The sequence below is a fragment of the Lacerta agilis genome, chromosome 17 (genome assembly GCF_009819535.1).
Source record: "Lacerta agilis isolate rLacAgi1 chromosome 17, rLacAgi1.pri, whole genome shotgun sequence".
Lineage (NCBI taxonomy): Eukaryota > Metazoa > Chordata > Lepidosauria > Squamata > Lacertidae > Lacerta > Lacerta agilis.
Genome location: NC_046328.1, coordinates 4,019,783 through 4,162,192, shown reverse-complemented (window position 1 = coordinate 4,162,192; position 142,410 = coordinate 4,019,783). Strand labels below are relative to the sequence as shown.

General features: G+C 46.3%; 4 protein-coding genes and 1 long non-coding RNA gene across 12 annotated transcripts; 4 read left to right on the top strand and 1 right to left on the bottom strand.

The window, feature by feature from the left end:
- Positions 1–6,162: 6,162 nt before the first annotated feature.
- On the top strand, positions 6,163–7,019 carry CYSRT1 (cysteine rich tail 1). The gene has a single exon (XM_033174933.1). The coding sequence runs from the start codon at positions 6,269–6,271 to the stop codon at positions 6,665–6,667; it is 399 nt and encodes a 132-aa protein (XP_033030824.1). The 5' UTR covers positions 6,163–6,268; the 3' UTR covers positions 6,668–7,019.
- An 18,460-nt stretch (positions 7,020–25,479) lies between these two features.
- On the top strand, positions 25,480–48,888 carry ANAPC5 (anaphase promoting complex subunit 5). The gene is made up of 17 exons (XM_033174462.1): positions 25,480–25,713; positions 26,481–26,560; positions 29,605–29,714; positions 31,650–31,845; positions 33,830–33,896; positions 34,459–34,560; positions 35,127–35,317; positions 36,911–36,992; positions 37,853–37,942; positions 38,389–38,570; positions 39,935–40,070; positions 41,669–41,743; positions 42,811–42,932; positions 44,556–44,663; positions 47,160–47,307; positions 47,897–48,059; positions 48,496–48,888. The coding sequence occupies exons 1-17, from the start codon at positions 25,510–25,512 to the stop codon at positions 48,708–48,710; spliced, it is 2,271 nt and encodes a 756-aa protein (XP_033030353.1). The 5' UTR covers positions 25,480–25,509; the 3' UTR covers positions 48,711–48,888.
- Positions 48,889–51,473: 2,585 nt separating this feature from the next.
- On the top strand, positions 51,474–113,858 carry CAMKK2 (calcium/calmodulin dependent protein kinase kinase 2). Of its 8 annotated transcripts, none has more exons than XM_033174269.1 (18): positions 51,475–51,628; positions 71,254–71,836; positions 77,476–77,523; positions 77,958–78,011; positions 78,487–78,538; positions 78,984–79,117; positions 79,428–79,464; positions 81,822–81,843; positions 95,679–95,767; positions 96,453–96,652; positions 97,332–97,385; positions 99,469–99,542; positions 100,728–100,815; positions 104,891–105,004; positions 105,378–105,506; positions 107,227–107,327; positions 110,639–110,680; positions 112,700–113,858. In XM_033174269.1, the coding sequence occupies exons 2-18, from the start codon at positions 71,303–71,305 to the stop codon at positions 112,773–112,775; spliced, it is 1,848 nt and encodes a 615-aa protein (XP_033030160.1). In that variant the 5' UTR covers positions 51,475–51,628; positions 71,254–71,302; the 3' UTR covers positions 112,776–113,858. The 8 variants fall into 8 exon arrangements, with proteins under 8 accessions (XP_033030163.1, XP_033030160.1, XP_033030158.1 ...); XM_033174267.1 differs by having other exon boundaries at positions 112,697–113,858; XM_033174268.1 differs by lacking the exon at positions 51,475–51,628 and adding an exon at positions 55,202–55,224 and having other exon boundaries at positions 112,697–113,858.
- A 1,747-nt stretch (positions 113,859–115,605) lies between these two features.
- Positions 115,606–117,161, top strand: LOC117061703. Its single transcript, XR_004428127.1, has 2 exons — positions 115,606–116,055; positions 116,092–117,161. It is a non-coding gene; the product is annotated as an uncharacterized LOC117061703 (long non-coding RNA).
- Positions 117,162–117,683: 522 nt separating this feature from the next.
- P2RX4 (purinergic receptor P2X 4) lies at positions 117,684–137,403 on the bottom strand. The gene is made up of 12 exons (XM_033174640.1): positions 137,230–137,403; positions 135,724–135,871; positions 128,758–128,829; positions 127,257–127,329; positions 126,599–126,698; positions 125,933–126,013; positions 124,239–124,380; positions 121,777–121,913; positions 121,208–121,301; positions 120,073–120,138; positions 119,866–119,961; positions 117,684–118,502 (listed from the first exon to the last, which is right to left on the bottom strand). Exons 1-12 carry the CDS (start codon positions 137,370–137,372, stop codon positions 118,443–118,445), a joined length of 1,212 nt encoding a protein of 403 aa, XP_033030531.1. The 5' UTR covers positions 137,373–137,403; the 3' UTR covers positions 117,684–118,442.
- Positions 137,404–142,410: the final 5,007 nt, after the last annotated feature.

The following is a 142,410-nucleotide window of genomic DNA, read 5'->3' as shown; positions in this document are numbered from 1 at the left end:
CATCTTAAAAAGCAAAGACATCACCCTGCCGACAAAGGTCCGTATAGTTAAAGCTATGGTTTTCCCAGTAGTAATGTACGGAAGTGAGAGCTGGACCATCAAGAAGGCTGATCGCCGAAGAATTGATGCTTTTGAATTATGGTGCTGGAGGAGACTCTTGAGAGTCCCATGGACTGCAAGAAGATCAAACCTATCCATTCTCAAAGAAATAAACCCTGAGTGCTCTCTAGAAGGACAGATCCTGAAGCTGAGGCTCCAGTACTTTGGCCACCTCATGAGAAGAGAAGACTCCCTGGAAAAGTCCCTGATGTTGGGAAAGATGGAGGGCACAAGGAGAAGGGGACGACAGAGGATGAGATGGTTGGACAGTGTTCTCGAAGCGACTAGCATGAGTTTGGCCAAACTGCAAGAGGCAGTGAAGGATAGGCGTGCCTGGCCTGCTCTGGTCCATGGGGTCACGAAGAGTCGGACACGACTGAACGACTGAACAACAACAAAGTAAAGGGACTCCTGACCATTAGGTCCAGTCGCGGACGACTCTGGGGTTGAGGCGCTCATCTCGTGTTCCGGCCAAGGGAGCTGGCGTACAGCTTCCGGGTCATGTGGCCAGCATGACTAAGCTGCTTCTAGCGAACCAGAGCAGCGCACAGAAACGCCGTTTACCTTCCCACTGGAGCAGTACCTATTTATCTACTTGCACTTTGATGTGCTTTCAAACTGCTAGGTGGGCAGGAGCTGGGACGGAGCAACGGGAGCTCACCCCGTTGTGGGGATTCGAACCACCGACTTTCTGATCAGCAAGCCCTAGGCTCCGTGGTTTAACCCACAGCGCCACCAATGCAATCAATTGCACATTTATAAAGACTACATATTAGCATGCCTTTTTCTTTCAACAGTAGGACACCAAACTGCTGTTGTAAACTGCTTGAAAAACTGCTTTACAACCCATTTGGGGGACCTGCTAGCTATTGGCAAATCTGGAGGCCTTGTGCGAATGGCCCTGCTCATGAGGTGCTCGTGAGCCTAGCAGTACTGTCAGGATGAGAGCGGGGGCAGGCCCTTCCCATAGGCCACTAGTGGGAAATCTGCAGCCCTGATTTTTAAATTGCAGGGCCTTTAGTAAGATAAGGGTGACCTGGTTCCTTCCCCTGGCAACCCACGGATAGGGAGGGAGATAGAAGCAGGTGTCAGAAAGAGAATTACTCTTATTAATTTCATTTCTATACTGCTTTATATTTTAATAAAATAATCTCAAAGCAGTTTACAGCACATTAAAGCATTAGGCAGTGTTGCGGTCCGCTAACCGGGCCCAAAGCTGCCTTGGTCACTGAAAAGCCAATAAATGCCATAGACAGGAGATTCTCATAATCACACATTCATTCAGCTGAGTAAAACAGAGCAGGTGAGCCACACTCACCAGTGTGATGGTGAAGTCGCCCCAGATAGCCTATGTTCATACTTTTTATACGCATCCCTGCTCCCTTTCCCCCTTTCAAGATTCCTTGCACCGATCGAAACAGGGCACCCTGCCTGGAGACCTTGACGGGGAGAGTTGCCTGGCAGAGGGAGGTTTTCCTGAAATCACCTAGTAACGTTATCTGGTCTTCACAGGGGCAGGAGGGGGTCAACCTTCTCAGACAATTGTCCAGAGAATGAAACTCAGGCAGAGATCCCCTTAGCATAGTGCTTGGAACCACAGTTTAACCAGATTCCATTTGGAAGTCTAGATGCAAATTGCAAAGAAACCTTATTTTGCTGATGATTATTTTATTAGCCTCCCAGAGGGACCTGGAATGCACAAGTCCACTGCTTGCTCCAGATTGTTGATCAGTTCAGGAGCAGCTGAGGCCATAGCTCAGAGCAGAGCACGTCCTTTGCACAAAGGTGCTCTTGGGAGAGCTCTGTGGAAGACCTTGGAGGGACACTATGAAGGAAGGAAGGCAATTCTAGACTTGACAGACCAATTGTTTGATTCAGTGTATGCAAGCCTAATTGTTACTCCTTCCATTGCTGGAAAGACTGTGGAAGTCTCATCCCGCTCCTGCCAATGAGCAAACTGTGGTCAGTTCTAGAGAATGCTGAAGGGTCTGTGGTAAGAGAAACGCTGTGAGGTTTGAGATATTTGAAAAGACAGTATCTTTTGTGTAGGACCCCTGGATTCTGCAGGTGGTTCTGTTAAGCTCCCTCAGCTGCCCAACCACTGGTGTCCTCCCAGGGCTGATGGGCTTAACAGAGCAAGTTCTCCGTAAACTCTCTGGGGAGCTGGGAGTCTTATGTGAGGATACTGGCTACCAAATATTGCAGCCTAACTGGTCATGTGAGTGCTTTTTCTGTTATTTTTCAATGCACATTATAGGGGGGGTGTTCTGAATGCAGGCTATTTATTCCACATTTTTTCACCCCACTGTTTGGCTCATCAGAAGCCCTCAGGGCAGACTGAAGTAAGAAAACACCACCCTAAAATAATGTGGACAATGGGATGGTCTGCAGGGGCTTGCCACGCCAGCCACCTCTTTGCCAACCAGCTCAGGATGCAGAATGGTCTGGCTGCAACTGTTGGCACCTGAGGATGTCACCCACAGAAGCCACTCATTTACCTACAGCTACTACAGCTCATCAGGGAGTGGGAGATACCCAGAGATAAAGCCATTCTCCCATGTTAGCATGTGGATTTGGTTCCCTCTGGTGCCCAAAGATAGGAAATGCTGGTCTTTGCCGGCCTGCTCACTTTCCCTCCCCGTTTTGATCAGTCTGTATTGTGCTCAGAAGAGAACCATGGTGTGTCGTCCCCTTCCCACCCACCCCCGGCCACCCATTGGTCTCCTCAGGCTTGTCTCAGTTTCCCTTTGTGGCTAGTCTGGACTGAGCCAGCATCTGGCTGTGTTATTGTAGCAGTTTTTCACTTTGGTTTTTCTTTAAGGTTTACAGAGAAGGTTTTCTAGCTTCCGCATGGGGCTCCTCTGGACACAGGTGGAAAGGGGGCATGGATTTAACCTTTTCACCTTTGGAAGCGAAAAGGGACAGTTTGTGGTCATGGTTCCTCTTTGTTTCCTGCTTTCAGGACGAAGCCCTGGTTCGGGCAGCAGCCATTCGACACTTGTTGAAGTCAGCTGTGGGATGAAGTCTTATTAAAAAACAAACAAGAGCAGTCTCATATATGTTTGGATTTCCTTTGTATGTGGTGGAAGTCCCAGTACGCACAAATATTGGAATCAAATATTAATATATGTCATACCTTAAACTGTGGACAATCAACTTGATTTAGGCTGTGTAAGGGTATCTTATGTAAATGAACAGGGGGGCTACCTACACCCACCCAACCAGAATTTCTATCCTGCATGCCAGTAAGCCCAATAGGAAAGACGGCTCTGCTCAGGTTGCTTCTGTCGGTCTGTGTACTCAAGGTGTGCTCTGGGAGTGGCCTGTGGGCCAACAGTGACCTCATGGGAGAAGGAGGGGCAGGACAGGAGCAGCTGGCCCAAGGGTGTGGCTGGCAGAAAATCAGCCAGGCAGCCACTTTGAGGTCTCTCAGAGGAGGAACAAGCCCAGCACCAGGTGAGTGTTTGGACACCTGCCCCTAGAACCCACCTGGGCTGCCCTTCTGGGCGCAGGGGTGCTTTTTCCAGGTTGCAACAGCCCTACAAGGTAGGTCTGCCGAGGAAATCTGGCACTGGTTCGGCATCCTGCAGGGACCCCCTGGATTTGAGGCAGTTCCTGGAAGGAGACTTAGCAGGGAAAACCGTCTCCTGAAATCTTCATCTTGTTCCGTGTGCGTAATGGCTGTCAGCATTTCCATGTGATTTTATTTTGGGGAGTGTTTCTTGTTTTGTTGTATGGCTTGTTTATTTGATGGGCATTTTTTCCAGAAAAAGACTGCTCAGAGGCTTTTTTCGCACAATGTGATCAATACGTTTTAAAAATGACAACAATCTTTAAAAAACACAGGTGCAATGGAGCAGAGTGGCTGGGGAAACCCAGCCAGATGGGTGAGGTATAAATATATTATTATTATTATTATTATTATTATTATTATTATTATTATTATAAACTGCAACAAATCGATTTCATGGTTTACATGCAGCAGCATTTGAAATAGACAACAGCAACTTCTACATCAATTGGTAGAACGTGAGACACAACCTCGTTGTTGTTGTTCAGTCGCTCAGTCGTGTCCGACTCTTCGTGACCCCATGGACCAGAGCACGCCAGGCACACCTATCCTTCACTGCCTCTCGCAGTTTGGCCAAACTCATGTTGGTAGCTTCGAGAACACTGTCCAACCATCTCATTCTCTGTCGTCCCCTTCTCCTTGTGCCCTCCATCTTTCCCAACATCAGGGTCTTCTAGGGAGTCTTCTCCCTAGAACTCTAAAAACAACTCTAAAAAAACTCTAAAAACAACAACGCCTGAACCCCAGTTTGGTCAATACTGCAGGCAGGCTGTCACTGAAGCCAAAGTTTCCTCCCAACTGATTCTGGGCTCCTGCTCAGAATAGAGTCCACCATCTGGTATGTATATATTTATAAAAGCATATTGCAAATAAGAAATAGGCACAGAAGGAAAGTTAAAAATGATAGGAGTGATTAACCCTTATTTTTTATATATCCTGATTTCCTCTTCCCCACCTTCTCCTCCCCCCACCAAGTTCAACAGGTGCAGTTTTCAGTCTCTTATCTCCCAGCCTTTCAGCATTGGGGGGATTTTAATTCTCCCTAATTGTGTAGGGCCCCCCACATTTCTGCGGCTTCACCAAGGATCACATCCCACAAATGTCCTGACCCCACAAGCAACTTATTCCTTGACTGATACATGCCAGGGACTCAGCTGTCATGTGAGGATCTGCAGCAGCCACACTGACATTTGACTGTTTAGATTAGCACTTCAGGCACTTGTCCAAACTCGGTTGCCACATTTTTTTCACTGGCCCTGCTCCTGCTCCACCCCTTAACAGGTATGGGAAACCTCTGAATCTCAGGGTTATGGGTTCAAGTTCCATGCTGAACAAGATTCATGCATTGCAGGCTACAATTCTATAATGCCCTGCACAGAGGAAATCTGATGCTGTGAGCCTTCACCTCTGGAGTGTGCAGTTAGGGTTAACACTTTCCCCATTCCCACCCTCCCTTGGACTCGCTGTCCCTAAACAGCATAGCAAGCACTTTAGGCAATCAGCACAATCCCCTTGCCTCGCAACTTGGAGCAGGAAGCCTCCTGTCCCCTGGCAAGGGCATTGCTCGCGTGCAGGGAGGAAACCACCGCCAGTTGAACTTTGCCCTGGCTGTGTTGGTGCGCTTGAGCAAGTCAGGGAAAAACAGGCGGCTGCTCCCTCCCAGCCTTCCTCTCCCTTCTCTTGGACTCTCTGTCACATTCGTTGACACTCTTCTTCCAAGGGGGAGTGGCAGCCAGACAACTGGTTGAAAGCAGGGGGAGAGATGGACAAATATTGGTTTTGGCCACCTGCCCAAGTCCTAAGAAAAGCTCTGCAGAGTTGGCTGAGTTTAGGAGGAAATACTGCCCAGCCTGGTCAGAGAGAGGACCTGTTTTTCCTGCTGCCTTCAGTCCTAGAATCATAGAATTGTAGAGCTGTAAGGAACCTCAGGGGTCATCTAGTCCAATCCTCTGCAAGGCAGGAATCCCCACACCAAGCATTCAGGACAGATGGCCATCCAAGCTCTGCTTCAGAACCTACAAGAAAGCATTTCAATGAAAGGAATGAAAGTGGATTGGTGACCTTTCCCTTTGAAGGCCTTCATATGCCAGCTTCCCCGTCTCCTTCCTTGAGTTCAGGGACTGTATTTTCCATGGAAGCAGGACTTTTTTTTTGCACCACTTTTAATAGTTCTGTGAGACATGGAGAAAAAGGAAAAGCAGTACATTCCAGTATCAAATAAAAAACTGGGGTGGCTTTTGCAATTCTGGAATTGTCCCCAGAAAAGCAGGAAACATTAAAGGTCTGAGAGTTACATTGTCAGGCCATTGACAGAAGAGCTCCTATTGCATTAGCTGCTGTTATGTGTGGGGTTATGGGGTATGTGTGAAAGCACTTATCCCCATGTCCTTATAATGTCTGTAACAGTGATATATAATTTCTTAAATATAAATGAATAATACAACTGATGATTTTTCAACCATTTCTCCCCACGCTCTTTCTTCTATAGAGCTGGGGTGATCTGCTGCTGGCCTGAAAGGCATCTCTCCCATTGATCATCTGGCTGCAGACTTCTCGCCCTGCGGCTCCCAGGAGCTCCCCGCTTTCTGCTGGATTCCCATGGATCGCGGGCTGACCGTCGAAAACCCCTACGCCAGCGTGAGCCTCCCTCGTGCCCAGCTCCCAGGCAGCTTCCTGAAGTATTACCTGGGTGAGGACTTCACCCCAGACACGGTCCTCTTCAACCCCAGCAGCTGCTGCACTTACTCAGTGCAGGAGAAGGAGAGGGAGGCTGCTCCACAGGGGGGGCCATCCAACGCCCACTGGGGCACGCAGAGGATCTCAACGCAGGAGTCGTGGGCCCAGCCGTTCAACCCCTATGCCAGCCTCAAGATGCCCCACCAGGGCTCTCCACAGCCTTTCCACTGGAAGAGCCAGCAGGAGCAGGAGGGCAGCTGCTGCTCCTGTTGCAGAAAATGCTGCCCCTGCTGCAGGAAATGTGCCTGCATCATCTCCTAACTCTGCCAGCGTTCACTGGAGGTTGTTCCCAGTCTGCTCTCTGACTGTTTCTCTGCAGGGCGCAGAGTAGGGCAGGAGCTCTCCCTGGACCCATGCATAGGATGGTGGCCTTATTTGATTGGTTTTGATTGACAAACATGAAACATAACTGGTATGATCTTCCCACCAATTTCACTAAAAAATGTTTCCTCTTTCTAATCCTAAATCCATAAGGTACCCCCCCACACACACATACACTTGGTGGACCTATGTGACATGATTTGACCTTAAATTCCAAGGCACTCCATGTCCTGTTGGCTAGCAGAGTCGCAGAAGAGTATTTGGAGTTGACGTCTGGTAGCAATAAATCACACAGAAGGAAAAGTTCATTAGCAAAAGAAGAAGATGAGTTTAACAAGATGTGTACCTAGATGTGTTCTGAAAAGCATGTAACATTTACTTCTCCTCTTTCTGTGGAATATTAAACTGAAACCAAAGTATGTGAAGCTTTATAATCAGCCCTCTTGCCTTGGAACCACATTGTGTCATGGTTATCTTTATATCTAGACTGCCTTGTCTGATGGGATTTAGTTCATCTGAAATCTCCCAGTTTACAAAACAACTTGTTTACTGGACTGTATTATTGTTGTTGTTGTTGTTGTTCAGTCGCTCAGTCGTGTCCGACTCTTCGTGACCCCATGGACCAGAGCACTCCAGGCACTCCTGTCTTCCACTGCCTCCCACAGTTTAGCCAAACTCATGCTAGTCGCTTCAAGAACACCGTCCAACCATCTCGTCCTCTGTCGTCCCCTTCTCCTTGTGCTCTCCATCTTTCCCAACATCAGGGTCTTTTCTAGGGAGTCTTCTCTTCTCATGAGGTGGCCAAAGTATTATTAGTGTCCCCTTATTAGTCTCCTCATCTGTTTCTCTCTTTTGCATTCTGCCATGTTGGTCTGATAATCCTTCCCCCACACACACACAAAATAAAAAATAAAAAATTGTCCAGTAGCACCTTAGAGACCAACTAAGTTTGTTCTTGGTATTAGCTTTCGTGTGCATGCACACTTCTTCTCTTTTGCATGTTACTTTTGTAATTGTAAGTCTTCAAACAGGGCCTCTAATACTCCCCCCCCCTTTTTTTTATTTGCACAGCACCTCACCGAGGTAGGCATTTAAAATACTGATTTAAACACATAATAGGGTTATATTCAGCAGTATTCTATTTTTAAGGATAATCTAGTAGTCGCCTAGAAAAGAGATTGATAGTAATGAATTTTTTGTTAAATGGCAAGCGGAAAAAGCTGGTGCTCTGTAGACTCCCACAGTTTGTGAGAAACAGACCGTACTTCTTGTCTGATCCAAATAGCTCTTCTTATGTGAGGAGCAAAGATAAAGATTTCACATTAGCCTTTTAATTCTATTTTTTAAGTCCACAGAGAGCAAGAAATGAGAGTGCTGAAGGTTTTGCATAAAACGCTCTATTTGCAAATTGTTTTACAGAGCACAGCATCTATTTTCCATTGTCACCAAGCCATTAAACTCAATCTCTTCATCAGCTACTGGTACATCAACCACGACTCTAAAATCTTGTGTTGTTGTTGTTGTTGTTGTTTTAAGCTATGTTGCTTCCTATTAAACTGGTCCTATCAATTTATGATTCTTTCTGCATATTGTGGGCTCAACTCTGGAGCAGATGAAGGCTGCTTTGAAAAAGAACTACAAACTTTAACCCTCAGTCTGGCTGCACTACACATGCTGGGTTAGGACTTATTATATTATGTATCAGACTTTAACCCAGGGGTCAGCAAACTTTTTCAGAAGAAGGCCAGTCCACTGTCCCTCAAACCTTGTGGGGGGCTGGACTATATTTTTTGGGGGGGGGATGAACAAATTCCTATGCCCCACAAATAACCCAGAGGTGCATTTTAAATAAAACCACACATTCTACTCATGTAAAAACACCAGACAGGCCCTACAAATAACCCAGAGATATACGGTATTTTAAATAAAAGACACATTCTACCCATGTAAAAACACGCTGATTCCCAGACCGTCCACGGGCCAGATTAATAATAATAATAATAATAATGTAATAACTTATTATTTATACCCCGCCCATCTGGCTGGGTTTCCCCAGCCATTCTGGGTGGCTTCCAACAGAATATTAAAATACAATAATCTATTAAACATTAAAAGCTTCCCTAAACAGGGCTGCCTTCAGATGTCTTCTAAACGTCTGGTAGTTGTTTAATAGAAGGCGATTGGGCCGGATCCGGTCCCGGGCCTTAGTTTCCTACCCATTATCTGAACAGTCTGACTGAGAATTGGAGGAACCACTGTTCACAATAGGTCACTATTCTCCAGAAGAGAAGCCCAGTCTGGAAGATCTGCGTCTCATACGAAGATCTGAGAGAGCTACAAAGGGTAAGCCACTATTATAAGAAGTTTAAGATCATATGTAAAAAATTTAAATGTTCATAACTGTATATATAAACCACATGTCTGAAACCCCACAGATTAGGTCCTGAATGAATTGACCTCAATATTTCTCTGAAAGGTCAAAGTGGGAAATCTCCCCATTGTCTCTTTCCTCACAAATCCTGTCTTAAGGGCACATTGAAGATATGAACAGGGTGTGAGCCTGTGACCTGTGACCTAGATTCAAGAATTAAATAGTTATAATAACAAAGGAGTGGCCAAACCCAGATAATGCAAACAGGTGACTTGCCAGACAGGAGATAAAAAAACGTGCTCAGATTTCTGCTGGAGACCACCTTTTCTGTGATGAGGGGTTAGTATCCAGCATCCCCTTCTCTGCTTCTCTCTAGGAGAAACTTGAACTCTTTGGCTTTAACCCCTAAGGCAGGCATGTCCAACAGGTAGATTGTGATCTACAGGTAGATCACTGGTAGATCATTGGCTCCCCCCAAAGAAGCTGAACAACTGTGGCTCCCCTAAAAAAGCTCAACATTTTACCTCCTCCCTGAAAAAACTCAACAACTTTGACACCCCAACCCTCCCAAAATGGGCCTTCCTCCTTCCTAAAAAAGCTCAACAACTTTGATCTGAACCCCAAAAGGGGGGGGGGGTAGATCACTGCCAGTTTGAAACGATAAATAATAATAATATTGGAAACGATAAATAATAATAATAATGTCAGAAAAAAACATAATTGTGGAGCTGACCGCCTATGAGAATGCAGTACTGGAATGTGTGCAGTGTATTCACAACACAAACAAACACAACACAGTGCTAACACAGACAGACAAGGAATACTGAACACAGTTGTAAAAAAAAAAACAACAACTCACAAGCTTTACCTAAACACTAAAAGCCAAAAGAGTTTTCTGTAGCATTTAGGCCATTCATTCATTCATTCATTCAAATATATTTAGAAGCATTTATAAACTTCTTAATTTTTTAAAAAATCTCGAGATCACTAAAGCAAAAATACTACATTATAAACACTTATGTATCCCTGATTTGCAGGTGGGTAAACTAGCAATAAGTGTTTTGTACTAGGAGTGTAAGATTAAGCACACTTAGATGGAATTAAGCCTTATAGAAATAAATTGGACTCATTTTCTAAGTAACTATATTATATAGACAGCTTGCAACTATAACTGACCACATGAAGAACTCAGTATCAGTAAGTATAATCAATTTGCCCCAAAAGTTTCTACCAGATTATTGCATAAATATTGAGATAAACCCTGTCTCTAAATGATATGAAGCCAATCTGTGTTCCAAAGTTCTGATAATTGCGGACATGAGAATAGAATTTATCAGGGCAACATGATGTACAGACAGTTTCATTTTGGCTTTGGTCTGTCACAGAATCATCCTGTATGTTCTGAGGCAGAACCCCTCCAGTCTCCAGAAAAATAATAAAAAATAAAAAAGGGAGGATGGATTATTAAATTGAGTTATTAGAGGGTAGTTATGTATACACAAGATATTACGTCCAATATCCTAGGGTTAAAATCTTTTCATATGCAAGTAAGCCCCAAGACCTTCTTCCGCATATATTGTGTTGAAGACTGGGAAGCTCTGCTTTATAACTGGCATTCGCACAGAGCCAGACTATTGACCCTGCACCACCACGGCTTATCTCTTCCACTGCCACCAACCAGGTTTCCCCAGTAGGCCTAATATATTCAGACTCAGTCAGGTTGTAGCGTATTAACAAAGATTCCAGTTTATTGTGTAGGCAAACAAGTTTTAAATAATGTCTGAACAAAGACATTGGATTCTTATCTCATTATACATGACAAAGCTATCTTTAGCCATCTCACCCCTTGCTTTTTCCTTTAGAACTAATTGCAGTCGTTAACAGTCATCAACAGGTTTACCTCACCTACCAGCCGATCACCCATTCCCACCACCCTTCTGAGTAATACCCCTCCCCACCCTCTCACTATATATAAGGGTCTGGTGACTTCTGTTTCAGTTACAGGTGGGTAGCCGTGTTGGTCTGCCATAGTCAAAACAAAATCGAAAATTCTTTCCAGTAGCACCTTAGAGACCAACTGAGTTTGTTCCTGGTATGAGCTTTCGTGTGCATGCACACTTCTTCAGATACTTCTGTTTCAGTGTATCTGAAAAAGTGTGCATGCACACGAAAGCTCATACCAAGAACAAACTTAGTTGGTCTCTAAGGTGCTACTGGAAGGATTTTTTAATTTGTTTATTTTGTTTTTACTGTACTTTGAAACACTAATCCGATTCATTCTCTGTCTCCCCTCTGTCTCTAACTCACTCCTCCCACCCACAAGAAACTAACCGAACCAACTGTCTCTCTATTTCCAACTGTCTTCCAACCACTTTTCCCCAACTGTCAAAATGTTTGGCCTTTTAAAAAACGTGTAGGCTCTGCCTCTGGGCTTTTCTATTGGTCTACCGATTAACCCTTTCTCTCCCCCAGTACAGACATTTCCAAAAGAACGGGCAAACGCCACAGTAAGAGAACATGTAACCTTAAATACAGGTATGTAACATGGGAGAGTATATAGTGGTGGCCTCCGGCTTCTTCCAAAAAACACCCCCAAATGTGGCAAATGGATTCAAGGCTCCTCACTACCAGAGAGGCTAATATTAAATGCTGACCACCAATCGTGGCTCAGCCAGTAGAGCATGACTCTTAATCTCAGGGTTGTGGGTTCGAGCCCCATTTTGGCTGAAAGATTCCTGCAATGCAGGGGGTTGGACTAGATGACCCCCAGTGTCCATTCCAGCTCTACAATTCTTTGATTCTAATAGAAATGCTGTGAGTGGCATGTACCTGAGGGGCTGTGGTGACCAACTGAGTCGCATCCTGCAAGTATAATGCCTCGCCCTGAAGAGAGACTGCTTCCCATCACGGATTTAGAACTCTTTAAGGGTTTGACAACCAGGAGCAGGAAGAAATGAAGGAAAAACCCTTTCCGGGATCTGTTTCCTTCTTACTGCTCTGCATGGGCACCAGGGCACAGTAGCAATCCTTCACATATATTCTCCAAATACATTCTAGGTGAAGCCAGGTTGTACTTTATACTCTATTTGTGACTCACAATTGCTACCTTCACATCCTAAAAGCATTTCTCTTACCAAAGGGAAAAGGGGGGAAAACCGGGCGGCTATGCCACTTTTACCTGGCCCTTGACCCCGCCCCCGGCCTCTGTCCTTTTGTCCCATCCTGGCCGGAGGCAGGCCAAGGGCAGACCTGAGCCGGGGGGGGGGGGGCACCAGGCCAGGTGATTCCGCCCGGTGCCGCAAACACCGCCCACCTGGGAAGGGAGGGCGGAAATTCTCTTACCAAAGGGGCAATCCACTGGGAATGGATGAGCAGGTTAGGATTCATTCAGGGGCATACCCAGGATCAAAACTTGGGGGGGGGGGCAAGCCATGGTCGTTCAGGTTGTGACATTTCAGCATGGAAAAGCGAATGAAACCAACATTTTAGGAAAATTATATATAATTATAGCAGTGCTTTATTACGGTAGTTATTACAATTATTTACTTCAATTTTTTTTATTATTCTAGTTACATGTCTTATACCAGGGGTGGCCAACTCCCAAGAGACTGTGATCTACCGGTACTTTCAGAATTAAAATCTGGCAATGATCTACACCGTTTTTTGGGGTTCAGCTCAAAGTTGTTGACCATTTTTGGGGATGAGGAATGCCCTGTTTTTTAGGGGTTCGGTTCGTTTTTAGTTGTTGAGCCCTGAAACAGCATGGAACTTACGCAGGATCCTAGGGCTATTCCCATGACCCAGCAACTCAGTGTAACTCAGATAACTCAAGCAGTGGAGGCTATAGATGCACTTTCCCCCAGTTTCTGTGTTTGATTTGTAGCACAAGAAATTATATTTCTATGCTGCTTTTCATTCTCGTGAATCGCAAAGCGGCTTACAAACGATAAATAACAATGACATGATAGAACATCACAAATGCAACATGAAGCAGACAACATAAATCTTATGTACAGGATTAGTCTCCATGTGGATAAGTCTCAGTGCTGGGACAACTGCTGAGTTTTGCTTCACTTTCAAAGCATCTCTACTTATCCCTACTTCCAAGCAGAGATATTTGTTTTAAAAACAAATTCTTAGTTGGTTTTGTAATAAATCGGCTTATAACCGTGACTCATGAAGCTGGTTCCTCCGCTGAGAATATATTTGCTAAGGGGGGAGGGGGGGATAAAAGACAGGGTAGGACCACAATCAGGAACTGGAATACCTGAATATGCTGTTTTCTTCTTTTTTAAAAATGATTTTTATTGAATTTCCAGATAAACATATTATTTACACATAATATTATTACATCTTATTTTCCGTTTTGTCTATGTTACGGAAAACCCCCTCCTGTTTCCCTATCATATATATATATATATATATATATACAGATAGTTTCTAGAAAGAGAAACTAAACTAAAAAGGGAAAAAGGAAAAAGGAAAGAACTTCCACACTTCCTTCTTCTGTTATTTTTGTAATCATTCTTAATTTGCGCGGTTCAATCTTCCTTATTCGATTAATCATCTGCCAGGTATTATTCCAATAGTTCCAGGTTACAAACAGACTTATAAACTTATAAACTAGAGAATTAAAACTCTCCCTCTTCATTAGAAGCACTTGAACTTCCTGTTCCTGGTTCCTAGGAAATAGGGGAAAGTGAGCTACAGGTTTTCTTCCCTGTTCTAAAAAGCAGGTGTCTCTCCCCTCCCCAACGATCCTGGAAATTGTAGTTTGTTAGGGGTTCTGGGATTTGTAGGTTTGTGAGAGGGAAGCTGCAAAGCCCAGGATCATTTGGGGGACGTCATGTGCTTTAAATGCTCACTGGATGCACTTTAAATCATAGGATCCTAGAATGGTAGAGTTGGGAAGGGACCCCAGGGGTCATCTAGTCCAACCCCCTGCAATGCAGGAATTTCAGCTAAAGAATCCATGGCAGATGGCCATCCAACCTCTGCTGAAAAACCTCCAAGGAAGGAAAGTCTACTACCGCCTTCCGAGGGATTTCCTCCCACTGTCAAACTGCTCTTGCTATCAGAAAGTTCTTCCTGGAGTCGGAATCTCCTTTCTCGTAGCTTGAAGCCATGGCCTCTGGAGCAGGAGAAAGCAAGCTTCCTCTGTCTTCCCTGTAGCGGCCCTTGAGATATTGACCGGGCTGCATGGTGTGGCTCTCATATCAATGTCCCAAAACATCTCTCTCTATCTCCCCTTTCTCCACCCCATGCAGAATGGCAAGGGGCTGTGCATCTGGCTGGTAAGAAGATGGTCAGAGTTTGGAGCCCAGCCAGGGCTGGCTGTGGGCAGGATCCTTGCATTGCTGGGGTTTGGACTAGATGACCCTTGGGTTCCCTTCCAACTCTACCATGCTATGATTCTATTGAGCAGCTAAAGGAACGGGTGGGGGAGCAAGATGCAGAACAAGGGGAGGCACAACCACACACCCCAACAGCACCCTCTGGCCTGACCCATGGGGGCCTCATCCCAGCACACTTTGACCCCCCTGTTTTTATTTTTCTTTATTCAGCTGCCTGACAACCCAGCAGCCTGGCTCCTGTTTGCCCGCTGATGTCACAAAGTGCTGCTTTTCAGGCAAGCCTTATAATGCCCTGCAAGGGGGGTGCCTGTCAGATGACAGTGAGACTCTCAAGTGGATAAAATGGATGCTGAAGGTAGGAAGCCTAAAGGAGATGAGTGGCATTATTATTATTATTATTATTATTATTATTATTATTATGCATGTGGCTTGGCTCCCTGGCTTGTTGACAGCTGTAGATAGCTTGCCAGGTCCCTGCCTCTCAGCAATGCAGCTCTTCAGACTCTTTTAATGGGGCTCTTTTCATGCTGCAGGAGTCCCAAATGGATGTACACAGCCTTTGGTTTTAAGGGAAAGGCTTCTAGCAGGCTTCAGTTTGCACGGGTGAGATTGCCTAGTAAGATTTCTTTTGTACTATTTCTTTGCACCATCACTGCGCGTGACCCTTGATCAAAAGGTTCCTGCCCCGAAGGGCTTACAACATTTAAGATGACACAGGGAGGGAACAGAGAAATGTTGAGGTCCAGGGTGGATCCTGAGTCCTCCTGCGAGACATATGCCAGGGTCTCTGAGTTTAGACTTTGGGATTCCCGGACATTTCCCACCTGTAACCTCTTCCCCCGTTTTTATTTTTTATTTTATTTCTGTCTCCTAGGTCCTAAGAGGCTACTATTCAGGAAGAAACATTGGCAGTTGTAGTAGGTTAATTTCATGGGGAATCCATTCCCCACATGTGCAGGTCCTAAGAGGCTACTATTCAGGAAGAAACATTGGCAGTTGTGGTAGGTTAATTTCATGGGGAATGCATTCCCCACATGTGCAGGGAGGTTGTGGTGCTGACCTGAGTGAAACAGGGCTGGGCTGGGGGGTTGCAGGCCCGTCTCGCCCCAGCCCCTCGCCCCCCTCCTTCCAAGCCAGGGGCCAGGCCATCGTGTGCCCAGGCAGGAGCAGTGACCATTGGCAGCCAGTGGTGACGTGGGCATGGGCAGCCTGGCAGGGGTGCTTGTTCTGTCCCCCTCCTTCCCTGGGTCAGCTGGCCGGACACCCTCGCTAGTGCTCAGGCTGTCCCCACAGAAGTTTGGGGGCTGCCCCCCTGGGGGCCCTATGTCTCCATTGCAGAAGGACCCTGCCTCCACAAGTTTGCCTGCCCATGGGCTGATGCTTGTCTGTTCTTTGCCACGCAGGAGAAGGAGGGATGTGGCTGGGGGGAGGCAGCAGAGGGTGGAAGGGAGGGAGCTGGGAAGGCAGACAGGAAGCGGGGGGGGGATATTGAGGGCGATGTGCCCCAGAAGAAAATTATTGGGGACGGCCCATGGGACACCTGTCCCCTAAAGAGTACAATGTCCTTCTTCCTTCACAGGGTTGTGGTTTGGGAAAGGCTTCAGCAGCCCTGCAGCAGCCCAGTGTTGCCACGAAACCAACCAAAATGTGCAGGTATGCTGTGACCTTCAGTGGCAGGGGAAGTGTCTCCCAGTGATCTTGCTAGCTGTGATTTAGATATCCCTATAGTTTTATGGAGAGGGGAAGGCTTCCAAGATGGCGCCGAGGTAAGACGCGTTTATCGGTGCTCCTCGGACTTCTTTTAATCTTCAAAAATGTTATCTTAATTTGACTCTCTGGATGTAAATTCTACTTACCGGAAAAGACTCTAAAGACTTTGAAGTACTTTTATATATTCTTTGAAGCACTTTGAAGCACTTTTAAAAATTCCTCCCTGCTCCTTGGGACAGTAATTGCTGAGAGCGTTGGCTCTCTGTGGTCTACCTGGCCAGGACAAGGATCATGATCCTCTTCCAAGGTTGGGCTGGGGCAGTTTTAGGATGGCACAACCGGGGCACTCACACTGGGCACCACACTGCAGGGTGGGCTAAAACAATGCAGAAGAACAAGAGGGACGGGTGCCAAATTGTAGCGTGGTACAGGCAGGGCCGTAGCTAGGGAGTGCGCTAAACACAGTGAAGGGGGGGGCAACCGTGTATGTTATATGAGATATTAGTATGAAGGAATCCTGTACATCATGAACTGTAAAAAGCCACAATTGCAAAAAGGCGACTCCACAAGCCTCTGGATACAATACACTGACATGCCTCACACATTCAGGGTAAGAAATGACACCAGGCAGAGTGTCTGACAATAGATCATTCCAGCGAAAATCTATAGATTTCCTGGGTCAAGTAGCTGTTACATTCTTTTAGCAACGCTGTTCCTGTTGGGGGGAAAGAGCTGACAAATTACCCAGCGATTATGCATATGCCAACTTCAGAAGACCCCCATGGCTTGGGGCAAAAAGCCCAAGCTCCAGCCAAAGAATGTCATCTAACAGCGCCATCTAGAGTATGCACACTGGTACTGCAGCCATATGAAGTTTCCCCTTCAAATGTCATATCTACAGTTAAAATTGTTACTACAGTATATAGAACCAGGGCCGTCCTGAGCAACGCCCAGGGGTGGGGGTGACAGTTGGGGTGGGGGGCACCACCCCCCGCGATCGGCGGTGGCGCGCGGTGGCTGGCTTGCTTGCTGGCTTAGCCAGCCGCCGGCGCCTGCTTTCCTTTTTAAAAAATTTAAAGGGCTTTTCTCCCCGCTGCCGGGGCGGCCAGCAAGGAGGAGGGGTGTCACCCTTGTGACACCCCCCCCCATCCTCGTTGGCCCTCCTCGCCCCTGCGGGCGGCTCCGCCCAGCCGCGGGGAGAAAAGCCCTTAAAAAAAAATATGCCAAGGCAAGCAAGCTGCTTGCCTTGGCTTTTCTTTTTTAAAAACGGCTTTTCTCCCCGTGGCCGGGATGGCCAGCGAGGAGGAGGGATGTCACAAGAAGGATGCTTGCCTTTGCTTTGCTTTTTTTTTAAAACGGCTTTTCTCCCTGCGGCCGGGGCGGAGCTGCAGTGATGGTGCGTCGTGACGTCACAATGTGCCGTCACGATGCCCCGCCCCCAGGGATGCCTCCGGTCGCCGCCCCGGGTACCAAGGAGGCTTGCTCCGCCCCTGTATAGAACCAGTTACAGGTAGGTAGCTGTGTTGGTCTGCCATAGTCAAAACAAAATGAAATAAAAAATTCCTTCCAGTAGCACCTTAGAGACCAACTAAGTTTGTTCTTGGTATGAGCTTTCATGTGCATGCACACTACAAAAGCTCATACCAAGAACAAACTTAGTTGGTCTCTAAGGTCCTACTGGAAGGATTTATTTTATTTTATTTTGTACTATATAGAAGTAATAGTATCCTGTCTAAGTCACTGTATAAAATGCACTGTGCAGAGTCTCAGGAATCAACTTAAAAGCAACTGCTCTTTTCATCTCCATGAGTCCAGTTTGGCACAGGGAAACGGAGACTAGACAGCCATTTACCAAAAAGCATAGAGTCACCTAGGCAGGAAACATCACCCCAAGAAACATCTCACCCACTCAAGTGCTAGACATGTAGCTATCAAAACTACAAAGGAAGCCAACCCAGGAAGAGGATCATAATCAACCTGACTAGATTGGGTCAGGAAGTGTAAATAGCTTTATTATCATATGTTATAGGGTGTCAGGTGATGGGTAAAGGGTGAGAAGGATGGCTACCTGACACCCAGGTACTGCCCATGTACCTCCCCTCTGATGATGTAGAGATGACATAGTGATGATGGAAGGTGGGAGGGGGAAACTGGAAAGTGGGGAAACTAATAAAAGTTGGGAGCACCTTCTGGGAGGGGTTCCACTCATTTCTTTGTATAGAGGGGTGTGGACCCTGCTATACAAATGGTCTTGCCTGTTTTCTTCAAACCTCCGACCGCAAGGAATCCTTTGCCTAGTGGGCTCACAGAATCCCCTAAGGACTAGAGACCAGCCTGTGAGCAATTTTTAATCTTTTCAGGAGTGGTGAGGTGGGCCTCCGCCAGGGGCGCAAACAAGACCCCCTCTGTAAAATCGGCTAAAAGTTATTTCCATAAATATGTCTATAAATAAAAATACCAATTATTGCCTCATAAATAAAGGGTGAATTGAATGATTGGAGGGTTGGAGAAGAGGCAGAAATAAGAATTAATTTGTCTGTGGCTAGAGGGCGCAATCTGGACGGTTCTGCCAGGGGTGCAAGATCACCTAGCTACGGCTCTGTGTGCAGGGTGCCGTTGACATTTTAGAGCCTAAAGTTGGCCCTTGGTTGGGCACAGTTCCAGATGAAAACCTGTGGAGGCCCCAAGGCAGTCAAAATATCTCTGAGCTCCTCGCAAATAACCTCCTGATATGTTTTTGATTTTACCAACCAACAATATTAATCAACCAATTTTATTACGCATAAGAAACAGTCTTTATTTTGATCCGCTGCTGACTGGCCCATAGGCTGGTGCCTGCTCTGCCCATTGGGCAATCCGGCTCTGGTTGGGAATGCTTCTGTGGAGATGAATCCCATAATTCCCTCCCCCCCCCCCGGTCATTCCTTCCTTCAGACAGAAACAGAAATTGTGTGTGGAACTGGACCAGGGGAAGAAGTGGCTCACCTTGCCTTCTTAGCCCATACCTGTATTTTTCTTTAATTTCTGCATCCCATGAAAATGTCCTTCCTGAGATTCGAGCCAACCTCAACTGGTGGTCTCAGTTACCATAATGAACCTTGGGATAAAAACCATCTATATATTTATCTGGAACTCCTCCAACCAATCAGACTAACCGAGCTTGTTTCTTTCTTAGGTGAAAGGCCGGCCAGAACAAGGGGGGAAAGGCTCCAACTTCAGGTAAGTGGAAATGCCAATTGAGTGCCCTATATTATAGGAACACTTCCTTCCCATGTCCCCCCTCCCTCGTGCGCCAGACTGGTGATAGCATGGCTGGGAGCCAGGCACTTGCTGATTCCTCCATTTTCTTTGCAGAGAGGGAGCCTTCCCCCAAGGTTTACTTCGTTCTGGCAAAATCCCTGGAGGGACATGGCGACTCTCAGGTACTGGGACAGAAGGAAGGAAGGAAGGGGTCCTTGTGAAACTTGTTTTGGGGGTCATAGGAACACTCTCCCCACCTGTGGCTTCCAGGAAGTGCTTTTCAGAAGCATTACTCCCATCCACCGGGTTGCCTGGCAATAACCCTCTCCACCATGCAATTGTCTCACCCTCTTTGAAAGCCACCTCACCGAAGATGCTCTTGTGGGACATCTGATTCCCCTGGGCTTCCTTCTTCCCGCAATCTTGTGAGATTGGCAGTGTGATCTTGTTCACTCACCTTTCAAAGTTCCCCTTGGTCCACAATTGCAGGTGTCCATCATTCCTTTACAATTAGAGAAAGCCTGCAACTTTGGTGCACCTAACTTGCATGCATTTAGCTTTATGTTCTTGGCCCAAAAATCTATCAAGAAGGGGGCAGAAAGCAGGTGGGTGTCCGGGAAAAGAGACCTTGGCAATCCCCATGTGTTTTGACCCTATGAGATTCTGGTTTGAGGTGTGATCCATCCCCAGAACATAAAGCCCACAAAAGTGGCAGGCTTCCTGTTGAGAGCATCCACCACACCGGACATTTGAAGGCATGCTCTTGGCTTCCACCAAGGAATTCTGGGAACTGTCCTTTGTCAAGGACCCACCATTCCCAACAGCTCCCATTCCCAGCACCCTGAACACACTACAGGATTTCCAGGATTCTCCATGATGGTGAAAGTGGAGAGAGAAGCCTTTCAATATTTGGTGTGGCTAAGACAGCTGGATGTGTTTCTGAGTTGAGGTTCTGTCAATAGTTTTTGGCCCATCCCAGCCCCTTCTCATAAGATGTCCCGCTTCCTCCACAGGGCCGTGCCTCCAGGGATGAGGCTCCATCTCTGGCTCCCAGGATGAAGAGCGAGAGACCATCTCAGTGGTTCCCGGCCCCTGACCCTCGCATGGCTTCCCCACTGCCCCTTTTCCATGCGGGCATGGCTCCTCCCTGACCCTGTTCAGCACAGAAACAGCAGCCAAGGTTTCCTCCCATTAAAACCACATCTAGAGTTATTTCAGAGAGGAAGGATACTTCGGCTGCTGCCTCTGTGCCAAGCCAGTTGGGATGCAGCCGAGACGCTCATACAGAAGACAAGCTCATAAGAGGAGGAAATGCCCCCTTCTCTGGTCTCCCACCCTCCTGCCCCAGACTGGGGCTAACATGACTGGAAGCCAGGCACCTGATGATGTCTTCGTTTGTTTTGCCATGAGGGAAAGGTTCAGCCTAGGATCCACCGCATCCCAGAAGGGACTGGAGCCGAGAAGAAGGCCTCTCGCCTCAGAGGTAATGGGACAGGGGGAAGGAGGGGTGTCTTAAGAAACACACAAGGAGGGGCTGAAGGATCAGGCCAATGGCCTGTCTGGTCCAGCCTCCTCTTCTGCAGGGGCCACCCAGATGCCCGTGGGAAAGCCACAAACATGATTCGACTCCAAGAGCCCTCTGCCCACCTGGGACTTCCTGCAACGGCTTTTCTGAAGCACTGTCCCTGGTGTTTGGTCTGTGACAAATATTCCTTATTTCTTGCAGAATCTCGCTTGTGCACCACTGTGGCTGCTGCCAAAACCACCACACAAATAGATAAGAGGAAGGGGGAAGTTGCATGGAGCAGGGAGAACACCCTGTAAGTTGAGAGTTCTGTAAAAAGGCTTACGTTAATGTTAAGAACAATTTCCTGTTAATTCCCCATTTTCCGTAAGGGTTCAGGGACCGTATAACACCCAATGAGGTTCCCCGGTCAGAAATAAAATGACAGAGACCAATCAGATGTATTTCAAAGCAAAGCCCGATCCTTTATTGCAAAATATAGAACGCAGTTGCAACAGGGGTTCCTGCTCCCTAGCGCCCAATGTGGTAGGAAGGAAGGAGAACCCCGAACAAAAGAAGACACAGAATTTTATACTTTCTTACAGCATTGTGGAGCACGTCAGGGAAGGGGCAGTTCTGGCAATTTACAGGTGAGTAGTTATGAGAAGCATTTTGGTAAAGTACAGTTGTTATGACAGTTGTTAACACTTTGATGTTTACATGCAAAGTTCTTACTGTAATTGGTGTTGACAAAAGAGAGGAAGGTTGCGGATGACTATTATTGCTATTTCTCAGCCCATCCCATCCGCCCTACTGATGTCTATCTATTGTGATTTTATGATTACAGGGTGAAGCTGGATGGCCTTGGCTGAAGCGATTGCCTTGCATGGAATAATGGCTGTGGGCTTTGGGCGATTCTGGAGTTTATGTTGATGTTCCCTGACACCTTATGAATGGCATGCTGGATCTCAAGTGGCAAGGAGTACCAAAGGGCAGACTTCTGACCCTGCACCACCAAGGGTTATCTCTTCCACTGCCACCAACCAGGTTTCCCCGGTAATATATTCAGACTCAGTCAGGTTAACGTATTAACAAACCTTCCAGGTTATTGTGAATGCAAACAAGTTTTAAATACTTTGAAATACTGTATTCCGATTCACTCTCTCTCTCTGTCTCCCCTCTGTCTCTGACTCCTATGCTTCCAACCCGCAAGAAACCAACTGAACCAACTGTCTCTCTATTTCCAACTGTCTTCCAACTGCTTTTCGCTTTTCCCCAACTGTCTAAACCAGGGGTCCCCAAACTAAGGCCTGGGTGCCGGATGCGGCCCAATTGCCTTCTAAATGCGACCCATGGACGGTCTGGGAATCAGCATGTTTTTACATGATTAGAATGTGTCCTTTTATTTAAAATGCATCTCTGGGTTATTTGTGTGGCCTGCCCTGCCTGGTGTTTTTACATAAATAGAATGTGTGCTTTTATTTAAAATGCATCTCTGGGTTATTTGTGGGGCATAGGAATTCTTTCATTTCCCCCCCAAAAAATATAGTCCGGCCCCCCACAAGGTCTGAGGGACAGTGGACTGGCCCCCTGCTGAAAAAGTTTGCTGACCCCTGGTCTAAACCTATGGCTAAGCCTTTTAAAAACAAGTAGGCTCCACCTCTGGGTTTTTCTATTGGTCTATTAACCCTTTCTCTCCCCCAGTACAGACATTTCCAAAAGAACGGGCAAACGCCACACAGTGAGAGATGGTGAAAGCCCACCTGTGCGCATACACCAGCAGAGCCAGGCTGGCCAGCACTGCCAGCAGGGAGACATTGGTGGCCTCGTTCTAAGCATCATGCACTGAATTGGAATTGGCACCTTGGAGAAGATATACTGACATTGCACAATACTATAGTTTTGACTTTCCTCTTGCAGCTCTCTGTATAACATGCAGGAAGAGAGCAGTACTCTCATAAGTTTGGATACTTTGGAAACATCTTTCTATTATGAGTTTTGAAATATCCTGAATGTTTAATTCTATTTTGAGTCTCCTTTTGACATATGTTCCCTGACGCCTTATGAACGAAACGCAACATGTTCCTGTGACTGTGTGTGAATGACTTATTGAAATAAACTGTTGAATTGTGAATTGGTTTCATGTCACTGTAGACCCTGTAAGTGGAGCAGTGGCTCTGTATTAGTGCCTGAGCTGTCATTGTGCAGGATCAGGGAGTTATACACAGCTTTTGCAAAAACATGTGGATACATTTTATTAAAGTGTTTGAACGACTTACATTTCTACATTTCAAGAAAGGTGGGTACAAAAGTAGAAAGTAAATAGATGCATACGTGGTACAGTACCTTGGTTCTCAAACTAAATCTGTTCTGGAAGTCCATTCCAAAACCAAAGTGTTTGAAAACCAAGGTGTGTTTTCCCATAGAAAGTAATGCAAAACGAATTAATCCGTTCCAGACTTTTAAAAACAACCCCTAAAGCAGAAATTCAACATGAATTTTACTATCTAATGAGACCATTGATCCATAAAATGAAAGCAATAAACCAGGCTGCAATCTACTGTCCAGTATCAAAAACTGGCAGTGATCTACCCATTGCCCTTGGAGGGATGAGATGGAAAAGGGGAGTTTAAGTGCGGTGTTTGTGTGGACAGTGGCGTCGCTAGCCTCTGCGCTGCTGGGGGCGGCGGCAGCGCAGAGGCACCCCCTGGGGGAGGGGCACGACGCGCGCGCCGTGACGTCATCATGACGTCACGACGCACGTGTATATAGAAAGGGGGGATTTCCCCCTTTCCGAGGCTTTTTTTTCGGCGGGGGGGGGTGGTGGTGACCAGCGAGGAGGGGGTGACGGGTGACCCCCACCTCGCTGGTCGCCCCCCCCGCCGAAAAAAAGCGGCGGAAAGCGGAAAAAGAAGTAGAGCGGCGCTTAAACGCGCCTGCTCTGCTTCCTTTCCAGGCTTTCCCCGCCCCCCCCGCGGTTTTTTCGGCGGGGGGGTGGTGGTGACCAGCGAGGAGGGAGTGACAAGGGTGACCCCCACCTCGCTGGTCGCCCCCCCCCCGCCGAAAAAAAGCGGCGGAAAGCGGAAAAAGAAGCAGAGCGGCGCTTAAACGCGCCTGCTCTGCTTCCTTTCCAGGCTTTCCCCGCCCCCCCCCCCGCGGTTTTTTCGGCGGGGGGGGGTGGTGACCAGCGAGGAGGGAGTGACAAGGGTGACCCCCACCTCGCTGGTCGCCCCCCCCCCCCGCCGAAAAAAAGCGGCGGAAAGCGGAAAAAGAAGCAGAGCGGCGCTTAAACGCGCCTGCTCTGCTTCCTTTCCAGGCTTTCCCCGCCCCCCCCAGCGGTTTTTTCGGCGGGGGGGGGTGACCAGCGAGGAGGGGGTGACAACCCCCCTCGCGGGTCGCCCCCCCCCCCGCCGAAAAAAAGCGGCAGAAGCACCCCATCCATGTGCTGCTGCTCCGGGGGTGACGGAGGGAGCGGCGGCGCGTGGGAGTGGCGGGAGGGGCCGCCGCTTGACACCCCCACCCGCCGCTGCTCACCCTGTCACTGGGGGCGTCCCGCCCCCACCGCCCCTCCCCAGCGACGCCCCTGTGTGTGGAAACACTCAAACTGGAGGGATGAGCTAAAGTATCTGAAGAAGTGTGCATGCACACGAAAGCTCATACCAAGAACAAACTTAGTTGGTCTCTAAGGAGCTACTGGAAGGATTTTTTTAAAAAAAATTTTTGGCAGAGAGAGAGAGAGCTCACAGCAGAGCAGAAGTACAGGACAAGCTGTGTCCTATATTGATTCAATACAGGACCTATATTGATTCAATACAGGACCTAGAATTTTACACTGAAATACCGGGCAATCCTGTATTATATAAAACAGGTGGCAACCTTAGCTGTGGCAGATGAAGGTATCTGGTTGTGCTGGTGCTGATGCAGCATGGCATTTCTTCACTGCGCTCCTCCCAGCGGTCATTGCTCCTTTGGTCACTGCCGTGGATACACGACTTACCGGCTGTTTCCAGTTACAGGCAGGCAGCCGTGTTGGTCTGCCATAGTCAAAACAAAATAAAATAAAAAAAAATCATTCCAGTAGCACTTAGAGACCAACTAAGTTTGTTCTTGGTATGAGCTTTCGTGTGCATGCACACTTCTTCAGATCCAGGCACTGCTGTCGTCTGCAAGAGGCACAGGCGGGGCCGCTGTTGCCAACCTTGTCATGTTTGTAGACATATTTGTAATGCATAGTTGGTTTGCCTAGCGGCTAGCTCTTCCATTCTGTGTAAATGACCAAGCCAGTACAGCCCTGTTATGCTTTTATATTTATTTATTTATATACCCTACCTTTTTCCCTGTCATGGAACCAAACCAACGCGGAACCTTTCACACGGTGCCCCGCGTTTCCGCTTCAACCCAGAAGTACGGCGTACCGGAGCCGCGCTCTGATTGGCTCCGAAGTAGCGCGCGCGAGGGCTCCTGGGCTTTTCGCGACGGGGCGGCTCTGGACGAAGGCACGGTTGCCCGGGTGACGGCGGCGTTTGCGTAGCGCGTGTGCGTCGTTCGTCTCTGTCCGCCGCTGAGCTGGGACCGGGCGGCTGGGCGGGAGCGGAGCGCCGCTATGGCCAGTGTGCACGAGAGCCTGTACTTCAACCCCATGATGACCAACGGGGTGGTGCACGCTAACGTCTTCGGCATCAAGGACTGGGTCACTCCGTACAAGATGTCGCTGCTGGTGCTGATCGGCGAGCTGGGCCGGGCCGGGCCGCACCTCAGCCTGCTCGAGAGGCGGCGGCTCAACCGTCTGCTGCTGCCTCTGCTGCAGGTGGAGCAGGGCGCCGGGAAGCGGGGGGGGGGGGCGGCAGGAGGGGGCGGGGCAGCACTTGGCCGAGTCGCCACGCTGTCAGACGCGGGATTAGCTCTGTACCTTATGCACTTAATTTCTTTCTCTTCTCGCCGTTTATTATCCAACACACACACATAAACGGGGGCATCAGATTCATGCCCATGCGGACTGTCGTCGGCGAAAGCTTATGGTTTGTTATTTGTTAGTTTGCTGGTTCATTGCATTGATACACCACCTTCATCTTCCAAGGAGTTCAAGGTGGTGTGCATGGTTCTCCCCCCCCCTCCCCATTTCAGCCTCACAACAACACTGTGAGGTAGGTTAGGTTTAACTAGTGGTGTCAGGGTTTTCCTTTGTTTAGCTCTGGCAGTGCTCTTCTGTTCTTCTGTTTTCTGGCCTGTCTTCACTGGAGATACAGTGAAATGAGCATTGGGAGTAGGACTGCCTTTGATGGTGGTGCCAGAGTAACCAGGTGAAGAAGACAGGGCTGCTGAACCTTTAATAGTTACAAGGAAGGTGGAGTTTCAGTAGGGTTCTTTGGATGCATAGGGAGCTATTCGTTATTTTTCTTTCTTTCATTAGCCAACTTGGGAATTCTTGTAGTGCAAGTGCAACAAACAAAGTTGGGCACATTCTTTCCTGTAGTAGTAAAGATGGCTATAGATGTTGTGCTGGTACACTTTACTTTTGTATTCATCTAGAAATTGCTGTTAACTAATTTGTGTTTCTCCATATGCTTTATTTAGGGGCCTGATATGACACTGTCTCGCTTGATTAAAGCTATTGAAGAATGCTGCCCTCACTTAGCGAGTTCTGTTCAAATAAGGTAAGTTCATTTGTTCTTTCCATAAGCATAATTGAGATGAGAGTTATTGCCGGGTAATCGTAACCCTGAATACTTTTCAAGCAGAATTAAACAAGTATGTAGTTAAGGACATGACAAATTGACGTAGCAGTAGGTTTAATGACTTTTGATCTAAAGTTTGCATTGTCTAAGTAACCTGAAACAGAGTAATGTGGCTGCTTAAACAAGTGGGCAAACCAAAGGGCAGTGCAGAATGTTCTGGTTTAATATGCAGTAAGCCAACAATGCCATTTTCCAGGAAACTCTATCAATTCTCCAGCCCAGTTTTCCTGCCTCTCCTTCTCTCCCTGCCCATAATAGTCAATATTGCATGGCCACTCAGCATGCTCAAACCTCATTGGACTGCTTTTTAGTTCTCCCCACCTTAGGGTTCCCTCCCCCCTCCCATCCCACATCATGTGCAGGTGTACTTCTGCAAACCATGGGTGTCACGGGTTTTTCCAAGCTGGATGATGCCTCTTCTTCAAGGGGTTTGCTTGAGTGTACAGTGGTATCTTGGGTTACAAACACTTCATGTTACAAACTCTCCTAACCCGGAAGTAATACCTCGGGTTGCAGACTTTGCCCCAGGATGAAAATGGAAATCACGCGATGGCGGCAGTAGGAGGCCCCATTAGCAAAAGTGCACCTCAGGTTAAGAACAGTTTCAGCTTAAGAACAAACCTCCAAAATGAATTAAGTTCATAACTTGAGGTACCACTGTACAGTGGTCCCTCGACTTACGAAAAGAATGGGTTCCGAAAGAGCTTTCGGAAGTCAAAATATTTGTAAGTCGAAGATCGCCATCTAGCATTGGAAAAAAACATTGCAAGTCAAAAAAACCGCATTAAAATATTCGTAAGTAGAGGTATCGTGCTGCCGCTTTCCCTTCGTAACTCGAAAATTTCGGAAGCGGTGGCCATTTTTTTAGCTCCAGGACCCGTTCGCAACTCGAAAATTACGTAAGTCGAGTTGCTTGTAAGTCGAGGTACGACTGTAGTTCTTTCTTCAGTGTCCATGTCTCCCTCTCCCTTTTCTAGTTCATTCCTCTCAGGAGTCAGTCCTAAATCCCAGCAATTCAGATCTTAGAGCTGCCTAAGGGTTCCAGGGGAGACTCTCCTCCAACAGGGGGCAGGGTTATTCTGCAGCAGTACTCTTGGCAGGCTTAAATTGAGGGCTTCTATGCCTCTCCAGGTGTTTGGGGGGGGCTCTGTCTAGGCCCAGGCTGAAGAAAGCTTCCAGTGAGGAAGCAAGAACCATATCCAATCTCTGTAGAACTGCCTTGTTTAGGCATCCAGCCTATTTCCCTCCTCTGGACGTTCATCCCTCTCCCTAAGGTTTTTTTATACCCCCAGCACCACATTCATTCTGCGTAAGGCACAGGAATAGGTTTCCCTCTCTTCCACCAGACAGCTAATGGAAAGTGCTCCTACCTCCTCCCACAACGGGAGTCTCCAGACAATTTCCAGTTATGGTCTCCCCAGGAGTCATTGCCTGTTGGTGTGGAGTGAGGCCTACTTAAAGGGCCAAGTGCCAAAAAAAAAAAAAAAAAGCCTGGCAAGCCCCGACAGCCCTCCACTCTGTCTCAAGCTGTCTCAGTTGAATGAATAGGTCTCTGCCATATGCATTAATTTTGTATTGTATTTAAAGTAATCTGTTGTTTTTAACTGTTTTTAATTAACTGTTTATTTAACTGCATGCACACGAAAGCTCATACCAAGAACAAACTTAGTTGGTCTCTAAGGTGCTAGTGGAAGGAATTTTTTATTTTTTATTTTGTTTTGACTATGGCAGACCAACACGGCTACCTACCTGTTTTTATTATGTTTTCTACATTGAACTGGGACATTTTTAGAAGGCGATTAATACACAACAATAAATACTAATTAACACAAGAATGGTACTGCTTTGGCTACATCAGAATAGGCACTTGGAATTTAGAACTCACTATGAATATGTCTGATGGGTTTAGCTCACTCCAGACATTGCTTATATCCTGTTCTTTAAAAATTTGAAGCAGTTGCATTTGTTTATATAGGACTTTGTATAACCTTTATAGAGAAGCCTTCTGGGAGGGGAGTCACACAACATATGTTCCAGCTGAAATCTCCCTCCCCCAGAAGGATGTCCCCTTGGGCAAATGAAAATAAGGATTGGAACATTGACTTATAAAATTTGTTTTGGCCACTGCTGGGAGAAAATGACATATTGTTGAGGAGTTAAATAGCTACTCTGAGAGTTCTGGTGTGCACATGTTCTGTGGGATGGTCTTGGGAAAACAGACATCACTGCCCTCATGTCATATCACAAATTGCTTTGGAAGTCACTTTCACTGTTTAAAAAGTTCTAATAATAGAGTTAATTATGTAGTTCTTTGGATCCTGGCTACAGACTTGTATAACACCTAGTTTTTGTTTTTTTAAAAAGTCATTTATTTGAAACTTGTTTTTTTAAAAAAACAACTTAAAACTCTCTGTCGCAAATGCTTGCTTATAGAGTTTAAAGGTGTGGAGAACTTGTCTACCTATAAATCCCCAAAAAACTAACAGAGTAGCATGATGTAATGGTGTCATTTCTAGTATTTTAGTGTGCTCGTCCAAGTGCTCTGTATACCCAGAAAATACAGATTGTTGAGCTGGTTGTTTTTAACTGAGTCTGTTTCTGGCCCTGTTCTGTGGCACATAATTCTAATAATAATAATAATAATAATAATAATAATAATAATAATAATAATAATAATAATAATAATAGAAATTCCAGAGTGATCAAATTTTAATGCCACTTTCTAAATGAATGCTGCCCCCTGCCCCTTTCCCCACATTATTCTTTGGGGAGAGGAAAATAGCTTGATGGACTAGCATATGTTTTGCATGCAGAAGGTCCCAGGTTCAGTCCAGGACATCTCCAGCAAGTGATGGGAAGGGCCTGTGCCTGAGACTCCTGGAGGGCTTCAGCCAATATGAGTAGGCAGTACTGGGCTGGATGGACTCATGATCTGACTCTCTGTGTGGTGGTATCACTTGCAGAATAAAGCTAATGGCAGGAGGGGAGTTGAAAGATATGGAACAATTCTTTGATGATCTTTCGGAGGCATTCAGTGGAACAGAACCAGAAGTTCACAAAACCAGTGTTGTAGGTACTGTATCATTTATTATATTAAAAACTTCGGAGAGCCTCTCTTTATCATTAGGGGCTGCCAGAGCCCTGGGTCCACAGTGCTCACCTCTTCTTCCTGGGCAGGGGAAAGAAAGCAGCGCTTCTCTCACTTTCCTCATATTTTCAAGGTAAAGCTGTTTCTAACATTCCAAAGAGTCATACGTGTAGCTTATCACACCTGATGATATTTTGCACTGATAATAGTTTTTTTTAAAACTCCAGCAAGCTGCAGTTTCCCAATACCTGCGTGTTGCACAAAACATGGTTTTGATTAGTGACTTCAGTGTACCAATTTTTGTAAGGTGAGAAGCAGCCTTTCACTTATGTTTTCTTTTTATATATATAAAATTTTTAATCATTTTTATAAATTTAACAACCAATTAAACATTTTCACATTCATAATTCAAAATACATTGTTGTATATACTTCCCCGATTCCCTCCTCATTGTGTCCATTTTAGTACATTTGTAGCAATTTTCATTTTACATCTTATACCCTATCTTTAAATTCATACATTCTTTCTATCTTTACATTTTAACCCCTTAGCCTAAAGTTGATTTCCAAAGATATCCCTTTATTGAACATTACGTTTTTTAACCAAAATCTCATCTGTTTTTACCCCCTCACCCCTCACCCCTGGACCCGGGTTACCCCAAACGATACAACAAGTTCCATAAGACAATCCGATTTCAATTCCCTTTGTTCAACCTAAGTTAGTGTCTCTTGTGATTTCTCACCCCACTCCCACTCTGTTCTGTCTTGACAGCCATCCATCCCCCTCCCCCCCTCCGCTCTTTCCCCCACAATTCTCTTTTTCCTAATCTCTGCCTGTCATCCAAATTGTCATTTTCTAAACATTTGACAATTCTCATTTTCCCTGGATTTGACTCCCAATTCACTTAAGTTTTCACTAGTGGAGACCATGGAGGAAACTGTGTGTGAGGGAGAAAGAGGAAAAAGAAGCCTTTTGGTTTGAGATGAGGAGATCTGAGAATTCTTTACTGTCTTAGAGAAACTCTTCTATAAAAGGAGTGGCTAGCAGAGAGGTCAGAAAGGAATGGGTGGGTTTATACATTTGCTGAAAGTCTGTGGGTATAAAGGAAAACTGGAGACCAAAGAATTCAGTTCTCTATGAGTTGAGTCTACTAGTTTCTGATCCTTATGCCTGTGAAGATATACAGAAAAGTGGATGGGAAGTGTTAGTTAAAATCTCAGAAGCCAATGCTATGGTTGAATATGGTTTCTAGTGATTGGAGTTGCATGTTAAGTGAGCCACCGAGCTCCTAACCACTATTCATGACCAGAACAAGCTATGCAAAACAAGATGGATTTGCTTTGCTTAAGTTGCATCATTCATCCAGAGTGCAAAATTAGAGTTTATTTGAGCATGTAGTTTAATTTTTTTTTTTTTTTTAGTGTGGAGTACACAGCGGGTGGCGCTGTGGATTAAACCACAGAGCCTAGGGCTTGCTGATCAGAAGGTCGGTGGTTTGAATCCCCGCGATGGGGTGAGCTCCCGTTGCTCGGTCCCAGCTCCTGCCCACCTAGCAGTTCGAAAGCACGTCATAGTGCAAGTAGATACATTGGTACCGCTCTGGCGGGAAGGTAAAGGGCATTTCCGTGCGCTGCTCTGGTTCGCCAGAAGTGGCTTAGTCATGCTGGCCACATGACCTGGAAACTGTAGCCAGCTCCCTCGGCCATTAATGCAAGATGAGTGCCGCAACCCCAGAGTCAGACACGACTGGACCTAATGGTCAGAGGTCCCTTTACCTTTACCTTTTACGCTTATCTTGGTTAAAAGGACTGGCTCCCCATAGTGGTGTGAGTGGGTACTGCAAGATATGAGGGAAATAATGACATGTTAATACACTGGTATACATTCCAAGAAACAGATCCCGCTCCCCTCTCTCTGTAGGCTTGTTCCTGCGCCACATGATCCTGGCATACAACAAGCTCTCATTCAGCCAAGTGTACAAGCTTTACACGGCTCTTCAGCAGTACTTCCAAAACGATGAGAAGAAAAGCGGAGGAGACGAGTCTGAGATGGAACTGACCCAGTGTGGGGAGCTAGAAGGGAAGATGGAGAAAGATGAATTTGATGGGCCTCTCAGGTAAGCTTCTAAGATTTGTTTCTAAAACTTGCCTCTGCCCTGCTTTGATTAATATTTATTTATTTATTTATTTATTTATTTATTTATTTATTTATTTATTTATTTATTTATTTATTTATTGTTTATACCCTGCCCACCTGGCTGTGTTTCCCCAGCCACTCTAGGCGGCTTCCAACAGAACATTAAAATGCAATAATCTATTAAACATTAAAAGCCCCCCTAAACAAATAAATCCTTCCAGCAGCTTTTGTCAGCTTGGTGTCCTCCCAAATGTCTTAGGCTACAGTTCTCATCAGCTGCTGCCAGCACAGCCATATGAATCATAGGATTGTAGAGTTGAAAGGGATTCTGAGGGTCATCTAGTCCGATCCCCTGCAGTGCAGGAATTTCAACTAAATCATACATGACAAATGGCCATCCAATCTCTGCTTTCAAATCTCCCAAGGAAGGAGAGTCAACCACCTCTCATGGGAGTCTGTTCCACTGTCAAACAGCTCTTACTGTCAGAAAGTTCTTCCTGGTGTTTATAGTTGGAATCTTCTTTCTTGTAACTTGTTCGGGTCGTACCCTCCAGAGCAGAAGAAAACAAGCTTGCTGCATCCTCCATGTGATAGCCCTTTAGATCAGTGATTTTCAACCTTTTTTGGGTAAAGGCACACTTGTTTCATGAAAATAATCACGAGGCACACCACCATTAGAAAATGTTAAAAAATTTAACTCTGTGCCTATATTGACTATATATAAAGTAATTCTCTTGAATTTTTCAATTTTTCCCACGGCACACCAGGCAACATCTCGCGGCACACTAGTGTGCCGCGGAACAGTGGTTGAAAAACACTGCTTTAGATATTTGAAGATGGCTACCATATCTCATCTCACGCTCAGACTAAACATACCCAATTCCTTCAACTGTTCCTCATTAGGCTTGGTTTCCAGACCCTTGATCACCTTGTTTGCCCTCCTCTGCACATATTTTAGCTTGTCCATATGCTTCTTAAATCATGGCGCCCAGAACTGGACACAGTACTCCAGGTGTGGTCTGACCAAGAGAGAATAGAGCAGGACTATAATTTCCCTTGATTAGAATGTTAGACTTGACTTCAGTTAATGCAGCCTAGAGTAGCATTATCCTTTTTTGCTGCTGCATCACACTGTTGACTCACGTGAAGCTTGTGGTCTACTAAGACCCCTAGATCCTTTTCACAGGTACTACTGGTAAGGCCAGATATTGCCCATCATAAGATATTTGTGCAGCTGTTTCTTCCTGCCCAAGTGTAGAACCTTACATTTGTCCCAGCTGAAATGCATTTTGTTAGTTTGGGCTGAGTTCTCCAATCTGTTAAGGCCACCTTGAATCCCAAATCTGTCTTCTGTGGCATTAGCTACCCCTCCCATCTTTATGTTATCTGCACATTTGATGAGCATCCCTTCAATTCCTTCCTCCAAATCGTTTATAAAGATATTGGACAGCAACAGGCCCAGGACAGAACCCCGTGGCACCTCACTTGTCCCTTTTTTCCAAGATAACAAGGAAGCATTAATTGGCACAGCAAATCAATCCAGAATCTTGAGAAAAGGTCTCTCCCATCATCTGTGACTAGATCCTTCTAACAGAAAATGCCAAGAGTCGAATCTAGGATCTTCCTCATGCAAAACGTGCTGTCTCTCTGAGCTCATTTTCCACCTCCCCCAACTCCTTAAGGCACATTATCTCAATCTTTTTTACAACAACCCTGGGAAGTCATGGAGGTTGTTGATATTACACCCATATTGCAAATGAGGGGCTGAAAATGAGTGAATGAGTGGTTCAGGCCAGAAGTAGTGCTTGACCCCCAGGACTTCTTCATTTATGATTCAATAGGCTGAGCATATTGAAAAGCCATTTCAGCCTCTTTGGTAGCCTTGGGGTAAGGTGGTATTGTAATTATTAGCAGGCCTAGAATTCTGAAGGAATTTCACAGTGGGTCTTTTGCTCTGTCTCAAGGGAGGAAGAAATATCCTGCAATGGCCCACTGTCACAGAAGCAAGCAGAATACTTCCTCTCTCAACAGGTATGTTAATAGTTAATCTTAAACCTGCCAATCGGGTGAACCAGAGGTGCGGCTTCTGGGGAGGGGGGCTTTTCCATGTTGGCACCTGGTTATCCCCAGACACATTTGCTTGCTCCATTCTTAGTGTCTTTAAAATGCCATGTGAGGTCTGTCCTGTTTCCCCACACCTTAATACCTATTCACTCTGTTGGAATATATTGTTGATGTGATTGAAAATTTCAAAGGGCTTTGGATCCCAGCCTTTGAGTTCAGTTGCATTGACATCTGGATGCTAGAATGAAAGGTATGTTTGAGAGCCATTCTTGCTTGAATCCCTTAAGCCCGCTTTTCATCTCTCATAATCAAATTAGCAAGAGCCTCTCTTTTGAGTGTAGCCTAACAAAGCTTTGGCTAAATCTCTCCATGGTCATTTGTAAACATGCTGTCAACCACCCTTTTCTTCCTGATGTGGAAGGGATTCTGTTGCTGTGGTGATAATAAAATTAAATGGTTTTTAATCCCAGCAAATTCATGCTTGTCTTTGTCTGCTTGCTCAAGTGACAGGTTTTAAATTTAATTCCAGGCATCTTTATTGAAAAATGATGAGACCAAAGCTCTCTCTCCAGCATCTTTGCAAAAGGAGTTGAACAGCTTGTTAAAATTTAACCCAGATTTTGCTGAAGCGGTAAGTTTGGTTTGGTTTCCCCCCACCACCACCACCTGTGCAGTCTGGTGTAATCTGTACTGCAGCACACTCAGCAGCTTGGTGTTGGTAGCACTGGTAACAGTTTTAGTGACACCTCTGACCATCATTGGCTGAGCTAGTATGCCCTAGGCAGGTCAGGCAGCAGAGCTGTTGTTGGTTGAGGTGCCTTGTTTCTAAAGGAGGGCATACAGAAAAGCAGAATGTGTCAACAAATTAGCAGCTAGGAAAGGTAGGGCACCTGGGAAAGCAATGGGAATTGGTACAGAATGCTGAAAGAAGGAGGGGGTGGGAAATTGAGAAAGGGGGAATGGGCAGGAAAAAGAGGAGCACATGGTTGGGGACCGCAGTGATAAGGAAAGTGGAAAGTAATGTGGTTTGAAATTAGCCCACCAGATTCTTGGCCTCATGGCCCCTAGATTTATCATTGGGTGACCCCCTCACAACCTTTCACCAAATTACTGTGCACTAAATCTGTGTTCATTGTGGCCATTCCACTTGCCTCTGATCACTCACAAGCTGTTGTTTGCTGCTGTTTTCACTTCCAGCATTATTTAAGCTACTTGAACGGCCTTCGGGTCCAAGATGTCTTCAGCTCAACGCACAGCCTCCTTCACTACTTTGACCGCTTGATTCTCACCGGCGCAGAAAGCAAAAGCAACGGTGACGAAGGCTGCGGGCGGAGCCTGAGATATGCAGCTCTCAACCTGGCTGCGCTGCACTGCCGCTTTGGTCACTAGTGAGTTCCTTCGTGTTCCTCCTGCTGCACAAATTGGCATGAGATCTTCTCCCCCCGTCTGCCACATTGCTGCTTTCCCCCTGAGAGATCTCATGTGAACTCAAGACAGCCCCACAAGATCTTGCGAGGGCATCCCAGAGCCCCCTTGCTGAGCGGCACTTGCCTGGTAAGCAAGGCGGAGCACTTAAAAGCTCTCTGCCTTTTTTGGGGAGGGGAAGAAGGCCCTCTCAGCATGCCACCTTTGCACAAGGGGGTTCCCGGGAGGTCAGGTATGCAATATGGTAATCTCTTTTACAGTTCCCTTCCTTAGCGGTAATGGTAACAAATAAAATAAAATAAAAATTGTAGTGATAAGATGATGGTAAAGAATAAAATAGTAATAGGAAATTGGAAAGAAAATCATCACCAGTATTTTAATGGAGGGAAACATGAGTAACAGGATTTGTTCAGTGAAGTCAGCCTTTGAGTGGGCCCATTGAATGAATAAACTTTGACTTGACTCCTTTGATTTTTGTGGGGCCACAGGGAGCATGGCCTAGCTCAGGGGTGGCCAACTTCCAAGAGACAGCGATCTACTCACAGAGTTAAAAACTGGCAGTGATCTACCGTAGGGGTTCAGGTCGAGGTTATTGAGCTTTTTAAAAAAAATTATTTTATTTTTTAGAAAGGAAAGCCATCCATGTTTTGGGGGGTTCGGATCAAAGTTGAGCTTTTTTTAAAGAAGGAAAGCCCTGTTTTGGGGGCTTCAGGGCAAAGATGTAGAGCTTTTTTTAGGGGAGCCAAAGTTGCTGAGCTTCTTTGGGAGGAGCCAGTGATCTACCAGAGATCTACCACAGATGTCCAGTGATCTACCAGTAGATCACGATCTACCTGTTGGACATGCCTGGCCTAGCTGGATACAACCCAAACTCACTGAGTTTCATTTAATAATATCAAAAAAATTGATATGAAATGTGGTTATACAAATAAACAGCAACTGACGGGATTGCTTTGATTAAGCATGTGTCCTGAACTTTGTCATTCCATTAATGGATGAAACGTTTTTAACACTATTGAAGTGGTTATCTCGCTCACTTGCTCATTTCCTTGCTGTGCTGAAAATGAATCAACTGAGACTGAATGTTTCTCTAAAACACGATGCACAACTCACCCCCAGCAAGACTTGAGAGCCAGCCACTTTTTCAATGAACCAAGGAGGGAGAAGAAGGGACCTTAGCGTGTCAGTGGGGGAAGAGGGATTGTCTTTATGCTGATCTCCACACAGACATATCCAGCTGCTGTTGCTACCACTGCTGCTTCTGCCTTCCGGAGCTGATCCCTAGCACTGTGGTTGCATTTCCCAGAGTGTACTGTGGATTAGAAGTGCTTTCTCCCAGCTCTTAGCATCAAGTTTCTACTTATTGCTAACCCTGAAGTCCACTGGTAGGGGTAGGGAATCAACAATGGGATACAATCTTTTTGGCCCCTGATGGTTCCAGACCCTGGTCCTACCAGATCCCTGGGCTTTTTCACCTCCCTGCCTGTGACATCTCATTGTTGGATGAGTCTGCATGAAGAGATTCTTGGCTACCTCTGTGTTTCCTTTGACTGTAGCCAGCAGGCTGAGCTAGCCCTTCAGGAAGCTATCCGAATCGCTCAGGAGTCCAATGACCATGTCTGCCTGCAGCATTGCCTGGTAAGATGATGGAAGCCTTCAGCTGGTGTGACAGAACTGTTGCTCACTTCCTTTCCATTATTGGTGCTTTCACAGATGCTGTTCCTATTTGCCATAAACTCTGAGGATCAGACAGGCTGCAGGTCTACAAAAATCTTGGCTGGTTTTATTAAACAGCTTAAAATTGTGATCTGTTGTTTCCATCCAGCCTATGTTTCATCTAGTTTAAAAGAGGAAATGAAGAAAACAATTGACTTGTTAGGTTTTAAAGCTCAGTCTTTGCCTCCAGCCGGTTCTGGCCTTAACAAGTATGGCTGTGTGAAAGCGTTCTTTTGCTTAATCTGTATTCCTTAACCATTTGAACACTGCCCTGGGATCTTAAATGCCTGTAGGAGTTTAAACTCTGTTCTCAAATCTTTACTGGCAAATGCCTTGGCTTTTATAGGTTTTCCTTCCCCTTAAATGGCACCAATCTGAGCGAGAAGATGCCTGCCTCAATGGCAGAGTAAAAACTTTAAAGCTGTGAAACAGCCAGAAGCAGCATCAACCACTGTCAAAACCTATGACCATAACTTTGTGGGTCCCATTGATTTGTGGTCCACTGGCATCCATTCTTAATGTGAGGCTCACTTTTGGCATGCTTGACTCCTGAAAGGCAGTTTGCAGGCATCTATAAAAGAAGAGAATCTACTGCTCCTCTGTTGTGCCCGTGGACCAGCCTTCCCCAACCTGGTGTCCTAATGTTTTGGACTACATCTCCCATCGGCTCCAGCCAGCACATGATGTACTCCTAAGCATCTAGAAGGCACCAAGTTAGGAAAGACTGATTTAAACTTATGCAACAGTGTTTATTCACCCCTCCTTAACTCTTCACTTTCCAGAGCTGGCTGTACATCTTGGAGCAGAAAAGGTCGGACAGCTGTGTGCTCTTGGAGCACTCTGTGAAGAAAGCCGTCTATTTCGGATTGCCAGTATGTCTCGCCCACCCTTATTTATTCCTTTGTCATTATAACCGTTTTACACAGCCCTTGGATTAAATGTGTTAAGGGCTGTTAGCAATAAGCAAAACTGCAGTTTTTACAACTGTAAAGGGCATTCACAGCAGATTTCCCCTTTTTAATAATACATTGGATGCTGGGCTGCAATCCTCCCTAGGGAGAAGGTTCTGTAACTGGGGTGACACACCCAAAAGCACCCTGTTCCCAGTTGCGCTCCCCCAAACACACCTTGTCCTTGGAGATGCCAGGGACTAAACCTGGGACTTCCTGCAGGCACTCTGCCGCTGAGCTGCATGCCTTCTCCAAACTCTGGCCCTGCGAACTTGGCTCTTGTCGTTTGCTTGGGGCTCTCGTTTTCTACAGTAATTGCTTCCCTTTTCAAATTCTGTGACTTTGTTTATTTTGTTTCTTTCTCCTAGTATTTAGCTTCCCTGGGGATCCAGTCCTTGGTTCAGCAAAGAGCTTTTGCGGGGAAGACTGCCAACAAACTAATGGGCGCCTTAAAGGACTCCGACCTCTTGCACTGGAAACACAGCTTGTCCGAACTCATTGACATCAGCATTGCCCAGAAGACGGCCATTTGGAGACTGTACGGTCGCAGGTAGAGCAGACCCTTATCCATTCGCTTGTGCCTGCCTGCCGCGTGCCCTGATTCTGCAGGAATGTGGAAAGGCTGCTGAATGTGGTATTGGCCACAGACTTAGGCTTCCTGATAATCTCTTCTGTCAGTTAAAAACAAAAAGTTTCTAAAATGGGTGGGTGCAAAAATAAAAATTCTAAAACCCCGGAAGCTTGTGGGCAACCATTCCTTCTATTTCCAGTGTTTGAGCTGTGAGTGCTGCTGCATATGTAACCATTGTGGCACCATTCATGCACAGGAAAGATTGACCAGCAGGCTTGGCAGAACCCCATCAGCTGCAGAAGTACCAAAAATCTGAATATAGTTGGCTGCCCCAGAGGCTTTGTCTGCTCCCTGTTGCATGGTGTCTCCCTCTTGCCGTAGGTTGCACCAGGGCTGCGGAGCAGGCCCACATGCTCCAGGGGGGGAAACAGCTTCAGGTGGGAGAAGCCAAAAAAACAGCTCAACCCAACTTATTTTATTAAGTATATGTACAACTTGACTTTGCCAGAAGAAGATCCAGTTACCCTACAGGGAAGTCCCAAAGAACTGAGCATGCTCAGTGGCGATGGAATGCTGACTAATTTGGCCTGGGTGGGTGGGATGGAGTATCCAAGAGCACCGAGCAGCAGCACCCCATGCTGCAACATTCTGTTGCAGATCTCACTTGTCCCTACTAAACCTCAGCAGTTTCAGGGAATGCTGGAGAAGATCTCCAGCTGTCAGAAGCAGGGATTCATCGCCCTACGAAGTTTCTCTGTCATCCCCACAACCAGCAGAATTGAAATAAACTCTGCAAAAAAAAAAAAAGGGAATGTGCCAAAAAAATATATTTTTAAAAATTTTTGCTGGCAAAGGATTTTATTTTATTTTATTTTTTAAAATATTTTTTATTAAATTTTTACATACATTCTTTTAAACATCCAATAATTTTCATCTCTTATACATATTTTTGACTTCCATCAACCACTTCTCAGGATTTTCAAATTTCCTAATTTTTTCTTGTATTACCAACTTCACTATTACTTTTTATCACAATAATTATTACCTTCCAAAATTATCTTCGTAATATTTCCTAAAATTAACCTTACAGAACTTCTTGTAAACCTACTAGCGTAATTTGTTGTTTACAGTTGTCTTTCAAATATTTCTCAAATTTAGTCCAATCCTTCAGGAATTCCTGGTCCCGTCGGTTTCAAATTCTTCCTGTCATCTTATCCAATTCTGCATAGTCTGATTTTATTTTATCTTTTACTGCAAAGTACATGAGATGCTTCTGCACATAGCCTGAGGTGCTGGGTCTGTGGCTAGCATCCTTCAGCACTCAAATCTTCCTCTTGCCTTAGCACCATGGCCCTCCAACAGGCCCAGATGTTGCTGAGCATGAACAGCCTGGAGGCCGTGAACGTGGGCGTGCAGCAGAACAACACCGAATCATTTGCTGTGGTGCTGTGCCACCTGGCAGAACTACACGCGGAGCAGGTGTGTGGTGTGTGTGTGTGTGACTGCATGCTCTGGTTCCACGCAGTCATTTGCTCTATAACTGGCAGTTCTTTTTCTTCCTGGAGGCTGGAGGGAGAGGTTTCACTCCCCCTGAAGCAGCACCTTGGTTCTAAAAGGCTCTGGGACAGCCTGGGAAGACCAAGGAGAAATTTGGCTTTTAAACTAGGAGAGCAAGTCTCTGGCTGCCTTTAGCCTTCGAAAGACACCCCTTTGCTGCTAGAGAGAGCTTTTGCTCCAGCCTTTAGCTCCTGGAAGAGAGAGGACAATATGTGCCAGGGCCTCAGAGGCCTAGGAATATCTGTCTCCCCCCTGGGCTTCTCCTCACTGCTCAGCCTTTTTCACCAGCCTTTTGCTGTTCTGTTAATATTGTTATTGCTTTGTTCTGTGGTTTTTAATATTACAATTTTAATAAAAGTATTGTTTCTATATTAGTTGTGATGGATGGCCTTGTAATCCACCCTAGGGCCATTTGGTGAATGGGGGCTGCTTATAAGTATAAGGGTTGCCATATTTCAAAAAGTAAAAACCAGGACACCTTGAAAGTTGTTGAGCCCAAATGTTGTCGGGACGTATGGCAGCCCTAAGATAATGTCTAATAATATATATTCAGGGTGTCGTCTGAATCTGCTGCAAGCATGCTTGCTTGCCTCCCTTGTCTGTCAGACTTCCAAGCCTTTTCAATCACCCCTAGGCCCCACTCCCTTTCCCACTTCATCCAGTAGGGCTGCTTTTTCTCCTTGTGGTACTACTATCCCACCCGCCAATCAATTCATCTGTTGCACAGTCCATGCAGGACACCAATGGATGGTGCCCACTTCCAAGATGTGTCTGGACTCTAGGTTTCCCATTCTGGGAAAGAGCAGCTCCCATCAGACCACCACCTTGGCGTCAGCAAATTGATGACACTTGCCCATTGTGGAGTCCCCTTGTCAAGTGAACCCTGTGGTTGGATACTCATGCAAGTGTCGGATGTTTGATAGCTTTCCATGACTGCTCAAGTATAGCCATGATGTGCTTTGGGGGTTCCACCTGAAAAAGTGAGTCTAATGGAGAATAGTTCCCAGGTCCCAGAAGGTTCTACAGCTCCTGCTTAGGTAGAGCCATTTTAAATATTCCATTTCTGCATCTGACAAAGTAGATATGAAAAGAGGAGAAAACCAAACCTGCTCTTAAAATCAGTTATTTGCTGATAATCTGCAAGAGGTTGCTGTTTTAATGGTGTGTTCATCAGTTATTTATTTTCAGGCTGTTTAATTTGGGGGGCATTTTATATTATTTTTCTTGTAAACTGCTTTGTGTACCATGGCAAAAAGGCAGGTTAGGAAATAAAAAAGAAACCAAATAAATAGTCAAGAACAGAGTCCAGTCAAAGGCAAGTTCTGTTAGGGCTCTTTCAGTGAGAGAGTTCTCACTTCTGTTGAAATCAGTGTGACTTAAAAGCACTTATCCTTAGCAGGATTGTTCCCCAAATCTTATATTTTTCTTGGAGTTCCTGTAGATCTCAAATGTTTTTATTTTGAGAACCAATTTCTTGAACGTTTACTTCAGTCTTGTCTTTCTGTGTATGTTTGTGTCAGGGCTATTTTACAGCAGCCTCTGAAATACTGAAGCACCTGAAAGAGAGATTTCCTCCCAACAGTCAGCATGCACAGGTGAGGCCCAGTGTTTGGACTGTAAGCTCCTTGGGAGCAGAGACTTGTCTTTTTATGACATAGGGATGATGATGAAGAAGAAGAAGAAGAAGAAGAAGAAGAAGAAGAAGAAGAAGAAGAAGAAGAAGAAGAAACAACCCTCAGCTTGCTTTGGGTAGCATTTCTGAACAGTGTTGTGTCTAGGATTTGGGGGGCCTTCTTAACCTCTTAAATTCTCATGCTGCACCTGGAGGAAGCTCTCTGCAGACTTGAGTGAGAATAGTTCTGGTTCCCACATCTCAAAAAGGCTAATGTACAGCTGGGGAAAGACAAGCAAAAAAGGTGAAAAGTAAAACCCTACCCAAAATGCGATCAGGGATCTGGAGCAGCTCACCTGATGAAAAAAAGGGTAACATGGCCCCTCTCCCATCTCCCTCCAGCCCTTGCCAGCATGGCCAGTGCTCAGGGAAGGTGGGAGGTGCAATCCAGCAACATCTGGAGAAGCCACAGGTTCCTCTGCCCTGGTTTAGAGATAAGGCAGCAAGTGATGCCATTATGCATGGTGTGAAGAAAGGAAAGTTTTTCTCCTTCTCCTCTCCTTGGTCCTCCAAGGAAGGTGATTGGCATGAGATTTAGGGTAAGCAAGAGGAAGTCCTTTTCCACACTGCACATGTTTAAGCAAAGGACTTGGGCGAAAGACTCCCTTCTGTAAATGGACAGGGAGGGGACTGCAGGGATGAGTGAACTGGAAAAAGAGATGCCACCTGATCCAGGAATATCGGAAAGGATTTCCGGATGCATGGATGTGACGCGGTTAATGCCAGACGACTGCATCCTGGAGGATAACAATACCTGACTCATTCTGCTAAAGCAAGCACCCCATCCTCTGGGTTCTGTCAAGGCCATCTTGGCTACAGCACCCTTCAATTTGTGTCGGGCCAAAGAAAGCAGGACCTGAAATGTTAGTACCCCTGTGAAATATATGATGTTGGCATCTCATATATTTATGAGGTGTGTGTGTGTGTGTGTGTGTGTGTAAGTAAGACTCCTGTTTCTTTTTAACCTGATCCGGAAATGTTCTTATCCAGCTGTGGATGCTGTTTGACCAGAAGATCCAGTTTGACAGAGCTATGAACGATGGCAAGTACCATGTTGCTGGCTCCCTTGTGGCTGGGATTACAGCCCTGAATAGCACTGAAGGGGTTTACAGGTAAGAGATCACAAACCTGCAGGAACAAGGGCCTCTTCTGATGGGATTAAAATGCCTGTGGGATAAGGCATTGTGTTCCTCTTTCTTCTTTCTTTCTTTCTTCCTACTTGCGCTAGCTTTCCCCACTGTTACACTGTAGAAAATCAAAATAAAAAATATCCTTTAAGACATTTTGTACATACATTAGTAATGCTTTACCGCACGAGTTGGGAAAAGCCTCATTGGCCCTCAGCCATTGAGTGCGTGGACTGCCAGTACTGGATGTTTCACTACCCATTGTGCAGCCCTAAGAGCTTGGAAAAACTTGCTTCTTTAAAGAAGAGAGAGAAACATAACTAGCATGCTTCCTTATTCCCTATAGGCAAGGCCACACATCCGTGGCAGAGCATGCAGAAGGTTCCAGGTTCAATCCCGGGCGTCTCTAGGTGAAGCTGCACAAGACCCCTGTGGGAAACCCTGGAGAGCTGCTGCCAGTCAGTGTATATATGACTGAGCTGGATGGAGCAAGGGTCTGGCTCTGTGTAAGGCAGCTTCCTCTGTTCATACCTTCCAGTTCTACTATTTGTCTACCTAGCCAAGTTTTGTCTTCTCTGGCTGGCAGCAGCTCTTCTGGAGCTCAGGCAGTTTTTCCTCGCTTGCCATCCACTCCTTTGTAAAATGGTGGTGCTACCAGAGATTGAGCCTGGGCCTTCCTGCTGCCCTGCGTGCCCCCCTCCCTCCGCAGCATCTGAGCAGGCTGCATTCTGCATACAATGCTGCTCTGGGCCCGCAGTGTGAATGCTCTGGTTAGGGCAGGATGCCACCCGTGAGCCCATAAATAGAGGGAAATTTCTAACTCCCCCTTTCTGAAAAGTCTGTCGCTCAATGCCAATTGGCTTTTGCCATGGCGAGGTGACTTTTGCCTTGCTGAGTTCTATGAACTTTCAGATGTGTTGGTGGGAAGAGGGGTTGTTTGATTGTTACTATGTTATGAATTTTTCTGTTTTCATACTGTAAACTCATCCTTGGATGAAGAGCAGTATATAAATTTAATAAATAAAATAAATAAAAATAAAAGAAACAATTAAAATGCAGTTTAAAATCACTATGAATATAGAATGTGGACACACCATGTGCCACCTGAATGAAACTTGCAGACCACAGTTTGGGAGCCCCTGCATTAGGGTTAAATCAGAAACTATTGACACTTCATTGCAATCTATTCTTCAAATTAAACTATTAGAAGTCTGTATTTTATTTTGAAAAATTATATCCTGCTTTTCATCATCTAGGTCTCAAAGCTGCTTACTATGATAAAAAAAAGACAATACAGTATACAAAATTTTAAATGTAAATTAAACCACAGAATTTTAAATTACCAGAAATTTTTAAAAGAACATGAGGTTTTTAGTTAGTTAGTTAGTTAGTTAGTTAGTTAGTTAGTTATTGTTTTTAGTGGTTGGTGACTGTAAGGCACTAAAATGTGGGATACAAGTAAATAAAATCTTACGCTTGATCCAGCCAGAAATAAGTACTTTGACATCCCTTTGATTTTGAGTTAAGAGATTTTGAGCGGTTGAAATCACTGCAAATTGGACGTGCTTCTGACTCCATTTTGGGGGCTCCTGGGATTCTATCTTCCAGAAAAGCCATCCTGCTTAAAGCACAGAATCAAATGTCTGAGGCACACAAACTCCTGCAGAAGCTCTTGATTCACTGCCAGAAAATTAAGAACACCGAGATGGTGATCAGGTAAGCATTGAGCTGCCGGTTGCTTGCTCCCCAAGTGAGTTTCCCTGGGAGCCTTCTAAGAGCCCTGCAGCCGTGGGGTGAGGCTGAGAGTCCTGCTGGGCCTCTTGCGTGGGTGGCCCTTCTCTCTTTCGTGAGCCTGGGGGAAGCTCACAGGGCTTTCCTGTAGCAGCTCCCCGCATGCAGAATGCTCTCCCAGGGAGGCCCACCTGTTACCAGGGCAGCCCTCATTTCAGCACTAACAAATAATGTTTTGCTTTCCTGGCATTTGGGCAGCACCAGTGGCTGCATGGTAGTTTTTTGATTACATTATAAACATGCTCGTGTATTTTTTTTATATTTTATTTTTTAACTCTGCTTGTAAATCACTTCAGACTTTATATTTTATTTTATTTATTTAAAAAATAAGAATAAAACCCTTGTGCATTTTTATTTTTTTTATTTTGGTTGTAAATCACTTCAGATATCTTGTAGTGTGCTTCCTTTCACACTACTTCCTCTGTTTTATCCTCTCCGTTTCCTGCAAGAAAGGGTGGGGCTATAATACCAGCTTCAAGTGCTGGGCAGGGGCTCTGGCTCACTGGTAAAGTACCTGCTTTGTAGGCAGAAGGTCTCGGATTCCGTTCCCAGCGTCCCTAGGTAGGAATAGGTATGTCTCCTCTCTGAAAGTATAGTGCAGTGGTGGCGAACCTTTTAGAGACAGAGTGCCCAAACTGCAACCCCAAACCCAATGATTTATCACAAAGTGCCAATCCGCCTCAGGGCAGGGGGAGGCCTGGCGGAGGGCCGGCGGGCGGGCGAGGCTCGGGGCCCCCAAGGGGGGGGCGACACCAGCCCTGCGAGGTAGGCCGCCCCCTTCTGCCCCCTCCCCCATCTCACCAGGCGGCGCGGGCGCTGCTCCTCCACATCCCGGCGTTTCTCGGCCCCGCCGCGGGGCTCCCTCGCGGAGTGCGGCACCCAAAACACGCCGCCGGCGCACGCCCCACAAGGTTCCACCGCCCGGCAAGCGGTGGGGCGGGCGGAGCGCTTTGAGACACTGCGCCGCTCGGGAGACCCCGCCCCCTCGCCCTCGCGCCGCAGGGCCTAGACCAGTGGGGCGATGGCACACGTGCCCACAGAGAGGGCTCTGCGTGCCCACTTGGGCACGCGTGCCATAGGTTCGCCACCACTGGTATAGTGTCTAGACCAGTGCTTCTCAAATGTGGGTGCTATTACAGTACTTCCCTTGATCTAGACCAGTGCTTCACAAACCTGGGTCCTCAGCCATGTTGGACTACAACTCCCATCATCCCTAGCTGGCTGGACCAGTGGTCAAGGATGATGGGAGTTGCAGTCCAACAGGGCTGGGGACCCAGGTTTGTGAAGCACTGGTCTAGATCAAGGGAAGTAATAGCACCCCTCTATCCTGCCTTGGTCAGACCCAACCTGGAGTCCTGTGTCCAGTTCTGGGCAACACAGTTCGCAGCTGAGAAGCTGGAAGGTATGCAAAGGAGGGTGACCAGGATGGTCAAGGGTCTGGAATCCAAGCCTTATGAGGAACAGTTGAGGGAAATGGGCATGTTTAGCCTGGAGAAGAGGAGAGGTGATATCTGGAGGGCTGTCACGTGGAGGATGGAGCAAGCTTGTTTTCTCCTGCTCCAGAGGGAGGGACCTGAACCAATGGCTTCAAGCTACAAAAAAGATTCCAACTAAACCTCAGGAAGAACTTTCTGCTGGTAGGAGCTGTTCGACAGTGGAATGGACTACCTTGGAATTTGTAGACTCTCTTTCATTGGAGTTTTTTAAGCAGAGGCCATCTGTCGGGGATTCTTGGACTGCTGTCAGGAAACCCCCCTCCCCGCTGCTGGTAGGGTCGCGGGAGCGTTTGCAGTATAGAGAAACCCCTAAGCTATTTACCAGCTCGTCCTCCCCCTCCGCCGCCGGAAGCAACCATTCCTCCAGTGGGGAGGGGGAGTCAGAGGCAGGAAGGCAGTGCAGGGGCTCTGAGAGGATCGCAGAGCCTCAGCGCCGAGGGGAAAGCGGGGAACGGGGTCAGGTTCCCACGCTCCGAGGGCACAGGCAGGAAGGACGTGGAAGGGGGAGGCGGGGGTTCAGAATCCCGCGCCTCTTTTGCTGGACAAAGAACCGAAAGGGTTCATTCCTGGACTCTGCGGAGGGATGAGATGGACGTTTGATCTTTTGCTCCACTGTATATAGCTGTGCACAATAAAGAACTTTGTTTTAGAAGTTCAGCGTTTGGCGCTTTACTCATGAGCAACCACTGAACGTCCTTACAACTGCATTTCCTGCATTGTAGCGGGTTGGGCTCCATGGCCCTTTGGGCCCCTTCTGTGGCTCTATGAAACCCTGGAGGGCCACTGCTGCCATACTTGACAGTTGGGACCAGTGCTCTGACTTGATAGGCAGTAGCTTCCTACGTCCCTAAGAGTTGGGTTTCCCCGCTCCTCTACTTACGTACACTGTTGTATTTCTTTCCTTGCTCCCCCCTGCATGACTTAGTGTCCTCCTCTCCATTGCTGAGCTCTACTGGAGGTCTCTGTGCCATACAATAGCTCTGCCCGTCCTGCTCCAGGCACTGGCTCTATCCCAGGAATACCGCCTCCAGTACTTGGCCTCCGAAACCATCCTCAACTTGGCTTTCTCCCAGGTATATTTGGCACAGGTGCAAGCAGTACCTGCTTTGTTCTTCCTGCTCCTTTATGCAGCTCTATCAGTGTGCTATAAGGGGACAGCCCTTTGCCCCAAGAGGCTTGCAGTTTGAAATTTGATGCACAAAAAGAAATGGTAAAACTTACATATGCATATTGTTTTAATAGATTTTATATGTGTGTGATTGCTCTATCTGTGTTTCCAGGGGTTCTTATTTTTATCTGTAAATAAATATAATATATATATATTTATGTATAAATAAATCTAAAATAATTATAATAAAATGGGGGGGGGGGAATAAAAGGCATTTATTTCAGTGTCCTGTACTTGGGCTTAGTGAATGACCCTGGGGTGTGGGATCTAAAGCAGCTGTTCACCAACATGGTGCCCTCCAGATGCAGTTGGGACTCCAAATCCCATCAGCCATTGGGGATGGTGGGAGTTGTAGTCCACTCACATCTGGGAGAGTCGCAAGTTCCCCAAACCCCGTTTTAACTTCTACACAATACCTAATTCAGCAAAGTGAAATCTAAACCAGCAGGTGATGATCTCTGCCTAACATTTGGGGGCTCCCGCTTCCCTTCCAGCTCATCCTTGGCATTCCCGAGCAAGCGCTGAGCATTTTGCACATGGCGATAGAGCCCATCCTGGCTCACGGGGCAGTGCTGGACAAAGGAGCCGCCATCTTCCTGGTGGCCAAGTGCCAGGTCGCCTCTGCTGCCTCCTACCCTCCTCAGAAGAAGGCGGAAGGTAAGAACTCTCCGTGCACCTTCTCATCTCTATTCCATAGGCATGCGAGTGAAACGATATATTGTAGGTGGGAGGACTCAGCCCAAGAGGCACAGGCCTTCATGGGCAGCCCTTTGGGGGACGCTACCAGCGGTGGGTACACACCCCACCCTCCATCCTCCGCCCAGGGACACAGTCCAGCCAGGGAAGTGATAAGGGAAGGGGGCAGAGCAGGGCCAAGGAGAGGCGTGGCTGGTGGAGGCATGGTTCATGCAGAATCCTGAAGGCCCAGATAGGCAGCTGGCTTTATAATCTATTTAATCAACTGTATTTTAATATATTTCACTGTTTAATATTTGAGGGGGAATGTTTTTTTAACAGTTGGGCAAATATATGGATTTTATGAAACAGACAAATGTTTAAGCAGGAGAAGAAAAACTTTGCTCTTTTTCGACAGCTCTGGAGTCAGCTATCCTGAACCTCAACGAAGCCAAAACCTATTTTGCCAAGGTGGACTGTAAGGAGCAGCTCCGAGATGTCCTTTATCTCCAGGCCAGGCTGTTCCACAGCCTTGGCAAGGCCCAGGAGAGGAACCAGTGTGCCATGCTCTTCCGCCAGCTGCACCAGGAGCTCCCTGCGCGGGGGGTCCCCTTGATCAACGCCTTCAAATGAGCCCTTCGAGCAGGGGGCCTCATTCCAGAACAGCAGTGCTCAGCGCCCGTTCCACTTCAGCAGGACTTGTGCAAGAGAACTCTCAAATAGATTGCCTCCTAAGCCGTTCCTCTACAGCAGCCTTTCCAAGACTAGTGCTGTCCTCATGTTTGGGTTGAGATGGTAGTCCAAAGCATCTGGAGTTTCTCCCCCACCTCCTTCCATTTATTATTATGATTATTACTATGTCTCTTGTTCTGTGCAATCCTCAACATTTGGAAATCAGTACCAATAAAGTTTTTGGTTTGGGGTTGTTTTTTTCTTGCTACAAAGAAGGATGTTTCTGTCTATCCTGAACTTTGTTAGCTTTGGCTGCAATTCATGGGGATTTCCTGCCCCCATTCTTCTTGCAGCTGAGACTTGAGCGTTTGGCTTTACAAGTGGCTCCATTGTAGGGAAAGTAGGCTTTAGGAACACAAAAGGTTAGTTGTGTGGGCAGCTAATTGGCGACTTACTTGCGAATTGTGCAATTTCTTCATAAAGTGTGGGACTCCTCCCCCCGCCCCTGTGTTTGCAAACACAGAAGCGGTTGGCTCAGAAAGGACTAAGAGCCTGTATGCCTGGCATTGGTGCAGTACAATCACTTTCTTAAAATACTTATAGGTTACACAAAGCATGCCATCCTCACCAGCTTCTAAGGAAAAGAACAACATTTCTAGCTCTTGTGGATGTCTCAAGAGATCTGAAACCACATGAACAAAGGCAACCCCAGCTTCACCACATTAATTTAAACATTATGTATCCTAAGTATACTGACATTACAGTGTGTTCTATGTGGGGCTACCTCGGCATTGATCTGGGCACTTCTGCTGGTGCAGAACACGGGGACTTGGTTGCTTGTTGGGGAAACGTCCACCAGCATATTTGCCTTGCTTACGGGGTTTGCATCGCTGTCGATTTGCTAAGGAGCCAAGTTCAAGGTCTTGATACTGACTTAAAAGTTCCTGTACAGCTTGGGACCAGGTTACCCGAGAGACTGCCTTATCCCTTATACACCCAGTAGGTGGCTGCGGTCTGCAGAAGAGTTTCTCTTGCAAGCTCCAAAGATCTCAGAAGCCCGCTGTGCAGAAACTCTGAGCAGGGCTTTTAGTGCAGCTGCTGCTGTTGTATGGAATAGCTTTCCCCTCAAGATACAACAAACACTCATTATCTGCACTTCCTGGAAAGAATCAAAGGTATTTTTGTTCCAGCAGCCTTTCCCAGCTGGATAAATGGGTCTTCACCATGGTTTTAATCTTTTAAATGCACTTGTTGCTTTTGTGTTTTTAATTGTGTGTAAATCGCCTTGAGACAGAAGCTCAACCTAAAAATGTTTACAAAAATACATGTATCGGGGGGGGGGAGACATAAAAATGAATATTAGTTAAGATAGCTGGCAAAAAATGTGCTTGTAAGTCAAAGCTGCATCCAAAAAAATGTGTTTATTAGGAGAAATTCACATTAAATTGATGAGAAATTTTCATGATTTTTTAAAATTGCTGTGGAAATGTGGAAAACTGAAGATAGGAGAAATAAAAAACTCAGAGACCTGAAAATGGCAGATTTGTCTATCCCTGGTGACTACAAGATGCTAAACTGTTGAGCGAGGTGGGGTGGGTGGAATGGAATGGAGTATCCTGGCAGATGGGGTAACTGGCTTGCTTGAACCCTGAACAGAAGTGTTCCACGTTACCACATTTTGTTGCAGGTCCTCTGTGTCGGTGGTGCCCTTTTCATTTACATATATGCAGTCTTCACGGTTCCTGCCATGACCACATAACAGTGAGAGGGTGTTTACCCAATGGATCATGTTGTGTTTGTGTGTGTGTTCCTGCGAGACGGGTTCAAATCCTCAATGGGCAGCCTTGGGAAATCTCTGCCTCATCTCTCCCACCAGCAAAATGGGAATAAATTTATTGGGGTGAGAGTTGTAAAATGCCATGTGTGCTTAAATCTAATCAGGGGAGGTGCTGGCTCTCTCCATCCCTCTCGCTGGGAGGGAGAGGAGGGGCCACACACTGGATACACACACCTTGGGTACTCTCATCTTTTGGACTGGCCTGACAAACTGGGATTGGCGAGTTCTGAATCAACTCATGTTGGCCTAAACTACTTTTTCTTATTTTGCAAGTGAATAAAAAGAAAACCACTGAGTCACAGAGCCCTGCCACAATTCTGAGTCAGAAAATTGGTTTTGCATTTCATGTCTATTTGACGGTATATATTTGGGCAGGGTAGCCTTATGGTTGGCTGTACATGTTATATAGGAACTTCTATAGCATACTATACTGTGTAGGTAAAGGCCATACTGAGCAGCAGAGCGGCAGCCCTGCAAGCAGCAGGTTCCAGGTTCAGTCCTCTCTGGCTCCTCCAGGTGGGTTTGGGAGACTTTTGCCTGAAACCACTGCTGGCAGTGAGTGTAGATTATTATTACATTTGAACCAAATGGTCCAAGGGTCTGAAAGCAGCCTCCCATGTTCCTACTTCCTTTTGATTGTCTTAGCCTAATGCATCCTTCAAATCAGCTCACACCAGCCATGTAAGCGCAGCCAGACTGAGTCCCAGCCCCTTTTGGGATGCTTATGGTTTTGGGAGGGTGGTTGTTTTTAGCGCTGCCAATGCAGCTTTATGATTAACATCCTTTTTTGTTGACATAGTGCTGTGGGTGTTGGCAGGTAACCCATTATTTTCAAAGCTAAGAGTGCACCTGCGTTCCAAAGTCCGTTGGAGGCAGACTGGTTTCCAAATTGCAAGCTTTACCAGACAGTTGATATAAAGCAGTCCTGGACGATGTTTTGTTTTTATTCGTGCATTATTGAAAACTCTTGGATGGCAAAGTCCTTCAGATGCGACCTGGGAGCTGGAGAAGAGCCTAGGAGCAGCTTTTAGCACATGCAAAGGTAATGCAAATCTGTCTTGAGCAATTGTTTCAGCGGAAATGTAGCTCGGGGGTGTCTTTTTAAATAGGCCACCCCTCTCTTTATTAGAGCCTGTGTGTCTGGGTGGGAGGGAGGAACTCTTGGCATAGCCTTGGAAGCAAAGCAGCCCAGTGGAAGGAAACCATCAGAAGTTGTGTAGGCTCTCCCAACCTGTAGGTTGCATACACAGCAAATTGCCCGTTCTCAAGGCAGTAGCAGTACTGGACTACAATTGTAAGCCTGCTTATTAGAAAGTGAACCCCGATGAACTCTGCAAGATTTACTTTTAAATAAACATGCATACGGTTGTATGCTAGCAAGGGAAATGTGAAGCAATGCAAGAATCACAACTGAAGCATCCCTGACAGATCAATCAATCAATCTCACCATCTCTATACATTGTGATTTACAAATAACAGGTCTGACAGGTCCCTGCCCCAAGGATCTTAAAAATTACAGAAAACAGACATGGGGCGCAACATATGGGAAGAACCTAGCCTTTGGGTTGGTTTCAGTTTAACCCTGATGTTTCGTTCTTTTGGGGTGATTGGTGGGCTACTTAAAAATGAGGCTGAAGTTTAGATTTAGTTTTAAATTGTATTTTAATCTGTATTTTAATGAACTGTTTTATGTTTTTGTTGTGATTTTATTGGTGTTAGCCGCCCTGAGCCCGGTTTGGCGGGGAAGGGCGGGGTATAAATAAATTATTATTATTATTATTATTATTATTATTATTATTATTATTATTATTATTATTAAATGCAATTATTTCAAATGTACTTTGGCTTCATTACAATGGATATTGAAACCAGCAATTTGTTTTAAAGGCTATTTTTCTCTTAATACTTTTGCTATTTTAACCTTGTTTGTTATCGGTTGATTATGATGGCTTCATTATCTGCAAACAGAAACACTGAATGCTGGATACAAATTTGTAAATAAATAGTGACCCACCAGTGTTGGTTGAGAACTGAAACAGAAAAGGAGAGTCCTCCTTCCAACCATTTCCTTTTTTGTGTGATATCTGATTAGTCCTTTTTACACATTTAATCCCCTCCCCCCCAATACCTTTGAAGGAAATGCAGTTGAAACTCCAAGTGCTAAAGCTTTACCCGCTTGGAAGCTGTTGAACAAAATGAAATGTTCCCTCCCTGTCACACACAAAAACCCAGTCAGCCCAACACAGTTGCTGCTGTCCAGTGCTGCATACCTTTGGATATTTGTGATGGCAGGTGAGGAAAAAAAACAAAGCCTCCCCCTTCCCAAAAAGTGCTTTGGGTATGTTTAGGCAGCAGGCACGTGGCTAATGGAGAAGCTCAAACATTGCTCTGTCTGGCATGTTGCCCTTACTAAGCGTCTGAGCAAGCTGGTGTCCTGTTTTTTTGACTGCCAGTTTGAAAATGGGGTTTAGCTTCAACAGTGAATTTAAAAAAAAAAATAGAGTAATGTATGGAACATGATATGCAACACCCATTTTCTCCCCTGTCCAGCTTGTATCCATGATAGACATGCCTCTTGCCTTCTTGACTTATTGCCAAAAGCAAACCCCACCACTAAATTGTTTAACAGTTCCAGTTACAGGTGGGTAGCCGTGTTGGTCTGCCATAATCGAAACAAAATAGAAAATTCTTTCCAGTAGCACCTTAGAGACCAACTGAGTTTGTTCTTGGTATGAGCTTTCGTGTGCATGCACACGAAAGCTCAGACCAAGAACAAACTCAGTTGGTCTCTAAGGTGCTACTGGAAAGAACTTTCTATTTTGTTTAACAGTGGGTGTGGTGTAGATCTACCTGAGAACTGCAGCAGCAGGGTGTGAAAGAGACTGAGGGGGATAAATTGGAGAGAATTGGTCAGCTTGTCCGTTGCCTGTACTTTCAACGTTGTTGCCTCGGGAAATTTAATGTAGGTTTTATGTATTATGGTCTGCAGGATTTCAGATGGGACATTCCCCGGCCCTGCCGGGTGTTGGCAGGGATTGATCCTGGCCTGGGACCTTCTGCATGCAAACCAGATGCTGTAACGCTGAGCTACGCCCCTCCACCTTTCTGCTAAGGCTTTTTCCAAAAGTATTTACAATAATCCTTGTTTCCAAGCTCATTCTTCTTGGGATTTTCAGAAGGGAAAGCTGTCAGCCCCCGGCAAGCCGGGCGGGCCTTTGCTTTTCAGAGAACATTTGGAGTTGCTCTTGGAAGAAGCATGCAGGCTGTTGTATTTTCATAAAAACAACTGTTTGTAGACCTTTTTTGAGAGGAGGTTCTGTGTTAGTCTTTTGCATCAGGAACAACAGAGAGCTTTGTGGCACTTTAACCAATTTATTATGGTATGAGTTTTTGTGGGCTGCAGATTAAAATGGGCACATTTTACGATTGTCCTCTGCATGTATGTTCCTATTACTTATATCAAAAAATGAGTGATCAGGCAGACAGCAGGGAAGGACCCCTGAACTAATATTCTTATATGCACATTTATTATTAACAATATCATTAATTCTCAACTTAATCTCTCCCTTGCTTTTATAAACTTTAAACAAAAAAAATGGTGTGCAATACTGCCATATTTTCACAATGGTTTGATAATCTCTGGTGTATTCTCTATGCTGGAAATTTTCTGTCCTACCTCAGTGACCTACCTCACAGGTATCTGAAGAAGTGTGCATGCACACGAAAGCTAATTCCAAGAACAAACTTAGTTGGTCTCTAAGGTGCTACTGGAAAGATTTTTTTTCTTTCCCCCCCTTTTGTTTTGACTACCTCACAGGGTTATTTCTAGGGAGCTAATATTGTTAAATGCACATTTATTATATCTAGTTGTTGTTTGCACCCAGAGACAATGCGCCATCGGGGGTGAAATTAAACTGATGCAGAGCTGCAGCGCTTGCTGTGGCTGTAGAGACCCATACGCGAGAGAGACATGTTTTGTTGCAGCCGGGGCAGACAGATGGAGGCGTCGGGTTCAGATGCATTCCCATGGCGTTTCTCCTCTCTGCGCTCCTCCTTGTTGTGATGATTATAATGCAATCCCCATCACAGTCTCTGGCTTGTTTTTTTTGCAGTCGCATGTTGAGGATCTCCAGGCAGCGAGCTCCATGTTATCTGATCCATGTACTGTATCTGCTGCGTGGGGGCTGCTGCCTCTCCAGCTCCCCCCCCCCCCCGCCGCCGCCCTGCGGCTTGACAGCAGAAGGAGAAGCAAAGAGGGGAGGGGGGAAAGGCAGGCATGGAGAGATAGAGAGATAGAGAGCGGGAGAGAGCGCGCTTTGCAGGAGGGAGGCGGCCCCCTCCCGGCCGCCCTCCACATCTGGGCCACTCACGGCCTCCCTCCGCGGCGCGCCTCCTCCAATGGGCGGCGCCGGTGCGAGGCCACTCTCACTTTCTGCACAGGAAAAGCTCCCGGCGCAGCCAATGGGCGCGCAGCTGCTGGCATCTGGGGCGCCGCGCGGGCGGGCGGGCGAGCGAGAGAGCGAGCGAGCAAGCAAGCAAGCAAGCAAGCAAGCAAGCAAGCGGCGCAGCAGTGGAGCTCCCGGGATCGCGGCTGCAGCAGGAGCAGCGGCGGGCGGGAGGAGCCTCCGCCTCCGCCAGGTAAGGGACCGGGGACGGGCGCGCCGCTGCCCTGCCGCCTCTCCAAGGGCGACGCGTTTCCCCGCCGCCACCCCGGCGCGAAAAAGGAGGGTGGATTCAGTGATCCTGGGGATGCTACGAGGGCGGCAGCAAAGGGAGGCAGGATGGGGTCTTCAAAGGGAGCCCGGGGCGGCGGCGGCGGCGGGATTTCAATTTGATGAGGGCCTTTTTAGCCCCAGCCAGCTGCGCATCCCTCCCGCCAGGAGGATGGCAACGCCGCGGAAACTCCCGCCGCGAAAAGGCTCCGGGCGCCTCTGGATGTAGCTGCCTCGGCCGCCTCCAGGCATCTGGTCTCGGAAGCCAAGCTGGCCCTGGAGGGGGATGAGATTCCGCCCCACAAACCCGGGACACCCCCAGGTAACGCGTTCGCCCTCCCCTGAAAAAAGGAGGTGGAACCCCAGGCGTTTTAGGATGCCCATCATGTTTTGGTTTTTTTAATTATTATTTTCTGTGCACCGTAAGTTTTTGTCAGGGGGCTGCCTTCCGCCCACGGTCGCTCCCCAAGACTGGAAGATCCAGGGCTTGAGTGGAAATGTCGAAGTGAGGATTCCGTGTTGGATGAAGCGGATGGAGAGGAGGTCAAGTTGGGTGGAGAAGGAAGGAAGGAGGGGACAGGAGGGACAGAGGCTGGCTTCCCCCGAATTATTATGAGTTTGAGGTTTCCAGGTTGTGCTGGGATTTTGACAGCGGAGGCTCTAATGGGGGGGGGGATTGCAGTCTGGTGTGCTGGATTTCTCACTGACCTGCTTAGCTGTGCAAGAGGATAGAAAACTAGGAGAAGAGACCTGGTAGGACCTCCTTGCACCTGGTCCTTCCTTCTTCCTCTTTTCTGTAGGAACGCAAAGCACAGACCAAGGCGGTGCTTGTGGTTGGAACTGATGTCTCAATGAGCGCTAGTTAAAAAAAAAACCGTTGGGTTTTAGCTCAGGCACAGGCAGCTTTAAAGTTTTATTTCTCACCATTCAATGAAATCCCTCATGGGCTGATTTTCGTAGATCAAGTGTACAGGCCTGACTCTGCCCCCACCCCGCTTCCCAGCGCACACCCATCACTTGGCAACCCAAGTGGAGTTACTCGTGAAGGCAGTGCAGAGGGTGTGTTCACACCTGACCCTGAAGTTCACTGCTTTTATGTGTATGTGCAGTTGCTGTGAATAAAATAGGCTTTTTTTAAAAAAAAAGCTGAATGCCTTTTCTCTTGCTGAAACTGATCTTGAATTCACATGGAAAATGTAACTACCAGTTTTAAATATTGTTCCAATGTGTTTTGGAGGAGGACGATGGCATCCCTTTCCACTTAGCTCAGGGTGACAATGGTTTGGCAAGACTTGACAGAGGAAGATTTCTTAGCCCTGATGTTCGTGACACACTTTCAACGTGGAAATGAGAGAGCCAGTTCCCACTCACCCTCAAGTGAAACTTATTGTGGCTGCTCCTTTGCAGAAATCTTCCCAGTGTGACAATTATGTGGTGAAGGCACATCAGGTTTTGGAGAGCATGTGGCAGAGGCCACAGTCGTTGGTTTACATTCTCCCTGGCTGTTTGCTCCTCCCTGCCACTTTGGGGAGATTTGGATGCAGGCAGAAATGAGTGATCCCGGATTTGAGTTTTGAGACAGTCCTATCTTGTGAGAGGAGGATTGTACCATCTCTTTGAAACAATAAGAGCTGCAAAAGGTATAAGTTAATGTGATGGACCTTCCTTTCTTTTTCTCATCTTTTTGTGGTTTCTCACTGAATAAATAGAATGCGATTGCAACAATGAGGCCTACAAACACGATCCCTTGCAATGTCTGTTGTCTTTTGAGGAATTCTAAGAAAAGCTCACATCCCTCTCAACACCACCTGAAGACTTTCCTGCATGACCTGTTCAGGCTGTACTGGAACAAGAGTAGTGGCACAAGGCCATGGAGTCAACATTGCCTAAGATACTAGTTTACTGCAGCTTTTCCAACAAAGATATGTGAAAGTGGGCAGCTTTGCATTGCTTGGGATACGTCTTGATACTCTGTGCCAGCTTTTGCCAGCCTGGTGCCCGCCAGGCTGATAGGAGCTGCATTGCAAAATATTTGGAGGGCACCAGACTGGCAAAGCCTGTTCTATGCTTTGCCTTGATGCATAAGATCAGAATCATTTAATTAATTAAGTTAATTACGAGTTTTGAGAGTAAGGTCTCCCCTTATTAACAGTCTTACTTCTGCTGCAAGACAGCATGATGAGGACTTTGAATTTTACTATTCTGCGAAAGGGGGGCAATAATGTTTCCTCTCTCCCTCCACACTGTTTTATAAACCTTTACCATTAATAATCTTCTCTCTCTCCCCATTCCCCTACCAATGAGTTTTAGACCTCTTTTATGAGTGAAGGCTCGCTTTTGTTTATCTTATGGTGGCTTTGAAAAGTGTTTTTTTGTATACCAAGCAGCAAGCAGAATGTACTTATTATAATTATGTTTCAATAGATAGATCCAGCTATCTTGATTCTAAAGGATTTAGCTGCTGTGCGTTGAACAAAATGGCTGGTTTTGAATCCTTCAGAACAAAACTGGAATCCAGTGATTATAATGACCTTGTGTGTTTGGAGCATGTGAAGTGTGATAAACCGAAGAGAAAACAAAGGCTCAATTTGTCTCCTTTTAAAATCATAATAATGGTGATAATAAATTCCTCCGAGCAGAACTTTTTGTGCTTTCCGTCTCTCTGGTTCTTTCTGCTGCTCTGCCCTGGTTTCTCTTCTGTTTTATCTCTGTTTTACTTCTTTGCAAGCTACAATGCGTTATCTCTGCAGATTCTCCACATTCCCGTGAGCTGACTTGTATAGTCTGACCGTTCCTGAAAACCCACGTGGCTCGTGGGATATTGTCAAGGCACCGCTGTTGGTATGTGTGGGCTGGTGCTTTCCCCCACCTTTTTCTTTTCTTTTCTTTTTAAATGATCCTTTTGGTTTAATTGTTGCAAGGTCATCTTCACACAAGGGGCTCCCAGAGTTTATACAGTCAGCCAATTCAAGTGGCAAGTCCTGAGATTCAAGTTCCGTATGCGTCCGTGTGGGTAGGAATTGTATGGTTGAATGTTCTCCATGGAAACAAGTGCACACACACACTGTCCTTAATGCACATAGAAAACAAATATGTCAAGCAGAAGGGTTCAGCCCAGCCTGTATGAAGGCGCTAAAGCCCAGTGGTAGCACATCTGCTGTGCATGCACAAGGTCCCACTTTCAATCTCCAGGAAAAGCTGTTCACCGTCAGTGTAGACAATACCAAGCCAGATGGAGAAATGATTTAATGCAGTAGATGCCAGCTCTCTATGTTCTGGTTTAATTCAGCCCTTTTATTCAGAACAATGAAGACTATAATCTTTTTTTTTTTTAAAGGAATGGTCAGCAGTTCAGTGGTAGAGCATATGCTTTGCTTGTAGAAGATCTCTGGTTCAGTCCTCAGCCAATGTTTTTGAGCTTCTTTGGGGGGAGCCGGTGATCAGGGCCGGCGCGTCCATTAAGGCGAACTAGGCAATTGCCTAGGTCGCCAAAATGGAGGGGGCGCTGGCCGGGCTTGGGCAGGGGGGCAGGACGGGCTAGCAGCAGCTTCTCCGCTGTAGTGGAGAGGTGCTGCTTGCCCTCTACACCCCCCCGGCTCCCGCTAAAGCAGGCTTTGGCAGGGGCGGGGGGCAGGATGGGCGGGGGGCAGCTTCTCCGCTACAGCGGAGAAACTGCTGCTTGCCTCTCCACCACCCCCACCTCCTGCTAAAGCAGGCTTTGGTGGGGGGCGGGCGGCGGGGGGCGCCAGAAGGTGGTCTGCCTAGGATGCAAGAAACCCTAGCACCGGTCCTGCCGGTGATCTGCCACAGACATCAAGTGATCTGCCTGTTGGACGTGTCTGAGCTAGATGCACAAGCTGTTTGGCTTGGTATAAAGTGGCTTCCAGTGCCAATCTTATCTGTAGGGGGATTTGGGTAGGTGTGTTTTTAATAGCACATTAAAATGGCACACTCTGCTGTGAATGGAGGTTCTGCTCAGCTATCATACCAAATAGACATTGGTATCCTTCTTCTCCTCAACCCACATATTAGTTTGATCCAGGAGTAGCCAAAGCTGCACTCTTCATATGTTGTTGGGCTGCAGCTCCCATCAGCCCTAGCCAGCCCTGTCAAAGGTCAGGCATCATAGGAACTGGAGTCCAACAACATACGGGGGGACACACCTTCCCCAACCCTCGTCTTAGTATCTTGGGGCAGCACATTGCTTAAACTAATTCTGCATTGTGCAATCGATTCCTGTCCTCTGCCTCGGCGTTCATCTTCATTAGAGAACCCTGATTTTCAGGATTTTGGGACAGGGAGAAAAGCTTCTTCCTATCTGCTCTGAGTACTGGTTCTGGGGGGAAAGGAGGGGCACTAGAGAGGTTGGGGTGACTGCCTCCGTGTCCTGTTTGTGGGCACCCTGGAGGCAGCTAGATGGCCATTTTGGGGGAAGAGGATGCTTGGTAGATCTTTGCTTTTTTAATTGCATGCATGTAAGAACAAGGCAGTTAACAAAGGGTGTATACGGTACTTCCTCCCTTTACACCTACGAAGGAAGAATGGCAAATCAAATTGTGTGAATATTTGGAATTAGCAAAAATGACAGAAGTAATTAGAAATCAACGAAACCAAAGGTTTAAAAAGGAGTGGGATGTTTTAAAGAGTATCTGGAAAAACACTGTTCTCGGACAAAATCTTTGATGTGTTTAGACTAAAGTTTGCAAAGTAAATAACAGATAGATATGTTATGTAAGAGAAGTGAAATAAGGAAAACAACACAGTTAAAAAGATAAGGAAGAAATAAGAAGCCGCAATAAGGTGGAGGGAAGCCACTTGCGAAGAAGTCTTGATTTATTTTGGTTTACATTCATGTATAAGTTAACTTATTTTGAAGAAAGAATGGAAAGCGTATAGAATTAACCAATGCAAAACCCAATAAAGAATATTAAAAAACAAAAACAAAGGGTGTTTAAAAGGTAACTGGTTCATGTTATGGAATCTTGAATGCACCCCCATTGACAGAATCAAATCACAGAATTGTAGAATGGGAAAGAACCCCAAGAATCATCTAGTCCAATCTCCTGAAGAGTCTCAACTTAAGCATCTATGATGGCCCTACAAGCTCTGCTTAAAAACCTCCAAGGAAGGAGAGTCCGTAACCTCCTGAGGGAGACCGTTCCACTGTTGAAGAGCTCTTACTGCCAGAAAGTTCTTCCGTATGTTTAATCGGATGTTTGTTTTATTCTTCTAGAGTCATCTGGAGTCACAAATACAAATATTAGTAGCCAAAGCCATTATAAAAAAAGACACCTAGACGAAAACAAAATATATTACACAGTTAAAATAATTATTAAAACCAGGCATTCTATCGGATAAGAGTTTGCTCCCCTGAAGTACGGTATTTATCTTATACTCCCCACAAACATTTATCCTTAAAATTAGTGCTCTAAAGACAAAACAAGCGACTTTTTCAGAGGTGTAGGGGGACCTGCCCCCTAATAAACACCCAATCAATCTCCCTACTGGGAAATGGAAATCTTTGAACTAGGATGCTCTTAAGTCCTTGTAGATTGGGCAAGCGCAAGTGGTGGAGTAAATCTTCAGACACATGACAGCTATGTGGGCATCCTGTCTCTTCAGAGGGGATCCGGTGACAGCATCCTTCAATTACGGCAGAAAACACGGATTGGAACCTCAGAGCTGTGAAGGCTTGTCTCCATTCCACATTTTTCATGCCGGCTACGTAGTGAGAGCGAGGGGTCTGAAGGGGTAGTTTGGCAGAAATGGTCAGCACAAAAGTTGCATTTTAAAATATGAGATTTCAGGTGGTAAGAGGCTATCTCAAAATTTGAAAAGCTCAGAATGCCGAAAGAGAGGCCAGACATGTCAATAACTTGTATTTCCTGATTCCAAGACGGAATTGCATTTTAGTTCAGGCTCAACATCTCATTGAAGGCAGAAAATACTAAAATGGGCCCTAAAGGTAAAGGGACCCCTGACCATTAGGTCCAGTCGTGTCCGACTCTGGGGTTGCGGCGCTCATCTCGCATTACTGGCCAAGGGAGCCGACGTTTGTCCGCAGACAGCTTCCGGGTCATGTGGCCAGCATGACTAAGCCGCTTCTGGCGAACCAGAGCAGCGCACGGAAACGCCGTTTACCTTCCCGCCGGAGCGGTACCTATTTATCTACTTGCACTTTGATGTGCTTTCGAACTGCTAGGTGGGCGGGAGGTCACTCCGTCACGGGGATTCGAACTGCCAACCTTCTGATCAGCAAGCCCTAGGCTCTGTGGTTTAACCCACAGCGCCACCTGTGTCCCTAAAATGGGCCCTACCCCCCTTTTAAATTTTAGCCAATACCTAGGGGCAAGGATATGCACCCCTGCCTTCGCTGAGGAAAGACCAGCTTCCCAACAGAGAATGGAAGACTCTGTTGCCTTAGGGAACTGGGATATTTGTCTGGATTTGGCACTGTTTTCACATTCCACCTGTGTCTCTGCATAGCTGTCAAGCTCATTCAAACTGGTCTCTTTTGTGCATTTATTTTTTCCTTTAATCTGGGGAATTTATTTTTAACACACACCCCTTGCTACTGTTTGCATTGTTTCCTGAGGCCTGTGCTTTTTCAGTGTTAGCCCGGCAGTTCAGTACTGTGCAGCCTTTAAAAATAAATAAATAAAACTTCCATAGCTTTTGAGCAACTGCCTGAATATAATGGGTTTGTGGAGGTTAATGGGAACAGAAAGAGTTCTAACAGATGCTGCTTTAACCTCATTAAAAACAGATAAAAGTTGCTGGCTCGTGTAGGATGAGGCCGTCCCAGTGAGTCAAGCAAGGTTTCCAAAAAGTGACATTTTCCCCTGGGGTTTCTAGGTTGTGTGTGAGGAGCAGAAAACAGAGTAAAGAAAGGAAACTTAAAGGCAGAAGTTGACTGAGTGTGGTGTCCCCTCCGTGAGGCCATGTTGCTTGCTAGGAATTTCACAGGGCAATTTTGATTAGAAAATGTGAGGCCTTAGAGTGGTCAAGCTTAGCTTTCTTGTTGGTTGATGTAAGGAGAAAAAGATGTAAAAATATTCTACTTCAGATTTGGTTAGGGGACCAGGTGCAGACCTGCACATCAGCATGTGGCGTCCGCCATATTTGTTTCCCACAATGCCCTGGAGTAATGCCTCCACACCTGGAGCCATCCTTGACCAGTTGTTTCCCAACTTTGTAGCACCAGGAAATTTGGTGGCCTGTCTGCCACGGAAGAACTACTGAGTGTTGTAGGAGATTCCAGAATGTATGCCAGGGTGCTCACTGTTTAGGTGTAGGTGTGACCTGCCTGTCCTGATGGACATAAGAAGAGCTCTGCTGTTCTGACCACTCCAACCCCGCATCCTGTTCTCACAGTGGCTAAACAGAATTCTCTGGGAAGCCCATGTGCAAGGGCATAGGCACAACATCACTCTCCCCATGTACGATTCCCAGCAACTGGCATACTGCCTCCGGCAGGGCAGGTAGAACCCAGCTAGCACTTTGTCTAAACCTCTTTTAGAGCCATCCAAGTTGGTGGCCATGGCTCGGTCTTGTGGCAAGGAGTTCCGGAGCTTAACTATGCGCTGAGGGATGTCCTGAATCTTCCCAATGTTCAGTTCCTTAGGATGATTGTGGAGTCCATTAAGAAGAGAAGAAGTAAAGCCTCTCTGTCTACTTTCACCAGGCAACTTTTGTATACATTTCCCGTGTCCCCCTTTGCATGCCTTTCTTCTAAGCTACAAAGCTCAACATGTAAACTTGGAGCACGTTTAATGCTGTGCAATTAGAATCACTTCAAGAAACATACTGTATTCTCCAGTGTTGCTGCACTGTAGTGGGGAGATCAAATAGTGGTGGGCAAATATAGGACCACAGGAATATTCCAAGTTCCACCCTGAGCAGCAAGCTTTCATGGGCAAAAGCAAGTCACTCATCCATTTACTTTCAGAGAGATCCCAGAGCATCATAGAATTGTAGAGTTGGAAGTGACTCTGAGTATCATCTAGACCAACAGCCTGCAATGCAGGAATCTCAACTAGATCATTTGAAGCACTTTGTGATCCCAGTCAGTACTATATAAATGCTAAGTATTTAAACCTTTTAATACTATTTTCAAAGGGCTTTCTGTGTCTGCCCTTGAAGTTGGCTTTTTGGTTTTCCCCAGAGTGGCTGGGGAAACTCAGTCAAATGGGCGGGGTACAAATAAATTATTATTATTATTATTATTATTATTATTATTATTATTATTATTATTATTACTGTACTTCCCTTTCTGGTGGTAATCTGACCTCTGCCCACTTCCTGTGTCCCACCCTGCCCATTGCCTCCACCCTTTTCGGTGCCATTTTTGGTGCAGGCTTCTGTGTAGCTGGGGGTGTACAGCATTTTGGGCACTGTTCCCAGTTAATGGGGTAACTATTTTTATGCACTGGCTGGCAGAGCTCCCAAAACACAGACCCTGAAGTAAATGGGGTGGGGGTGGGGATATGCTATGCCTTTGTTTTTGTGTATGTGCATGTGTGCATTAAATGCAGTTACCAGATTCTGCTCTTAAGTGCAGTTGTGATTGGTGCATAAGAAAGCTTTTGTTCACCATGAAAACAGCTTCAGCAGTAGTGATAGACCAGGAGCAAAATCTATGCTGCAGATTTTTCAGTGCAGTGTATGGTGGCTTGTGTGCTAGCAATGGATGTATCCGCACTAGAAGTTTACTCTAAAATTAGTTCTCTCTCTCTCTCCCTCTCCCCCCCCCCTCTCTCACCACACTTTCTGTCTACTCACTTGGCCTCCGACATGGCCACAAGGAAGAAATGGGAAGTTCCCACTTCTTCGTTAACCATCGTGCAGTGTTGCATCTGAACCCTAAACTCTGGTTGGTCTTAACTCTAGTTAGTGAAAGCAAGCCAGCTTTATAAACTATGGTTTGAAATTGGCTTGTTGCACTACTCATACTTAAGAGTAACCACAGTTTGTCCTAGTTCAGATGTCACCACAGGGCAGGCTGTGGGTTAGCCAAAGTGGAAGCTAGTGCTTTGGAATTCCTCCTCATGTCAGTGCCAGAGGGGAGGAGGAGGAACTCAACCATAGTTTACAATTATGTGCAAACAAGGTGTCTGTCCAACCTGCAGAGCCAGGTTGTCAAGTGCTTTGAACACTCACAAAAAGTGGTATATGGTAAGTACTGAGTATTATTACATTGGCATGCATGAGAATTAAAATACAGAATACAATTACAAATAAATCAACCAGATAACAGAAACAAAATCAAGGATCAAAATTAAATAGTCATCTCAAAAATTATCAAAATTAAATGCTTCTCCAACTAACCAATCAAAACGAACCAGTTAGCCAAAATGAACCAACCCCCAATTTTACACCTATTGTTGTTCTCAAATAAATTTTTCCTGCCCCAAATGCCCAACAGAACCCTTTTTAATATTTTAAGATGCCCAAACTGGAGTTTCTTCCTGGTTTCTAATCCAAGCATAAAACACTGTTTTCTTTCCTGGTGACCATGAGCCTGTGGCTCAGGCATCTAACTTCAAACCATTTGGCACAATATGCATTTCAATAAATCTTCTCTCTATTAAATGGGCACCGATGGAAAGCATGACTTGTTTGCCTTTAAATCTTGGGCTTTGTTTGTTTCATAAGTGCATTGTTGGCCCTGCTGGCTGCCTCCACTTTATACCTCTGTGTGCCAGCGATTCCAAGAACCTTTTGCAGCAAAATGTTTCCTTTTGTCTTTCTTCACGATGCCTGTTTAATCAGATGGTCTCCCTTTGGCTCTCAGAGGCCCTGGTTGCTGAAACACATTTGCCAAATGAGCTGAAGATTTGATACAAGGATTGCTGTAAATCAGAATCCCAGTACTGAGCGTCTCTAGATGAAGCGGGCGAGGACATAATTTAATACTCGTAGCGTGTTACAGGTGTCATTTCCTTGACCTGCAAAACACAGGTGACAGAATCTTGTCTAGCCAAGTGGGGAAACGTATATTTTGTACTGTTATCCTTGTGTCTTGCTAACTGATTTACTGATTCGCTCTCTTAGGGGTATAAAAATTACATTGGTACAGCATCACATGTGCTAGATAACTAGATTTTGATACAGGTGTAAGTGCAAGATTCCCTCCTTACCAAAAACGAGTTCCTGGGGAAAATGTGCATCACTAGTCCAGGCATGTTCAAAGTCCGTTTCGGGGGCCTAATCCGGCCTGCCAGTCGGTTTAATCCGGCCCCTGTGGCAGTTTATTTCCTGGGGTAAAAAACCCTCAACAACTTCAATCCTAAAAAAAAGCCAACAACTTTGGTTGGCCCTCTGGTCGGCCCCCACGGCCCTTCACTTCATCAAATCTGGTCCTCTAGGCTTCCTTTTTATGGGCAGGTTCAAGGTGGGCAGGTTCAGGCTGCCCAGAGCTGCGTCCCTTTCAGCTGCCCTCTCCACACCCAGTGCCTGGTACAGCAGGTTTGCTGAGTTTTCCAGGGGTCTTTAGAGGAAGCCACAGAATAGCCCACCCCTAGAGTAGGCTGGCTGCTCGTTGTCTCTCAAGATAAATCTGTACTCCAGAAAAGTCCAGGGACTCAGGCTGAAACATGGGGGCTGTCTGTCCTGCCTATTATAATTCAGAAACAGTGTGCCTCAGAGATCACACTTGTTGTAATGTGGGGATTGTGATTCAGCAAGTGATTTCAGCTCTGACATAGCAGGCAGAAGACAGCTTCTTCATGTAACACTCTTTATTCAGACAAACAAGACTGGGGAACTGAGGAGAGGGATGCTACATTTATAGGGACAGAAGACTGGCTAGAAAGGATACATTTTGGAGGGAACAATCTCAAGCAATCACAAAGCTGCCTTTTGGTGGGAACCAATAAGACTGAGGATCCAAATACAGCAACTTGAATGAACCAATAGTAGCTGTTCCTTCTGGAACAGGAAGGCAATTACTATCCCCTAATGTGAATACAGACAATAATAATACAGATATTATAACCTTTGAATCAATACACATTAGTGCAGACAGCACTAAGACTCCATCCCATACTCACTGAGCTGAGATGCCCAGCCTCCAGGGCTGACTTGAAGTCTACAGCCTTTCCTGACCCCCTCCAAGTAGCTGGGGGACGGCTTGAATCTCCAGGTGGGCAAAAGTGCATTTTTTAAAAATTAAGAAGGCTATGTGTTCAGCTTACAAGCTTCAGCCTGGCAGGATTCAACTGCAATTGCATATAGACTCTTTTTCCCCCAAGGGGGGAATTTATCTGTCCTCTGTTTCCTCCTCCCCTCTCCCAATTAACCTCTGTCTCCAGGGCTCAGTGGTGGGGGAAAGCGCAGAGGAAGTATCACCGCCCTTAGGTCTCAGGTTTGGGCTCTGAAATTTCAGAGTCTGGGATGCTCCTGACCTGGTGACCCTATTGATCATGCTTTTTAATTTCTGTGTGTGCTGGAGGGTGCAGTCCTGCAAACCTTGAGTCCCTTTAGGCTGCTGTTATCTCTCTCTGGTGCTTGGTGTATTTTTGGTCCCTTAAGAAGCGGCAGTCAGAGAACTGAGTTTGCTGTTGGTGTGTGTGAATTTATTCCTGCTATGAATTACATTTCCTTTTCCCGCTTGAATTTTAACATGCCAAATGAAACAAGGGGGTGGGCAGTATGGAGGGTGATGGCAACCAGCCATTTTTACTTTAGGGGTAAATGGTTGCATCTCATGCATATTATTTGGTGCTTGGAAAAAGCAATTGTGCAATTACAAAGAGTTTTGCCTCTACCACCCACCCGCTTTTAATATACACTGTATATCCATATAACTGACATGGAGCTTCTGTTATACTGATTTAGAGTTGCTGGGCCAGAGGGCACCGCTTTAACAGGAATTTAATTTTAGATAAGTGTCTCTCTAATTATAATGACTGCCTTTCCAAAGTGTTAAGTATGACAGGAAAGGAGGGGGAAGTGTGGGCAGGGGAGGAAACAATTGCATGTGATCTGTCCTTCCCTATTTCTGCTGATGATCTTTTGACAACCTGGGAATTCAGAAAATAATAGTTATTTTAGCATGTAAAGGGACCCTCAAGGTGAACTTTAGGGGGAAATGGTTTTATGATGTGCATGGTGACTAAGACTGCATATATACACATATATGGGGCATAAAGGTAAAGATAAAGGTACCCCTGACCATTAGGTCCAGTCGCAGACGACTCTGGGGTTGTGGTGCTCATCTCGCTCTATAGGCCGAGGGAGGCGGCGTTTGTCCGCAGACAGCTTCTGAGTCATGTGGCCAGCATGACAAAGCCGCTTCTGGCGAACCAGAGCAGCGCACGGAAACGCCGTTTACCTTCCCACCGGAGCGGTCCCTATTTATCTACTTGCACTTTGACGTGCTTTCGAACTGCTAGGTGGGCAGGAGCTGGGACCGAGCAACGGGAGCTCACTCCGTGGCAGGGATTCGAACCGCCGACCTTCTGATCAGCAAGCCCTAGGCTCTGTGGTTTAACCCACAGCGCCATATGGGGCATACGTCTTAGTAAATATGATTGCACTGTAAATTGCACTATAACTGCACTGTCAAAAGCTATCAGCCATGATAGTTGAGAATGGAGCCTTCAGTCTTAGAAGCAGTCTACCTGTGATAGGGTTGCCATATTTTTAAGCACCCCAACAAAATTGTTAAGCTTTTTATTTGGGAAACCTAACCCATAATTGCTTTTTTCATCATGTTGCCATACATCTGGGTTTCCCCCCGACATTTTCCCATTTTTACACCTGGAGAATGACATGTCAGGAATTTTCCTGACATATGGCAAGCCTAACCTCCGAGTAACAGTCACTGGAGGCAGGCAGGGGAGGGCCATCTCTGGTGTTGGAGCTGATTTGGACAACAGCAGCAGCTTATAGAGTCATAAAATTTTTTAGTTGGAAGGGGTCCTGAGGTTCATCTACTCCAAACCAATGCAGGAATCTCAACTAAAGCATCTGTGGCAAATGACCACCCAATCTCTGCTTAAAAACCTGTAGAGGAAGGAGAGACCTCCACCTTCTGACGGAGTCCCTTCCATTGTCAAACAGCTCTTTCTGACAGCAAGAGTTCTTCCTGAAGTTTAGTTGGAATCTCCTCTCTTGTAACTTGAAGCCATGGGTTCGAGTCCTACCCTCCAGAGCAGGAGAAAACAAGCTTGCTCCGTCTGACAGCCCTTGAGATATCTGAAGATGGCTATCCTATCTCCTCTCAGTCCTCTCTTTTCCATGCTAAACATACCCAACTCCCTCAACCGTTCCTCATAAGGCTTAGTTTCCAGACCCCTAACAAATCATAGTTGCCGTCCTCTGTTTCAGCTTGTTATACAGAATAGAAATAAATGACATTGGCTGAAAGTCGCTCTGAAGTTGTATGGTGAATCTCCCTATGATTAGCAGGAATGAAGTAATTCATGCTGAATAAGCAAATGCTTGCATTATGTACCTTGGAGAATTTAATTTTCTTGCTTCAGAAATATTGTTCAGGTCCCTAGCACAGAATCTATAGATTGCACTTGTAAACTGGCAATTAAGACTGCCAGTTACCCTGAATTTGTCGATTTTGAGTTGTTAAGCTGTTCTGCCAAGTGACTAGTTTTGAGCTGTGTAGAATCCTGCTTCTACCACAGCCCTGTTAGCAAACGTCCCACGGGGGCAGGTTGTGAGACTGACCCCCAGGTAGGGACAAAGCCAGCGTGCCCTCCTGGCTACTCGAGTCCAGGGGCACATTCATATGCGATTGTTCCCCAGCGTGAAGAACAACACACACAGGCCATTAAGGCTAAATTACTTTATTATATATAAGATGCAAAGTATGTCTCTGTTTCCAGCTCAGTAAGTCAGAGCTGTGCATCTGTGTGTCTAGCATCTCTCGAGCCAGAAACGAAAGTAAAGTACAATAACATCACATGTGTGAGAAAGCAGATAGGACTGGTGGCTTTCTCACAAGATAAAAACATAGTCACGTCGGCCTTGCTGCTGCTTTTGCAGCTCGGCGTGTAATCATATCCTGACAAGCCCACCAGATATGGTGGTGGTTTTGCCGCTGATCTGCTGGATTCAACCCGGCTCCCACTTATAACCATTTGCTTTTCTCCAGGGCTCCATCCACGCTCCACCACTTTCAGCTGTGATCCTGCCTCCTGAAGAGGCAGGATCACAGCTGAAAAAGTTGGTGTTTTGGATATTCCAGGAATGGCAGAAGTCTTTGGAAAATAATAATTTAAAAAAGTAAGTAGGAATGGGGGGCGCGCGCGGTTTTTTGACTTGGTTTGCATTTAAAGCCATATCTATCAGATTCACACTTTCTTGTGAAATAGTACGAGAACTGAAGCACAGCCGTTCTGTGAAAATGACACTTGTATGAAATTTGTGATACGGTACAGTCCTTTAACCAACCAGTGTTTACAAACGGCATATACCAGGGGAAAGTTGCATACAAATGCATATATTAGGGTAAACAACATAGAAAAAATGCATTCTGTTAGGAGAAATTGCACACCAAAATGTGCTTATTAGGAGAAATTCACTGTAGAATGTGGATGAATTTTCATGAGAATTTAAACAGAAAAGAAAAAGGAATACGAATTGCTGCAGAAGTATGAAGAACTGAATTTAAGAGTGCCAAGGGAACTGACGCTGACAGCTCCATCCATCCCTCTCAGCAGTTGTTCTGGGCTTTCAGGAAAGGGACAAGGCTGGCAGGTACTGTCATGATGCAGACGAGAAAGCAGGAGAGGCAGAGGTGGGTGGAGTAACTCTGGAGCCAGGAGGAGCAGGGTGGTATTATAAAGGGAAGCATGGTTTGAGGACAAATTGCTGTCGGGGCCTGGATATCGCTGCGCTTTAGAAAAGCAGTGATCACCTTTTTTGTGTGTGCAAAGGAATGCGCATGAAAGAACAAATACGATTTTGCATTTTGAGGCTCACTCACAGAAGCCCCGCTTTCCTTGTATGCCACTGAAAGAGACTTTATAGCTTGAAATGCCTGGTTGGCACAGTGCAGAACACAGGGCCAGCTGGCCCATGAGACTCAGAGAGGCAGTGGGGGGGGGGCAACAGATCCAGACTCCAAGGAGCGCATCATTCACCTGTGTAGGTGGAACGGCTGCTCCATTTTCTGTTTTGTGCCAGACAGCAAAACATCCCGCCTGGTCCTGACAGAATATAATTCTTGTGTGCAATTATCTGCATTCCTTGTCCTTTATTGATGTGAAGGCATGCATTGTTTGTTAACATTAATGTTTACATTCATACATCATATAAGCCTTATAGGCTGTATAAGATTGCTCTTCCAAAGTTATTTTTCAGCATTACGCATGTGGTGTAGAAATGCATTGTGCAACTTGAGCAATCTGGCTTTGTTTTTTCAATTTCCCAAGTGGTCAGCGAATAGACTCCCTAGGTTTGTTTTGGGGACTTCCAGTTCCCCTCTGCCTCGGACAGCACGGTCAGTGTTGTAACCCAGAAATGTCCGGAGAACACAGCCTCCTCATCTCAGGAAATATCCCAAGCTGTGGTTTTCTCGGTTGACCCCCATGGGACAGGAATGGGGGGTCTTATTCAGCCTGGTGGCCACAGACACCTTCTGGGAACTTGTGGGTGAGCAGGGCCACAATCCATAGTGGGTGCAGAAACAAACATATATGTCACATTTGTACAGTAGGCTAGTTTCTACACAGAGAAACTACCCTCCAACCAGGCAGGTATGAGTCCAAAGACACTTTCCAGCCAGGCAAAAACATGTTAGGGGTGTGACGAGGGTGGAGGGAGGTGTTGCCTGGGATTAGTCCAGATAGAGGGTTTGCCACTCCTGCTGTGGGACCAAAACTTCCCCATTTGCTCTTTGCTAAGACTGGCATTGCCCAGCAAATCCACCTGGTCACGTGGGAGCATAGTCCTCTTCCGCCCTGCTAATGGTTTTGCTTCTGTTTTGACCCAGCGCACAATGGATGTAGCCGCCCCACTGGGATGAAGCTGGCCAGCGCACCATGCCAACATGCATCTCCAGCAGGCCTGCCACCGCCGAGGGGCTTGTTTCCCACAATGAGCTTGGCAAGCAGCAGGAGGCTTCTGGCTTTCCGCATTGCTTGCAAGCCCTGAAGTCGACCCATTTGGGCGAGATGGATTCCTTCGTGGTGGTGACAGAGTATGACCCTGCTTCCAGGCCTTCGCAGGGCGGGCGGGACGAGCAGGAGGATGAGGAGCCCATGGAGCCCTGCGAGGAGCAGCTGGTGGCGCCAGACCCAAGAGGATTGGAAGAGGAGGCTTTTCCTGGGGGTGCTCTGGGGGGCCCCTTGCAAGAGACAAGGGAACCTCGAATCAAACTGAACCTTTCAAGTCGCAAACTCTCTCTCCAGGAAAGGTCGCAGTCCGTCCAGTCTCCCGGCAATGGCGAGGCCGTTAATGGACGCTACATTTATCCTTCTCTTCCTTATTCCCCGGTCACGTCTCCGCATTCCTCGCCTCGTCTGCCCCGGAGGCCGACGATAGAATCCCACCGAGTTTCTATCACAGGATTGCAAGTAAGAGAAGTGATTAGGTATCTCTGACAGTTTCGACGGTGGGTGTGTGATTCTGTAAATGACACCAAAGTATTCCAGGGAATTCTGTGGTAGCTGCAGGGTGTGTGTGAGCAGACCCCCCCAAGGGCCCCTGTTTTGCAGGGACCGTCCCGGATTTACAGAAGCCATCCTGGTTTCTGATTTGATCCTGGAATGTCCCGCTTTACCTTAGGGTGTCGCTGTTTTCATTGGAGAAATGTTGGGAGTTATGAAACCCCCAAGCCAAGGAGATAAGTAACTATATAAGCTTTAGATGACAACCAAAGGCGGCTCTGTATAGGGAAGTTTTTTAATGTTCAATGTTTGATTATGTTGCAAGCTGCCCAGAGTGGCTGGGGAAACCCTGTCAGATGGGCGTGGAGAAATTATTATTATTATTATTATTATTATTATTATTATTATTATGGAATAGGACATGCTTATTTTCATCAGGAAAATGTTGGAGGGTATGTGTGAGGTGTTATTGGGAATGGCTGGAAAGCTTCAGTGCATGTTTTGTGGTATGATTTCGGAAATGTAGAACATCTGGTTTCAGGATTTAACCGAGAACTTCCTTTGCATTGTTACATTAGTGCAGCTTGCAGAGTTCTCACAGGCTTGTAGCACAAAACAGATCAACATAAGTCCATCATAAACAAATGGGAAAAAGGGAGAAACATATTTCCTCTTACGCTTTCAATCTGTACCAAGATAGTCCCTCCACACTGACATAGGTGTGTTGGAGGGCGGCACTTCCTCCCTTGTTTAATTAAGTCTGAATTGATACCACACCCAATCAGAATGTTCTTTTTCAGCAGCCCCCCAAACCACTCTGTGATGGTGGGCATGGTGCTGTGAGGGTCCTATATATCCCATGTCATTTGAAGCCAAACTGCTCGTGAAGGGGGAGTGGTAGATCTCCAGTGCCTCGCCACTGTCATTCCGGATACCGTAAAGAGCAAAGATACTAGGATGTTTTTCTTTCGTGACTCTTATGAGAGTTGAATGGATGGGGTGGGATCAGGGGCATAGCAAGGGGAGTGAGGTAGGTGCGGTCCGCCCCAGGTGCCCCAACTGAGGGAAGTGACAAAATGGTGGGTGGCACTTACCGCTGGGCGTGCCCGAGCCACGCTTCTCGGACGCCCGCAGGTTCCACTCTGTCCACCCACTGCCTCCCTCTCCAGCTGTAGGGCGGCTGAGGCCCCACGGCACACCCTGTCCTGTCCCTCCTTAAGGGCGCCGCGCCCCCCACCCCTGGGTGCGCCACCCCAGGTGCTGGAGAGGCTTCCTCTGCTGCTGGGTGGGATCATATTAGCACAACCTTCGCCAACCTGGTGCTCTCTCGGATGTTTAGGACTACAACTCCCATTATCCCCAGCCAGCCAGCATAGCTAGTGATCCAGGGATTATGGGAGTTGTGGTCTAATAAAACCAGTCTAAAGTGAAAGGGAGGGCAAAACCTTTATGTGTTGCTGTAGATTAGTTGAAGGTTTTTTCCAGCTTCTGAGGACTTTTCAGTGGGGGGCCCTGGTGGACTTGAGGCCCCAAATTCCGCCCTTTCTTGCCGTGATCCAGAGAACCGGCCCCACCTGCCTGAACCACCGTGCAAATAAATTATCCCTGGGCTTTGTGTTCACTGCTGTTATTGTTGCAGAAGGGATGTGCGAGGTTGGCGATGGCTGTGGGTGGGGAGAAGATAAACGAGGAAGAACATCGGATGCTCTTTGCAAAGCTATATATGGCGAGAACAGCGGCTGATTAAAAGCAGAGGTGGGTGGCAGCACTGATGCCTCCAGCCCAGTCTTTCTCAGTTATGTATTAGAGAAAGAAGAGGCACTTATGCTAATGCAGCTCAGCTCCCAGCATGGAATCTCTGCATGTTTTATGCAGGACATGGAAAGTTTAGTTGAGCAGGCAAGGAAGAAAGAAAGAAAGGAGGAGGAGGGGTCAGGAGGGCCTGGATCGACACCAGCCTTTCCCAAACTGTTGCCCTCCAGGTGTTTTGCACTACAACTTCCATCAGCTGGCTGGGGCTGATGGGAGTTATAGTCCAAAACATCTGGAGGGGGGGCCATCTTGGGAGAGCCTGACCCAAGTCTTTCATGTTGGTTCAAGGAAAAAAATGATAAGTAAAGGAAGAATTCCTGGATGCCAAGATCCTTGTTTGGGGGTAAGCACTCTTTGGTGTGAGAACCTCAGCAGAGATTAAAAATTGCAAAATATGACCTTTAAAATATGCCCTTGTAAATTCCAAAACTTCCCTCTTCCCTTATCATGGAAAAAGACCACGTTTGCTAAGTTAAAGATGGTTTACTTACAAACTCTCCTAAAGTCATATTGATGTGCTTTTCCATACAGAGTTCAGAAAAAGTAGCACAGGCAAAAAAAAAAAATTGGCTTAGTTACAGAGTGGTGAAAGTTATTAAATTATTGGTATAGTGGCTTGTGAGAGCCATGTGGCTAAGCTGGAGCAAGCAGGTTAGCTTCTTCACACACTGAGCTCAGGTAGACTGGCAGGGAGACAATAAGCTTGATTACCTAGTCCCTCCCAAGGTGAGCTAAGCCTGGCAGGACAGCGTACTCTATGGTCTTAACCCCTTCATGCATTAATTAGGCTTAAGCATGGTGGTTATATGAGGCTGGTTATCCCACATCATCTTTGTTTATTCCACATTTTGAACAGAGGTGAATTGTGTCCATGAATAACAGAGGGATGGCTGGTGGTGATGATGAAGTCCTTGTATGAATACCATACATCCTCTTTGCCTGGTGCCCAAGATCTGCCTTGAGTGAATGGCAGGCCATAAACTTAAAACATAATAAAAGCTGGTGGCTTTTCGTTTCGAGGGTTGATGCTTATAACGCTGGCAGGGAAGACTTTTTACAACTTATTTAATTCCGACCGCCTCAGCGTTCCTCCTCCGCTATTGTGTGGCTCAGTTTCCTCATTATCTGTCTTTCGTCAGCCTTGGGAGTTCCTTTGCGGCCAGAGAGATTGCCACCTCTTCACCCACTCTCTGGTAATAAAACTCAAATATTATTGCTAGGAACCGAAGGAGATTTTCAAGTGGCAATAAACTACAGTAATGGCAAATGGTGTTTTATTACCCAAATAGTACAGCTTAAGCCACTGAGTGTATTTTTACCTCTTCTCTGCCTCTGTGGATTTAATGCGATAACATTTTGTGGGATTTGCCACAGAGAGATCTGGGAATTGGCTATGCTAGCTGAGGCTGATGGGAGCTGGAGTCCTAAACCCCTGGGGGGGGGCAGCATGTTGGGCTACCCCACCTTACACCAAGTCTTGGCAAGGCTCTCCACCAACTTTCTGCTGCTGAGCCAAAGGCTGGGGAGGTGAGTAAAAAACCAGAGGCCTTTCTGCTGGGCATGACCAACTATGAAATCCCCAACAAGGACAGAACATTTTTTATGTATGCCACAACAGCTGCTAGGATTCTATTAGCTAAAAACTGGAAAACTGAAGAATTACCAACAGTGGAAGATTGGCAGATGAAGATGATCGAATATATGGAACTCGCAGAACTGACTGGGAAACTCCGAGACCAGAGGGAAGAAGCGGTACAGGAGGATTGGAAGAAATTTAAAGACTATTTGAAACAGCATGAAAAGATTGTTATCTGAGCATGACATCAGAGGACATATAAGGTTACAGTTATGTAATTAGTTAGTTTAAGATAGGAGATAAGAATTAGGCAATAGTATTTCTTTTTATAACGAATAAGATTAGAAGAGAATGATGATTATACAATGTTATGAAATTACTAAAGAGGATTTGCAATGAACGCAGAAAGAGAGGATGTGAGGAGGTCCCCTAATAATGTTAGGCAATATTATAAGGATAAGTAAATAAGTGTTTGTGTTTTTGTTGAGATTTTTAGTTTTGTTTCTTTTTGCATTTTTTGCATTTGTATTTTTGTCTTTTTTGTAATTTTTGTAGTGTTTTGTTGTGTTTTGTTTTTGTTGTATTATCAAAATTTAATAAATTGTTATAAAAAAACAAACAAAAGGCTGGGGAGGTGGGCTGACAAGGGACTGGCTGGTACTGGTAGCATTCAGGAGGATACTGAGGCGCTGCCTTTCTGTGAGACAGCTAGATGAGGACACAGGCATGTGTTTATGCAGAATGAGAAGAGGTAATCGAAGCAGATTAATAAGCAATCAGCTGTGCTAGAGGCTTAGCAAATATTTTCCTCCTCTGCAGCAATTTCCTACTGAATCCTGGGGTCCTAAAGCATACCAAAGTCATTCACATCATAAAAACACAACAGTACTCAATTAAAAAAAACAAGTAAGTAGCAGTGGAAAACTTCCCATGCGTTTAAAGCACGTGTAACGCTCATTTAAAGTAGGTGGATTTCTCCAAAGTCCTGGGAACTATAATTTGTTTAGGGTTCTGGGAAATGTAGCTCTGGTAAGGTAGGGAAACTACAATTCCCAGGATGGGGGGGGAGAATTATATATATATAATATACAGTGGAACTTCAGTTTTCGAACGCTTCAGAAGTCGAATGTTTCGGCTTTCGAACACCGGCAACCCGGAAGTGAATGCTTCTGTTTTTGAATGTGCCTCAGAAGCATAGCTGTCAACTTTTACCTTTTTTAAAGGAAAATTCCCTTATTCTGAATAGGATTCCTCGCAAGAAAAGGGAAAAGTTGACAGCTATGCTCAGAAGTTGAACGGCTCCTGAGGTGCATGTCTCCATTTTTTCAATGGATTTTGCCGCCCAACAACCGAGGTTTCACTGTATATTCTATTCTATTCTATTCTATTCTATTCTATTCTATTCTATTCTATTGGCAGCTTCCAACATACCGGTATATAAAAACATAATAGAACATTAAACATTTTAAAACTTTCCTATTCAGTTGTCTTCTAAAGGCTGTATAGTTACTTATCTCCTTGACATCTGCTGAGAGGGTGTTCCACCAAGCTTCTGCCCAGAGGTCCCCCTGCCTGGTTCCCTGTAGCTTCACTTCTCGAACTGCCAGAAGGCCCTCAGAGCAGGACCTCAGTGTTCAGGATGAATGACAGGGATGGAGACGCTCCTTCAGGTATACAGTAAGAGCGAGAACAGTTAAGGAAAGGTTGGGTACACAGATCCATCTTCAATAGATGATGGATGCCCCCGTACCTGGTGCCTGCCTGATTTCAACAGCAATAAATTTCCACACGGGAGGCACCACACCAGAAAAGGCCTTCCCTCCACCAGACCCCTGCCAGATGAGCCTCTGTCGGTTGTGGCACTGTCAGAAGGACCCATTTTGTAGATTGTGGTGATGTCAACTGTGGTCCCTCAACATATCCCGGTCCCAAACTGTTTAGTGCTTGATAGACACTTTAAAATTGACTCTGGAGTTTGGCTCGGGATGCCAACTGACTGTTCTTAGCACAGAATGGAAAACAGAGCAGTGGGAACAGGGCGACGGAATCCTGAACAGCTTCACTTCACACTGTAACATTTTGTTGCAGGTTCCATTTCTAATAACCATCGGCTTCTCCCATTCCCAAGAGAGAAATGGATCAAAAGTAAATGCCATCCTTTTGTATTTTCAGCATGTGCTTGGCTCATTATGCTCCCGACTTCCTCTTTTTCTTTTAGGACTGTGTGCAGCTAAATCAATATACGTTGAAAGATGAAATTGGAAAGGTGATTATGTTGTTTCTGTCTCCGCAGATTTGTTGTGTGAGTATTTGGGCTGAACCTGGAATTTGTACCAGCCCAACACATTTGTGTGAGAATGAAGGTTATGAAAGGGCAGCTAGTAAAGCAACATCCAGATTCGGCCCTCTAGTTCAGAGGCCACCAACCTTCTGGGACCAGGGAGCACATTTCAGTTTTTGAGAGAGTGCTGTGGGTGACAGTCACAAAATCACTCCTGGGAAGAGGGTGGCATGACATGACGCAAAATACCCTCGCTATAATAGCTTTAGTCCTTGTGTTTTGCTTGGTGTGATTGTCTTGCCTGCAGAATCTTAGAACTGTAGAGGTGGAAGGGTCCCAAGGGTCATCTAGTCCAACCCCCGGCAATGTAGGGAGGCAATTTGTGTATGTTTTGATTTGGTTGTTTTGCATTTCCATAGGGCTCCTACGGGGTTGTGAAGCTGGCATACAATGAAAATGACAACACCTACTATGTGAGTAACAGTCTCTGAGCCGGGGGGGGGGGGTGGGGTGGGTGAGGTTGGCAGTTGATGGCAATCGAAGTGGGGAGTCCTTAAGGAACTCTTCAGCCCCTGTCGCTCTCTTGTTACTGACCCATTTCTTATCATCAAAGTTTATATGTTCTGCTCTTCAAAGCTCGAAGTTTTCAATCCAGCTGGATTAAAAATGCAACTTTACTTAACTTTTAAGAGGGTAGAATAGAATAAAGAGGTTTGGTACATGTTTTAAAAGCATTGCATGTGAATATTTCATAAACATAAATGTCTCTAAGAAATATTAGTCTGTCAAGTTGCCAGATAGACAAGTTGGCCCTAGCGCTTCTGCTTTTTCAGGTTGCCAACTTACTGAAACCATGTCTAAAAATACAAAATGCTTTTTAACGGTGACACGCTGACCCTTTCCTGTGTCATCTTATTGCGTGTGTGCCTGTGTTGATTTCTCTTGCAGGCAATGAAAGTGCTTTCCAAGAAGAAGCTGATGAGGCAGGCGGGATTTCCACGTAAGTGAGGACTAAAAGAATGTGCTGGCCAAATGCTTGCGTTGGCCTTTCCCTAAGGCTTTGGGATTGGGGGGCGGGGCTACACAGTGAATGAATGAAGTGGGGAGAGAGAAGGGTGGGTCCGTCTCCCAAGTATTTATGCTAGAAGCACAGCGGCAGATCTTCCCAGGTTCCATCTCCAGCATCTCCAGGCAGGGATGAGACAGTTGAAAACCTGGAGATGTTGTTCTATTTTGACTTCCTTAACTGTTCTTCTGGCTTACACGAATTTGTTGGTCCTGTTTTGTGCCCTGGGTTTTTATCTTTCGTAACCCACCCTGGGAATCAGTGGGCTAGAAATCAACTATATAAAAACATCCAGCCCCCAGCCTTTTAACAGCACCCCACATGTGCCAGCCCTCCTCACCCCCCAACCCTCCATGCGTTTCCTTACTGTCTTCCACAGGCCGTCCTCCTCCTCGTGGTGCCAAGCCCCCTCTGGAAGGCTTCTGCCAACCCAAAGGACCCATTGAGCAGGTCTACCAAGAAATCGCCATCTTGAAAAAACTCGACCACCCAAACGTAGTGAAGTTAGTGGAGGTGAGAATGGTATTGCATCAGAAATGTCAGTGTGGTTCCTGGGCGTAAGGGAGGAGGCAAAGTTAGTCATCAGTAGAAGGTGCCAGCCACTTTGATTAATCAGATTGAAGCAGGAATTCAGGGCAAGAATATCTCTCTTCCCCCCGCCCCCCAAATTATGGGACATCAAGAACCTTAATCTACCAGGGTATACTGCATTGCTGTTTTTAAAGTAAGCTAGTTACGGGAATCTAGATGCATGCTCTACACCTCACTTGTTCTCTCTCTCTCTCTTTCTTTCTCTCTCTTTCTCTCTCTCTCTCTCTGACAGGTGCTAGATGACCCCAGTGAAGACCACCTGTACATGGGTAACCAACTCCTCTTCCCATCCGTTTTGCTATGCACCTCCGAAAGAGGCTCCTTCACTTCCAGTCTGTGCAGGACAGTGCAGAGGCAAGCAGCCTCAATGGCACAAAAGCACTAAAAATGTACCTGAGATAGATGGTGAAGTCTAGAGCAGCCTTGTATTGAACCACTCACCTGGTTGCCATTGGCGACCAGGAATCCCAATGAGAGAGCTGGCGGAGGAAGCAGGACGGAGCTCTCCATTTCCACTTTGTTTCTGTGCTAGGTGGAGAGGAATGAAGCCCCTTTCTCCATGGCCAGTATTAAAATTAAAGTTGTATCTGACATTGCCTCCAGATTTCTCATCCCAGATGAGATACATCTGCTGTATTTTCTGTCCCCTTGGTGCAGAGAGGCAGGTGTTTTCTAAGGGTCTAATAACCTTCCTACTTTTATGGCAGCTCAGATGGAAATAGCTCAACAGCACTGGGAACCCCAGGCAGGTGTTACAATCCAGGGTTGGACAAACAGAATATGGCGTATAGCCCAGTCGAATAAAATAACCAGCGCTGCAGGCCAAGTTGAGCTTTATCTCAAATCAGTCACCTCCTGCCTTCAGGATGTTTGGAATGATTGAAGATTGTGCAAGGGCCTAGATGTCATTTAGTTGTGGATATGTGATTCTTGCGGTCTGCATCTTAGGTGTTCACAACAGTATCCCATGTGGTGGACAGAACTAGTTTTTTTTTTTTTTAAACTTTTCCCACAGTTGATTGAACAAATACAGTAAATATCATATCTTAAAAAAACAGAAATACAGAAATACAGAGAGATAGTAGAGGAGGGGTAGATCGCTCTGTTCCTCTTGGTAGAAGAGAAATAAAATAAAAGCCTGCTTAGAACCACAATCCTATGCTTTAATACAAGGCGAAGAAACCAGTGGCCAACCTCATAGGAGGATAGTAAATTGTTTTGCACACTAATAATGCATTGCCGGGGGTGGTGCTAGATTGCTCTTTGGGTTCCTTCCAACTTGACAATTCTGTTATTCCAGTTTTTGTCGGCTCCATTTTCAAAGCTAAACTAAAGAGTCTCTAATGGACTAACAACAGCCCTATACATGTGTCTGTGTATGTGCACCTATGCTGTAAACATGTGCAGTCTTGGGAGGAGGGCGGGGTGGGGAGCAAAATACACACTTGTTTGCTGCAACCCTCAATTTTCTGCCCACTCCTCATTTTCTAAGCAGAGTGGGACTTGATGTTAAGAATTGCCCATCCGTGCCTGTAGTACTCAAAGATGTTCGTTGTGCTGCCTACACAAGTGGCCACTTCCAGATGGAAGAGAGACTAAAATAGATATTGGACAGCAGTTCAGTATTTTCTCCCTCTGTGCTCCATCTGGTGTTTGTTTCAAGTTAGTTTTTTTTAAAAAAAATCAAAGACTTTATAAAAATTAATTTTTTTAAAAGCATAACTGATTATTTGGACCATCCTTCCAGGGCAGCCTTCACCAACTTGGTGCCCTCCAGATGTTTTTGACTACAAATGTCCGACTTGGTCACCAATTTAACTGAATTCCTCATCTTTCTAACTTTCAACTTGTACAGAAACAAAAAAATATGTATATTACTTACATCCAGTTATTCCTTCAAGAAACTCGGGGCAACCTAAGGTTGCTTAATATAAAGGATGCGGACTCTGTGTCCCTCTAGATGATGCTGGACTACAACCCCCAGCAGCCTCTGCTGCATGGGCAATGGTCAGGGTTGATGGGAGTTGCACTCCAGCATCATCTGGAGCTCCACATTTCCCCTACCCATGGTTTATATATAATGCCACATCCTAACCCTTGTATATACACTGCTTCATTAGTTACTGTCTGGTTTATGGTAAACCATAGTTTACCATTGCATCTGAACTGGCAAACCATCGTTTGCACTTGCTCTGCACACCAGAATCAAACCCTGATTTGCAAGCAGGATTTGCAGGACAATTGCAAACTACAGTTTAACAGGCTTGTGGTCCTAGTTTGCAACGGGCACACAATCATTTAAATGTAATGGTAAACTTTGGCTGTGCTACATGCCAGGAGATATTGCGTTAAGTGAGTTTGTGAGAGGAGAGGAGGATGCATGCAAAGGGCCACTGCTGGTAGCACCAAACCCTGATTTGGTACTAGCCTCCTCTCCAGACACTGATCAGCCATGACCTCATAAGCTCTCAGATGTAAGTCTTTCTTTTTGATGCTGTATTTAAAATTTGAGATTCTGCTGCCATTTTGCTGCCTGGAGAGTTAATGATGAGTTAAACGGCAGCATTGTTCTCTCCTGGTAGTATTCTCTCCTCATAACTAATAAACGGTCTCTTTTGTGTTTCAGTGTTTGAACTTGTGAAGAAAGGGTAAGATTATGATTGTTTATTAATTTATACAGTTCATTGAGATACAGGATGTATTGCAGACAAGCAAGAAGCGGTGCGGGGGAGGCAATTTGCTGCTCCAAGGACTTTGCAATCTATCCCCTGGCTTTAGGACGACCCACAAAAGGCCCCCCCATCCTCTCCTTTTCAACTTTCCTTGCCTTGTATCTGCAAGAGCTTCTCCCCCCTCCTCCCTCTGCCTGCATCAAGCTATTTCCTTCTCCTTCCCCAAATCACTCTGCCTCTAAAGCCTTTCTCTCATCCTAGAACTCTGTAGCTGGGGTACACTCTCAAAGCGGTTTTCGTATGATTGTTACAACAGTAAAGTAAAGGTAAAGGGATCCCTGACCTGTCCGACTCTGGGGTTGCGGCGCTCATCTCGCATTAATGGCCGAGGGAGCTGGCATACAGCTTCCGGGTCATGCGGCCAGCATGACAAAGCCGCTTCTGGCGAACCAGAGCAGCGCACGGAAACACCGTTTACCTTCCTGCCAGAGCAGTACCTATTTATCTACTTGCACTTTGACGTGCTTTCGAACTGCTAGGTGGGCAGGAGCTGGGACCGAGCAACGGGAGCTCACCCCATCACGGAGATTTGAACCGCCAGCCTTCTGATCAGCAAGCCCTAGGCTCTGTGGTTTAACCCACTGATAGGGAAATTTACCAGCCATCACCTTCCTCACCGCTATGCCTCCCCGGTAGCGAGTGCGGGACTCGTAAAAATCGTTAAAAGCCCGACGATGAGCGGGCATTCTTTCTCCCCCCCTTTTCCGGCCATTCCCCTCCACTTTCCAAGTCACACAAGCACCACATAAAACCCTCGCGATGAAGGGTTCCCCAAAATCCCAATCTGCGTTCCGAAAAGCCCCTGGAAAAGCGCTTCTGTCAAACAGCGCTCCGCTGGTCTCCATTTTCTCAATGAACGGGAAACCCACCAATCAGGAGCATGCATTCAGCTCAGCCTGCAAAATGGAACGTTCAGGTCAGCTACAATGATTCAATCATCACCTTCACGCTTGACTGAACACTAAGTGGGTTTTGACAGGCTCCCCGCTGGGAGAACAATGGAATCGAAACCAAAATGTAACCAGTTGGGGAAACTATTAATTATAACTTGCAACAATGTATCAAATGGACAATTTAGACGCTGGGTGGCCCAATTTTGACAGCTCGAAATATTTATTATTGTAAAAATCCACAACTCCTGAACGCAGTGTCCGATTTGCCTGGTTCGGGTGTCTATTTGCTCCTTGTAAAATAACCTTTCCAACCCCTCGGTCCCCGCCATCCTCCGGTCATCAGAAGTATATTATTTCGATGCTACATAATTTTTGGACTCTCCACTCAGTGGCTTTCATAATCCCCTAAGCAGCGAGTCACGTCCGCAGGAGGAGATACCCCCTCCCGATAATCCAGTCAAGCACCCATCCATCAGCTACCATGGCAGCAGACATCCTCCTAGGAGCTTTCTATTGTCCTGACGCAGAAGAAACCTTCAATGTGTATTACACCCACCCTGGATCCATTCACCGGTTCCTGCCATCCTTCCTGATATGCAAAACTTGTTTTTCCCCTGTGTAAATTTTACTGTAACCTCCTCTCTCCCCTCCCATCTCTGACGTTTCTGTGATGTATTTCGCTATGTATTCTGGGCTATCGCGGGAACTTTTAAAAGTCCAGGACACCCTTTGTTCGGGGTTCAGATTTATCTGGAACCTATTGCGCAATAAACTTTGTGCTTTGCTTTGCTCTGTGGCGGCTGGACTCCTTTTTGTTCCGCAACGTCTTCAGGTCTTTGCCTGACGATCCAGGTGGACGGGTAACGTTGTCCTCAGGGTCTCCGTTTTCCGTGACAGTTCTTGGTGCCGAAACCCGGGAGGCTTGCGGTCCCCCCGTGTTGCCGACCGGGGCTTGTGGGTTCTTCAGCCGGCACCGGGTCTCGTTTTCCCGAAAAGATCTCCAAAGCTTCCGGCCGGTCACCGGGTTGGAATTGTGAGCCTCCGGGAGCCAGCCCGAGAGCAAAGGAACGCTCTGCCGGCTTCATCTGGATCCAGGGAGACGCGTGAGACGCGTGAGTATGAGTTAAAAAAATCCAGTGCACTGGTGGGAATTGGGGTGGTATATCCTGGCAACAAAATTCTCTGCCTTCCTATCTATCGTTTTTCTAGCCTTTTCTCTGGTCCAACCTCACGAGGGACCGCGCTCAACTCGAAAAAGGGGAGTTCTGAGCTCTATCTCTTTCTCTCCCTCTCCGGTCAGCCGCACCGATGGGCTAAAACCCCGTCGAAAGCAAGGGATCGGAGCTCTTTTTCGTACCTTTGCCAGCCGCCCCGGTAGGAGAAATCCTATCGAAAGCAAGGGGCAAGGGGACTTCCTTTCCTATTTAACCTCAGCCGCACCAGTCGGGACACGTGTACACGCATGTCGTGTGTGAACCCGCTTCTGAAAGCAAGGGAGGTTTTCCGGAACGATTGCTCTATCTGGGGGTCGCCCGATCTGGCACCGCACTGCGCGGGCGTTCAGTAGGGTCCCTTTTCTAAGTTTAACGATAGGTAGGAGTTGCCAGGAGGGTGCTCGGCTTAGCAGGGCGGATGGTGGCAGAGTGGTGAAGGTAAACCCCAGGAATACGTTAGTTGCAACAGTTGAAGGTCTAGGAGGATCTAGACGGTATAGGTGTTAGCTACGGTTGATTGGACTAGTCAGCTCAGAGTGTTGTCCTGTGGCTACACTCCCTTACCCTTTCCCTCTTGTTTTATTTCCCCGTTTAGACCCCAGTCGACTTAAAAAATGGGTACCCAAGCCTCAAAGCATGAGCGGACTCCCTCAGGGAGGAAGGCTTCTAAGAAGCCATCCAAATCCTTGCGGGACCCTGACTCTCCCATAGAATTTGTCCTCAAGCATTGGAAGGCACTGCCTGGACACGCTTTCCTGTCCAGAGAGAAAATGGAGGATTTATGCCAAAACAAATGGCCGGCCAACACGTCTAGCGCCGAACCGGAGTTGCGTTGGCCCTCAGACGGATCGTTCAACCCAGACCGCCTGAAATTCCTTAAGAAATATCTGAGGGAAGAGAGGCCCCGCCAGCTTGAGTACCTGGTAGTCTTCGAATCGGCCAAAGATTTAATACCCAAAGGAGATGCTCTCCTGCAATTGCCCGTGCTAAATAGGAAAGGATCCAATAAACTACGGAGAAACACCATAGAAAGGACTCTACCTCCTCCTTATGAGGCGCCTCTAACAGACGACTCTATGGAACAAGCTCTCTTCCCCTTCTTAAACCGTGGGGCCACTGCACCTACTCCAGAGGAACTAACAGATGACCCTGATAGCGAGGAAGAACAAGGGGCTAGTGGGGGTGGAATGCTCCTTCGGAATGGAACCCAAACCGGGCAGACACCCGCTGTCGCGCCTAAAGAACCAGCGCCGCAAATGCCCTTAAGGGCTCTACCGATACCCCCGGTAGATCCGGCCGACCCTCCCCGAATGATATATACCCACCACCCGTTCCATACGGCCGATCTAATTAACTGGTCAAATCAAATGCCGTCCTTGAGAGATAACCCCGACATCTGCTACCGCCAAGTCAGCACAATTTTTTCTACCCATAACCCGACCTGGGCTGATGTCCACGTCCTCCTGAACGCCCTCTTCAACGAAGCAGAAAGGGCTGATATATTGACGAAAGCAGGGGAGGCGCTGGAACTCCCCAATTACCAGACAGGTAAACCCGACAGAATTGAAGCCCTGACTACACAACACTTGCGGGTCGAACCAACATGGGACTATAATACACCCGAAGGAACATGGTACATAAAGACCTTTAAAAGGGCCATATTAGACGGAATCAAGGCTGCTGGACAACGTACTATAAACTGGACAAAGGTCCAATCCGTTCTCCAGGGCCCTAATGAGCACCCTTCCGACTACTACGCCCGACTTCTGTCAGCCATTAAGACCTGGGGAGGGATTGACCCTGAGAACACCCAGCATGAAGTTATAGTGAAGGGGTTCTTTAAGGACCAAGCAACCCCTGACATCCGTAAAGCCCTAAATCTGCAAATCGGATACGACGGCAAAACCATTAGCGAAATTCTCTCCATAGCCCGAACTATATTTAATAATAGAGATGAAAGGAAGAAGAAAGACCATAAGCCCGACGAGGATAACGTGTTGGCCCTTAACGTGGAGACGATGCCACACAGAGGCAGGGGAGGAATGCCAAGACACAGAGGAAGAGGGGGGGGGGCCACCAGCCATACGCAGACCATGGGGCCCCTCGGGGGGGGGTTGCTTCCATTGCCAGGAAGAAGGACACATAAAACGATTTTGTCCATATTTAGCCTACCCCCCCCTTCAGTCTCCCTCTCAGCCTTCTCAAGGCTACGAAGTTCAACCAGTAATACCAAATAGTCAGCAAAACTGGGCACCGCCGCAGCACATGCCAGTGTACGGGAACCAACAGATGATCCCAGGCGGCTCACAAGCCTTAGCGCCTCAGCCTCAGATGCAAAGACCACCTCAGGCAGCAGGAGTATTCCGGACCGCAAAGCAGTTAGCCAACCTGTCCGTCCGAGATGCCCAGCCTCCTGCAACTCAGCAAACTGGCTTCACCCAATCCGCCCCAACCCCGGGCGGGACGATACCAGAATCTTATTGACAATCAGAGGGGGATCCCTATCCGGCCCAGTCTATTTGCCCTGTTCTCGCTCTTTCCCCTGAGGACCCCATATGCACCATCGAAATTGATGGGCACTCCTATGAGTGCCTCTTGGACACTGGGGCCACCTTTTCGACATTAGCAAACAGCCACTTGGAGCCAGGAAGGGAAACTAAGCGAGTCATGGGACTAGATGGGATCCCCCGCACCTGCCCCCTGTCTCAACCAGCAAAGGTCACCCTAGGACCGCTATTGACCGAGCACACATTCTTACTTACTAGCAGCCCCGTAAATCTCCTTGGAAGAGACCTCTTGTGTAAATTGAATGCTACTATCAAATGTTCCCAAGACGGCATATATTTACATATGCCCGAAGAATCCATCCTTGCCTTCCAAGGAATCCTACAAGATGCTAAGTCGGAACGCCAGTTCCCGGACCTGCCACTCGACCTAGAATTAGAGATGCCACCCTGGTTATGGGGCACAGAATCCACCTCGGTGGGACTCTTAAAGTCAGCAACTCCGGTTAGAATTACTTACCGAACGGACATCCCGTACCCCTGTACTAAGCAGTACCCCTTACCCACTGAAGCGGTGGAAGGATTGACCCCTATGATCCAGGACTTTTTGGAGAAAGGAATCCTAGTTCCCTGTGCCTCACCATGCAACACCCCAGTACTCCCCATTAAAAAGCCAGCTACCGAAGGGGCCCCCGTCCGGTATCGCTTTGTCCAGGACCTCAGATTGGTCAATCAATTTGTAATACCCCGTCATCCAGTCGTGGGCAACCCAAATTCCCTCTTGAATGCCATCCCACCCGGGACCTGCTGGTACAGCGCTGCAGATCTTTGCTCCGCTTTCTTCAGTATCCCCGTAGCCCCAGAGAGTCAGTTCCTCTTCGCATTTACTTGGGGACCCGGTCAATTAACATGGACCAGACTGCCCCAAGGATATGTGGAGTCACCGGCAATTTTTTCGGCTGTCCTCCACCAAGACCTACAGGATGTGCGTTTACCAGCAGGCTCCGCCTTCTTACTTTACGTAGATGACATCTTGGTATGTTCTACCAGTGAGGAAGCGTGTAAGATCGACACCAAGCACCTCCTCATTGAGCTAGCATATAAGGGGCATAAGGTCTCCCCGAAGAAATTACAATTCTGTAAGCAAAATGTGAAATATCTTGGCCATATCCTAGGGGTAGGCACTAGGAGCCTAGCAACAGACCGAGTGGAAGCCGTTGTCAAAATACCCCTACCCCAGACGAAAAGACAATTACGCGGGTTTTTAGGAATGGCCGGGTTCTGCAGGGCGTGGATCGTTTCTTACTCCGAGATAACGAAGCCCCTATCCGCCATGACCCGACAGGATCACCCCGACAAGTTAGTCTGGAGTGAGGAGGCATATAACTGTTTTGAGCGTTTAAAGAGGGAACTCCGCTCTGCACCAGCCCTAGGTCTCCCAGACTACCGCATCCCCTTCAACCTCTACATCCATGAACAAGACGGGGTGGCTTCAGGAGTATTAACACAATCCCTCCGCGATCTACAGAGACCCGTCGCCTATTACAGTGTGCAGCTAGATAATACCGCAAAGGGGGCAGTAAGTTGCCTGAGAGCCATTGCTGCTGCTGCTGTACTGCTCCAAAAGGCCCAGGATACTGTCCTGGGTCATGAGATTACTATCCACGTTCCCCACGCCGTTGCCACCCTGCTAACTTTAAAGGGAACCCATCACTTTTCCAATCCACGCCTGAACCGATATGAAGCCCTGTTACTTACTCCTTCTAACGTCACTATCAAGAGGGTCAACTCCTTAAATCCCGCCACCCTCCTCCCGTTGCCTGGAGATGGCTCACCCCACCACGACTGTGCCCAAATAGTACGACAGGCAGAAAAGCCCCGAGAAGACTTAGACCACATCCCTTTACAGAATCCTGATCTCATCCTTTATACTGACGGCAGTTCCAAAGTGATCAATGGAGAACGGAAGTCCGGATACGCAGTGGTCTCTGATTTTGAGGTAGTAGAGGCTAACCCGATAAATCCACAATATAGTGCCCAGGCTGCAGAATTAGTTGCCCTCATCCGGGCATGTGAACTGAGTGAAGGAAAACGAACTACTATCTATACAGACAGCAAATATTGCTTCGGGTTAGTACATACCACTGGGCAGATCTGGCTCCAGAGAGGTTTTCTAACTGCGGCAGGTTCCCAAATCTCTCATGCCGCACTAGTAGAAAGACTATTAAATGCCATACATATGCCCAAGGCCATTGCGGTTGTACACTGCAAAGCCCACACCAAGGGTAAAGACCCAGTTTCTAAAGGCAACAGAAGAGCTGATAGAGCTGCCCAAATGGCCGCACTACAGGCTCCACAAGACGGAATGGACTCTCAATGTGTCCAAATCCCAGCAAGCATTGACTTTAACATCATGTACCAATCAGCCTCCGCTGAAGAGAGGTCAATGTGGACCTCCCTGGGAGCCACACAAGTTAACGGCATCTGGTTGCTCCCTGACGGAAGGGCCGTCCTTTCAAAAGCCTGGACTCCAAAAGTAGTGAGGGTGGTTCATCAGCAGACCCACTGGGGAAAGGAGAAACTCATAAACTACATCCAGAGATGCTGGTATGCCCCAGGGGCAGCCGTAGCCGCGGTAACTGCTACAAAAAACTGTATAACATGCCAGACCTTTAACCCTAAACGTGAGCCCAGGCGACCACCGGGGGCCAGACCGTGGGCTTTTGTTCCCTTTGAAAGCCTACAGCTTGATTTCATCGACCTCCCCCCGTGTCAAGGATATAAACATGCACTGATAATCATTGACAAATTCTCTTGTTGGACTGAGGGATTTCCTGCTAAAAGAGCCACTGCCACCGTAGTGGCCAGAGCTCTCTTACAAGATATCATCCCGAGGTTTGGGGTTCCCCGCAGATTAGACAGTGACAGGGGAAGCCATTTCACTGCTCAGGTAGTCCAGCAGGTGGCACAAGCCCTAGGCATAAAATGGGAACTTCATACACCATATCACCCAGAATCTTCGGGGCAAGTTGAAAGGATGAACCAGGAAATAAAGGTCCAACTGGGCAAAATCTGTAAGACAACCGGACTGAAGTGGGTGAATGCACTACCTCTAGTCCTCCATAATATTAGGAGTGCACCCACGGGACCTCTGAAATTGTCCCCCTTCGAACTTTTATTCGGCAGACCGCCCCCTGTTTATACCACTCAGTTCCCCCTCTCTGAATTGGAAATAGGTGAATCGGAACTAGTGAATTATGTCATTCAACTCCAAAAACAGTTACAACGTCTCCACCAATATGCGGCAATAGAAGGGCAGAACCTGCCAGCTGATGCCCCAGTACATTCATTCCAGCCAGGAGACTGGATTCTAGTAAAAGTATACCAGAAAGTGCCACTGCAACCTTCATGGGAAGGACCATTCCAAGTGCTCCTCGTTTCCCTCACTGCAGTTAAGGTTGGTGAAAAGAACTCTTGGTTACACCATACAAGGTGCAAACTCACCCAACCTCCGGAAGACAACCAGGAAAGTGGGGGAGAGGACTATACTTTTGATAAACCCCCTTCCACCCCAGATTCTTTCATAGACGGCCAGGACCAAGACCAGGATCGGGACCAGGATCGGGTCCACCAGACTTCGCCTCCGGACCAGGATCGGACTCTACAGACCGGACCTGATTCGGAGCCACAGGATCGGGCTCTACAGACCGGACCGGATTCGGAGCCACAGGATCGGGCTCTACAGACCGGACCTGATTCGGAGCCACAGGATCGGGCTCTACAGTCTGGACCGGATCCCGACGCCACCGAGTGGACATCAGAACTCATACCAGACGGCATCCGACTGCGCTTGAAACGCAATTGATAGCTCAACGCACCCTAGCAACGCACCCCAGCAACGCACCCTAGCAACGCACCCCGGCGTCGCACCCCAGTTCCTGTTCGTCGTACCCCAGTTCCTGTTCGTCGTACCCCAGTTCCTGTTCGTCGTACCCCAGTTCCTGTTCGTCGTACCCCAGTTCCTGTCCATCGTACCCCAGTTCCTGTTCGTCGTACCCCAGTTCCTGTCCATCGTACCCCAGTTCCTGTTCGTCGTACCCCAGTTCCTGTTCGTCGCGCCCCAGTCCCTGTGTCACCGTTCCCAAGTCTTGAGGCGTCGTTCCTGCTTGTGTTTTCAGACTTGCCGCTATTGACAGCTTTTGACAGCTGTTTGACAGCCCTCCGTGTTTTCGGACTTGCCGCTATTGACAGCTTTTGACAGCTGTTTGACAGCCCTCCGTGTTTTCGGACTTGCCGCTATTGACAGCTTTTGACAGCTGTTTGACAGCCCTCCGTGTTTTCGGACTTGCCGCTATTGACAGCTTTTGACAGCTGTTTGACAGCCCTCCGTGTTTTCGGACTTGCCGCTATTGACAGCTTTTGACAGCTGTTTGACAGCCCTCCGTGTTTTCGGATTTGCCACTATTGACAGCTTTTGACAGCTTCTGGCAGCTCTCCGTGTTTTCGGATTTTCCACTATTGACAGCTTTTGACAGCTTCTGACAGCTCTCCGTGTCTTCGGATTTGCCACTATTGACAGCTTTTGACAGCTTCTGGCAGCTCTCCGTGTTTTCGGATTTTCCACTATTGACAGCTTTTGACAGCTTCTGACAGCTCTCCGTGTCTTCGGATTTGCCACTATTGACAGCTTTTGACAGCTTCTGACAGCTATTTGACAGTTCCCTGTGTTCGTTTCCAAGACTTGCTGCCCTTTTGACAGCTTGCCTTTGACAGCTTGCCTTTTGACAGCTTGCCTTTGACAGCTTGCCTTTGACAGCTTGCCTTTGACAGCTTGCCTTTGACAGCTCCTCCTTAGAAATGAACTCCGTCACGGTACTCTTCCTTTTCCCTTTCTTGGGCAGGCCCCTCGCTTGGACCTCTGAACACTGCCCTGGAATAATGACTGACCACCAATACCTGGACTTTCACCTTTTGGAACAGGGTGGCAAGCAAAATCCGGACCGGATTGGGGATTTTGATTTCTGTCTCCCCGAAAGCAGGACTCTGTTACGCCACTCACTGGTCCCCAAGATGAATGGGACCCAGCAGTGGGAACTGTTCGTACGCTCCAAGGACTATAGGAGGCTGGGCTCAGCCTCCGTCATCCTAGATCAAGGGAGGTATCGCCTTACCTGTGTCAATGGCTCATACCTCCTCTTTAGCCATGGAGAGGTATCCAAGAGCCCTAATTGGACTGAAGTGCAACAAGGTGGGGGCTCCCACACTTTTACTGACACTTCTTCTCCCCCCACGCAAAACCTCATTTTTGGGTTTCAATGTACCCGCCTGGTACCACCGCCTTCCAGACCCCTGATCCAAGGTATCTGCCTGAGACGTTTCTGTTGCTTATGGGACCTGGGTCCCACTGAGGACTGGAGGGGCTCTGACTACCTGGAGGGCTGGTATCACCCCGTCCTACCCTCAGACCCGCCAGTTTGGGATCACACCGGACCCCTGCGATGTGGAGGAATTGCCAAGACAGCCTCCCTTTTAAACACCACTGATCCCCTCCACCCTGTCGGAACTGCTCCACGTCGCCTGGCTGCAGACACTTCCATCCCTGAGCCAGACTTCCTTTCATCATGGGATCAAAACTCCTTCATCCAACTCCTTGGCAAGGTGGCCAAGGAGACAGAATACCCGAACTGTTGGATTTGTGCCCATGCACCAAGCCACCTCCGGCAAGGACTTCCCCTGGTTCCCTTTGCAGTCACCCTGGAACAGCTCCGCCTAGGAAACGTGGCTTCATGGAACCTCACTGCCTTAAACCTTACCCACCAGTATCTGTATCTCACTGGTCCTACCCACGGACCCCTCTGCCGTGTTTTCTCTGGAGATGGTGCCTCAGTGGGGACTAGTTCCTGCGACACCTCTCTGGAAATCCATGAGAATGGACAAGTGACTGTTAGTACCCAATCAAAATCACATTTGGTTACTGACCTTCCATCAGCCTGGGCGCTGGCAGTAGGTGCCAATCCAGTGGGCCAGACCTCACGCCCCAACATCGCCTTCCTCCACAGCTTCGCCTCTGGCAGACTCGGGACTGACCTAGCCGGACTGTGGTGGATCTGTGCCCACCGTGCCTACCGATGGGTAAGCCCCCACATGTCTGGCTCCTGCTACCTAGGGTACATTGTCCCAGGAGTACGTGTCACCCAAGACCTGCCTACTGGGAGACTGCGGAATAAGCGGGAGGAGCAGGCCCTCTCTGACCTGTCTGATGTGGCTGCGAATGGAGAGACCTGGGGAAGAGCCCTATTCCCAGCATACGGTGCCGGTTCAAACCACGTTGATATCCTGAGGCTCACCGATGTCCTCCTCAAATTCATGCGGGAGGCTGAGCAAATCACGGATTCGCTGACCACCGAACTCTCACAGGTGAGACAACTTGGAATTCAAAACCGAATTGCTACGGACTTTTTATTATCAGCGGAGGGCGGGACTTGTGCTCTGATTGGCTCCGAGTGTTGCACATATGTGACAGATCAAACCCTGAACATTACAGGACATTTGAACAACATCCACCGCCTGACCTCCACTTTGCACGACATTCAACATGAAGGAATGTCAGACTTTGATCTTTGGAGCTGGTTGCCCAACCTGGGGTGGGCAAAACAACTTTTAAAGGGTATTTTTCTGGTCATCATAGTGATAGTGTTGTGCATGTTAGTGCTTTGTTGTATCTCTCGTTGCTGGACCCCATGCTGTTCTTTGACCCGCTGTCCTTTAAACCCACCTTCCTCCTCCATGTTTCCCCTCCGGGCTTACTATCATGGCCAGCCCACCTTCCCTGAATACGTCCAGTTAAGACACCTAGGGGAAGGTGAGTACCAAGTTACGGAGGTGTAGGTGTGGAGAAAAGGATTTGTGGTTCTGCGAACCAGATTACAAATCTTATCTCCAAGTGCGGGACTGATAGGGAAATTTACCAGCCATCACCTTCCTCACCGCTATGCCTCCCCGGTAGCGAGTGCGGGACTCGTAAAAATCGTTAAAAGCCCGACGATGAGCGGGCATTCTTTCTCCCCCCCTTTTCCGGCCATTCCCCTCCACTTTCCAAGTCACACAAGCACCACATAAAACCCTCGCGATGAAGGGTTCCCCAAAATCCCAATCTGCGTTCCGAAAAGCCCCTGGAAAAGCGCTTCTGTCAAACAGCGCTCCGCTGGTCTCCATTTTCTCAATGAACGGGAAACCCACCAATCAGGAGCATGCATTCAGCTCAGCCTGCAAAATGGAACGTTCAGGTCAGCTACAATGATTCAATCATCACCTTCACGCTTGACTGAACACTAAGTGGGTTTTGACAGGCTCCCCGCTGGGAGAACAATGGAATCGAAACCAAAATGTAACCAGTTGGGGAAACTATTAATTATAACTTGCAACAATGTATCAAATGGACAATTTAGACGCTGGGTGGCCCAATTTTGACAGCTCGAAATATTTATTATTGTAAAAATCCACAACTCCTGAACGCAGTGTCCGATTTGCCTGGTTCGGGTGTCTATTTGCTCCTTGTAAAATAACCTTTCCAACCCCTCGGTCCCCGCCATCCTCCGGTCATCAGAAGTATATTATTTCGATGCTACATAATTTTTGGACTCTCCACTCAGTGGCTTTCATAATCCCCTAAGCAGCGAGTCACGTCCGCAGGAGGAGATACCCCCTCCCGATAATCCAGTCAAGCACCCATCCATCAGCTACCATGGCAGCAGACATCCTCCTAGGAGCTTTCTATTGTCCTGACGCAGAAGAAACCTTCAATGTGTATTACACCCACCCTGGATCCATTCACCGGTTCCTGCCATCCTTCCTGATATGCAAAACTTGTTTTTCCCCTGTGTAAATTTTACTGTAACCTCCTCTCTCCCCTCCCATCTCTGACGTTTCTGTGATGTATTTCGCTATGTATTCTGGGCTATCGCGGGAACTTTTAAAAGTCCAGGACACCCTTTGTTCGGGGTTCAGATTTATCTGGAACCTATTGCGCAATAAACTTTGTGCTTTGCTTTGCTCTGTGGCGGCTGGACTCCTTTTTGTTCCGCAACGTCTTCAGGTCTTTGCCTGACGATCCAGGTGGACGGGTAACGTTGTCCTCAGGGTCTCCGTTTTCCGTGACACCACAGTGCCACCTGTGTCCCAGTTACAACAGTAATCATAGATAAAAAAGTAATTGTATTAAATTATGCACCGAAGTAACCAGAATCCTGTGTTGAGAAAACAAAGTCCTGGCCTGCAGCTGCCATCATCTCTGACCATTGCCCATGCAGCCTTGAGATGATGGGGAGGTAGAGTTCCACAAAATCTGGAGGCACAACATTGGTTATGTACTATTCTATTAAAAAAAAGGTTAGGGGTACTCTCATTTTGACTTAAGAAAATCAGCATTTTATAGTTCGAATCAGGGAAAATAAATACAGTAAATGGACAAAAGTACAAAGACCCACTAAATATTTAGGGGTATGTGTACCCCTGTGTACCCCCAGAAAAAAAGCACTGGTTATGTAAATTGGTTGGGTTCATACATGTAAATTTGTCTGTTCCTCCAAAACAGGCATAGGCAACCTTCGGCCCTCCAGATGTTGTGGGACTACAACTCCCATGATCCCTAGCTAACAGGACCAGTGGTCAGGGATAATGGGAATTGTAGTCCCAAAATATCTGGAGGGCCGAGTTTGCCTATGCCTGCTCCAAACGTTATGCTCGGAAGCCCCACCCCCAGCTCTTGAGGCTCTGCAGATTTAAGAGCTCTGGGTCCCTCAGGCGCTGGGAAGGGATCTTGAACTCGGGACTCACCAGCGTAGTATCTTGCCAGAGGGGGAGATTGCCAGTTTGCTGCACTTCAGTGCCATCTTAGGTCAGAGGGTGGTATTGCAGCTGCCAAGTCTGCAGAAGCCTAGTGACCCAGTAGATTAATAAGGCAGAGACTTTGAGGGGTTCCTCTGCAGTTCTTCCAGGGGACCCTGCCTGCTGCCCGAAGGCCCTTGCCCTGTGGAGGGTCTGGCTCATTCTCCGCAGACTCTGTATCTGGTTGCAGGTCGGGGCCTCCGGACTGGCCAAAAGTCTTGCGTTTTAGGCCAAACTGTGTTTCACCTTCGCAGGCCTGTGATGGAAGTCCCAAACCTGAAACCTCTGACTGAAGACCAGGCACGCTTCTATTTCCAAGACCTGATCAAAGGCATTGAATATCGTGAGTTCCCTTGGCGATGTTTTAGCAAAACGGCACAGAAGGGAAGGGCACAGAACATTTAATAAATAATAATAATACTGGGGGCAAGGGTTATGGTCTTTGTTTGTTATTATGGTATGTCTTTTGTGTTTTTATATTGTAAACTGCCCTGTGATCTTCAGATGAAGGGTGGTGTAGAAATTTAATAAATAACGATAATACTAATAATTTGTGGCTGTAATCAATAGAGCTGGAGCCCAGATAATTTATGTTCAGCTTGAAGGGTTGTGCCCTGTGACAGGAGGAACAATGAAATGACAGTGTGCTTCTGACCATGTGCAGAGATGACCCTTTCAGTGCTGCATAACTACCTCAGGCTTAGTCACTGTGGTACAGTAGCTCTTTTTCCCAGGCTAGGGATATAGTCATTTAAGCCCCCAAATCTCCCTCAACGTTCTATTTATTTTAATTATTTAGAGCATTTTTACCTCACTCTTCAGCTAAACAGGCTCCCAATTTAAATGATACAGATCCTGCCTGAAAGCTTACAATCTAAAATACACGGCACAAAAGGCAAGAGGGATGAGGAGGAAAGAGGGAGGGAGCAAATGAACCCCTGAAAACTAAAGAAAGGGAGCAGGTTCTTTGCATCCCTTGAGCCTTCACGCTCTGCCAAATTCACGTCTCATCTGGTCTTTCTCAACAGTGCACTACCAAAAGATAATCCACCGGGATATTAAGCCTTCCAATCTTTTAGTTGGGGAAGATGGTCACATCAAAATAGCCGATTTTGGCGTGAGCAATGAATTCAAAGGGACAGATGCCCTGTTAACCAACACCGTGGGGACCCCAGCGTTCATGGCACCCGAGACCCTCTCTGAGACCAGAAAAATATTTTCTGGAAAGGTATGTTGAGAGAAGAGTGTGTATTTGTATGCTCATTTAGACAACCATGTTCTGTACTCTCTGGAAGGAACCAAACAAAAATTTGGTTGCCTGAAATGACTCAAAGTCCAATGTACTTTACAGCCATCACAGCAAAGATGGCCTAGTGGTTAGAGCCAGGGTGGGGAAGCCATGCCCTTCCGGAAGATGTTGGATTTCAACTCCCATCAGCCCCAACCTCAAGGATGGTGGAAGTTGGGTTAGAGGGTTAAACTAGGACGGGGGGAAACCCACGTTTAAACCTCTATCTGGTCATGATCTTGTCCATTCACCTCCTTTGCAAGATTGCCATATGAATAAAATTGGAGGGGGGTTTGTGGACAAAGCAAGTGTACTCCTGGAGGAATCATAGACTCGGCATTGGAGGTCCTCTAACAAATAGATTAAAATACCCACCCCACTATGGATACTCTGGTTCCAACACTACTAATTTGGAGAGTCTGGAGGGTCAGATAGCGATGTCCGGAGAATCACATTTCTGCCGCCCCCCCTGCCAGGCCTGAGGTTCCCTGCCCCTGCAGCAGTTCATCTTAAAAGCTTACCATGTTATTTTAAAATAGAAAAGCAATACAAACGTAGAGATTTTGGAGGGCTCATGTGTTTAATCACTGCCATTCTCTCTCCCTCTCTTCTTCCTAAGGCTTTAGATGTTTGGGCTATGGGGATCACTCTCTACTGCTTCGTCTTTGGGCAGGTAAATGAGCTGCTTCTTTACCTACATTTTGGATTTTAAACATTTTGTTGTTGCTGCTTGTTTGAAATGGGGCCAGAAGGAGTGTTTGGTTGCAGGATGCATGCCCCGTCCCCGTTTCAGGGGGTCATAAAGCTGAGTAATATCTGGATGTTATTAGGGCAGCCTTATTAATAAGCCCACAAATGTTACTAGTCTGCAGAAGGTTTGACCAACCTGCTGAGAAGCTACTGGCCTGCATATGCAAGGTGACCGCGGTGGAGGGAAGGCTTCACTTCTGCAGCAAGCAGGGAAATGCAGAATACTGACTTCTTAGCAGAGTAACTTTAAAAGGGGGGAGTGTTTTGTAGCAGGTGGGTTGGAGGAGGAGAGGCAAAGCTGAGGGATAGGCTTTCTGTTCTCCGTGGCCAGCCGAGAAAGCAAGCAGATTTGTGGAAGAGAAACAGAGCAGTCAGTCTCTCTCCACCAGCCCACTTACTCGCCTCCATGGAATTCCCAGTTGCCTATGGTTACCAGACAAGTTGTTAAATACACAACTGTATTAGGGACCAAACTTAGGTGCAAATCTATGATCTCCTGTGTGGTTTGTTACCTGCATTATTCTCTCTGCAAGACAAAAAGGCAGGGTTTGAAGGGTTTTTTTGGGGGGGTGTTAATTTGGGGAAATGGTATAGGAGAACAGCTGCACGCATTCGCATAGATGCGTGCATACACACAGACTGCCACTTGCCTGATCAAATCCTCCGTCAGGTACATGAGAGTGAAGGAAAGTTGGGGGAAAGTGTTATAATAGCATCATAATGCAGATGGGACCTTAACTTCAGAGCAGGCCAATTTCACTGACGTGCAAAAGAGTTAGTAGGGTATTATTTCGGTCAGGAACTCAAGCACATCAACAAGGCCATGCTGGGCTGTTGGGCTTTCCCAGCGGGTGCCAAGATGACACTCAAACATTTGCTAGTGGTGACTAGTTCATAAAGAGACATCAAAATGGTGTTCCTCTCACTCCCTTGGAGATTTTGATTCTCTGTAAAGTGGCTAAATATAAACTGGGCAGTCATCTGGGTTCTGTCACACCCTTACTTACAGGACTGCCTCTCCTGGTATGCCCCACAGAGGACCTTAAGGTCCACAAATAACAATAGTTTAAGGGTCCTGGGCCCAAAAGAAGCCAGATTATCCTCCACAAGGGCCAGGGCTTTATCAGTGTTGGCTCCGACCTGTTGGAATACTCTGTCCCACAAGACTAGGGCCCTGCGGGACCTGACCTCCTTCTGCAGGGCCTATAAGACAGAGTTATTCTGCCTGGCCTTTAATCTAGCCTCATCCCCTATTCCTTTTCATTTTCCCTTCTTTCTGAAGAAACCCTTCTGGGTCCCTACATTAAAATTCCTCCCTGGTCTCCCTACTGGCCTAGCATGACTAACCTGGCCAGTTAGCCCTGGGGATCCCACTGATGTTTGTTTTTTTATGCTGTTTTTTAGCTGTTTTTTAAGTTGTTTTAATCATTGTCTTATATTTGTTGTTAGCCGCCCTGAGCCCGGTTTTTGGATTGGGAAGGGCAGGGTAGAAATAAAAATTGTTTATTATTATTATTTATTATTATTAATCAGGAGCTGCGAATCCCTATAGTGTGTGTTCTATCTGTTGGCTGGCCTAAATTTAATAATACATAATAAAACAGAATCCAGAATAAAACAGGTACACAAGAGTGAAGGAAAGGTAGGGGGAAAGGCAAAAGTTTGATGAAAGCTTTATACCACCAGTGTACCTGTCATGGCTGCTCCCCAAAGAATTATGGGAAATGTAGGCAGGATCAGAATGCAGAGGACTCCCCATTTGACACCCCTAGTCCTGCCCCCAGGCTCACATTTCCATGCTAAATTGAGAGGTGCTCATTAGGGGGAGAGGGGGGGAGGAGAATGAGGATATTTTATTTTGTGAACCACCCTGAAATCTACAGATAAAGGGCGGTATACAAATAAAATAAAAATAAAATAAAATGATAGCATTCTTGGGAGGCAGGGAGACCAAGTTAGCCGTTGCTTTATAATCTCTCATTGTGTTTTTTTTTTGTTCTTCCAAGTGCCCTTTTATGGATGAGAGGATTTTGAGTTTGCACAGCAAAATCAAGAGCCAGATGCTGGAATTTCCTGACCAGTGAGTATGCAGAATCACTATGTTTATGACTACCCTAGCCAGGGGTCCACAAACACACTCACCGGTGAGAGGCGTTCTGGATTCCAGCAAGCTCTCCCCAACTCTCCTTCTGGACCTGCAGAAGGGCAGGAGTCTCCTGGAAGCCACCTGGAACCTTGGAGGTGCATTGCCGCTTGCCAAGCCATTCCAAGACTTGGTGCAATAAGAACGAGTCTCTGTGTGCCCCCCTCGCCCAGCACATATATAGGGTGAAAGGCAACAACTTGCCCCATCAGTACCTCACTGTTCCTCCAAAGCACTACATGGCATTGGGCAGGGGAGTGGGGTGGGACTAGGGTTGCCAGGTGTCCACTATTTGAGTGGACAGTCCACTTTTTTCACATTATGTTCACTATTTCCCCCCCCCCCCAAATAGTGGACATTTTTTATTATTCAAAAGCTTTATGATGAAATGGTATTTTAATACGTGTTAAAATGTTTGTAAGAAAATATTTAATTTAATTTAATTTAAACCCCCCCGCTTGTCCACTATTTTTTGGAAGCAGACCTGGCAACCGTGGGACATATTCAACAGCAGTAAATTTGGGCTGGCTTATAAGGCCTCTGTGTGTTTCCGTGGAGACAGAGCACGGCTGATAGGCTTTAATCGCTTTCTCCTTCATGAATTTGTCTTAATTGTTTTAAAGCCATCCCAGTTAGCGGGTGCTGCTGCCACCAGCGCAAGCCAGTTCCGGGTGCTGGAGAAGGTCATCGCTTGCTGAAGAGTTAGGATTGAGTTGGAGCTTTGTTTTATTGCCTGATTGGTTGAATTTATATACCGCCCTATACCCAGAGGTATACTGATAAAGCAGGAGAGAAGGGGCAAAGTCCTGGGAGAAAATGTTGGGAGCAAGGATTGGGATAGTGCCTGGGAACCTCACAACTCAGAGAGAGAATAAAAACAGGGGCTGTGTTCCTAGCACTTCCCACCATAACAAAGGTTCAATACTGAACTAGATGGGACCAATGGTCTGACTCGTATACAGCAGGAGTGACCAGCTTATTTTCAAACCTACCTTTCCATCCTTAAGGGATAGAGACTTATTGTGCATTTGTTTGTTTTCAAAAATAAATGGTGAGACTAGGCCCTGTGCTTGTGAAGCAAACTAACTCCTCAACGTGTCTTGATATTTCCTCCCCACCCAGGCCAGACATTTCTGATGAACTGAAGGATCTGATCATGCAGATGCTGGACAAGAATCCCGAATCCAGGATCACAGTCCCAGAAATTAAGGTATCCCACAGTCAATTCAGAACTTCCGAAGAAGTGTGATGCCCGTAACCTTATATGTCTCAGGTCCTTTTCTTTGGCCTCTCATTTTTGTTGCTGCTGTTCTGACATGCTTATCTATGCTACCATTCCTGGTTGAGGATAATAATCAATTTTACAATGTCTACAGTCCAAAGGTCTCTTAAGGTAGCTTACAAATGGATTTTAAAATTGCCATCATACCTGGACAGTGTACCATTTTAAAGGGGACGCATTTTCCCACCAGAGCTTGTTGGCAGGCTTGTTGGTCAAGATGTGGGTGTTTTGCAGGAAGGGAAGACAATTTGCATTGGAATTCCACTGCAGGGCAGTGGGGCCTTGATCCTGATTCTTTTCCCCACCCCACTTCCCCAAGCTGCTCTAAGTCAGATATAATCAACATGGGCAAAATGGGTTAGATCCTTCAAGCTGCAGTCTAAATCTAACCCACTCCCCCCTGCAAGAAAATAAAAGAAAACCTTGACTACTTTTTGTAAAATAAAAATATATACGAGTTTTAGTTACAGAACTTCCAGGTCACATACATCCACACCATATGTTTATGGATTTCCCCAAAGAAACCTGGGAACTGTACAGTAGTTTGTTATGGGGACTGTGGATTGTGGCTCTGTGATGGATAAACTACAGTTCCCAGGATTCTTTGGGGGTGGAAACTGTATGCTTTGAATGTTCATTAAACGTATGATGTGGATGTGGCTGCTTCATCCAAGCTCTTTCCCCATCAGAGATTAGGAGGGTGACCACTGTTGACAGGGGCTTTTTCAGGTGGCCCCTAATTGATGGATTCCCACCCCACAAGGAGGCATCCCTGGTTTCTTACTTTCATTCTCTACTAGGGAAAAGGTTAAGACTGTTTCGTTTATGGACTGTTCCGTTCAGATGAAGGCTTGTTGCTCAGTTGGTAGAGCGGCTGCTTTGCTTGCAGAAGGTTCCAGGTAGGACTGGAAGAGATTCCCTACCTGAAAACCCCGGGAAGCCACAGCCAGTGTCTAATGAGCCAGGTGGTCAGACACATTACAAGGCCACTTCCCATGCTCCTGTGAATTTGAGGTTAATTCACCCTTGATTCAGCTGCCCTTTCGATGCTGAACTGTTTGTGTTACTGGCTGCTTTTTCACCTTCATTTATCTTGCTCATTTTCTTCTGTTATTTCTATACTGTGTTTTCGTTATTTAAGCTCTGCATCCATATTTAGTTGGTGGGTAGTTTCTTTGAATGCTGTTAAGCCACCTAAGGTGTGGTGGAAGGGTGGAATCTGAAATACACAAATAAAACAGTTAAAACATAGCTAATCCTCAGCAGAAACAGAGATACCCGTCTCTGGTTTTCCTCAGCTTCTTAAAAATCACGAACCTTTGGGGAGTAAGTTTCACATCAAAGAGGCAAATACCAAGAACGCCCTGTTCCTCCTAGCTCACCCATCTCATTCTGAGAAGTACCTCTTCTTTCTTTCACTATGTATTTTTTTTCTTCCATTTTTTCGAAACAATACAGAAATTGATAGTTTATTTTTTAAAAAAAAAAAACTTTCAAAAATAAAACGTGTTTCTAAAATACAAGACATTTAGTTTTCACCTTAGTGTTTCAAATAATTTTATTAAATGAATCAGGGACAATGGGAAAAAGGATTTGTTAGAAATGTCATAACATGTTCAGGCACATTGTTATATGCCTTCTCCGTTAAATTGCATGTCAAATACTTAAAATTTGTTGGTATCCCCCCCCCCCCCCGGGAAGAGAATCTTGGAGTAGGTGACAGTTAGAAGAAGTTTCCAATTTACTTGGAAAAAAGCAAACTTGCGGCCTTCCAAACTCCCATCAGCCCCAGACAGCATAGCCATTGATCAGGGATTATGGGAGTTGCCGGCATCATCAACCGGTTCCCAACCCCTGGATTTAAGGCCATCTTCAATTGCAGTGTGTGTGATATTCTGTTCATAGTTGTGTGTTTAAATATACATAAATGTACCTATACTGAGTTGCTTTCAGAGTATTAAGCTTGGGATTTCATAAATCTCTCTTTTTAAAAAACTTTTTCATAATACAATACAATAAAAGAAACTAAATATAAACAAAAACAGAGAAAGAAACAGGAAAGAAAACACCGACTCCTCTCTTAAAAGTAGCTGCCCAATCCATGTCTTACACAGAAAGTAATGGACCCTCCCAGCTCTCACCTGGGGGAATTTTCCCCTCCCTATCAAGTTTTAAAATTACAACTTGGCTGGTATTTCTCACTTTTTCCTTTGGGTTGTTCTTGTTCCAGTAAACAATATAAAGTTGCTGCATCTAAGAGAGGAAATCTTGACGTGTATTTTCTCTCTCCTGGTCATCTACAGTCAGTTAATTTATTCATTCTCATTATCTGCCAGGCATCCCATAATCATCCATCTTTCTTGGGACATGAGTTGCATTTCCAGTACTTTGCCTTTAGGACTCTGGCAGTGAGCAATAAATTTCCAACTAGGCCTTCATGTCTCCTATTCACATTAATTTTTCAATATCCCAAAAGGTAACAAGTTTAGTTTTAGTGGTTTTATGGTATCCAATTATTTCTCTAATGCTTTTTGGAGTAAGCTGCCAGTACTTTTATGATCTTATACAGCTCTCTGCCAAGGATTTCCAAGCACCTGGAGGAAGTTGTGGAAGGAGGCAATTCTTGAGCCATCTCAGGGCCTTGCCATAGATCCTTTTTATTGTGCATTCATGATGATTTGTGCTCATGATGCTCTCAGGCATAATTGTGCACCTGCATATGTTTTGGGGCAGCTATACTGATTGGTTTCCACACGGTGCGTGTCCTGTAATCCCTGCTGAAATCCTGTAAATTTTCATGCCACAAATGGTATGTTCTGTCCCACTTTTCTTGTGCTGTGGTGCAAGAGCTGTCCCTCCAGATTGCAGTAATGTGGAACCACTAGGGAAGCATTGCAGAACAACTAAGAAAGCAGAAGGGTGTGTGGATGGACCTGTACAAATCCACCACTAATTCACTCTTACTGTGTGAATGGCATGTTGCAGAACCTGCAAAAATGACAGACACTGCTAGCCTGCAGGGGTCAGAACCAACACTTTGCCTTGTGCCTGGAAACTTGCCAGCATTAACTCTGGAAACTAATTCTATAAGAATATGACCCTGATCCTGTGTGGTTCTTATGATCTAGCCCAGTATCCTGTTTCCCACACTGGCCAAGCAGATGCCCCCGGGAAGCCCACAAACGAGACCTGAAGATAGTAGCCCCCCCCCCCTGTGTTCCTGAGTTGCTGATACTCAAATAAAGGCTATCTCTGAGCCTGCCAGCTGGAAAGACCCACTGTGGGTGGTAACGATGGCTAGCCGAAACCTCTGTGAATTCGTCTAACCCAGCTGGGATCCACTTACAGGGTCACAACCCGATCTAAGGTGGATTGCAAAAGCAGCACTACCACCATACAAATATATGGTTGAAAACAATGAAGGCAGGGGCCACAAAATGCATGTTTGGGTTAAAGGTGGGTTCTGGGCCTGAAAAGGTTGGAGACATCTGAATTCATGATTGTCACCACATCTTGTGGTAGCAAATGTCATAGTTTTTAATGCTTTGTGTGGTATCATCTGTCTGCCTGCCTGCCTGTCTGTCCATCCATCTTCTTCCATTTATTTAATGTTCCTTCCTTCTGTCATGGTACCCAATGTGGTGTTCACCGGGTACTCATCCAGGTCTGATTAGCCCCAGACCTGTTTGCCTTCAGCATGATGGCGGCCTTGCGAGCCTTGTTGTGAGTGTGTGAAGAAGTTCTTACTTTTGACATTCCTGAATTTCCCTCCATTCGCCTTCCTTGGCTCACCTCTGATTCTGGTATTCTTGGGCTGAATTCTGTTACACTTACTCTTACTCTCTTTTCCCCTCTCAACCAGAAAGCCCTGATCTAACCAGCCCCTGGATGGTTTTGGGTTTCCCTTTTCTACACCTTCTCCTTTTGACACCCAAAATGTACACTGTGTGCCAAGTGTGTCCACACCACTGATTGGTATGAGGGCATTATATGTGTTCCCCAGAGCCTGTTCCAGTTGACAACCCTGCCGCTATGCTATGGACCAGTTCCAGTTGCCAAATGCGCTTCAGAGGCCCTGACAGCCTATTACAAGAAATTCAATCTAGAAGCTACCATGGTGTGTATCTCAGTGTCCCAAACTGCAGTCTTAGCTGTGAATTGAATTATGGTAGCTGGATTTTCGAGGGATTCCCTCCCCCCCCCATGACAAGTGCAAAGCATGCTTCCTCCAATTTGCAAACCAGCTTCATAATCTTATTTTAAAATAAAGTTTCATAGTGCTGACTCCTCTGTCCTTCCAGGTCCAGGGGAAGTGTGTTTCTCTTAAATTGTTCCCTCTTCCCCCAAAATGAAACAATTGTCGGCTTCTGCCCAGCTTTTTATATTTTTACAAGAAGAGTCTCTGGGTCACCAAATTGTAGGGCTTCTCCCCCTCTCCAGCTGTGAAATCAAGGCAATGTGTGGTGTTTCTCCCCCTTCTCTCAAACAAGGTGCACCCCTGGGTCACCAAGAACGGGGTGGAACCGTTACCGACAGAGGACGAGAACTGCACGCTCATAGAAGTGACCGAAGAAGAGGTTGAGAATTCGGTTAAGCACATCCCAAGCTTGGCCACTGTGGTGAGTGAGACCTAAGTGCTGCTTGTGTGTTGGATATTCTGGGTGGGGTGGGGGTGGGGAGATTCAAAAGGGCACGTCTGACCAACCTATTTTTAAAATCTGCTCCAAGTGCCAGCGAGCCTTATTGGCTGAATTTGCAGGTCACAGTGCACCAGGTGTGGAGAACATTTGGCCCTCCTGATTTACCAAACTACAACTTCCACCAGCCCAAGCAAGCATGGCCAGTGGCTAGGGTTGATGGGAGTTGAAGTTCAGCAAAATGGGGAGGGCCACAAGGTTCTTCATACCCTGCCGTAAGCTATAACCCAAGGATGGCTAACCTTTTGAGGGCTGAGGGTCACATTGACCCTTCTTTCCCCCTTTATTCCCCCCCCCCCATTCCTAAATCTGCTGTCGCTGTGGGAAGGGGGTATGCACAGCTGCAGGGAGTGAGGAACAGAGAGAATTTCTTTGGGGACTTTCTCCCCTTTGTTTTCCTCCCTGCTGGTGGTGGCAGGAACAAACACACACCAAACGTAACCAGCTGAATGCATTTACAAATAAATATTGACCACTTCTAAATATGTAGCCAAAAATATATAATATAATAATGAAGAAACAACCATTTATTTGTTGTTTCTTCATTATTATATTATATATTTTTGGCTACACATTTTGTAGTGGTCAGTATTTATTTGTAAATGCATTCAGCTGGTTACGTTTGGTGTGTGTTTGCTTATGTATTTACGTAACCGTGGTATACTGTTGGTTGGGTGGTGGTAGGAAGGCTTGTGCAGCCCCCTACCCCCCGGCCAATGCTGATCCTTTCAACCTCTGACCAGTATGCACTAGGTAGGAGAAGCAATTTGCACTGAATGGAAGCCATGTCCCCCTCCTTGAGCAAGGAAGTTGGGGGCGCTCCTTGTTCCAGCAAAGGAGAAATAGGGAGTCCCCTTTAAGCTCCCAATGGTTTTTTAACACCTGGTTTTTACCAAGCTCCCACCTGACTTCATGTGGGGTATCTGGCATAGGTCGAGTGGGGGTGGCTTCCCCCAAAAGGCCTGGTGGGTCAAGTTTGGCCTGCAGGCCAAAGGGTCTCCTCGACTGATGCAGAATGAGGAGGAATACTGGACAGTAAGCTTCAGATTGTGAGGAGGGGGGGCCATGTTTCTCAGTCCTCCTCCTCCTGCATGCAGCTTGCTAGTACAACATAGGAAAAGCTATGTGTAGCTTTTGCCTGGAATGAGCTAGTTTTAAAAAGCCTCTCTCCTCATACCAAACATTGAATTGACTCTACTGTCGTTTGCTGTATGGGGACTTCTTGTTTTGTCTTGTGGGGTTCTCTGCCATCTCCGTTTTTGTAGGGATCTTGGGCGGTTCTCCCTTTCTCGTTCCTTTCTCCCCATTCCACACACACAGACACCCCGCAAACCCCCAGTCTCTGGAGCCCGTTCCCATGACGAGCCCTGCCCAAAGATCAGACTCTAATTTTGAATGAAGACTCTAATTTTGAAACAAAAAAAAGCCTCTCTCCTTGCATTAAGCTAACACATCAGAAAGAAATTTCATGTAGTCCTTTCCCTGAGGTGCTAGCTTACTGGATGCAGTAAACCCCTGGCACCCCTCAGATGTCTCGGGATTGTAGTCCAAACTGTCTGGAGGGTGCCAGGTTGATGAAGGCGGCACCATATAAATACAGAAATACCGGTAATAGTAAAACAGTCATAATCTTCTCTTTCAGATCCTGGTGAAATCAATGATCAGGAAAAGATCTTTTGGGAACCCGTTTGAGGGGAGTAGAAGAGAAGAACGATCCCTTTCTGCCCCAGGGAATCTGTTGACGTAAGTCTCTGACTTAGGAGCCTTGAGGTGTGGAGAAGGGCAATAGTTTTCCAAATGTGCTGTGGAGAATTTTCATGGGGAATTTCCCTGGAAGTTAGGGGTGCTCAGCAATGCCTAACGTACAGGCCCAAGCCCTGCCATTAAACAAACTTGAGGTATCTGTCTGAGCAGAAGACAGCAGGTTCATATTTATTTAATGGAATATTAATTGTGTTTTACCACAGGGTGTGTGGAAGAATAACCTTGCTTCCCTTGGAAACTTTGCACTTTGACTTGTGGGTGATGCCCTTTTGCTGCTCCACCTCAGGTGGCAAACAATTTTGAGCCAGCCTTGTCAATAAAAGATGGCATTGGCTGTCTTCCCCTTCAGTGTGTAACTTCAGTAAAACATGGGAGGTTATGATCTGAGGTGCTCACCTCATGTAGAAACATGGCTGAGTATCATGACATGCCTGTTCAGGAGCCTGTGTGAACTATAGCTGTTCACCAGAACATAATTTTTATTAATATATATGTATTTGTATACGCCACCCATTGTGGAAAAGTGTGCCTGAATTGAAAATCTTTTACTTGGTGTCAGAAAGCATGGGCAGGGGACTATCCAAATTTTTTGAGGCAAGGTTTTCCATAAGCATGGTGCCCATGCAGAGAAGGCCCTGTCCTCATGTCCACCAGCTACATCTCAGATTCAGGTAAAGACATATAACAAGAGCATCTGTGAAGGAAAAGGCAAGAGGGCAAGTGCTTATTGAGCTTGAAATGGACCACTGGAAGACTTTGGTGTTTAACACACTGGTGGCTTGAACCCACCACTGGTAGGTGGGTCTCTCCGGCAGCACCACCAGCTTTGGGAAAGGCACGGGTAGGGTTTTTGTTGTTGTTGTTGTTGTTTTAAGAGTTGGAGAAAAGCAATGCAAAAGAAGATGGGCTTGCTTTATTTTTAAGAACTTCTGTAGAAAAGGGAATTGTGGGGGGTGGCTTCTGGTCACAGAGGGATGGTGGAGGCAGCACTTTCCAAAAAGTGCTGGAGCTGAGCTGTCTACTTTTGTGGCTTTCTATTCACAGACGCGGGTGGCACTGTGGTCTAAACCACTGAGCCTTGGGCTCACTGATCAAAAGGTCAGGGGCTCGAATCCCTGCGACAGGGTGAGCTCCCTTTGCTCGGTCCCAGCTCCTGCCAACCTAGCAGTTCGAAAGCACGCCAAAAAGTGCAAGTAGATTAATAGGTACTGCTACGGCGGGAAGGTAAATGGTGTTTCCGTGCGCTGCTCTGGTTTCGCCAGAAGTGGCTTAGTCATGCTCGCCACATGACCCGGAAAAACTGTCTGTGGAGCAGACAAATGCCGCCTCCCTCGGCCTGTAAAGCGAGATGAGCATCGCAACACCAGAGTTGTCTGCGACTGGACTTAACTGTCAGGGGTCCCTTTACCTTTACCTTTATTCACTCTGAAGCAGAAGTAGCCAACCTACAGCCCACAGGCCATATACACCTCCCCCAAGTGTTTTCCCTTCACCATAAGTCCTCCCCTAAATTTAACTTTATTTATTTGTTTGTTTGCTTAGGATTTTAAAAAATAATAAATCACTTTTTAAAAATAATTTATTTTTAAATTTATTTAATTTATTGCTACTATGATGGCAAAAGATTGTTGTGCCTCACAAGCACCTCCCTCCTAATTTCCCTTCCCTCTTAGGGAAATGAATAATGAATGATAAAAACGATTTAAAATAGTGCAGAATAGCTGATGGGAAAAACCTTTTGTAAGGGCTGCCTGCCTGCCTTGAGTTCTTCCATTCTATCCATGCCTACACTTGTACTTTGGCCACCCAAAGTATCCAGATTCTGTGGTCAGAGGAAGCTCAAGGGATTTGGAATAAATTAAGGGTTGCACAGTTTTCAAAGTTTGGCCAAACTGCGGGAGGCAGTGGAGGATAGGGGTGCCTGGCGTGCTCTGGTCCATGGGGTCACGAAGAGTCGGACACGACTGAACGACAACAAGTTTTCAAAGGGGTAGCTAAGAAGGAGGTAGTGAGAGTTCATAGAAACATCTCTAAGCTTTTATTTTGCACCTTGTGGACTAGAAACTCTTGCAGGATCAGGCATCAGACTTCCCATACCCCAATCCATATAAATAAGAGACCAATAAGACTTGGGTTTTGGATCAAAACAGGCCACAGCTTTATTGAATACAGATGAAAGAGGTTTGGCTTGGGCATGGGGCAATCTAGATACTTTTGGCCCGCCCACTGGAAGTGACACATGGTCAATCCAGGCTGGGGTTCCTAAGACTTACATCCAAGAGGGTGACCCCCACAGGGACTGCCATCTTTGGCCCTGCCCCCCCAGATCCCTTTAAAGGGATACCCCACTTTGGAGGGGCAGGCAGAGACTACAACCTCCCCTACATCCAAAACAAAGGATTGCCCCAATGCCCAACCAGTTGTGACGATTGCTGTGAGGTAAGCAAAACCACTGGGTCAGTGCCAGTTAGCCTGGTGGGCAAGTTCCTACCCAGCCCCTTGAAGGATGGCAACCACCGTAGCCACAGCAAAACCGAGGGTGGGTGGGATAGGGAATGCCAGCGCAGGAACAAACAGTCCGAGCCCCAGCTGTAGGCTGCTTAAATGGGCAAGGGGTGGATCCGAGGGAAGCCCTCCATCGGCGGTGCCCCCGGCACAGCCCAAGTCCCAGCCTGCAGCCCCATTCGCCAAAGCAGGGTGCGGGCCAGGATTCGGTTCCTGATAGGCAGATGGGGTTCATGCCTATCTGCCGATCGGGATGGGCACTGCAGTTTGAATTCCCACATCGGGGTCCCAGTAAAGCCGCCTCTGTCCTGCAACGCCGTGGCACCAAAAGGGGTGAGTGGACTTGTTGTCTTTGGCAAAAGCTGAGATTTCTCAAACTACCAAATCCTGGGCCACAGCGGCAGGTCTTGGAGGGATGCAGATTACGCAATATTGTGTTTTTAGTTCCGTTGCTCCATTTTGTGGTTTGGTTTCTTTGACCTGTGTCTGGAAGGATATACTTCTACACAGCCAGTGCTGAGTGTGACAGTGGAAGACATTGCCGGATTTCTCTCTCTCTCCCTCTCTCTCTCTCTCTCTCTCTCTCTCTCTCTCTCTGTGTGTGTGTGTGTCTGAAGAAGTGTGCATGCACACAAAAAGTTCATACCAATAACAAACTTAGTTGGTCTCTAAGGTGCTACTGGAAGGAATTTTTTTTTATTTTGTATGTATGTGTGTGTGTTCTCATATCCACTTCCTTTCCTTCTCCTTGACCCGCTGTCCCATGCCCCACCCCACAACTCCAGAAAAAACAAATCGGGAACTGTGAAATATTTCATCAGTCAAAGGTAAAGATCACAATTGTCTTGCTAGCTCCTTCTACCTGTCTGCCCGTTATGCAATGAACTGGAATCAAAGTCTCTGAGCTGCTGCATGTTGTCGTCAGTGGAAGGGAGAGCATGAAGCCGACTTCTTCTGACGCATGGAATGCTCTTGTTTTGGAGTTCCCTTTCTGAAATGTGTAGCATGATCGTGATTCAACAAAGACCCCCTTCCCCAACTAAGCAGTAGCACACAGCAGGATGCTGAGGTGGTGGGCTGTCAGCAGGGGTGTTGTTAGGGGGTGGCTTTTCAAAGCATTATTATTAATTTAGTCTGCTTCCAGGGCAGCTGGGTGCCTTGCAAAGCACAGTGAACGTGTACCACCTTCCATCTCAATTTGCCCAGAGGCACTCCATCCATTTATTGTGGGTCTCGGCTCTGAGCGCTTTATGCACCTAGCAATGCCCCTGGTTGTCGGGAAATATATATATATGCATGTGGCTGTCAGCAGAAACCTGACCGATGCCAGCTCTTGGATTTCTTTGGCACATTTTCAAAATACAGGCCGCAAAGGACTTCAGTGTGTGTGCAGAGTGCATTCTCCTCCGTGGTGAGACACCCAGTCCAGAGAGGGTGTGCGTTCTCTTTAACTCTCAGTTTCCATACAGAGTGCTTTCTTTTCTACTCATGACTTGTCCTGATACTTTAAGGATGCAATTTGAGATATACTGCTCATAGTTGTATGGCCACTGTAAGTATAATAAAATACACGAAAGCATAAGTGTGTATCATATATAAAAAATTAACCGTAGAATTTATTGGGGTCGCTTTTTAATTTTAGCTTGTTCGTATTAACAAGGCACTGCAAACTATGGACAATTTGGTGCAAAATTCTCACTCTGATTTTCTTCGCTGCAGTTGCAAACAATACCTCTTGGTAGGTTCTACATTCCTGTTCATCAGATAGGAGAAAAATCACTACAGGCGAGATTCAGCTAATGAGCCCCACTAGGGGAAGCGTGTGCATATGCAAGGATTTCTGCTAATGCAAGGAGACTCTACCCCCCCCCCCCCCGCATGCAGCCCCATGCCTCTCAAACTTGGCTCGGGGGTGGGGAGAACCCCCACAACAGTGTGCAGGTACAGGAGAGGAGGGACTCTTCAATCTGGCAAGCTGAAATGCTTGTGCTGAGGAACAATGGTCATAGCCTTCGTGGAATTCCTCCCATTTTCTTGAACTGGCTGTCTGCTACATTCTCGAAGGCTATAGGACTACCTACCCAGGCCTGCTGCCCTGTAAAGGCTTATCCCTCATCTCTGACCATTGCCCACACTGGAAGTTGGAGGGCAACAGGTTGTTGAAGGCTGATTATTTATTCTTACTTTTTGCGTTTCACCAGTTTTTATCCTGCTTAACGCTATAGTTTCTAACAATAAAACCAGAAAAAGCTTACTTTAAACTCCTGCTGAGATTTACCAAAGAAAGACACTCTTCAGTAAGTGCCAGACATTCAGCATTGAGGGGAAATTCCGCAGCAGCGAGCCCACTGAATGCACAGCTGTTGGTGGATGCAAGCCAAACATCTGGACCGCGGGGACCACGTCCAGTGACTTCCCTTGAAGACCTCAGTGATCAGGCAGGGATCAAGCGGTCCTTGGAGTTGGCAACACCCAGTTGGCAAGGGCCTTGTGAGTTAATGCAACAGCCTTGAACTTGGCCCAGTAGCATGGTTCCTAAACACTGTGGTTGTTTGATACTGGTGGTCCAGCTCCGCCCACAGTCTGGCTGCAGCATTTTTCACCAGCCGGAGCTTCCAGACCAGGCCAGTTGCAACAATCGAATATCGAGGTTGCACCTTTGCAATCACTGCCCACCTGAACCTCCATTTGCATATATCGAAGCTGTTCTGGAGCCATAGAAATGGCGTCAGGTGCAGTTGGAAGATGTGTAGCATATTTTCTATCTCTTTTCCTCCTCATTTGACCTTGGAGAAAAAAATGTTGTATGGCTTTTAACACGTTTGTTCTTCATTTTTTTAAAGCAGGAAGCAAAGCAGCGAAGACAACCTTAAGAGCATCAGTGACCTGCCAAACGTGGGCGAGAATGAACTGCTTTCCTGAAAGCTGCCATTCTGGTTGGTGCGCACCCTCTGGTCCCACCCCAACTCCCCACCCCTGACTCCGTCACAAAGCATGTGTCCATGGAGGGAGAAGCCCGTGGAGCCCAGGGCGATCCAACCAGCATTCTGTGAGGCTGGTAACCATATAGATGCTGAATGTAGAGCTTTTTGTGGCAGCATGCTGTACAAAACAGAATTCGTTCAGCCGCCGTAAATAAGGACCATCACAGGATCATGTCTGATATCAAAATACGAGGACCTTAAGCTGGCCTGCTGCTGGACTTCATCTGGATGGAGCGATGGGAGAGCTCATCATACTGATTTTGCAAAAATCAACCAAACTATCAACCACATTTAGGGTGGGGAGAAACTCCCAGGTCAAATATTTCATGAAGAAAATGGTCCTTATTTTAAAAGTGTGTTGAAAGTGGGCAGCTAAGTGTGATACTTTCGATCAAGCGGAGATTGTGTTTGCATCCTTCCAGTAACATACATATTTCTCTTTTTTGCTTTGGTGTTTACTATACATACATTTTTTTGTATTGATATTTTTTACTGCATGGAAACCAAACAGAAATGCCACATCGGGGTTTTCGGTGATGCTTGGGCTTTTGTGATTAGAGATTATTCACAGCTACATTTGAGAGTGGTTTGCCTTGATTTCATTTGACCATCCTCAAGACCATAGCAGTGGTGCGGTTTGTGGGATTTTGAGTGCTCCAGACATACAAGGTGGGAAAAGCCCCTTTCTTTTCTTTTTGAAGGGCTGTATGTGCCAGAAGAACACACAGAGTGCTCGACTTCAGTACAATCATGCTCAAGCACAAATTTGAAAACATGCACTGTTGGGTGAAAACGATGTTGTATCTAGCTGATGAAGTGATAACAAGAATTTCCTGCTAGCAGTTTTACTTGATCTCTGTTATCTGTATGAGCATGTACAAAAAATAATAATCAGGATTTTTAAAATAATTATTATAACCCAACACTTCCTGTTATGTAACATGGTTTAATACATTTTAACAGAATAACAGATAACTTCTGCAGTTTTTGAATACAGTCCAATGAATTTTACTGAAATATATAGATATTTTTGCTGCTAACGAATATTTCAATTAGCTTGTAAGCAGAAGTAGCTGCATTGTGCTTTCTTAGTACCTGAAAAATGTGTTGTCGTCCCCATCTTTAGAACGGGACCAGCACTCTGCATCCCTGTGCTCCGATAGCCACTAGCTGAGGAAACAAAAGGACCAGGGAACCAGGGACTGAAAGGCTAAGCTCATGCGTAATTTCCACCCACCCTCACCATTCTTGCCTTTGCTGGAGTATACAAGTTGCTAGAATAGTTTGCCATGTCAGTAAAATCTGTAATTTTAAAACCAGCTGGCAGAATTGCATGTTGGATGCTACCATGTTTTTTCTTGGAGAGAAAATAGCCAGCACCAAAAATTCCCTACTTATCAGAATCTATACCCCTGACATGCTAGCTTTCTATGGACTAAAGACTTCCCAGTAGTGATGCTTTCAGTGATGCAGTCTTTCTTTCACTCCAAACCCTCACATTGTAAAATTGACCCAATCCTGGGACGGTTGCTGAGCCTGGAGCTTGCCTCCGAGAGTCTCCCTCAAACCTAAATGGGGCCTGCCTACATCTCCCAGTTGGAGGCAGAGCCGTGGACTGATGGGTAAGTACAGAGTAAACCCACAAAATGCATGATCTGCAGCAACCGTCAGGCCTCTCTCTCTGCTGTTTGTTTTGTAATCAGGTACCACTTCATAGCCCCAATTAATCTATTGATTTGGGTGGGCTTAAGTGGCTGACGGCTTTTACTTCCGCCATTCCTTCTACTCTGCTCCCAGTGTGTTTACGCGGCAGTAGCATCTTAGGTCATCCGGCAGTCGGAGTGTCCACATTATTTGCTGTTCCTACTTAAGCTTTCCATTGTACTTCTGCCCTCTGGCAGGCTGGTGCTAGTGCTGGAGTTGTAGTCCAAAACATCTGGAGGACACCAGCTTATCAGAGGGGGAGGTACCTTAATGCTTTATTTCTCTTCAGGACGAGCACTGGATTCAAAAAGTTGAACTAAATGGCAGACCTCCTGGGTTATTGTGGTTTATTGTGAGTGGGCTCCTTTATGCTTCCCACCCTCTCCAGCTTTGAAGCCCCCACCCACCCAGCACAACCGGGAGAAATGTGTACCGCATTTTCCGGTGTATAAGACGACTGGGCGTATAAGACAACCCCCAACTTTTCCAGTTAAAATATAGAGTTTGAGATACACTCGACCGCAGATTCTCCACCCGGCATATAAGACGACCCCCGACTTTTGAGAAGATTTTCTTGGATTAAAAAGTAGTCTTATACGCCAGAATATACAGTAATTAATTACCATCAATTTATTAATCACCTTCTAAATAGCTGTCCTGAGGCGATTTACTCAAAAGTTAGTTAAAAACAGTTAAAACCACAAAAAAGCAAATGCATTTAAAACAAGACTGTAAACTAGGGGTCAGCAAGCTTTTTCAGCAGGGGGCTGGTCCACTGTCCCTCAGACCTTGTGGGGGGCCAGACTATATTTTGGGAAAAAAAATATGAACGAATTCCTATGCCCCACAAATAACCCAGAGATGCATTTTAAATAAAAGGACACATTCTACTCATGTAAAAACACCAGGCAGGCCCCACAAATAACTCAGAGATGCATTTTAAATAAAAGGACACATTCTACTCATGTAAAAACACGCTGATTCCCGGACCGTCCGCAGGCTGGATTGAGAAGGCGATTGGGCCGCATCCGGCCCCCGGGCCTTAGTTTGGGGACCCCTGCTGCAAACGCTTGTGATAAAGTCCCATGAATCCATCTGGGGAAGCCTGCAAGCACAAAATGTCTTCCAGGGCAGATAGTGGGAGGATTGTTTAGTAGTTGTGGGTTGTTGTTAGGGAGGAACCATGTAATTCCCTGGTTTGGAAATAATGGGAAGCCCAGAGAAAGAGCCATCAGGCAGCCTGTATTTGCGTCCCACATCTCCTCATTAAACTTTGAGATGCCAAAAAGTGTGGCTCAGGGGTCTGTGGCGTAACATAAAATGGCTGCCCTGTTTAAAGAAATGGGAAAATGAGACAAGAGCACAAAATGGGCCAGGCGTGCCCACTGTTCAGAACATCTGGGAGGAGAGGTGTTCAGTCCTGGCGCTGGATGAAATAGGGGCATGTTCCAAGCGTAGGATGGAACAAGCCAGCACAAACAGGGACTGAGCAGGAAGAGCAAACCACCTCCTGTGTGCTGAAGGGATATTTACCGGGCTCTTTCACACAGGTGCCATCGGCTGAACTGACAGCACATTGGTGCCCACAGGCATGCTTGGGAGCTTGCACATGTGAATGCGATCGCTTTATTCCATCGCCGCTCTCTGGCCTGCCTTTGTTCTAGACGAGCTGCGGTCCTGTGCAGCTCTTGCAGTTGCTCAGGCATTCTCCGAGAGGGTTGGACTCAGCCCCTCGCACCATGCTTGCTGCGCCGAGATGCGCAGCTGGCTTGGCAGCACCGACCACAGAGCTCGGCTAAGGCCTGCTTACCACTCAGGAATAGCCTCTTGGCTGTTTGCTCCCAAGGCCGGACTGGCTGCTTCCACAGAGGCACAGAATAGGGGAAGGTCCCTTTGCTATTGGCAGAATTCCCTTCCCATGGAGACTAACCAAAGTCTGAGGTTGAGCGTCTTCCAGAAAAAATCAGCAGCAGACATTTTTATGTGCTGGGCTTTTAATGGTAAAAATGGACAGTACAAATGAGTGGCATTAATCTTTGCGGGTCTGTGGGAGCCTGTGGACCTCCAGATGTTGCTGAACTCCATCAGACCCAGCCAGTGTAGTCGGGGCACGTCCAACAGCACTCAAGAGGACACAGCTGTCCTAGCCTTATGAAAAAAAGGGTGCTCCAGAGCTTGGAATGGGTTCAAGCTGTAAAGCAATTCGTTTTGTTAAAAAAGCAGGAGCTTAGAAAAGTGAAAAATGCTAAATTATTGTCTCCAGGTGCAATTCATGCTTTTTATGCCCATGTAACCAGGAATGCTAGGCTCTAAAATCATATTTTATTACAGGGCTCCTGCATCTATGGCTACAGAACTGTAACTCCTGGCAGCATCCCCTTGTCTAAGCTCTATAATATTGCTGCTTTTTATATTGTTGAATGACCAAGGCTTTTATTTTTAATTTTTGTTCCTGCCTATGTCCTTTCTACTACACTTCTACTTTTATCAAGCATTTTAAACATTATGTACTTATCACTTAAATGACCTTTAAAAACAAAAACAGACCCAACAAGGAATTGGCAAGCACTTTTCCAGGGGACTTTCAGTATTCAAGCTGAAATAAAAATGTGGGGGAATGTTAAATCCAGCCTCTAGGGGTTTCATTATGTTGGTTTTGCAAAAGAGAGGGGGCAAGGCAGAGGGAGAGAGAATACATTTACCTGTAGCTTAAGGACATCCCAGAAAGGTCCACAAGATGCCTTGGCTATCCCTCACCTGTTCTACATCAGAGTCACAATATAATGCAAGCGCCTTCCCAGCCTGGTGCCCTCCAGATATTTGGACTCCCACCACTTCTAGCCAGCACAGGATTGTAAGGGCAGGATGTAAGTACAGTATTTTAAAATAAATACATTTTGCCTTATTTGTGCAGATTGCAGCATTTGTATCTCCCGTTTCTGCAGAGGTCTGACCTTTTCCCTAAATGCAGATAAACAAGTTCTGAAACAACCGTTTTTGAAACACAGAAGATTGCAGCTTGATTCCACCACACACAGTCTCCAATCTATTATGCTAGCATTTGCTTTGCACAGATTGTGTGAATATTCAGTTGCGGCTCTGCGTTCCAGGCTACCCATACAAGAAGGAGGCACAAGAAGACGAAAGTTTCCAATAGCTTTATTTTCTCCACAAAATAGATCTCTCCCCTAAAATCCTCCCCATTCACAGTAATCAACTTTTCCTTTTGCTGCCATGTAATCAAGACAGGGGGAAAGTGCAAGGACGTACAGATTCACTTCTTTTTGACCTATATCCATTCCTTCAGTTTGGAAATGAATTCTAAAGGACAAAAATTAAGGAAAGTGCAAAGGGAAAGGACTGGCAGTATTGCCATCTGGTTTGCAGGTCAGAGCGCCTTCCTGGTCCCATTGAATGCTGGGGATTCTATCGCCCGCTAAGAATAGGAACTGTCTGGGATCTGTGCAAGGAAGGGAGCAGAAGACCAAGCTTGTTTACATCCAGCAAAGATGGGGGGATGAAATGAAGAGGAACCAGGGCGGAAGGGGGCAGAAAGGGAAGGAATCCTACCCAGAAGTGACTTGGGGGAAGGCAGGCCACTTTCTTTTTCCATTGCCACAACTTTAGGAGGCCCTCAAAATTACCTGAGACTATCCAGGGCTTTGCAGGTCCCCAAAATATCTTCCCCCACCCAAGCAAAAAAAAAGAACTTTCACAGAAAGTGGTTATCATTATTTGCAGAATATCACAATCTTTACATTCCCTTTATCAGGGCATCCATATTGGAAGCAAGACTGAACAGAAGATAGGGAAATAATTTATGTGGGTTTCTGTTCCCCTTCACAGCCTGTGCGTGCGTGAAATTCATTGGACTCCGGTTGACATCGGCACTTTGGGTTGGTCATCGGATGTGACAGCCTTCCTGAGTTTCTGCCTGGGACCCATAGGATGAATTGGCTTCCTAGGAAAGAAGAGGGGGAAGTCAGTGCAAAAACAACAACAACAATACACAAGACAGATTCTCAGGCTCGCATTCGGGCTAACATTTCCCCAAGGGAAATTTCCTAAGCAAATTAGCCTGAAAGGTTCATTGAATCGTAGAGTTGGAAGGGATCCCAAGGGTCATCTAGTCCAGTGTTTTTCAACCTTTTTTGGGCAAGGGCACACTTGTTTTATGAAAAAAATCACGAGGCACACCACCATTAGAAAATGTTAAAAAATTTAACTCTGTGCCTATATTGACTATATATAAAGTAATTCTCTTGAATAGGAATCAAATAAACACAATTTTTCCCACGGCACACCAGGCAACATCTCGCGGCACACTAGTGTGCCGCGGAACAGTGGTTGAAAAACACTGATCTAGTCCAACCCCCTACAAGGTTCCTACAGGAGCTGCACTTGCTAAGGCAAAGCAACACACTTTCAAAAAGCCCAACCAAACTTTTCTTAATAAGCTGGCAAAAGGTTGCCAATAAGGCAATGAACCAAGCCCTCTTCCCCCTACTGTGCTCCAAACCGATCAAGGTGCGCTGTTGTGCTCAGGTACTGATTTTGCCCTTCCCAGAGGCATCTGGTTGGCCACTGCGAAAACCACATGCTGGACTTGATGGACCATTGGCCTGATCCAGCAGGCTCTTTGTATGTTCGTCTCTAAAAACAATTTGCTGTAATCTAGCAATGTATCTTTACTATGCCTTATAAAATGCAAGCAGCTGAAATCAAGCCCTTTTTTAACTTAAGGAAACCCACCACAAGTCTATCTACATTATGGTAAATCTTCATTCCCCATGAGAAGCTAGATAGGCTCTAGCCTAATATATTAGAAGGGCATATATTTGTAGGAGCCACACTGATCAATAGGATGACGTGAGCATCTGGAGGGCAACAGGTTCCCCAGCTATAAAGGAAAAGCAAGTGACTAACATCCAATTAAGCCACAGGGCCATTTGGCCAGAAACCAAGGTGGGAATTTGGTATTATAAATGGTTTTTAAAATTCTCATAGTGTCTCACATAGGAAATCCTAGGTATATGATGGCACCAAGAAATGTTAGCAATCCTTACACTCCCTGGAAAAAGAAGTTTCCAAGCTTCTTTTTTTGGTTGGGGGTGGGGGAAGAATGGATGTTCCACATCCATATTTATTCTTTTCCTTCTGAAGGAAAATAACACAGAGAAAAGAACCAAAAAGACAGACAGAGATGGGGAAGGAAAGAGGGACAGAGATAGATAGATAGAAGGAAGAAACAGATACAAAGAGAGAAAGCTATGGCGGCAAATCCTAACACAGCACCCAGGATATGAGGACACTGGCAAACTTACCAAGTCATAGTCTTCAACATATTTGTATTTCTTCTCTCTATAATAATATTTTTTCTTCATGAAATATAGGACAATGATATCACAGAGGACTGTTGCCTAGTTGAGATTCAAAGGAAAAGAAGAGATTCTACTTATTTTCAAATGTTGACGTTTCTTCTAGCACCTTATTAAAAGGAAACCAGTGGTAAGGGAAAATAAAGGGCTTACCACACCAAACAGGGCTAAGCCAGATCCAATGTTAATCATCGTAGGAATGATATCAAATTTTCCTGCCTAAAACACACACAAATATACACAAGTTATTCACAAGTACTTTTTCCGATAGCTCTCCTATTCATTTATGGCAGCTTTCCACCGACAGGTGTTGGACTCCAATTCTCATCAGCCCCAGCCAGCATGGGCACTGGTCAGGAACAACGGGAGTTGTAGTCCAACATTACCTGGGAAGGGCACCAGGTTGGGGAAGGCCGGCTTTATGGCATTTGTTTGTGAGAAAAGGATGGCCGTTCTGTGACTGAATTGTCTCATGTCTGTGGTGGTGAAACCTCCAGCACTAACTGGTGCAACGGAACATTCAACAACTCAGGAAGACAAAGACGTTGGACACACACACAAATTCAGAGTTTCTATGAAAGAGAAAGAAATTGAATGGAGGAGGCATGTGGACATACTAGAAATGTGGTCACACGTCACAGAATGTATTTAAAAGTTGGGTCCCAAAAAGTTGAGGACAGCCGAATTATTCTGACTGGAAGCAGGTCAAAGTTCTTGGGTACTCTTGCTGGAAATGCCAGGGCTCAAACATGGGGTCATCGGTTAAATGAGATTTGGGTCCTCTCTCCCCCCTCTCCAGGGAACAAAGCAGAGGGATGCCATGCATGCTCTTGTGCCATCTGAGGGTTGCCACGGCTGCAGGCAGGCCAAACTCTCAGAGGCAGCTGGCCTCCTTACGCCCTCTGCAAAAGCAGGTAGCTACCTTGCCAAAACCTAGGGTGCGGGTGGCGCTGTGGGTTAAACCACAGAGCCTAGGACTTGCTGATCAGAAGGTTGGCGGTTCAAATCCCCGCAATGGGGTGAGCTCCTGTTGCTTGGTCCCTGCTCCTGCCAACCTAGCAGTTCGAAAGCACGTCAAAGTGCAAGTAGAAAAATAGGTACCGTTCCAGTGGGAAGGTAAACAGCGTTTCCGTGTGCTAGTCTGGTTTGCCAGAAGTGGCTTAGTCATGCTGGCCACATGACCCGGAAGCTGTACGCCGGCTCCCTCGGCCAGTAAAGCGAAATGAGCACCACAACCCCAGAGTCGCCCGCGACTGGACCTAACAGTCAGGGGTCCCTTTATCTTTACCTTGCCAAACACCATGATATCAAAGCGAATTCCATAAGCCTTGATGAGTGTCCGGGAGTCTCTGCCACCAGCATTCTTGTAATATTTAGCAAATCTGGGAAAAGAAAAAGGGGAGATGGGTCTTGTCCTCTGGGCAGCCCAGGACTCCATACACACTGCCCAGGCTTGTGCCCCAGGGAGGCTGCTAACACAGTGGTTTGACTTCACCCCTCGAGGCGCACTCCATTGTCTCTTGAGACAGATGGATGAAAACAACTGCAAATCTTCAGGGATCCCATTACCTAATTAGAAATCCTGATGTGTCTGCTCCAGAGCTCCAGCACATACTAATTTGTGTGGGTCACTGGTCCAGAGCAACTGGTCTCCACTGGTGTTGTGCATCGAGTGAAAGTTCTCACATGCATCACAGTAACACCAGTACAATTAAAAAATCAACAGCGCAAGCCAACTCTTCCAACAAATCACCACACCTAAACAAACACACTCTGCACCTGCACCAAAAGAGTTTGAGTTGGGTAGAGGCTATACCATGGTGGGTTCCCAGACCTGGTTACCCCAAATCACCCTACCTGAAATTGTATCCTGGAGAGACATTGTGGTCAGAATCCTTGTTGTCGATACGACGGAAGGTGTATTTCGGCAAACAATGAGAGGCAGCCTTGTCCAAATCACAGTTCCAGCTGATCTGCAGCCCCATCACTCCACCCTGTAGAAACCAAAACGGTGCATTCAATTTAAATTCAGACAGCCCTCATATGTGACATAATTTAATTTTTTCCCTATGGTCACGGATGCAATTGTCTTTTACAGCAGACCATGAACTTAATTTTCCACGGAGTCTAGCGTACCACTGCATCCACCATAACCCAAGTCAATTTTGGTACAGAAAAAGAGTGAGGGACAAGTTTCTAGGTCTCATTGATGCCAAAACACATTGCACCACAAAAATGCAGTTATTGATTGCAATTATTTACATCCCACTTTTCAGGATACAAATCCTTCCCATGTGGTTTATGAACAATATAATCTCAATGCACAATCTCAAAATATAATAAAGCTGCTGTCATTTGTTCCCATCCACCAGTTTGCCTGAGAATTCTGTATGCAACTGTAAGGCTTGAGTCTAGCAGCAAAGTTTTACGTTTTATAAACTCTGATGAAATCTAAATGGAAGGGGTACCTGCAGACTGACATAATTTTAAAGGTTTTTCTACAGCTTGTTTCAAAACACATTAACGTGTTCTCACAATGATTATTCCAATAGCCCTGTAAGTTTGGTCAGTACTATTAACCCAATATTACAGATTGGAAGATTGAGGCCTTAAAGAACAGAACAGCTTGCATAAATCCACTTTGGAAAGTGCAGATCCGTTCTGAACTGGACACATTTAAGTTTACACTTTGCACAACTGAACCAAGTTGAGGAGTTAGCAAAAAGAGCCTTTTGGAAATGCAACTGGCAAATGTGACTAGAAGCAAAGCTCATTGTTTGAAAGAGGCCTTGATCTTGAGAAGATAGCAAGCCCAAACAAGGAAAGTTAAATATTTACTCCATTAATCACATTCCTTATAATGTACATCTGCCAAAGAGCACCATTTGTACAAACTGTTACCCAGCTGCCCTTGTTCAAATATGTTGGATACTCAGGAGGAGGGGGGAAGAGGCTGGAAACAAACATTAAACAGGGAACGAAGTCTCTCGCAGTGCAGCTGCCACCTTGTGGGGCTTGCTCAGGAGTGGACTCACGGGGCTGCTGCCCCACAGGCTTCCTGCTCTCATTGCAGATCAATAATAATAATAATTTATTATTTATACCCGCCCATCTGGCTGGGTTTCCCCAGCCACTCTGGGCGGCTTCCAACAGAACATTAAAATGCAATAATCTATTAAACATTAAAAGCCTCCCTAAACAGGGCTGCCTTCAGATGTCTTCTAAAAGTCTGGTAGTTGTTTTTCTCTTTGACATCTGGTGGGAGGGCGTTCCACAGGGCGGGTGCCACTACCGAGAAGGCCCTCTGCCTGGTTCCCTGTAACTTGGCTTCTCTTAGTGAGGGAACTGCCAGAAGGCCCTCGGCACTGGACCTCAGTGTCTGGGCTGAATGATGGGGGTGGAGATGCTCCTTCAGGTATACTGGACCAAGGCCATTTAGGGCTTTAAAGGTCAGCACCAACACTTTGAATTGTGCTCGGAAACGTACTGGGAGCCAATGTAGATCTTTCAAGACCGGTGTTATGTGGTCTCGGCGGCCGCTCCCATCACTGCAGGCCGACCCCACACTGCCACAAGGAGGGGTGAGGCCCAAATCCCACCCTGAGGCACAGAACACATGGGGGCTTCTGACAGGAGAAGCTGCCACAGAGAGGCAACCAGTGTCTGGCCAAGCAGTCTGCACACAGGAGCAGCTCTCGCTGAAGGCAGCCTGAAGGATCACCACTGCACGGCAGGCAGCATTAAGGACTGCCCTTTCCGGACACCAGCCAGCACTTGTACACTGAGGGCATCTTTTAGGGCCCTTCTGTCCAGGTGCCCCCACTACCTGAAGAGATGCCAGGTCAAGGGTCTTCTTGGCAGCCCACAAGCGAGGCATAAAGCAACTGTTCTCCTGCACTGGAGGCTCCCAAATTCTGGTGTCGCAGCTAACGGCCTTTGCACAGCAGACTGCACTCCATGGTAAGTTTTGCTTATCATCCAGGCCATTATCACGGTGCAATGACATGTGGAAGCACTGGAAGAGCCTGTGGAGTGGAGCTGATAGCAAGTGGGGCCTAGGCAGGGGAGGGGTCTGTGGCCTGGCCTGAGCCCCAGGGGCCAGTGGGAGGAGCGCCTATGTCTCACGGCCTGAGGTGCTGCACTCGACACATAAGTTAACAATACATGCCATGTGCATATAGAAAATTTATCCTATCTTTAAAGGAAGATAAATCTAAGTATTTTTTTAAATCTAATTTTCAACTCTTGCACTCGGCTCCTGATTGAATTATCACTCTTCCCTTCCTGTCGTATTTTCCCACCACAGATTTCTAACCAACCTCAACAGCCATCTCTTCGAAATTCTGACCAGCAGATTCAACCACATCACGGAGGCGGAAAATGGGGCAAAAGGGGTCCGTTTTGGAATTGTATTTGCAGTTCTTGAGGTATGATTTACTTATGGTGGGGAGGATGTTTCGCCTGGGTGGGGAAGAAGGGAGAGATTCCAGAGTTAAGGTCATCTGGGGAACTCACTGGGTGATTTATCTGTTAAATTTATATCGTGCCCTTCCGCCCAAAGGGTGCAACTTCCTGTATACTGAACTAGAAACATCTGCCCTGCACAGAGGCAGAGCTAGCTGCTCCAGCACCCGGGGGCGGGGCGAGCATCCCAGGGGGGCGGCATGGCAATGCCACCCCCCCCCCAGGAGGACACCTGGGGCCTCCGCCAGTGGCCCTGCGATGTCACCCCTCCCTCCGCCAGTGGCCCTGCCCACTCCACATAAAGATGGTGTTGTCTAGGAAAAGGTGGGGGGGGGAATGGTTATCTCTGGCAAGCTTTTGACACGAGAGAATGAGCCTAAGCCATCTCTATTCATTCTGCAAACTTAATCCTGGCTAAAAGCTGCTGCTGTTCCACAATATGACAGTGCTGGGGAGAGAGGCAGTGGCTCATGGGTAGAGCACTTGCTTTGCATGCCAAAAGCCCAAGGTTCGTTCCCTGGCATCTCCAGGCAGGGCTAGAGAAAGATTCCCCACCTGAAACCATGGAGAGCCATTGCTAGCCAGTGTAGACAACACTGAGGCAGATGGAGCAGTAAGCCTGACTTGGTATAAGGCCTCTTACTGCAGTCCTAAGAAAAGTAGATGCAGCACCAGCAAACAATGGCAGTGAGGAAAGCGGCTCATGGGAGGAAGGGTCTCCCACTGACAGGGTCTTGCCCAAGGGAACCCGGAAACCTAGAGCCGGCATAGCTGTCAAGTTTCGGATTTGAAAATAAGGGATCAGCAGTCTCACCTATCCTGGGGACAGTCACATGTCAGTGCTGGGCGGAGCCAGAAGCAAAAGTGGGCGGAGCAGCAATGTAAACTCCAAGCGGGCTCAGGCTCGGAGCGGAGCAAAGAGGAGGGCGGCCAGCAAAGAGGAGGGCAGCCATGTGCTCCGCGCGATGGAGCCCCATCGTCTTCTTGTCTGATCCCATCAAAACAGGACAGGAAGCAGCAGCTGCTCAAAGGCAGCCAGGCTCCACCTGCCAGCTAACCCTATTGGCTGCCTGAGGGGCTCGGCGGCAACGGATAGGGGCTGATGCAGGGGGAGGAATACACCCCCCTGTAAGCACGGGAAACGGCTCCCACTTGCTTTGAGGGCTGAGGCTTTTCTCTCCAAGTAGGCGAGGTCTTCCCACCCAGTCCCTGGCCAGCAGGGGAGGAGCTGCTTCCATTAAAAACGGGAAATTTAAGGGAAATAAAAAATAAGGGAGAGCACCGGGAAACTGCTTGAAATAAGGGAGAATCCTGGGGAAAACGGGATACTTGACAGCACTGAGAGCCGGTGCCACCCCACCCTGCCATCTCCATCCTTGGCAAAGCACTGCCGAATTCTTCAGTGCCGTAATTTTATATTGTGTGACACAAATAATACAAGGACTGATTCTGTTTCCTGCTAGCACGATAACCCAACAACTTGTGATTAATGCTCCAGGGAGCGCAGACAAAGGCGTTAGTGATTCGGGGGTGGGGAATGTATACGCACTTCGTGAAGTTGAATTTGGGGTACCAGATGTTGTTCTTTACCAGGAGGGTGAAGTTTGCGGCATTATGTAGGAAAGCTGGTCTGGAGGGGGTTGAGAAAGGACCAGGGGATGGGGTGGGGCAGGGAGGAGAAAGAGAAAGTCTGAGTGGAAACATGCGATTTCACTTTATGCCTGACAATCATGGCTAGCAACAAGGCAACAATCTCACTTCAAAAAGGTGGTCTGGCCCCCCATAGGTCAGGGCACACTTTGCACACATAACACCCCAAATTCACCCAGGAAGGGGTGATATCCAAAGAGGGTGACCTCGGGTAAAGACTTCCATTTATAGCACTGCAAGCCTGTCCGCCCTCAATGTCCCCTGATTGGCCTTTCAAACAGGCCCTTCTGCCCATGCCAGTGTAGCCAGAGGGGGGAGTGCTGAGCGTCCCACCCACGGCTATGGGGGAAGGAAACAATGGCCTTTGGGACCAGGCCACAGCCGCGCCAACCAATAAACGCTGCTTCCCTGAAGTCCTGGGAAAGCAAAGGCTGTCAACACCATTTAGCTCCAAAATACGCCTGAGCGTAGCTACCTGGTGGAAGTATCTCATCACCTAGGCATGTTTCTTTTTTTAAAAAAAAAGCAACTTGCTTGTTAAGTTTCCCTCCCGCAAGACACTCACTTGGGAACATATTCATCATCCTCCACTGGACACCAGGCAAAGACCTCACAGGTTTTGTTGGTGGAGTTTCTGTATGCAACACACTTCCCAGTCTGGACACCTGAAGGGATAACAAGAGCGTCCTCATCAAACTGTTATGCTAGCGAGAACTATGCTGCCTCAGGACTCTCCTTCCTCAGAGGTTTTTTATGCAGAGGTTAGATGGCCATCTGTCATGGATGCTTTAGCCGAGATTCCTGCATTGCAGGGGGTTGGACTAGATGACCCTTGGGGTCCCTTCCAACTCAATGATTCAGTTTTTTTTTCCAGGCTTCAGACTTAACATCTTCCTAGGAAAGGTAGGCCTGAACCACCCTCTTCTTGCAGAGGGGGGTGACGGTGTTTTAGGCTGAGAGAGAATAGCTTGCCCTCAGGGAATTAGGGGGCGGCAGCACCCAACTGAGTAATCAGCATTCCTCCCCTCCAAAACCCATAACAATTATCTACAGATGAAGTCAATCACACCGTTGCACAATATCCTTGAAATCTGCAACATACAGTTGCCGCTTAAAAATGCTGCCCTATCTATATATTTGCAGATCTCGAGGTCAGGATTCTATCAAAAAAAAAAGTGAGCAAAATGACTAGCAGGCACAAAGAAGACCAAACCAGCTCCTACCATTGCTGTGTGTCCCAACGTATCCTTCCGTGCAGTTTTCGCTAGAATGGCACCGTGTGGTTTTATCTGGAAACTGGAGAGGAAGAAGATGGTGCGGATAAACAGAATGGTAGCGCTCGCCATGCCCTCTCCCTCCACCCCGGTGGCCTCCAAAACTGGCGCTTATGAAAGGGTTTGCATGGGGGCGCCTCGAAACAAAGAAGCTGTTTCTGAACTACAGTAGTTAATCCACTATGCTTGGATTCGTTGAAATAAATCAGCAGGAGCTAACAAGAACGGCTCTTCACTCAAAGAAGGAAGGAAGGAAATGATAAGAGAGAGAGTCAGAATTCTGCACAGAGGTCCACCAACGGGCAAATTGAGCAATCTACATAAATTGGGATACGTGCTGAAAATACTTTGATCCAACCAAGTTGGCAAACACCACAATTTAAAAGAAAAGTATGCAGGGGAAAAAGACCGGAGGAATTATGTAGGTCCTCTTCCTTTCCAATTGGGGGTGCCATACAATACAATTAAAACCACTTTCACAAAATATTTCAAAGTCTGATAGAAAAACTAAAACCAACGCAAACACACTTCCAAAACTGCAGTCATTTAGCATTTACTACCGCTGGGTCCCTGGGCATTAAACCCCCTGAGGCCCAGGTTTAAAAAGCAACTCTTTCTCTGGTTTCTAAAGGCTATACATTTACGTAACTTATTTCCTAAGGATTTCAATCCTCTTTCCCTCCCCCTCTGCTTCTCTCCCTGGTTCTGCTTTGGAACCAGCATAGCCAACTGAGGACCCTGCAGTGTTTGCTTGTGTGCTGCTGGTAGCTGCTCCTACTTTTATCAACAGGCTGCCTCCACCCACAAATGCTGCAAAATGAGTGGGGCCAGCAGCTATTAAAGGGCGGCGGAGGAAGCCACTCGGGCATCAGGAGCGGCAAACATGATGTGCACCCGGGGGCAGGGCAATCAGCCCAGGGGACAGGGCAATCCGCTCACGGAGGCAGGGCTATTCGCCCACAGGGGCACACAGATCCTCCCAGGAGTGCCAGGGGCGGCGCCCGATCCTCCTGGGGGTGCCAGCACCAATTGCACAAATACGCCCCGGCGTGCGGCACTGGCCGCCACAGATGCAAGCGCCACCTGCCGGAGGTGCATCCCCAGTGGCCAGCACTGCACACTGGGCATATTTGCGTGATCGGTGAGCAGATCTTCACGCCGACGATCGCCCCAATCGTGAAAATCCGCCCACTGGGGGTGTGAGCTCCACCACGCCAATCCGCCCGGGGGGATTTTGTCACACACACCCAGGCAGGACACCTGGGGCGGACCGCACCCCCCTTGTGACACCCCTGCTATTAAAATCCTAATTCCCCAAAGATGGCGTCACTACTTGGGCCCTGGGATATAAGCTGAATGGCAACTCCTCAACTCAGCTCCCGAAATTGCACAACATTTGCTTTATGGTTTCAGACAGAAAACGAATAAATTCTGAACATTGAGAGCCTACCTCTGCACAGAGTCCTTGAGTTTGATTCTGAGTGATGATCATGTTTGTCATGACGAATATTGAGTTCTCGCCCTAAACATGTGTACAAAGAAAAAAGAACGAGTTCAACTTCACGCAGTGATCTGGATCGATGGTGTTTCTCAAGGAGAAGCCATATAGGATCAAGGCCTAGCTCATTTTAGCAGACGGGGGAACTTTGATTGAAATGTCCCTCTGTGGGCTACAGGAAAAGTTGGTTACTGCCCACTTCCCACAAACCAGGCATAGGCAACCTTCGGCTCTCCAGATGTTTTGGACTACAATTCCCATCATCCCTGACCACTGGTCCTGTTAGCTAGGGATCATGGGAGTTGTAGGCCAAAACATCTGGAGAGCCGAAGGTTGCCTATGCCTGCCACAAACCAATGGCTCAGAAGCTGAAATGTGACCATGGGCATCTTAGCAACTCAGAATGAAAGAGCAGTAGTTCATCGACCATCAGCGCAGTTTCCATTAGAAGCTGAAAGGCGAATTTTGATTGGGAGCAAGAAAACTTTTTGCCCAGGAGCCGAGGTCAAGAAGAACAACTTGCTACTAGCAGAAATAACTGGACATCCCATAGAGCAGGCATCCCCAAACTGCGACCCTCCATATGTTTTGGCCTACAACTCCCATGATCCCTAGCTAACAGGACCAGTGGTCGGGGATGATGGGAATTGTGGTCTAAAACATCTGGAGGGCTGAAGTTTGGGGATGCTTGCCATAGAGTGTCAGAGCTTACTGCACCGACAACATGAGCTCATCAACGGGTCAGCAGTGGAACCCACAAGCCAAACTTTGGTTTACTGATCCCTTGTTCAAGTGCATGTTTGTACTTGTATCCCTCCCAATTGGACGATCCTTCCCATTGGCTGACAATACAGTTATCAAATATACATCATCAAAACATAAACAAGGTTAACAGTGTCAGCAGGAAGGTTGAAAGCATTCCAAAAGCCTGGGTAAACAAAGAGGTTTACACCTTGTGTCTCAATTAGGTCAATGTGGGGGATAACCAATTGTGCTTTGGAATTCCCTAAATTAAGGGCCGTGACTGAGAATGCCTTGTCTTGTGCCTTCATCTGCACACCTTAATACAGTTGTTGTTGTTGTTGTTGTTGTTGTTGTTGTTGTTGTTGTTGTTGTTGTTCAGTCGTTCAGTCGTGTCCGACTCTTGGTGACCCCATGGACCAGAGCACGCCAGGCACGCCTTATCCTTCACTGCCTCTCGCAGTTTGGCCAAACTCATGCCAGTCGCTTCGAGAACACTGTCCAACCATCTCGTCCTCTGTCGCCCCCTTCTCCTTGTGCCCTCCATCTTTCCCAACATCAGGGTCTTTTCCAGGGAGTCTTCTCTTCTCATGAGGTGGCCAAAGTACTGGAGCCTCAACTTCAGGAGTGGTACCCCGGGTTATGTACTTAATCCGTTCCGGGTTACAGTACGTAACCCGAAAAGGACGTAAAGTGAACAATTCATTCTGTGCCTGCGCAGACCGAAAAAACCACAAAAACACTCTGCAACCCGGAGCATACGTAATCCAAGGTATGACTGTACACTACAGTGGAACCTCGGGTTACGTACCGTCCTCCTTATGAACGCTTCGAGTAACAAGCTCCGGTATCCCGGAAGTAGATGCTCCTGGTAGCAAACTTTGCCCCAGGATGTGAGCGGAAGTCACACCATTAGTGAAAGTGCGCCTCAGGTTAAGAACCGTTTCGGGTTAAGAATGGACCTCCGGAACAAATTAAGTTCGTAACTGGAGGTACCACTATACAACTTACGACCGGCTCTACTTAGGCCTGATCCAAGTAAATACCAGGTTTGCCGCGATTCGCGCATGTGCAGAATCTGCTGTTTGTGCATGCACAGAAGCGACTGCCGCCGTCTGCACATGCGCACAATGGCGCTTCTACCAGCAACCCGTTTTGCCTAAAGGATGGGCCGCCGGAACAGATTATGGTGGTAAGTAGAGGTTCCACTGTACATGGATGGGAATTACTGAAGAAGGTACTTAGGTCCCAAGTCATTGCAGGTTTGGTATATGATTCAATGCGTCACCTTGAATCATTTCCAGAAGTTCACAGGCATTCAGCGTAAGGATTTAATGGTTGGGTTAATGTGAGCCCCCACCCCCATCACATAAACAGCCAGACAACAACTTTCTGCCCCAGCTGCTCTTTCTGAGTAGTCTTCAAGGGTAGCCCCATGTAGCAGATCCAACTGCTGACACCAATTACTGTAGCAGAACCCTCGACTATATACCAATTGCTGTGGACCCAAACTACATAAACACTCTATAATCACCACCACAGGTAATCTTTATGTATTTTGTGTGAGGGAAAACTTTGGTACTTGGGGGACTCAGGCAGAAGTTGAACAAATAAGAAAGATTTATTTAACAGAACAAACTGGATAAAACATTTAGATGGTAAATGCTCAGCTTATTTCCAGTTGTTTCACTTCAGTTCCTTTAACTCATTTGTTGCATAGGTGTTACAGCTTAATACTTTGGTTCTTAAGCAAGGTGGCACTTTTGACAGCATTCTTTGGGGTGAGCCACAACTGTTTAATGTGTTATCGTAGCACATAGTAGGATGGCACAGATATCTGGGTTACGATAAAGTGAAAATACATAAAGGATTTCACAACCACATTATCAGAAAGGCAGTATTTGAAGTATGGGAAAGAAATAAAAAACTTTTGGAGCCGAAAGCCCCTTGGTGGTTATCACCAATGGAGGCAATGGCTGTAAAAAGGAAAAATATGGGTACCAATTGGCAGACATATAAAGATTTACTAGAAGAAGAAAATAACCAATTGAAATTGAAGAAATACGATATATTAAAACAAATCGGTATATGCTGGTTGCAGTAACACCAACTCAATAGTGTTTTGAACATGATAAAAAAAAGTTACAGGTGGGTAGCCGTGTTGGTCTGCCATAGTCGAAACAAAATAGAAAATTCTTTCCAGTAGCACCTTAGAGACCAACTACGGTAAGTTTGTTCTTGGTATGAGCTTTCGTGTGCATGCACACTTCTGAAGAAAGTGTGTATCTGAAGAAGTGTGCATGTACACGAAAGCTCATACCAAGAACAAACTCAGTTGGTCTCTAAGGTGCTACTGGAAAGAATTTTCTATTTTGTTATGATAAAAAAGGAACAGATTTGACAAGATAATATCTGATCTAGATAAAGAACTTCTTTCAAATGATAAAAAGAATGTATAAGATATTACTAAATTGGCATCTAAAAGATGCAGAGGTAAAGGATGTGATGGTAAAATGGGCCCAAGATTTTGGCTATAATATAGAACTAGACAAGTGGGAAAACCTTTTGGAAAATGATATTAGATTTACGGCATGCTATACGATTAAGGTCCGTATAGTTAAAGCTATGGTTTTCCCAGTAGCGATGTATGGAAGTGAGAGCTGGACCATAAAGAAGGCTGATAGCCGAGGAATTGATGCTTTTGAATTATGGTGCTGGAGGAGACTCTTGAGAGTCCCATGGACTGCAAGAAGATCACACCTATCCATTCTTAAGGAAATCAGCCCTGAGTGCTCACTGGAAGGGCAGATCCTGAAGCTGAGGATCCAATACTTTGGCCACCTCATGAGAAGAGAAGACTCCCTGGAAAAGACCCTGATGTTGGGAAAGATGGAGGCCACAAGGAGAAGGGGACGACAGAGGATGAGATGGTTGGACAGTGTTCTCGAAGCTACCAACATGAGTTTGACCAAATTGCGGGAGGCAGTGGAAGACAGGTCCATGGAGTGCTCTGGTCCATGGGGTCACGAAGAGTCAGACACGACTAAACAACTAAACAACAACAATACGATTAAAGAAAATTTCCTAAAGGTGATGTATCAGTGATACCTGACCCCAGCAAAATTGGCTAAAATAAGTAAAAAAAATTAGTAGTAAATGTTGGAGGTGCAACCATAAGGACGGGAATCTATTCCACATGTGGTGGATGTGTCCCAGAATAAAAAAATTCTGGGACACGATATATGAAGAATTTAAAAAATGATTAGATACACTTTCCAAAAAAAAAACCCAGTTATTTTTATTAGGAATCTTTACAACAGACATCCCAAAGGACAAAAAAAGACTCTTTCTACATGCAATCACGGCCGCCAGGATCGTGACTGCAAAATATTGGAAAAGTAACACATTGCCAACCAAAGAAGAATGGCTCTTAAAACTGTGTGAGTTATTGGAACTGGCTAAACTCACAGAAATAATGAGAAATCATTCAAATGAGAATGGGATTTTTTTAATATATAAATTATATGAAAAAGGTGGTTTCCAGGACTTTGCTTGGCTTAGTGTAGATTAAAATTCCACAGGAAATTAGATTGTTTCTCCACAGACTTACTAATGGAATACAGGCAACCAGAAATACAAGTTTTTAAGAACCGTATAGGGGTAGAGGGAAGTCAAGATATAAATCAGGGAATCAAGCATGAAGTCGGAAAAGGAGATACTGTAAAAATAGAAGAGAAGGAGGCTACTAACAGGAATAAGGACGGCTTGTATTCCTTACAAAGATGTGTATATGGAACTGTTTTTCTTTCTTTTTTAAGTTTCTTTTATTTTTCCCCTTTTTCTGTATGTATATGTCAGAATAATTGCAGGTTATGTTAATATTTGTAAAACTGTGTTCTCTTTTTTATTATTTTTCTTTCTATTGCTTTTGTATATGTAATATGTATACAGGTATGTTAATAAAATTCAAGTTTTAAAAAGTGCCATTGTAGCACTTCAAATGTATGTATGGTGTGAAGATGGCCTAAGAGGGGTATAAATGTTTATTATTATTATTATTATTATTATTATTATTATTATTATTATTATTACTATTATATTATTATTATTTCCATACCAAACTAATATTGATCCAAGTATAAATGCCTTCATACATACTTAAAACAGCAATCAAATATGATTGTTTAGGGAGACGACTCAGTCACAGTGCGAACAACAATGAGGAAGTGTGGCTCCCAGGAACCCGCATGCTGCAGAGATCAGAAGCAGAGGCATAAAATAGGAGAAGTTGAGGTTTAGCCAAGAGGAAAGAATCAGCAGAGCTGACCTTATCACTCTTTCGCAATGGCTGTAAAAAAAAAAAAAATCAACAGAGGAAGCTTACACCCATTCTGCCCTGAAGCTGCAGCATGCAAAGACAGTTTGAACCAAGTTCTATGACGGAGAAGAAATTATTCTGCACAACAGTGTACGAGGAAGGGCCTGGCAGCTATTTGCAAAGTGCCCTCTTGGATTAGATGAGACACTTTCAGGTCCAGGCCTTGGGCTTCCCTGAGGCATCTGACTGACCACTGTGGGAACAGAATGCTGGACTAGATGTGGGCCTCAGATCCATGGAAACTAATAGCGCCCTCAAACTACAACTCCCATTGGTCCTCACTGTTGGCCCCAAACATCTGGAGGCCATCAAGACTGGGAATGATCGGTACATGCTGTATCCCACAGGCTGCAAGCCGCAGATGTGTTTTCTGAGATATACCCTCTAAACAAGGCCTGAAAGCCATCACCATAGAACCGGGAAGTCCAACAGGTCGATCGTGATCAACTGGTTGATCCCCGGGAGGTTCCGGGCGATTGCTGTCGACCGTGGGCTCCTTTTCCTTTGCAGAAGCATAACAGCACCCGGCCCTGGCCCAGTCCTCTATTTTCGCATGATCGCTGGAACGGAAGATGTAGTTTTCGTTGTGAGGCAGATTGTTTCCTTAGTGATCCTTTGGTGAGTGACTTTTCCCTTCCTCAATTTGACATTTCCCTCTCCATAACAGGACTTTCCTCCTTAAAAAAGCTCAACAACTTTGACACATTTTGGCTAAGTGGCCCAAAAAGATAAAAAGGTCAGTGACATCAAAACCTCTGAAAGGTCCAGAACCAACAAGGTTGCATTCTCCCTGATTCTCTAAAACATATGTTTTTTCATTGTGCTATACTGAAAGACTTTTGGCAGAAGGTAACTGAAACCATCAACAGAACTGTACAGAACAACCTTACATTTACAGAGCAAAATATCTTCTTGAATTATATACCCAACACATGGAACCTTACAAAACGACAATACGAGTGGACTCTCTGTGCCCCGACCACAGCAAAAAGACTGGTACTGATGAATTGGAAAAATAAAAATTCGGCTCCCTTCTATGATTGGATTGAAGACTTATACAAACTCACAACATATGAACAACTTGCATAGAAATGCACTTGCCATGGACAAAGTCAATGATATTTGGAACCCATTCTTACAAACACAGGGGTACCTTGTTTTGAGTCTGGGGTCCGTTCCAGAGCCCCGGACGCTCGACGAAAAGGACATTTGACAAAGCGCTACTCTGTGCTTTGCGGAAGACGTCCACCGAAATGGACGCTGGACAGGGCAGACTTACATGGAGGTACCACTGTACTGTAATAGGTTAAGATCTGGTGAAGTACAATAACAACATTGTAAAATAGAAAGTTTGGGGTCCCCCCCTTGTTTTCCCTTTTGCGTCTCACCATGTTTGGTGCACATATGGTTATGTACTTTTTGAACTTTCAATAAAGATGTTACCAAAAAAAGCACAAGGTTGCACTCTCCTTGTCCCTCTTCTGGTATAGGTTATCTACCCAGGGGACCAAAACAAGTTCTGTACCAAACACAAGAATGAAACCAGGATGGAATGATCTGAACAATTGTCTGGCTGGCCACCCCAAAATGCAGACACTTCTTATTTACACTCATAAAGATGGTCGCTGTATGTCTTAGGCTCTGTTTAACTTTAGTCCTGTGATCTAATGGTCTCCTTTGAAGAGCTAGTAGGTGAAAACTGTCCCCGTTTGCCGCAAGACAAGAGAGACTCATGACCACAAACAGGAAGTATGTGTCATACCCAACAAAGCCATGAGATTCAGCTCCTGTGTACATACCTGAGGCGGAATCACGTAATCGGCTACATCCCAAATTCGGAGCCCCAGCTCTGAAGTATTGGTCACAGTGACACCCTTCACTTTTGTGGTCACCGAACTCACCACTGAATCTGTTTCTTGGTAGCCCTTTTCCCACACGAAGACCCAGCTGCAAGGGAGGGGGGCAAAACATCTGTCTCAGAATTTAGGTTTAAGTAGGGTTGCCATATTTAAAGAAGTAAAAATCCGGACACATTTTCACAGAAATATTTTTTAGCTTATCCCCTTAGTCTTGCACAGTTAGGGAAACCTGCAGGTGTTACTGGTCTCCTCCACTTCCCATCATTTATGCATTTTCCATTTTTCTATTTATTTATCATACTTTGCCATCAAATATTCTTTCCATATAGACTTCCCAGCCTAGCCTCCCAGGGCATTTGTAATTGCTGAATATCCAAATATTAATCCACCCTGCTTTCCCCCTTCTAGTCCTTCTTTGTATTTAACTGTTGTTCAGAGAATTACCCCTACTTGTAGCTTTGCTTTAGTACTCCCCCAAACTTTCCCATCCGTCCTTTATTTATTTTCCATCCCGATTCCTTATTTTGGCTGTCTTGCTCGCGAGTTCGGTGTATTCTGTCCATTTATACAGCCATTGTTCTTTTGCTGGTATTCTTTTTCTTGCCAACTTTTAGCATGCACTACTCTGTGGGTTTTTTGATAGCATTTTATTAATTTTCAAAAAAAATAACAAAATAATAATATTAACAACAACAATGCATAAAAAAGAAAAAGAAAACATCATAGACAATTTTTTTTAAACCGTATGTTTTGCTTGACTTCCCTCCACTCCCCCTCTTGGTTCCATTGTTGAGTACTCGTTCACACACATCCTTAAAGCCTTATATTCTTAATAATCCAATTTTAAACCTTCTTCATCTTATTACAAGTGACTTTTAATAGCATGCACTATTCTGGCCGCTGCTGTGGCATAAAGATATAAATTGCATACCGCCGAGGGGAGTTTACACTTAACTAACTGAGGTTCTGCCCCCCCCCAACATAAAACCTGCCCCCCAATAAATCCTAGCTATGCCCATGCATACATGTAAAGTATATTCTTCCCCCAGCCTGGAAAGAATTATGGGAACTATAGTTCATTATGGGTGCTGGGAACTGCAGCTCGGTGAGGGGTAAACTAAAGCACCCAGGGGGAGGGTAAAAAGTGCTTTAAACATATGGTGCGTATGCAGCCAATATCTGGAGAACTACAACTTCGCTGCAACAAACTCCTTTGCAAGTAAATCCTATTGGACACCAGAGGGGCTTACTTCCGAGTAGACACCTACGGAATTCAAGAGGACTCCCCTCCTCTGGCAACAAGTGAGTTCCCCCCACTTCCCCAGTTCTGGGTGGGAGGAGGATCACATTCGTGGGGAAAAGAGGTCAGGGGGTCTCCTCCCGCTCCCTCCCTGGTCAGCAGCAACCAGGGGCCGCTGGCCCTTGGCCCCCCGGCCCCCGCCTTACCCGATGACGTAGGCCAGGATGGCCAGCTGGACCAGCCGGTTCATGAGCCCCACTTTGCGGCTCTTGATCAGCACGATCCGCGGCGTGTCGTACTCGAAGAGGAAGCTGTACAAGCCCGCGCACGCCTTGCCCGGGCCGGCCATGGAGCGAGAGAAGGGAAGGCGGGCGGCGGCGGTGGCGAAGAAGCGCGATCCCCCGCGGCAGGCAGCCGCTCCCGGCCGGAGGGCTTTATAGAGGGCGAATCCCGCTCCGCCTCCCGGTGGCGAGTTCGAAAGAGGCGTCTCCCTCCCGCCTCCTCCTCGGATTAATGGCAAGGAATCGGAGGCCGCTGGCAAAGTTCACACAGGACTCTCGAAGCGAGAGGGGACGGGAAAGCAAAGGAATCGCGGCTGTTTTGTCGGCGGGATTCAGCTGCATGCGAAGTCCAAAGGCTGCACGAACTTGAGACCAGGGATGTGAAAGTCGTGAGTGGGGAAAGGGGGAGGTCGTACCCCTAGGCTGGGTCTCATTCACACACCCCAACACTGTACGCAGTAACAAGGGCTGCCCCATAACCAGAGCCGACCCACTGAAGAGGCAGGGCAAAGCGGGGGTCACAGAATGGTAATTAATTTGTTGCTGATTTAAGCCTCTGCATAGTGAAATGGGTTGCAGCAAGGAAACTACTCTGCTCTGTCAGTGGAGAAATCTACGAGACACAAGAAAATGCGGGTGGTGGGACTTTGGTCCCTTTTGTCACGCTATACATTTAAAACACATGGCTTCCCCAGGGGATTCTGGGAACTGTAGTTTCTTAAATGTGCTGAGCATTGTAGCTCTGTGAGGGGTAAACTATAGTTCCTACGATTCTGGGTGTGGGTGGGACCATGTGCTTTAAATGTGCTTTGCATCTATGGCGTGGCCGTGACCTTTCACACATGCTTGACTTTCTGAGAAAGCTGTAAAACAACAGAGAGGTTTACGAGTACTGCTGTAGATTTATGGTGAACACGATGGTTTGTAGAATCATGTATAACTTTCCAAGTTGGTCTCTGGCCAGGCTACAGCACTTCCGTGGCACATAACCAGGCCCAGAACATTGGTAACAAAAGAGTGTCACATTTAGTGTCATATGCACTTCATTCTAATACAGTAATATTGGAATTTTCTCAAAGGGGAATTAGACACACTAAAATAAATATTGGAAGAGGAAGTGTGAGTCATTGGTGCTCCCATTCCCCAATATTCAGTGTGTGTGTTGTTTGTTTGTGTGTGTGTGTAGGAATTCTCGCTGCGGGGGAAGGTGTGCCGTTCCCTTCAGCGATATACTGCCCCGAAGAAAGAAAGAAATTTCCACAAACTAATGTGGAAAATGTTGCAAAATGCAATTCTGGCCCTCCTGAAGATCTGGGTGGATAGTTCTTCTAATGTCTGGGTATCGCTGACTTGCAGTGGCTCTGTAAGGATCTTTCTTAGCAGCCATATCTGGAAATGCCTGGGACCCCACCTCCCGCATACAAAGCATGCACTCTGAAATGGAGCTATAGCCCTACCCCAACGTGCACTTACTGGGGAGTAAGTCTTTGGAAGCACTCGGACTTACTTAGGGTCAAACTGCATTCCTCATGATCAGGAGAAAACAAAACTGTCTGACTGAACATACAATATTGCATCCCTAGACAACCCCAATTTCAGAAACTGGACACATCTTTGCTTAGAGTGGCCACTGACACTTGGCCAAATGAATAGACACCAATTTGCATACGCTGTGCGTAGATGCACATTTAAAAATATTAGTAGTTTATATCCTACTAAGTCATAGTCACTAGACCCATTGATTTCAGTGATTCCAAGTATGACTTAGCTAGATATATGATATTACCTTGAGTATGACTGAAGTGTTAGGTCACCCTATAATTCTACATGGGAATATTATACATCTCACTGTAGTGGGGAAGACTGTGGCCTAGGTGGTTGTTCTTGGGCTGCGGCCAAGGTGCTTATCTGTTGATGGGCAACTTCAGTGCCCCTGCTCTTCCTTCTGGATCTTTCAACCAGATCTGGAATGCCCGGCCATTCAAATAGATGACACCTTCATACAGAGAACTGTCACCTGTCCACATCTTAAGCCTCTGATAGCCCTGAAAATTGACAACTGTCTTCTGTAAAATAGGACACCTGAGCATCTTATATTTGCTCTTCTTCTGCTGCTAATGAGTGAACATGATGCCATCTCCTCATTTATCCCGGCCTTTTCCACATTCTGAATAATCTAAATAGGATCTGTTTGTTTGTATATTTAGGTTACGTCCTAAACAAACAATGCAAAATTAAGAGAGAGTCTTTTATACTGTATATATATATAAAAGAAGTAAGTATTTTCTTCCCTGTGGCAAGGCGTGCTAGGATGGGAAGCATCCATGTAATCCACCTTGTTTTAGACACACACCAGTGATGCATCAGAGGAGCACCTTTCTTCATTTAGCTCTTAAGGGGGAGAGAGAAAGAGAGAGAGGTTGCATTGGAAGTAAGCAGGGACACCGCAGGGGCTTGAACCCCGTCCTGGAAACCAGGAGCGCCGACCACCAGCGTCTTTTGCTTTTTTTTTGGCCAATGCAACAAGGTGAAAAGCAAAACCTGAGAGAACACTCTGAATACAGAATGTTCTCTCAGGAAAAAAGAAAACCCTTAAGAGTTATGAAGTTGCAGACAGAACACAATCGAGGTTTTATCCCTTGCCAAGCACAGCACAAGATACTCATCTAGTTGACCTTCAGCCAGAAGACACACAACGGTATTGCTGCTATAATTACGATAGAGCATTTAGAGATTACTTGTTAGTTATTAGTGCCTATCGCCACCTCTGATAATTCAAAAGGTTTTTAAATAGAAGCTACGATTGCAGTTGAAGGTAACCGAGTGAGAGGTTATAGGCAAAGGGAGCAGTTTGCTACACCAGGTTTTTAAATATATTGCATTAGGAACAGAAGTACTGGTGAGGATCTAGTATTTGTTGGAAACCCAGCGACTATCAACCCTATCGTGCAAGTTTTCACCAAAATGCCAGTAATACAATTTGGGTCAAATTAAATTTCTAATAAAGTCTCAGCATTTATGCATCATTTTTCCTGCATTAAAGAGAAATACCTGTACCCCAGGCAAAGAAAATTGGTAGCTACATGCCCCCTTTATCTACAGGATTTAAGGGTACAGTCATCTATTCCAAAATGTATCACAAATGTGGGTTATTACGATTTTGTGTGGCCCCGCTCTGATCATTAGTGGAACAATCAGCCACCCCCTTATGTACGAGTCAAAACGGCCAGAGAGTCGGGATTAATAACATTTCAAATATTTCCTCCGTCAGTTCAGCCTTACCATTAGCAGACAAAATCTTCTGCCCTTTATGTACAGGAAAAAATGGTCACGGCTCACCCTTCCTAATTCTGAATGTTTGTGCTTAAACGTTTGCTGGACTTTTTCCCCTTAAAAATGGCCGGCAAAATGGTGAAAACCTCTACTCACTCCAAGGCCTCTACCAGGCCGCCTCAACCATTGCCATCAGTAGATTGACCCTCAAAATGCCTTATTTGCATTTTCACACTGAAATCAGCAGGGCAACTGTTACAAAGGAAGCAGTTTGATGCATCATCTTTTAAAATGGGTATTCTAAATACCTGAAGTGGCTCCCGGAATGCTTGTCAGTTGCCTTGATTTCCATCAGGGAAAAGGGTGGGGTATTTTAATAATAATAATAATAATAATAATAATAATGATGATGATGATGATGATGATGTCTCTTCCTAGCATGATATCTATAGTCCCCAAGAAGCTATCACAAGATGGCTGCAAAGCATTTTTGTCAACAAGGCAACCTGACCTGAGCTAACATGAAATTAAATGGAACTACCGGTATGTTGTCTTCTGCCCCTCTGCTTTGCTCTTTATCATATGCACAGCTTTCTTTCCCCCTGGATCCTCCTACCCTTCTCACTTCTAAATCTTACCTGTGTTAAAATCTTACCAGTCTTGGTTTTTCTAACTTCTGGAGCGAGGTTCTGGAGCAAGTGGTCGCAGACCAGATCCAGGTGCTCTTGGAAGAAGCTGCTTTGCTGGATCCATTTCAATCAGGGTTTAGTCCTGCTTTTGGCACAGAAACTGCCTTGGTCGCCCTGTACGATGATGATCTCTGTCAAGAGACAAGGAAAGCCGCTCAGTGACCTGGAGTGCCTTCCATCAGCTTCGCCTGGTGGCCCAGCTACACCCCTCTCTGTACAGGGATAGCCTAACTACTGTTGTCTATGCTCTGGTAACCCATTATTGGGTTGTTATTTTTGTTTTGATTTTGTGTATTTGATATTTTATGTGAACCGCCCTTAGACCTTCGGGTATAGGGCGGTATAGAAATTAAATAAATAATGATAATAATGATAATAATAACTTTGGCAACAGAAACACCAGCTTTCTTTTTATGAAATGCCTTGCCCAGTTGCCTTTTAAAATAAAAGCCTTCTATTTTCTGCAATTATTCTTCACTTTGCTTGAAGCAGACTTCATATCCACCTACCCTTTCCTCTGTTCCTTTTTACATCCAAAGACTTGCTGGTCAGAAGGTAAATAAACTTGATTTCGCCCCTCACGTTTTTTCATTTGTCTTAGTTTTCCCTTGGCTTTTCTAGTCATTCCCTTGCTTTTCTTGATTCTCTTTAAAATTTCATCTTGGTATTTTTATGAGTTTTCAGTATAAATTTGGCTAAGCTTTCTTTTGGGGGCTTTCTCAAAGTCCATCGTCTGTCCACAATTTACTGCCCCTGTTTTATTATGATTAATTCTTTGTTGGTCTTCTATTTTCTTTCAGTTTCCTTTTAATTTCAAATGTATTGCCTCTCCTAACACTTTTTAGGGAGTTACTGAATTAAATATCTATATCCATCCATCTATCTATCTATCTATCTATCTATCTATCTATCTACAAGCAACATTTAAAATTGCCAACTGTCTTTTTAAAGTTGTAAATAACAACTTCAGCTCTGACCAGTGAGAGGGCTAAAACCAGTATTCTGGCCAGGGACAGTCTCACTCACTAGACTCTGGCTCGCTCCTTCCACCACCTGTTGGTCATAATGACACAGAAAAAAGTCCCTCGGCGCATTAATACAGTGGATACAAATGTGTTTGTTTTCAACATAGGATCACTGTGCA

What these genes read in the sequence shown, in the direction of transcription:
- CYSRT1 (XM_033174933.1), top strand. Translation starts at nt 6,269, where the DNA reads ATGGATCGCGGGCTGACCGTCGAAAACCCCTACGCCAGCGTGAGCCTC.
- ANAPC5 (XM_033174462.1), top strand. Translation starts at nt 25,510, where the DNA reads ATGGCCAGTGTGCACGAGAGCCTGTACTTCAACCCCATGATGACCAAC. An exon ending in TCACAAAACCAGTGTTGTAG is followed by an intron (nt 29,715 to 31,649) that starts GTACTGTATCAT and finishes CTCTCTCTGTAG; the next exon opens with GCTTGTTCCTGCGCCACATG. An exon ending in ACCCAGATTTTGCTGAAGCG is followed by an intron (nt 34,561 to 35,126) that starts GTAAGTTTGGTT and finishes TTTCACTTCCAG; the next exon opens with CATTATTTAAGCTACTTGAA.
- CAMKK2 (XM_033174267.1), top strand. Translation starts at nt 71,303, where the DNA reads ATGCCAACATGCATCTCCAGCAGGCCTGCCACCGCCGAGGGGCTTGTT. An exon ending in TTTGAACTTGTGAAGAAAGG is followed by an intron (nt 81,844 to 95,678) that starts GTAAGATTATGA and finishes TCACCTTCGCAG; the next exon opens with GCCTGTGATGGAAGTCCCAA. An exon ending in TCCCAAGCTTGGCCACTGTG is followed by an intron (nt 105,507 to 107,226) that starts GTGAGTGAGACC and finishes CTTCTCTTTCAG; the next exon opens with ATCCTGGTGAAATCAATGAT.
- P2RX4 (XM_033174640.1), bottom strand. Translation starts at nt 137,372, where the DNA reads ATGGCCGGCCCGGGCAAGGCGTGCGCGGGCTTGTACAGCTTCCTCTTC. An exon ending in CGTTGGGACACACAGCAATG is followed by an intron (nt 126,699 to 127,256) that starts GTAGGAGCTGGT and finishes TTATCCCTTCAG; the next exon opens with GTGTCCAGACTGGGAAGTGT. An exon ending in TCTCCAGGATACAATTTCAG is followed by an intron (nt 121,302 to 121,776) that starts GTAGGGTGATTT and finishes TTCTTTTCCCAG; the next exon opens with ATTTGCTAAATATTACAAGA.